At 58.3% G+C, this 129559-nt stretch overlaps 1 protein-coding gene across 9 annotated transcripts; it reads left to right on the forward strand.

The window, feature by feature from the left end:
• The first annotated feature begins 692 nt into the window (after positions 1-692).
• On the forward strand, positions 693-115448 carry CACNA1A (calcium voltage-gated channel subunit alpha1 A). Of its 9 annotated transcripts, none has more exons than XM_056119620.1 (47): positions 693-1257; positions 21143-21249; positions 21933-22072; positions 48023-48114; positions 50425-50577; positions 55372-55565; positions 64638-64741; positions 65589-65704; positions 66657-66711; positions 66989-67086; positions 69527-69736; positions 72504-72616; positions 73064-73176; positions 73268-73399; positions 73570-73642; positions 74485-74602; positions 74722-74789; positions 77212-77318; positions 78140-78970; positions 80065-80513; positions 81324-81456; positions 81914-82043; positions 84512-84571; positions 84786-84892; positions 90017-90116; positions 90323-90483; positions 91357-91494; positions 91928-92129; positions 93648-93812; positions 94843-94953; positions 96848-96937; positions 101949-102065; positions 102301-102366; positions 102491-102606; positions 103345-103495; positions 104818-104945; positions 107170-107266; positions 109205-109310; positions 110060-110167; positions 110253-110353; positions 111123-111232; positions 111329-111467; positions 111552-111665; positions 113267-113302; positions 113761-113950; positions 114036-114253; positions 114668-114788. In XM_056119620.1, the coding sequence occupies exons 1-47, from the start codon at positions 966-968 to the stop codon at positions 114668-114670; spliced, it is 6762 nt and encodes a 2253-aa protein (XP_055975595.1). In that variant the 5' UTR covers positions 693-965; the 3' UTR covers positions 114671-114788. The 9 variants fall into 9 exon arrangements, with proteins under 9 accessions (XP_055975595.1, XP_055975593.1, XP_055975588.1 ...); XM_056119613.1 differs by having other exon boundaries at positions 694-1257; positions 66657-66713; positions 66997-67086; positions 114663-115448; XM_056119617.1 differs by lacking the exon at positions 107170-107266 and adding an exon at positions 105958-106054 and having other exon boundaries at positions 694-1257; positions 66657-66713; positions 66997-67086; positions 96848-96931; positions 114663-115448.
• The last annotated feature ends 14111 nt before the right edge of the window (positions 115449-129559 follow it).

Genomic DNA, 129559 nt, shown 5'->3' on the forward strand with positions numbered 1-129559 from the left:
CCCGCAGACCCCTAGCCCCAGCCCGGGACCTCGCGGCTGCGGGATTCCTGCGGGCCGGCCCCGCGCCCGGCGCTGCCCGGTTCCCGCGCCCGCCTCGGGGCGCCGCACCGCGCGGGCCGGCGGGCCGGGCTCCTTCGGCCTTTTGAAGGGCTCGGCAACTCAAAAGGGGAATTTAAAAAAAAAATTTTTTTTTTCGGTGCTGCCTCGACCTCTCTCCATCACCGCCCACCCCTCCCCCCGGTCTATTTCATTTTTAAATATTAGCATATCTCTCTCTCTCTTTTTTAATTAAAATGGCAAATTAGAGAAATTGTTTCCAAGCGGGCCGGGCGCCCTGAGTGTGCAGAACAGAACCGACCGCCTGAGCCGGCTGGCAGCGCCTCTCGGAGGCTTCCCGGGCGCCCGAGGGGGGGCGCGCTGTGCAAACCGCTTTGCAAACCGTGCGCGTCCTGGAGGGGGGTGTGCGTGAGTTTTTTCTTTTTTTTTTTTAATTGCTTCCCCCCCCCTCTCTCTCCTCCCTTTCCTATTATTTTTCTTTTTTTTTTCCCCTCCCCACCCCGGAGTGGGCGGCCTGGGGATTGCCTGGTTCGCTTCCCGGCGCTGCTGCGCGGCGCGTCCCCTGCGCGCCCCCGCCCGCCCGCGCCCCGCGCCCCGCCCCGCGCCCCGCGCCCCTCCTCCTGCGGGGTCAGCGCCGACGATGTCCCGAGCTGCTCCGGCGGGCTGGGGCCGGCCCGCGGCGCGCTGAGCCCCCCGAGCCCCGGCGCCCCGCAGCCGCCGCCGCCGCCGATGGGCTGCGCCGTGGAGCGTGTCCGCAGTCGCCGCCCGGGCCGCCGTCTCCGAGGCTCCGCCGGCCACAGCAGCTGCACCAGCGGCACCAGCAGCGGCCGCGGCGGCGGCGGCGCCTCCTCCCTGCGCAGCCTTCGCCGCAGCCGCCGCGTAACCCGGGGCCCTTTGCTCTCCGCAGAATGGCCCGCTTCGGAGACGAGATGCCGGCCCGCTACGGGGCAGGAGGCTCCGGGGCAGCCGCCGGGGTGGTCGTGGGCGCCGGCGGCGGGCGCGGAGCCGGGGGCAGCCGGCAGGGCGGGCAGCCCGGGGCGCAAAGGATGTACAAGCAGTCGATGGCGCAGCGCGCGCGCACCATGGCCCTCTACAACCCCATCCCGGTCCGGCAGAACTGCCTCACCGTCAACCGCTCCCTCTTCCTCTTCAGCGAGGACAACGTGGTGAGAAAATACGCGAAAAAAATCACCGAATGGCCATATCCTTTGCCCGCGCCCCCCACTCCCCGAACCCGGCGTCTGCGCCTCCCCCTTCTCTCCACCCCCCACCCCCACCGCTCCCCTTTCCCGGCTGGGAGCGAGACCCGGGGGTTGATGGGAGGTGGGGAGGGGTCTTCCGGGGGGGCTGGGAGAGACGGGTTACCTGGGAGGAGTGTGGGGGGGAAGCTCTCCACCCCCGAGCCGGGTCGGGCTACCGCGCGGGCTTGGGGTGCGGTGCGGTGGGGGGGCCCCTCCGGAAGTGGATTCCGCCCCAGGATCCTTCCACGGTGATGGCTGGGCCTGGGGGGGTCGTGCCAAGGCCCGTGGGTGCTCCTGAGACCGCACCCCGCCAAGGGTCCTAGGTGTCCCGGATGAGTCCTCCGCAGCAGCCGGGGTGCCCCAGCCCCACGGGGGAACGCGCGAGGGCCCGGAACGGGGATGCCCAGCGGCCCGCAGAGGCCAGCTCGCTCCCCAGCTCCCGCCCCGCCGGGTCCCTGGGCCCGAGGCGGCCAGGGCTATCCAGGGCCAGCGGGGAAACTTAGAGAAGGGGCCAGCGCCTGCCAGGAGTCCGCATTCTGGGATGGGCGGCTGGCCCCGAGCTGGGCATGGCTCCGGGAGAAGTTGGGGGCCCTGGGCCGTCGGGGAGGGGCCCGTGCCCGGGCTGGAAGCTGAAGGCCCCTGCGTTCTCTTGGGGGGAATCACAAGCGTTTCGTCGGGCCTCGTCCTGCAGGACCCCCCGGCGCGGGTTGTTGGGGGAGGCAGGCCAGAGTCAGGGAAAATGGGGTGGTGGATGGTTCTGGGGTACCGTCTGCTCCTCTCATCCCCGAGAGGCCCCTGAGCCTCCCCACGGGTGGACACCTTTTTTTCCCTTTTTAATCAAAACTTTGGGGGGAGAATGTGGACCCCAAGTTTCTCGCTGGAGCAAAGCCTCTTGGGTTTCCTGAAATCTGTACCTGCCGGAAATAGCCCTGGTGGGGGAGGGGCGCGCACGGAGCTGGAGGCGGGGACGGGTGGGGACTGGGGACGGGGTTAGTCAGGCTTCGTGGCTGTTACCAAACCGTGACCCAGATTCCAAGGGGGGGGGCGCACCCTGCACCCCAGCAAGACAGGCCGCGGGCCGGGGCCGAATCTGCTGCCTCTCGGTCCCTTGGCAGCAGTGGGCCCCCGGCCGGCTGCACCCTGTTCCCGCCCTGCCTTTCCAACTCCTAGTCTCTCCATGGGGCTGGGCTTTGGGGGTAGGGACTGGCTTGCCTGATTTTGAGGATCTCAGTCATTGTGATTGTGGGTTTTTTTTTAAATTTTCAGGGTGGTGGGGAGTCCTCGGCCTGAGCCGGGGCTTTGGTTTCTGGGTGCGGAAGTGGTTGCGGAGGGTGGTGAGGTTTGGGTGTGTGTGGATGGGCTCCTGGCCAGGTGGCAGTGGTGAGGGTGTTGTCGTGGGGGACCCTCTGGCCACCATGACGGTCCACCCCAAGGCTGGAGCCAGCCCATCCGCCACCTCCCCGGTCCTGTGTCGGTGGCAGGTGCCCAGGGTGGGGTCGCACGCTGTCCTGCCCCTCCCCGCGCGGAGGTGGCTGGGTGTCCGTGGTGCCCAGCGGGTACCCCGGGGGTGGGAGTCTGGGAGGGACTCGCCAGGCGGACAGGTTGCGCGTGGCAAATGGCTCCGTTCCTCCTTCTGGAGCCCGGCTTGGTTGTCTTCCGAGAGGCGAGGAAGGGGGTAGGAGAATGCGTGTCCTCAGCTAACCCCGTCCGGCCTGCACCCCACGGCTCAGAGGCCGGTTGGGGGGCGGGGGACGGCAGAGGACCCCATCTTCCACCTTCCGGGGTTGCCGCCTGCCCCTGCCTGGCGCCCTGGTGCACTCCTGGCCTCTCTCGGAAGCTTCTGGTCGAGTTCCTGCGTGGCTCTCAGTTCTCGCTGCTCCTCTGTGCCGTGCTCTGGCTCCGGGCGGCAAATGCATCTGACCGTGGCCCTGGGGGGAAGCTTCCCTCCGGCCGTCCATCTGGTGGCCGTCGGACGGGACTTCTGGGAGTGGGGTGCAGAGAAAACTGGCGGGGTGGAGGGCGGCGCTGTCCGGGTGCTTGTTCCATGGAATCGTGTCTCAGCGCTTGAAACTTGGCACACGCGTTTGGGACTGTAACCAGGGAAGCCTGGAGTTGGAGCCGCTGAAGGATTCTACAGACTCCCACCTCCCCCTCGCCCGGCCCCCGAGACTCATCACAGCTTTGTCTTCCAGCCTCCGGAGCTGGTGTTCCCGATGTGCAGGTTCCTGCACCCATTTTTCTCGCTCATTCTTTTTTTGAGGGAGGGGGTCACACTTGATGGTGCTCAGGGGCTATTCCAGGCTCAGTGGTTGCTTGGGGGCTCCAGCCCGGAGCAGCCGCACACCAAGCCTGCATCCGGGGCTGTGAGCCCCCTGCCCTGTGTTTGCGTGCGTGTGCTTCTCCGCGTCACTCCCTGAACCAAGACCCGGATCTGTCCCACTCCCCCTCGTCCCCAGTGGCTCCAGCTCCATGGTCACCACAGCCGAGGGGGCTGCCATCCCTCCCTCCCCTGCCCCTTCCTGCACACGCACACGTACCGCTAGGAACTTTCCCCGCCCAGGCGCTGACTGCGAGCCTAGGTTCCAGGTTTCCACAGTGGCCGAAGCTGGTGGGCTCCGAGGGTGGTCCCAGAGCTCAAGTCTGTCAGCGGCATGGGACACATGTGCCATTCTCTGCAGAAAGGGCCCCAGAGCACCCCTGAGCGCAGGATGATCTCAGGATGTGGGTGAGTGGGAGTCTTTTGAAGCACCTCCCCCAAAAAAACAGCTTTGGTTTTCAGTAATAGATTCTTTGCCGAGGACCTTGGGTGACACAGGGGGCGTGAGCTGAGTTGGTCAAGGCTTGGTCCGTCCTTGATGGTAGAAGGTGCTAGAAGGACCCGCCTATGGCTCTGACACCTGGGAGTGCTGGGACTATTCCTGGTTCTGTGCTCAGGAGTGTCCCCTGGTGGTGCTCAGGGGAACTACATGCGGGACCAGAAATGGGGCTGGCCACAGGGCAGGCAGGATGCGAGGTGCATTCCTCAGGCCACAGCTTCTCTTCCAGGAGTTGCATCCTTGGGGACCCTTTCACCTCCTGCTGCATCTGCTCACGATCTGTGGAGCGCGGGCTAGTGACTGTTCTCTTGTCCTTCCCGGCTTATTGGGATGTTTCCCGGTGGCTGGTGCTGGGTTGAGTGGCATGGGTTGTGCTGGGTTGGGGGCGGCTTCATTTCTCTCAGAGGCAAACAAATACTCCCCCGTCATCAGTGGTGGTGGCACTGGGTGGGGCGGTGTCTGTTGGGTGCCCCCCAGGACTGCCAGACCATTGCCCGTGGTCCTTCCCTTTGCATGCCTGTTCTCCCCAGTCCCTCCTCTCTAGCCCCCCTCCTTGCAGCCTCAAAGGCAGAGGGGAGGAAAGGGTTTGGAGGTGTGTGAAGTGGGGGAAAGGAGGGGAGGCGGGGGTGAGTATCCGCTCCAGTCTGAAATGTTGGGGGGTCAGGGAGGAGGTCGGCTGTGCCCCTGACTTTGCCCCTTGGCCGAGAGTCTGGTCCGGGCTGGGCAGGGGGTGTGGGTGGGCGAGCCACATGCCTTACGTGTGAGGCTCTAGGTTCAATACCCGGCACCCCATGGGGTCCCCTGAGCACCGCTGGGTGTGGCCCCCAAACTAAAAATTAATAAATAAAAATTGAGATGATTAAAGTTTAGGTAATGCGGCTTTAATAGCGTTCTAGTTTCTGGTGGGGATGTGAAAACTTAATGCATGCTCCAAAGTGCTGACACACTCTTTCCTTTTATTTATTTGGTTTTTGGTCCACACCTGGCAGTGCTGAGGGCTAAATCCTGGCTCTGCACTCAGGGATCGCTCCTGGTGGGGCTCGAAGGACCTTATGGGGTGCCGGGGATGGAACCCGGGTGGGCCGCATGCCAGACAAGCGTCACTGTCCCCGCTATCCTATCTCTCCAGTGCCCAAAATTTTTATTTTTTGGGGGTGTGTAAAACTTTAGAAGCGAAGCTCTTGGGGGGAAGCTGTGAGCGCCCAGACCTGACTGGTGGGCTCAGACCCCTTCACCTGCTAGTGGCCCCCTAACAAAAAGGCAAGGCTCGGTGACTTTGCTCTCGCGACCTCTCTGACAGCTTCGGGGGGCGGTTGGGGGGATAGACTTGACCCTCTTGTCCCATTTTCCCGATTCCCTTTGGTCTCTGATGAAATTAATTGTCTTCCTCTGCCTCAGTCTCTCCCCCAGGGAACGCGGAGAGAGGTTGGAGAGTGTATAATTAGCCTCCCTGTCCTGAGCGTGGCCGTCTGGCCTGGGCACAGCACCCCGCAGGTCACCCCCAGAGTGCTGAGTCTGGTTGTCCCCGTCCCCGGAGGAGGCTTGAGAATGACCCGCAGTTTCTGGAGTTTGGGTGCCATCGACTGTGCTGGTTTCAGTCTCTTGGGAAACCCAGCAGTTCTGGGAGAACCAGCTTGGCAGGGACCCCGGGGGAACCTTCCAAAAGAAGCAATGGCGCTAGAGTTTGGTGTGTCTGTTCTGCCTCTGTGAGCCGAGGTTTTGGTTTGGGGGCCACACCCGGTAGTGCTCAGGGCTCACTCCTGGCAAGGCTCGGGGGACCCTGTGGGATGCTGGGGATTGAACCCAGGTTGGCCGCCTGCAAGACACGTGCCATTCCTGCTGTACTAGCACTCCGGGCCCCCAGGAGTTGAGAGGTTTTTCTGAGTGTTCCTTGCATTTGGAAGCATCTTTCCTTGCTGCGAATGTCACGGAAACGCCTTTCCTGAGGGCAGGCGCCTGTCTTCCCTTCCAACCTGGACCCCTCTCGTGGCTGTCTCGCAGGAGCTCAGGTTGGGCCCAGTGCCCACCGCTAGCATCTCCCTTCCCGGGGAGTCTCGCCAGAAGTGGGGGGTGCCCTTCCCCGGAGCCGCAGGCAGAAGGCAGCCAGGGTGCGTTCTGACCCTCTAATGCCCTGTCAACACCTCATGAATGTTAGGGCACGGCTCTTGATCTCTGACCGCAGACAAGGATCACACAGGAAAGTTCACATCTATTTGTATTGTTTTATCCATTTTTTTGGATCAGATGCGGCATGTTCAGGGCTTCCTCCCAGCTCTGCACTCGGGGGTCCCTCGCGGAGTGGCCCTGGGAACCGTGCTGGCCTGCTGGCTGCACCATCCCCATAACTTCTCTCCAACTGCAGCACAGACGCTTTTGTTTGGGGGCTGCAGTGGGGGGCCGTGCACTCAGGGATCACTCCTGGTGGGGCCCCAGGGACCGCACACAGATCTGCCATCTGCAGGGCCCTGGGCTGTCTGTCCCCCTGGCCCTGAAGTCACCTTCTTGAACTCGGCATCGCATGGGCCTTGGGGGCATGGCTGGAGATGGCGTTAGGTTATCATGAATGTGTAGCAGGTGTGACTGCTGTGTCATCGGGCAAGAGCCAAGGGTGATTTGGGGGAGGTGCTAAATGCACGGGATGGCCCCCTGTCCCCCCAGCCTGACTGCCCGCCCTGTGAGGGCTGAGGAATTCAGCTTCAGGAGCACTCATGATTTTCTTGGAGAGGAAGTGGGTGGCTTAGGGTTTTCGGGTGACTTCAATTGAATTTACAGCTTCCCTGGCTCGCCGGGTGTCTAAGGCAGCTTTCTCTGAACTTTAGCTCCCACACCATCAGCAACAGGCTTGCCTGCGACAGATCCTCGGGTGTAAATATAGACGCGAGCAGAGGACAAACTCCTCGCCCAGCTGGGGAAGCGCCAAAGTGGCTGCCCGGGCGTCCCTTGGGCTCATCGGCCCCCGGCCCCCGTCCCCCCCCCCCCACCGTGCCCACCCCTCTTCTCGGCTCCCGTCTCTGCCCCTGGTCATGGTCCTTGGGTGGGGCTCACATTCTTGGTGCTCAGGGATTGGTCCTGGTTCTGTGCTCGGCAGTGACCCCTGGTGGTGCTTGCGTTGCGACAGGCGGTGCTGGGGATGGAGCCGGGGTTGGCCGCGGGCCTTGTTGTCTTCAAGGCCCTGAGGATCGCATTTGGCTCTGCCTGAATGAAAAGGTTCGTCTGTGGGCACCTGTGTCTCTTTCCCCGCTTTCCTCGCTGGCCCCGGGTGGCGGTTGTTTGCCTCTGCAGTTGCTGCTTCTCCAGACCCCCACAATGTGGGGGTTGCTGGGAGAGAGAGAGCACAGCAGGCCCTGGCTGGCCTCCAACATCCCAGCTGGCCAGGAGTGGTCCCTGGAACCCCTGTATATTGCTTGGGAGTCCCCCTCCGAACAAAAAGACACCCACCCCAGCAAAAGGTGAAGACAGATAAGAAGAGCAGCTTCTCAGTGGCACTGGTCACGTGGCAAACATCCAGGGGCCACTGTACTAGATGCAGAAGGCAGAGATCTAGAACATTCCATCGTGGGGGGAAGGAGTTCCCGAGCTCTTCCACCCCAGCTCTGCCTGGAAGCTTTAAAAATGCTGATATTTCACTGGAGCCATAGTCCAGCAGGGAGGGCATTTGCCTGGCCCGTGGCTGACTGGGTTTGATCCCTGGCATCCCATGTGGTCCTCTGAGCACCGCCAGGAGCCGGCCCTGCGCATCTCTGACCAACAACTCCCCCCAAAATGAAAATAAAAATGCTGATGCTTAAAGGCTGGAGGGGGGAGGGGTGCAGGGCTGCATATTGAAAGGGTGGGGTGTCAGGGCTGCAAACTGCGGGGTGGCGCAGAGCTGTCCTGGGCCTGAGGATTTTCTTTCCTTTTTTTTTCTCTCAGTTTTTGGGCCACACCCAGGACTTCTTGTGCTCAGAGATCACTTCTAGCAGGGCTTGGGGTGACCTCTGGGGTGTCAGGGATTGACCCTGGGATCCTGCCCACTGTCCTATCTCTCTGGCCTGCTTTGCCTTTCTTTCTTTCTTTCTTTTTTTTTTTTTTTCTTTTTTGGGTCACACCTGGCGATGCACAACGGTTACTACTGGTTCTGCACTCAGGAGTCACTCCTGGCGGTGCTCAGGGGACCATATGGGATACTGGGAATCAAACCCGGGTCGGCTGCGTGCAAGGCAAACGCCCTACCCACTGTGCTGTCTCTCCAGCCCCTCCTTCTCTTTTTAACAAATCGCAGTCACTATCGTGGCCTCTCTCAGGCCCCCTTAGCTGCACTGGTGTCCCTTTTGCGGTGTGGCCGTGTGTGGCCCTCGCTCGGGGCGTTGCATGCGGCCCCAGGGACCCTATGCAGGGAACAGTTCAGGTTCGGCTCAGAGCGTGGTCTGTTTCGGCTCTTGGCCCCGGAACGTGTGGACCCCCGTCCTTGGCCGCCTACCCTCTGCCGCCTGCACCGGCGGAGTCCCCCAGCGCTGCGCCTGGCCTTTGTTCCCCCGCGCCCCCCTGGGCCTTGCCACCAGCCCCGGCTGATCCCGGCAGTGGTGCCCGTGTTTCACTCTCCCGGGGCCACCAGCAGCGAGAGGCTTCATCTCAGCTGGGTTCCTCCTGGTTAAATATTTAATAAACAAGCGCTACAACCATGGCCGCTGCGTGTGCTTGATAGTGAAATTAATGAGGCTCCAGGCGGTGGGGGCCTGGCGGGGCAGCCGATGTTCCCCCATCCCTGTGCCTCTCCCCCCCCCCTGGCCCCCCGCTCTCTCTTCAGCCACCCCTGCCTAGTCCAGAGGTCCCTCTGACTCTGCCTGATAGGGGGAGGCTTACATTACGGGGAGAGAACTAGGAATGGGAAGGGAGGAGGGGAAGGTGGGGAGGGCGAGCTCCGGGCGATGTGCATGGTCTTGGCCCCCAGGTGGACCCTTGGAACTGAGCGCCCCAGACTGCGGGTGCCTGGTGGCCTCCCCCCATGCTGGACCCCCAAGCATGACATGAACCAGCCTTGGGGATCAGGTATCACGGTGTGGGGGGTGGCCCCAGGGGTCCCTGCTTGGGGGACCAGCAGGAATCAAGGGAGGGCGCCTCCTTGGCACCCCACAGGGTTCCCTGAACACCGCCAGGAGTGAGTACAGAGTTGAAGTCCTGAGCACCCCTGGGTGTGGCCCCAAAAGTTAATAAAAGAGGGGGGGAGTAGAGAAAGAGGGAGAGGAGGCTGAAAGGAGCAGGGAATGGAGGGAGGGAGCACTGGCGGGGAGAGATGGTGCAGGATGTGGGGGGGGGCAGAGGGGCGGCCCAGGAAGGAGGACATTGTTCCTTCTCTCCCCTCCCCAGGTTCCTTGACCATTGGAGCTCCCCCTTTCTCTTCCCATCTCCCCATCTCTCATTTTCTCCTTCCTCTGCTCGCTGCCTTCCACTCTCTTGTCATTTCCTGTCTCTTATCTCTCGATCCTGCCTGACTCGCGGCCCTGCTCTCTCCGCGTCCAGTGGCCCTTGGTCTTTCTCTGAGCATGCGCGGAAAGGGAGCGAGGGAGAAGAGGAAGCGAGGGAGGGTCGCTGTCCTCTGACCGAGTGCGGTCCCTGGCGTGGGGGTTTAAAGCCCGGCTGTCGGGGCTGGAGCAATAGCACAGCGGGTAGGGCATTTGCCTTGCATGCCGCCAACCTGGGTTTGATTCGCAGCATCCCCTATGGTCCCCTGAGCACCGCTAGGAGTAATTCCTGAGTGCAGAGCCAGGAGGAACCCCTGTGCATTGGGGGGTGTGACCCAAAAAGCAGAAAAAAAATAAAGCCTGGCTGTGCAGTGCATTTTTTCCCAGGTCTGGACCCAGAATCCCGCCCTGATGCGCTGCCATCTTGTTCTATGCCCTGGAGATCCCAGTTCACCCCCAGGTTCCACAGCACTCACCAATGTGCCTCTCTCTCTTTTTCTTTTCTTTTCACCACCCCTGGATGGTGCTCAGGGACTACTCTCAGCTCAGTGCTCAGGGAGCACATGGTGCCGGGGATGGTTGCTGAAGCTCCTACATGCAAAGCTTGAGCCGTTCTGCCCCCGTGTGAAACAGTGATGGTGGAGAATGGTCTCTCTGGCTTCGCAGCTCCCAGCTCGCTTGTAGGGCCCTCTACGTGGCTTCTGCCCTGGGCCTGTTTTATTTTAGAATGCCCCTGGGCTCCCGGGTCAAATCCATCCATGCATTTGGCTTTATGTATTTGGTTATGACTGAGGATGAAGAAGTCCATTCTGATGAACTGAGAAACACTGAGGTCTGTTCCTTTTAGGGTGCCCAGGGGGCGGGAGGGACACTGTTCATGCCTTTGGCTTCTGGGTCACCTTTTGCGGATTTGACTTCCGGGTCACTGTCCATACACCTGGCTTGCAGGCGTCCCTGCCGCCCGGCAGAGGCCGCATGCGCAGATGCGGGCTCTGCACCTGATGCAGCACCTCTGCGCGGCTGTGCCGAGTGCAGGTGTGGATCCGCTCGCCCTCTCCCACCTGCTGAAGCCCACCCTCATCCTCACTCAGTGAGTGGCAGACTTCTAAGATGTGTAGAATAATTCCTCCTGGTGATGTCAGGACTTTTTTTGGGGGGGGGCTTGGACCACCCCCAATGGTTTCTTTTCCTGGCTCTGTGCTCAGGAGTGACCCCTGGCGGTGCTTAGGGGACCATGCAGTGCCCGGGATTAAACTGGGGTCAGTTGCATGCAAGGCAAGTGCCATTACATCTTTGATCTTCGTGTCCCGTGTGACCAGCGGGGCCATCTCTAGTGGTGGTGCAGACGGGAGAGTGCACTCCCTGCATTACTGGGTTTGCAAGGGCGACTTACGGTCTCCATCCTGTGAGCTGTCTCCCTTAGCCCCAACACCATCGAGTTTTATTTACTTAATATTAACATATATTTGGGGACACACCCAGCAGTGCTCAGGAGTTACTCCTGGCTCTGCACTCACTCCTGAAGGTGCTCGTGTGATTCCTTGGGCTGCCGGCCAAGTCAGTCACATGCAAGGCACATGCCCTCCCTGCCGGTGTCTTGCACCATCACTTGTTAAAGGTTCATTTCTGTTTAAAGGATCTGGAAAACAGTCTTTTGCCGTTACTTCTACTGGCCTGGTTGGTCACAGTACTCCGCCCTGCCACATGTGTCCATCAAGCACCGGCCATATCCACATTTTTGCACTCATGGGCCCTAGAGGTGGTCCAGGCTGTTTTGGGGGTTCGAGTTCGACTTCTTGCCATAAACCTCCCTAAGAAAGACAAACTTTCAGGGAAGCACCAGAAACAACTTCCCCTGATCAAGGGCTAACAACGCAGGGTTTTCATGGCACTGTTGTTCCAGTGGAGGTGTGAGGTTGGCAGGAGGGATGGGAGAGATAGCCTTGCCTGCAGAAGGAGCATGTGCAAAGGCTCTGTGGCGGGAGCTTAGGACTTTGGTCTTCCTAAAGGGACCTCTGAAAGACACCATCCAGCCTCTGAAGCAGCAATAACATGTATTCTGACATTTTTATCTGTGGAAGGTCCCCACCGGCTGCTGCATAGAGAATAAATGGAACTGGGGGCAAGGATGAGTCCGGGAGGGAAAGAATCTGGGCCTTTCTCGAAGAGCCAACATTGCCTTGGGTGGGGAATGGTGATGGGGATGGGGCCATGGAAATGGAAATTCCTGTTCAGATTGAAGAATATTTGGGGCCGGCATGATTTCCTTGCTTCTTCATCCCTCCTCATCTTCATTCTGTTCTAGATGAGGGAGGCAGTTTGCACTTGCTGCTGAGGGTCTGTGTTCTGGAGCTTGGTGTAGCCACAGACAGGCTTTGGGATTGTAGCTGAGACAGTGAGCGGATAACCGGATAACCTCTGGTCTCAGTTCTGGAAACAACTGAGGCCTAACCACTTATTACCAGCAGGTACAGTGTCGCCAGGAATGGTCTTCTGTCCGCGTTGTTTACCTGGTGCCTTGATTATCATCCCAACTTGTGGCCCCGTTGACTTGGGTGCTGGGGGAGAGACCAGGATTTCTCTTTCTTTCTTATTCTGGAATGGGAAGAAGTTCATTAGCACGCCTGGAATGCACAGATAGTGCAGGTTGGTGATTAGAATTCAGTCCTTTGATGCCTCTGCCAGATGATGCCTCTGATCCACTTATGATTATTTGTTTTTTTTTGCCACACCCAGCAATGCTCAATGGTAACTCCTGACTCTGCACTCAGGAATTACTCCTGGCAGTGCTTGGTGGGGGGCCATATGGGATGCCAGAGATCAAACCTGGGTTGGTTATGTGCAAGGCCAGCACTCTACCTGCTGTACTATTGATCCAGCCTCTGACCCACTCCCTTTTACGTACAAACTTTCTCCCAAGAAGTCTTTTAGAAAACCCTTTCCTACAGGAGTTAGTTACAAGACCTCAGTTCCTTGCAAAAATAGAAATTAAAATAGCTCAGTGATAAATTAATAATTAAAGAGGGCTAGGAAAAGAGAATGCATTTTTTTAAAGCCAGATTTTTAAAAATTGTATTAAAAAGCAAAATGAAATGCACTACCTACCTCCTACTGTGCCGAAGTAGCAGCACAGTAATAACAGAAAAATGTAATAGTGGAGACTCATTACAGAATCCACGAGTGCCTTTGGGTTACAAAAGGAAAGAAAACAAAACCAAACCAAGGATTTATGCAAGAAGACTTGTTGACCTGTACATGCAGAGGAAGAGGCAGATTCGTTTGGATCCAAGGATCCTACGGCCTTATTAGGGTCTTCAGGATTGGCCGCTGCCTTTTGAACTTGGTTCCATTCCCCACGTGGAGGTGAGAGTGTCTCACTGCTCAGCAAGTGATATGCTGCTCTGGATTGGCTTTGTTGGCTCTGGCCTGAACCAATCACTGTGAGAGTTCCAGGAGGCGTGGGAAGGGGCGCACTGATAGGCGCACTGATAGGTGGACCTGGGAGTCAGGTGCCACCTCTGAGAGGAGCTTCAGGGATGAGGGAGGGCTGGTGCTAGGGACGTGGTGTGAGGCTCTGCTCACGGCTGTAACAAACTGTGCCCTCTTACGCAGTGCCGTGTTTTTGTCAAGGGTCCCTCTTGCACAACTATGCCAGGGGCCGTCCACCTGCGTTCAGCGGACATAGTTCATTCATGCCTGTGACTTCAGCCCTGTGTAGAGGGAAAGGAAAGCGCTTGCAGGTGTGAAAGGCCAAACCCCAGCGTGCTGTTGATGGAAATTGCATCCCGTGGTGGATTGGCGAGAGGCTCCATAAGAAAGCAAAATCCGGGGCAGGGGGATAGTACAACGGCTGAGGCGCATCCTAGGTGCACCGGACCATGTTCCATCCCTAACACTATGTGGTCCTCTGAGCATCACCTGATGCAGCTCTGGAAGCACCCCCCAGCACAGCCCCAGTGGGCTGAGGAATCTTGGGAGCCCTTGCATTGAACCACGTACCGAGTTGGTCCAGTTGGTCCAGAATCACTGCTGCTTGGGACGCACAGCCCACCAAAAATGGCAAAATGAAAAGTGTTCTCTCCTGCCACTGTTGTTGGTGATGTTGACATGCAACCCGCCCTCACCCCTGTGGCCTTTTGCCCCCCTCAGTTTTTTTGTTTTTGTTTTGGCATTTTGGGGCCACACCTGGCGATACTCAAGAATTACTCCTGGCTCTGCACTCAGGAATCACTCCTGGTAATGCTTGGGGGACCATATGGGATCCTGGGGAACCGAACCCAGGTTGGCCGCATGTCAGGCAAGCATCCTCCCCGCTGTACTAATGCTCCGGACCCTTCTCTCCGTCGTGAGTGCTGTGTCAGGCCGTCATTGTCCTCAGACACTCTAGTCCGCTAGAGTGGGACTCCCTCTGTAGAGAGCCGATGTTGGGAGGGGGACTCCCCCGACCCCTGTAACCCCAAAACCATCTTCAGTGTCACTGAAGCCTAGTGTGAACCCCATGCGGAGGAGATGCCTAGGGGAGGCCCTCGGGAGGTGGCCTGGATCTGGGAGGGTGACGGGAGTTCACCCCCCCCAACGCCTATTTTGGAGCCTGCTTTGACCCCCAGAAGTGGGTGCTGAAGAGTCACCTCCCGTCAGTCCTAGCCCCATCTGGCCCAGCTGCATGAGTGGGTCCTGCTCGCAGCCCCCGTCTAACTTCTTGTTGGAGCTGACTGGGATTGGGTCCCTGTCCCTCCAACCCCCAATAGTAAGTACTCTGGTTTTGCTAGTGACGTCTCTGTGTCATTGTGGTGTGCAGAAACTGTGCTCAGTGCTTGGTGCTCAGCATGAGATCAGCGGGCGATTGATGTCCATGTTTGATGGTCATGTCATTTGATAGACTGTAGTTACTCTGCGCTTGTGTTTATGCTCTGGGTCCCTAAACTACTCGTGCTCACTTCGTCCTATTTTGGTTGTGGAGGTCCAGGAGGCAGGTAGATAATTGAGCTTCCAGCAATAATAAATGAAGGACTCTGCACTCTGACTCGGAGTGGGTCCCTAAGGCTGCGGTTCTGTCACTCAGGCTTCTCTGGGAAATATGCAGTGATGGGCATGACCTCTTCTCCAGCCCCATGATTGGTTTTTATCTTATGATTTTCTTTTTAATCCCCTCCCCATTCCCATGCTGGCTGTGGTAGTTGATGTTGACCCATTGACCCAGGTCCCCGAGACTGTGCTGCACACACTATTTTTCTTTTTTTTTCTCTTGAACGTTTTGGGTCATGCCCGGCGATGCTCAGGGGCTATTCCTGGCTCTGCACTCAGGAATCACTCCTGGAGCTGCTTGGGTGACCCTATGGAGTGCCAGGGATTGAACCCGGGTTGATCGTGCGCAAGGCAAGTGCTCAACCCACTGTACTATCGCTCCAGCCCTCCTCAGACTTGGAAAAAAAATTTTTTTGCCACTCCCAGTGTTGTTAAGGGCTGACTTTTGGTTCTGTGTTCAGGGATCACATCTGTCTGGGATTGGAGGACCATCTTGGGTGCCAGGGATGGAATCCAGGTCACCCACGTGCAAGGCCAGCATCCTCCCTGCTGTCCTCTCTCCATCACTATTGTCTAAGGTCTGTGACCTGGTGATGCTGCAGGCTGTGTCCCGGGGCTGATCTCCCCTTCTCAAGTGCCCTGCGCCCCTTCCTGCCAGGTGTAGTAGCTGACTGAGTTACTTCCTGCTCGCTTCCCTGGGGTGGGAGGAGGGGGCTGTCTCAAATTCTTCTCCTGGGTCTGTAGTCTTGCACAGGCGCACAGACGTGTGGGAAAGAATGGTTTGCCTTTTCCTGCAAGGCCATGAATGGTGTCTGAAGCCCCGTTATTGATCGATTCAGCCACCCTTGGCCTCCTCCTTCTCCTCCTCCTCTTCCTTCCTGTGACCTTCCCCCTCCCCTGCAAGTTCTCATTCCTCATCCTCACTTTGTTCCTGACCAGAGCTGGTGGAGCAGCCCCCGCCCCTTTAACTCGGTCTGCCCCTCCTTCCTCTTCCCGTCCCCTCCCCACGCCACCACCCCACCCGGTAACTTGCCACTCAGCCTCTGGAACCTGCTACTTTTCTCTTCGGGTTGGTTTTTCCTGGCGAAGTCTCCGGGGAACCTGCCGTGGCGCCCATGAATAGCTGCGAAGTTTTTCAAGCTTGAAGCTGCCTCCTTTTTGCTCACTTCAGCAGGATGCGGAGCCCTCGGGGTCCCGCTGGTGACAGCCTTGTTCCTCCTAGTGCTCCTGGCCGCGGTGCTGGCGCCAGTGAGCAGCCAGGGCCAGGGGGTCAGCGAGGAGAGGAACCTCACTGGCCTGGGTCCCCTGGGCCAAGGTTCCTTGAGGTTCTGGCTGTGCTGCTTTTTGTCATATTGATGAGGCTCCTGGGGCCAGTGCCAACCGGCTCTGGGGTTTGCAAGGCACAGAATCTGTTGGTTTATTGTTAGGATTATTATTATTTTTAATTACTGTTAGTGATAGCACAGCGATAGGGCATTTGCCTTGCGTGCAGCCAGCCTGGCCGAGCTGGGTTCGATTCCTCTGCCCCTCTCGGAGAACCTGGCAAGCCCAGAGTATTCAATATGCCAAACACAGTAACAAGAAGTCTCACAATGGAGACGTTACTGGGCCCGCTCGAGCAAATCGATGAACAACGGGAGGACAGTGACAGTGACAGTGAATTACTGTTAAGTGATAAAGCTTCAAGGAGAATTTTCATGGATTGCAAGGCCAGCATCAGGGGGAATAAAAAGCCAGACACCCAACTATTTGCGGGGGGGAGGTGTAGTTTGCACAGGAGATGGAGGGACTGAGGGTTCCTCTTGGACAGGGAAGGGGAGGATTTGAGGGTTTCTGGGAAGCCAAGGCCACGTCAGGAGAGTTGGCACCCGAGGTGGACCAGCCGGAAAGGGCTAGGCATGGATGCACATCTATGCTCGTGCACAGATGTTTTTCCAGATGCCTGTGCCCAGGAGGGTCGCAGACCTGTGTCACGGAACACTTCTGGGATGAAGTGGGGAGTTTTAATTTGTGTTTTGGGGCCACCCCCGGCAGTCCTCAGGGCTTTCTCCTAGCTCTGTACTCAGGGATCACTCCACTCCTGGCAGTGCTCAGGGAACCCTGTGCGGTGTCGGGGATCGAACGTGGGTCTTTGCTGTATGCATGACAAGTGCCGTCCCCACTGTACTACATCTCTGGCCCCTCTTAACTTCCTAAAAGATAGGATTTACACTTTGAAAATGCAAGCAAATTACGATGTGAATATATTCTTTTTTTTAAGGGGAAAGCCCTTTATATTGAAATGAGAGAACCTTGGTTTTTGGGGGGGGACCCACACCTGGTTGTTCCCAGGGGCTGTTTCTGACGTGGTGTCAGGGATTAAACCCCAGGACACACTTCAGACCTATGAATTCTCTCCCTGTTCCCTGTTTTCCCTGAAAGGGGCTCCTTAGAGTTGCTGGGAGTCTGTCTTTCTCAGGGTTCAGTGGTCATTATCAGAGGGGAGAGTCAGTGCATCAGAATGGAAGGAGGAGGGGTTGGGGTGACATTTGCCTTGCAACTGGCTGACCCGGGTTCGAGCTCCAGCAACCCATATGGTCCCCTGAGCCCTGCCAGGAGTCAGCCTTGAGCATTGCCGGCTTGGCTGCCACCTCCCCCAAAAAAGTTTTAAAACGTATGGAATAAGGATCCCAAGACTTAAGAAAGAACTTGGTGGAAATATAAGTGCATGCACTTGTGTGTGTGTGTGTGCGCTTGTGTTTGCACATACATGGTATGCACATGCATACATGTATGTATATATGTGTGCGTGTTTGTGTAGCACTAGGGAGAGAACCTGGGACCTCACACAGGCAAAGACAAACCCTATGCTCTACCACTCAGTTACCTCCTCGAACCCTAGCGGGAACTTTCCTGGTGCTTCTTTTTTTGGGGGGGTCACACCTGACGATACACAGGGGTTACTCCTAGCTCTGCACTCAGGAATCACTCCTGGCGGTGGTTTGGAGGACTATATGGGATGCTGGGCATCAAACCTGTGTCGGCCACATACAAGACAAATGCCCTCCCTGCTGTGCTGTCGCTCCAGTCCCTCCTGGTGCTTCTTGGACAGCCAGGCTGGTGGCCCAATACAAGCATGTGTGTATGCTGCCAGAGCCTGGCAGTGCTGGAGACCTCGGGACTCACGCCTCCCGCTCAGGGACACGTCAGGAACATGCAGACATGACCCCACTACTGTCCTGCCCCCCACCTCTCTCGGCAATCTGGTCACAGAAAAATCAAGTCAGCTGGGGCTGGAGAGATCACTGGTGGGCTCCAGCACTTCTCCAGGTGGTCACCTGAACTGTGACCCATCACATATGGTGCCCTGAGCATCACCCCTGAGTACCGCCCCAGTGATCCTTGAGCAATCTTGTGTGTGACCCCAAAACAAACAAACAGAAAGTTGGAAAACTTTATTCCTGGCTCTGGGCTCAGGGTTCACTTGGAAGATGCTGGGGATTGAACCTGGGTCAGCTGTCTGCAAGGCAAGCGCCCTCCCTGTTACACTATTGCTCTGGCTCGACAGAAACTCGTTTTGCCCAACGAAAGCCCTGCCTTCGTCCAGCCAACCTTGCCCCCACCCCACATCTTTCCATTCCTCTGTCCAGTTCTTGCAAACGTCATTCCAATTTCCCAGGCATAAACACACATCCTGGGCTGACCTCTCTCTCTCTGCACTAAGGAATTACACCTGGGGAGCCATATGAAATGCCGGGGATCGAACCTGGGTCAACTGCGTGCAAGGCAAATCCCTACCCACTGTACTGTCCTTCAGGCTCAGGGCTCATTTCTTTTTTCTTTTTCTCTCTCTTTTTTAAAACTTTTATTAGTGAAACACCATGAGGTACAGTTGTAGACTTACAGATCTTTGTGCTTGGGTTTCAGTTATACAATGATCAAGCACCCATCCCTCTACCAGTGTCAGGGCTCATTTCTGATGGGGTTCATTTCTGTGGGCTGCCAGGGATTGAACCCGGGTCAGCTGCGTGCAAGGCCAGTGCCTTACTGGCTCTTGCTATTGTTCCGGACCCTCATTTTTATCTCCTGGTTGGCTTTTCCTGCTGATAGAATGGAAAACAGGTGTGAGTGACTGGCACTCGCTTTGCTTTTACTGCCCCGGGCTGGCCGTGTCTGGGAGATGAAAATTTTGCCTCACTGGGTATTTCTCAGCCCAGAGAACCCAAGTAGACAGCGCTGGGGGCACAACTCCTCTGTCAGCCACGACTACAGCTGTGTCCAGCTTGGCACAAAAAATCGGAACCTGGGTCCGAGATGCCGAGACTCTTCGGCTTCGCACAGTTCTGTGGTGGTCGCTGCTGGGACCCAAGTGAGTGCTAAGCCTTTGGTCGCGCCCACTGGGTTCAAGTTCCCAACTCCAGTGCTGTCAGCATGGGTGAAACCAAGACCCCTGGCTTCGATGGAAGAAGGCATGTGCTCCGTGAGTACCATTGGCAGGAAAGCATGGGACACGCATGTGCGCGGCAGCCTTGCAGGATCCCCGCCCCTGTATCGTCATGCGTGGGCACAGCAGCTCTCCGCCATGCTCCCCCCGCCCCGCCGCCCCGTGCACCATCACACCTGCTCATGGCAGCTGTCTGCACCCCACCCCATGCAATTGGTTTCATTTCTCACCATCTACATTTGCTGTGAAAAAAGAAAAAGTGGGGCTCACCCAGAACCCACCTTGTGTACCTGCTGCCAGGGATGAGCAGAAATGCACCGGCAGCTCTGAGCTGTGGGGTCTGCCCGAGGGCGTGCGCCCCTCCGCCCCCCGTCTTCTTGATGGCTGTGTTGTGAGCCGTGTTGTGAGTGTGGAAGGGGAGGGCCCTGTTCCTGCAGATGCGCCCCTAAATTCCTAAATTGGGGACCCTGTGACTAAGTGTGGACTGTGCTCACACCCACCCACGTAGGGCACAGGGATCTCGACTTTTTTTTTCCCTTTTGAGTCACACCCGGTGATGCACAGGGGTTACTCCTGGCTGTGCACTCAGGAATCACTCCTGGCGGTGCTCCAGGGACCGTATTGGATGCTGGGAATCGAACCTGGGTTGGCCGCGTGCAAGACAAATGTCCTACCTGCTGTGCTATTGCTCCAGCCCCGGCCCCTGACTCTCGTGTTCATGGGGACATACAGGGAAGCACAGAATTGCTCGCTCTGCCTCTTCCTGCACTTGGGGTTGCGGCCGGCCCGGAAGTGAGTTTCCCTACCTGGCGCCCCGTCTGGGAACCCCAGGGGAATCTTGGGGAGGGAGCCTGTGGCATTAAAGGTTTGGCACCCACTCCGGGTGGCTGGAAGTGAGACGGGGTGAGGGGGCACCCCAGAAGGGAGTGGGACTGTGGGCCATTTTGCACAGTGATTTTCCTCCGTGTCTTGTTCCCCGGGACCTCGGGGCCCTGCCCTCTGCGGGGTGGGGCGGGGCCTTCTAGTTCCGGCGATGCGTGGATTCTGCTCTCTCACTCCTCTCAGGGATGCTCCCCCCGCGTCTCCCTGCCCCCCACTCCCAGTGGCCTCCTGGCTCTGCTGCTGCTGAGTCCGCATCCCGCTGACACGGGTGTTTTCAGGCCCAGCCAAGCCGGGAGCTGGAAGCTGCCCTGCTCGCCGTCGGGGCTTGGCTGGGCGCTGCAGCTGTGAGTGAGAATCCAGGTTGGCGAGATCCAGAGGTTTCTGTGTCACTGGGGGTGGGGGGCACGGAGCGGTTCGCAAGAGACTCTCAGCTGCCCCTCTGGGGCCAGACTGCCTCCATCTCCTGCGGGCACCAGATGCCCCATTCATCTCCTCTTCATCTGGTTGAGCATCACACAGCTTAAAGGACCCCTGGATCAGGGGTGGAGACCCCCACCTGGCACACTTGAACCCCGAGTTCCATCCTGGCTCCCCCTGTGCGGCCACCCCTTCCCTCCAGCGCTGCTGGAGGAGTGTCTCCACGAAGAAGCACAAAGTGCCTGTGATGCCAGTGGCACTTGGTACCTTCACCGCGTTACTGTGGCATGGCCACTCGTACCAGAATGTGGAGCGGGGAGAGGATGGTGGAGGAAGGCGCTGGCCTTGCACACTGCTTCCAGCAGCTGTCCCCGTAGGATCCCTGGGCCCCGCGGAGTGACCTTCACCTCCAGAGTAGGAGGATCCTAGGACTTAGGAAGCACGGGTTACAGCACAGCAGTTGGGGTGCTCCCTTGTGCCCAGCTGACCCGGGCACCATCCCGGGCACCCCAGAGCCCTCCAGGAGTGATCCCCAAGCACAGAGCCCGGAGAAAGCCCTGAGCACTGCCAGGTGTGGCCCTCAAACCAACCAACAGATGCTGCAAGGGTAGACAAACCTTGAGTGCCCCCCGAAGCCCCACCTATGAAAGAAGCGTCGTCGTCAGGTGTAGGTTTGGCTCCTGCTGGGGACTTGCTGAAGTGTCCTCAGGGGGGAGCTGCAGGGATCCTATAGGGGAAGACTTGGGGGACACCGTCCAGTGCGGTCCATGCGGGGAGCCTCCAGACCCCCTTCCGGCCCCTCTCCCAGCCAGAGAGATCTTTTTCCTTGATTCTCCGCCACTCCCTTTGAATACATGATTCTAGCCACCATTATCGCCAACTGCATCGTCCTTGCCCTGGAGCAGCACCTGCCGGACAACGACAAGACCCCCATGTCAGAGAGGCTGGTGAGTGTGCGGGGAGCGGGTGGGTGGCTGGGGAGCAGCTCACAGGGTCCAATCACCCCCTCATGTTCCCACACTTTCTAATTTGTGAGTGGGGGGTTCGGGCTGCTTCTGGCAGTGCTCAGGGCTTACTCCTGGTTCTGAGCTTAGGGGTCACTCCTGGAGGGCTCTGGGGTGCTAGAGTGAACCTGGCTGGGTCAGCCATGTGCAGGGCCAGCGCCTTCCCTGCTATGCTGTCACTCCGGCCCGATTCTTAAATTTTAGGGTTCCCACTATTCTGGAGGAAAGCTTCCCCACACCCCAGCCTAACTGTCCGTGGTGGGCCATGTATGTGTGTGTGTTGGCCCCATCGGCCATGAAAGATCATCCTGAAAACAGCATTATTGTTACTTGGCTTTTCCTTTTTGTTTTGGGGCCACATCCAGCAGAGCTCAGGGGTTACTCCTGGATCTGTGCTCAGGAATTACTTCTGGCGGCAGTTGGGGGACCCTGATGGGATCGAACCCAGGCCAACCATAGGCATGGCAAACACCCCACCTGCTGTCTTACTGCTCCCGTGCCATGTTGCTTGTTTTTTGGGGATTGCTCAGTGGGTGCTGGGGGCCCAGGGGTCTGGGTATAATCTGCAGGGGTCGGGTGAGACTCTGGCCAGGACCAAGCCCTCACCCGGCTTTCTCCTCCCCAAGGATGACACGGAGCCCTACTTCATCGGGATCTTTTGCTTCGAGGCCGGCATTAAAATCATCGCTCTGGGCTTCGCCTTACACAAAGGCTCGTACCTGCGCAACGGCTGGAACGTGATGGATTTCGTGGTGGTGCTCACAGGGTAAGCAGCAGCTGAGCCATTGTCCCGGCAACCGAGGACTCTGGGAACGCAGTGCTCAGGACAGGGGCCCCACTCCCGCCCCACCCCTGCCCCGCCCCACTTTCTTCCCTTCAGACCTCCCTGGTTCCTGCCCCGCCGCCCATGAGTCAAGGGACACTTTCTGCTTCATTAGCGTGTCGGCTGCGTCAGAAACTCTTTATAAGCATCCTCCCATTCAACCGTCCCCGCAAACCAATGAATTAAGGAGTATTAATATCCTCAAGGGCCCCCTGCGCAGTTGGGGGAGTGCGGGGAGGAGGCGGCTCCAGCTTGATGGGGCCAGGAGCCGCACCCAGGCAAATGAGCTTTCAGAACTTGAGTCTTAAATGAAGGCGGCGGGGGGGGGGGGGGCGGGGGGGGGAGGGGGCAGAGGGAGAGTGTTTGCACTTTCCACGGCATGAGCGTGTAAAACACATCCGGGACTGAGTGTCGCTGCTGCTGACCACAGCAGCGTGTGAGAACCCGGTGACATTTCCGGCTGTTTCTCTGTGAATGCTCCCTCGGGGCTCATGTTGCGAGGTGGCCAATGGGCGCTGGTCCCGACCCACCCGTTTGCCCTGCTGCATCGTATTCTGCAGTGGGACACGTCTCGCGGGTACTTATCCATTTGGGCTGTTTCCAACATTGGGCTATTTTGAACCAAGCTGTCCCCTCATTCTTGCAAGCGGATTTCTCTGGGGCAAATGCCCAGGAGTGGAACTGCTGAGTCCTATAGTCTAGGGAACCTCGGTTTCGCTGGCTAGTACCAAATTGTTCTGCAAAGTGCTTGGGCCAATTTAAGTTCCCGGCGGGGCGGACGTTGGCTGACAGGAGTTGGCTTGACCTTGCTGGCAGGAAGGAGCCTTCAAAGCCCCTGTTTGTTTGTTTTTTTTTTTCAGTGTGGCTCTCCGTTCGCCCAGGGACACTCATAGACCCATAGTGTAGATCAGCCTCTGGTCATTGCCTCATGGTTGTTCATTTTCCCCCAAGACCCTTGTTTCTGCATCTCAAAGAAAAGGTGGTCTTGAGAGACAGGACAGTGGGTAGGGCTCTTGCCTTGTATGTGACCAATTCTGTTTTGATGCCTGACATCGCTTAGGGTCTCCGAAGCCATGCCAGGAGTGGCCCCTGAGCTTAGAGTCAGAAATAGGCCCTGAGTATTGTTGGGTACAGCTTCTCCTCCCATCCCCCCAAAAAAGCCAACATGAAACCAAAAAGTGTTCTTTTCCCCTAGTGTCCTGATTTCTATTGTGTCCCTCCCTGGGGTTCTTCATGTGGGACAGACAGGACCTAAATATGAATGCTCATCATGGTGTGTGCACAAAGGTTGTGTGTGTGTGTGTGTGTGTGTGTGTGTGTGTGTGTGTGCGCGCGTTCGCAGTCTGTCCTATTTATTAGATATTTTTTCAAAGGGCCGTGATCCTCAACCTCAGTGAGCCATTATGCTGGGCTCTGTCCTGTTCTGTAATCCCACTGCATTCACTTTCCCTCCTGCTCATTCCTCCCCATGGCTTCAAGCAATCAACTCTCCTTCCTTGCCGCCTCTTGGAGTCCCTCTCCTTCCAATCAAACACATAGCTCAGATTTCATTATTTCCAATTCCAGGAGGCTGTTTTGTCTCCCGTTGGATTAGCTGCTGGGAACAGGGAGAACCCGAAGGGCATTACGAGCCCAGCCTCCTTTAGGGCCCACCATAGGGAACCTGCAGCTACACGTTAACTTCGCCATCAGGGGCGGGGGATTTGACACTGCGACGAAGATGATTTTTCACAAGTACTTTCTGTTGGACTCATTTGTCTTCTCATGTCTAAGCGTTAAGACATCGTTCACGGAGCTGGAGAGATAGTAGACTGACCTAGGTTCTATCCCCAAGCACCTCCAGGAGTGATTCCTGAGTGCAGAGCCAGGAGTTAGCCCTGAGCATTGCCAGGTGTGCCCCCCAAAACCAAAAGAAATAGACAAACAAAAAAACTCCAGATGTGTTCAGACCACTTCTGAAAAGGTCCTTAGCAGGCTGAATCCCTTACAGTGACCGTCATTCATTGTAGCATTCTTCCTGTTTTCAAAGCCCTTTTACTTCAAGCAGAGGGTCCCAGAGGAGGGCAGGGAGAGAGAAGGTTGAAAGAAGGGGGAAGAGATAGAGGGCACCCTGGACAGCGCTCGGACGCAGGCAAGGTGTTTCAGCACCGCGGACAGCGCTTGCTTCACCTGCGGGCTGGATCAGCACCGCGGACAGCGCACAAGGTCCAGCGAGATTGTTTCAGCACCTCCGGGCCAGCGCTCAGCCTCCTCCCTCTGCTTCCTGATGAGGTGGAGTGGGACCACGCCAGGGCCAGATGGCCCAGGTGACGTGCTTCCGTTCCCGGCCAAGCTCCTTGGCCGTTTTCCCCATGGGGCTGGAGGAAGACTTTGCCGCCCAGTTCCCCGCAGGCTGGGGGCGGAAGTGGAGGGGGGGAGCCGGGTGAGGCCTTGTCCTCTTGAATCCCCGTGACGAATGCCAGCCTGCCCGACAGAGGCATCTGGCGCGGGTTCCGGGTGGGTGCAGATAACGTCAGGTTGAGCGGGTCTCAGAGGGAGAGCTCCTATAACTCGCTTTGTGCTGGGCCACTGCGGAAGGACAGTCTTCCTCCCTCCAGCGAGAGCCCGATTCCGATCCACGGGTGAGGGTGCCCTTAGGGGGGGTGGAAGCGAGAAGAAGAGCTGAGATTTGGGGGAAAGTCGTGTGGAATCGTACCTCTTCCTCTTCTCTGCACTCTTCTGCCTCTGTTCAGCTCGTGTGGGACCTGCAGAGTGGGTGGGAGGGTTGCGGTGCTGTGCCACACTCCAGCTGCCCAGCCGTGATCTCTGGAGGGTGCCCGCTGGGCAGCTGCCCGCAGGCTTCTCATTGTCTTAGCGTCTGGTTCGGCTCACCCCCAGGGCCGCCCCTTGGGCAGACCCACACACGCCTCTGCTGTGTTCCTCAGCCGTTCCTTCCCTCCAGGTGTCCGGTCTGAAATTTTGATGCCGCCCCCCCCCCACACACACATACACCCATACCCCAGCCTGCTGCAGATTCTGCAAGGATGCAGCTTCGAGAGAGAAATGGGCACTTCCACCTTCCCCCCTCACCCACCGCCTCCACTCTGGGCCAGGTCGCCCCCATCTCTGCCCCGGGGCTGCATCTGTTCCTGCCCTCTGTGACCCCTCCACACTCCACCTGCCCTATCCTGTCACATGCGCAGGCAGCTGGAGGGATCCTCTCCGGCAAGTTTCTTCAGCTTCTTTGCTCCTGGCCGGGGGTGGCAGAGTCCATCTTACAGCCTGCAGAGATGTGCCGGCTGGGCCTCTGCTCACCACCAGCCCAGTCTGCCCTGGTTCCATGGGCCTCGGCTGCCTGGAGAGTCTCTTCTGTCCTCAGACCCACAGGAACTTTGCACCAACCAGGGTTCTGTGCTCGCCCCCGTGTCTGCTCAGCCTTTTCCCACACCCTCCGGATTTCACACCTGTCCCCTCTGCCCTCCAACCCAACCTACAACTGGCCCATCTCCCTCCCACCCCCCACACACACCTTCATTTCCTCCAGATTTGCCCCCTGCAAGCACTCAACTGTTTGGACAAGCATATTTTTGTGTGTGTGTGGCCTCACCCGGGGGTGCTCAGGGCTGGCTCCTGGCTCTGTGCTCAGGGATCACGCCTGATGTGGCTCAGGGGACCCTGTGGGGTGTCGGGAGCTGATTCCAGGGTGCTGCTTGCAAAGCCGGCACCCTCCCGCTGGACTGTCACTCCCCCTGCAGGATACCGTCCTTATTTGCTTGCCTGTCTCCTCCTGAGGTCACGGGCGCTCGGGGAGGGATTTTGTTTCTTCGGCACGTGGTTGTGTGTGTTCGTGTCACGGGGCCCAGGAAGGGCTCCATGAATGATTCTGAAGGGTCAGAGGATCGATGGGCCCTGCTGTGGGTCAGTGTCAAGGGAAGGCCTCGCCGACCACTCCCCTGCATCTCTGTGGCTGCTGCCCGGGCGCATACGCGTGTCAGTTGCTCGAGTGGCTCCAGTGCCGTTTGTGAGCTGCACGTGCCGCGTTTCCTCATGGCACACGGCGGCCAGAACGTCACCCACTGCTGCGGGTCTGACCGGGGCACTAAGTCGCGTCCGATTCTATGTTGGTGTCTCTGGGCTGTGCACGGAGAAGTGCTCACAGGCGGGCGCGGGGGGCGGGGTGCAAGGGGAGCTGGCAGGTGCGGCGTCACGTGGCAAGGACGTCACTCACCTGTCGGGGGAAGGACAAATCAGTGACTCTCATGAGTCACTGCAGCCCCGAAAAACTTTGAATTTTAGGAGTCAGGGGTTTCGGGGAGGAAGGGAGAGACAGGTAGGGCAGGCGGGCTAGTGGGGGGTGCTTTGATTTCTTTTCTTTCTTTCTTTTTTTTTTTTTGCTTTTTGGGTCACACTCGGTGATGCTCAGGGGTTACTCCTGCTTTGCACTCAGGAATTACTCCTGGAAGTGCTGGGGGCCCATATGGGATGCTGGGGATTGAATCTGGGTCGGCCTCATGCAAGGCAAACGCCCTCCCCGCTGTGCCATTGCTCCGATCCTGGCTTTGATTTTGTTGCTGCAAAACAAACAAACAAACAAAAAACCAAGAAGGAATTCCCCCCATCAGCGACGAGGTGGGGGACTTCCCCCATGAGGGGTGAGGTGGGGGGGTGCCTGCTTCCGCTACGTCTCTCTGTCGTTTAGATTCTGGTTTGAGAGACCAGAGAGACAGTAGGGCACAGAGGGTGCTCCCTTTATACTCGACCTACCCGGGTTAGATCCCCACCACCCCATATAGTCCCCCAAGCCCAGCAGGAATGATCCCTGAGTGTAGAGCCAGGAGTCAGCCCTGAGCACTGTCGAGTGTGGCCCCAAAACAAAAGATTCGGTTCTGTCGTGCTGACACCCCTGGGCCGCTTCTCCTGACAGGTGTGTGCGTGGTGGGGGCGGCATGCAGGGGGTTCTTCTCAGCCATGCACTGGAAGGGCAGTGGAATAGATTTGATCTGCCCAGATAGTGGATACAGATACTTTGCCCGGGGGTGACTGATCTGGCCCATGTGGGTTCCAGCAGGAGGTGTCCACTGAAAGCCGGTGATCACTGATACTTCAAGTTGCAACATGTGGGGGGGTGGGTCACGCCTGGCTGTGGTTCGGGACTGTTCCTGGCTCCATGCTCAGAAATAACCCCTTGTTGCCAGAGCCACTGGACAGCAGGGAGGGCTGCGTCGGGTTCCATCCCCGGCACCCCACAGCGTCCCCCAAGCACTGCCAGGAGTGATCCCTCAGTGCAGAACCAGGAGTCAGCCCTGAGCACTGTTGGGTATGGCCCTCCCAAAAAAGAAGTGACCCTTGGTGTTGTCTGGGGATCCTAAGCAGTGCCGGGTTGGAACCAGGCTCAGCCGCATGCAAGGCCGTCACTGTTCCTAACGTGTTCTCTCTCCTGCCTGAGTTACAAAGTTCTTTTTGTTTCGTTCTTTCTTTTTTTTTCCTTTTTGGGTCACACCTGGTGATGCACAGGGATTACTCCTGGCTCTGTACTCAGGAATTACTCCTGGTGGTGCTCCGGGGCCCCTATGGGATGCCAGGACCGGGCCTGGGCTGGCCATGTGCAAACCCGGTGCCCTCCCTGCTGTACCATTGCTCCAAGCCCCACAAGTTGCAAAATTCTTTGCAATCGAAACACTACGGGGCAAGGGCTTGGAGCTCCAGGCTGTGGACCATGAGCAACTGTTGAAGCCACTGCTTGGAGCCAAGGCCAGCTGGGAGGATTGTGGGGTTGCCCAGTGGCCATGTCCTCTCTCGGGCATTGGAAAGCCCCCCCACTGCCATTCCCAGGGGCTTGGGACATCACACTGTGAGTTGGACTCCTCAGGGTGGTGCTCCCCTTGGAGGGCTTTTTTATTGGCCACACCTGGCGATGCTCAGGACTTTCAGGATTCACTGAGTGGGGGGGTGCGGGGGACCACACAGGGTGCCAGGAACTGGGACCTACCCTGGGCTGGCTGGGTGGAAGACCCTCCCCGTTGTCCTGTCATTCCGGCTCCGCTGCTGCGGAGGGTTTGGGAGCAAAAAGGCTCCCAAAGGATAGACTCAGTGCCGTGGCTCCGCTTCCTCTTCTGGTCTAGGAGATGGGGTGAAGGCTGCAGACACCTCCAGAGTGGGGTTCTGCGGGATGGGGTGCGCCATGCGCTGCCTGGAGCTGGCAGCGAGCGGGCGCTGGGTATTAGCTCTTATAATGCTAATAACTGTAATTATGGTGATGATCGTTATTATTCCCACGACTCCCGGCCCCGTTCCATAGACCAGTGAGTTAAGAGCAGAAATGAGCGCTCGTGCGCTGGGCACCAGCCTCTTCTGCCCGTTGGGGCAGGGGGAGACAGGACCCCGCTTGGCATTGAGGCACCGCGGGGTGGCAGCATTCCATGCAAGCGGAGGGTCTCAGTGTGAGGGGACAGAACCTTCCCCTTCACTGTTGTTTGTCATGGGGGCACGTGACCTCCACGCCTTTGCTTCCGCATCAGGGAATTTGAAATCGGAGCAAGTGCATGGACATGAGGTGGTCCTGGTTTCCTTCCCGGCCACTGGCCGCAGTGGCTGAGCCTAACTGTATTATTCCCAGTCGGTCCCAAGCTGGGGAGGTTGCACAGGGTCGCCAAGGCCCCAGTTCCAACCCCAGCACCGCACATGTTCCGCCAACAACCACCAGGGGTCACTCCTGAGCACAGCCTGGTGCGGCCAGAAAAATCCAAAATAAATCCATGAATTAAAATCCATTTGGGGAGGGGGACAGGTTTTGGGCTACACCCGGAGGTGGTCAGGGTTGATTCCTGGTTTTGTGCTCAGGGATCTTTCCTGGTGAGCTTGGGGGACCCTGTGTGGTAGCAGGGATCAAACCCAGGGAGCCGGCAAGGCAAGTGCTGGCGCACTGTTCTATGGCTCCAGCCCCCAGAAACGCCGAATTTGAAGCCCTGCCCGCCTTCCTCAGAGAACGCCTCACCCTCGCTAGTCCCCAACCCTGTGGCTCCAAGGGCCACGCTGTGGTGCGGGTGTGACTCGGGCCTGTCTCCTCAGCCTGGCATGTGCCTGCCAGGAGCTGTGGATGCTTGTTTGCCGGTGTTTGCACTGAGGTGAGGGTGTATGTGTGCCTGTGTATTTGGAGAGTGTATATGTACTGTGGAGGTGTATGTGTGTGGGTGTGGGTATGTATGTGTATGTGCGTGTATATCCTGTCGGAGCATGGAGAGGCCTGTATATGCGTACACATGCATGAGTGTACATGGTCCTGTGTTTAAACATATGTATGAATGTGGGTATATGTAGTTGGGGGCGTGTATGTGTACATGTATATGTATACGTGCATGAATGAGTGGGTGTGGGTGTAGAGGTGTGTATGAATGATGTGTGTGTGTATGTATGTATGCATGGGCATGTGTGTGATCATGTGTGCATGTATTGGGGGACATGCATGCATGTTGTGTGAGCATGTGTGTGTGGGGATTATGTGGGCATATCTGTATGTGCTTTTGTAATATGGACGTGTGTACATGTATGCGTATGAGTACGTTGTACAGAGTGTGGGTGTATGTGTAAGCAGTGTGGCTGGATGCATGTGGATATATTTATGTGTGTACTATGGGGAGTGTATGTGTGTGTGTGTGGATATGTGTGGGATCTATGTATTGTGGGTGTGCAGTGTATAAGTGTACATGCATGCATATGAATGTGTATAGATGGAAGTGTGTGTGTATGTGTGAGTATATGTGTGAACATTACCATATAGGCAGGTTGTGTATGTTGTGTGTATATGTAAATATTGTGTGTGGTGTTTGTGTTGTGTGTACGTTGTGTGTGTTTGTGTAATGTTGTGTGTATATGTATATGTCGTATGTGTATAGCTGTGTGTACATGTTGTATGAAAGCTGTATGTATGTATATTGTGTGTGTGTTGTGTGCGTGTGAGGTTGCCCCCCACTTAGGATTTTTCCCACCCAGGAAACGACCCACCTCCTTGTGGCTCATTCTTGTCAGTTTTTCATTTGCGTCCAGACCGTATCGGCTGGGAGTGGGGGCTCTTGTCCAACTCAAGCTTTCCACAGGGACGTTTGGGAGCCAGGAGCGAGGGTTGGGGGCTAGCAGGGGAGGGGGAGGCAGCAGATGTCTATGATCTCTGAGCTTTGGGGTGGGGCCAGGCTGCCTGGGAAGGGGTGGGAGTGGGTGGAAATGGGGACCTCGAGCAAGGACTGGGCCCAGAAAGAAACCAGGGCAGGAGCGATGGGGATGCAGACTGGGGCTGAAGCTAATTTTAGTGGCTGAAGAGGCTGGGGGGGAGGGAGAGGGGAGAGAGAGAGAGAGAAGACGGAGGGAAGGAGAGAGAGGAGAGAGAGGGAGGGAGAGAGGGAGAGAGAGTAGGGGAGAGAGTGTGTGTGTAGGTGTGTGTGTAGGGTGCTGATGAAAGATTTATTTTTATTTATTTGAGGAGGGTTTCGGTGGTGGCGCTCAGGGCTGACTCCTGGTTTTGCGCTCAGGGGTCACTCCCGAAGGGTCTCTGGGGACCACGTAGGGCCAGGGATTGAACCCGGGCAGGCTGTGTGCCAGGAAAGGACCTTCGCCCCTGCTGTGTCTCAGCCCACTGCTGAAAGGTTTGTCAGTCAGGCAGAAAGCAGAGGCCCAGGGGCTGGAGCGATAGCACAGCAGGTAGGGCGTTTGCCTTGCATGCGGCCAACCTGGGTTCGATTCCCAGCATCCCATATGGTCCCCTGAGCACCACTGGGAGTAATTCCTGAGTGCATGAGCCAGGTGTGACCCAAAAAGCAAAAAAATTTAAATAAATAAATAAAAAAGAAAGCAGAGGCCCAGCCTCCTGGGGAGGGTCTGACCAGCTCCTTGGGGGGTCCTGAGGGCAGGGCAGGGCTGAGGGGTGACGCAGAAAAAAACCCTTTAAAATTTTTTTTGGTTTTTTTTTGGGGGCCACACCTGGCAATGCTCAGGGCTTACTCCTGGCTTTGAGCACACCCATGGGTTCAGGGGACCATGTGGGGGGTCAGGGATTGAGCCCTGTGCAAGACTGTCCGTGTGCAAGGCGAGCGCCTTCGCTTCCCTAGACCCCAAGTTCTCAGTTCTCTGGACATTCCTCCTTCCCTGCTAAGTGCCAGAGCGCGATTTCTCGAGTTCCCTGGGGATGGGAGGGTGGGACCGATTTCTTCTTAAAGGTCCGACTTAGTGGTAATTCTCTGGGGCCCCATTCTAATTTGGGGAACTCCCCTTTTAGATTCCCTCTCTTGAGGATGAACCTTGAGCCTTGCCCGCTGCGCTGGGCACAAAGGCCACCCGGATGCGGCCTCGCTGCTCCTGACAAAGGCTCGGCACGTCGCATGGGCCCTTTCCTTCAGCGCGGGCTGGGAATCCGGGTGGGTCCCAGTGGACCTGTCCAGCTCAGATCCGCTCCCATGCAGCCTTCAGCTGAGTGTGTCCCAGGCACACCTGGCGCAGGGAAAGTAGGGAGAAGACTGGTGACACTGAAGGGTGACCCTGGGTCCAGGGCTGGGTGGCTGTAGGGGCTCATGTTCTCTGATGACGGCTCAGCTCTGCCAATGGGGCCCTGAATGTGTCCCAGGCAGCTTTGCTCCAGGGGGAATGTCTGAAAGAAAATTAGGTCTAGGGGCTGGAGCAATAGCACAGCGGGTAGGGCGTTTGCCTTGCACGCGGCCAACCAAGGTTCGATTCCCAGCATCCCATATGGTCCCCTGAGCAATGACGGGAGTAACCCCTGAGCATTGCCGGGTGTGACCCCAAAAAGCACAAAAAAAAGAAAAGAAAATTAGGTCTGGTCCATGCAGTGTCCTGTGCTAGCTCCACACACATTTACACTAGCACACGCTGTCCCCATTCTCATATGCAGACACACCCATAGGAACACAGAGACACACACATACATATACAGTCACTCACACACATACGTACACAGACACGCACGCACATGGACACTCAGTCACCATTCATACACACACACTCCTGCACATACAGACTCACACATGCACACTTACAGACACATTCATATGCATTCACACACACACACACACACACACAGTCCCTCATCATTCAATACACTCAACTTGCACATTCACATTCATAGGCACACAAGCACATAGAAACACACTCATGCATACACACACATCCTCACACACATATACACTCAAACACACACTCATACACACTCATACTCCTGCACACACTCAAATACACACTCATGCACACACATATAGACACACACGCATACACATAGACACACCTATACGCAAATTCACACACCCACTGACACACACATGCACACAGTAACACATACTCACTCAGCCCCTGCACCTGGACCATGGCTCTGCGTGCCTCGGCTTGTCCAGGAGTGTGGTGGGGGGTGACACCTGAGCTCATCCCTCCAGCTCCCAGCTCTGCTGTTCCCAGGTGGGGCCACCTGGTGGGTTTTCTGGACCCCAGAAGCCTGTGCTTGGCAGGGGCAGGACTTCTGGGGAGCTGGCCAGTGAGCTGCTACTGTTGCTGGAGCCGCAGTGGGTGCAGGGGCCAGAGAGAAGCCCAGTAGAAATGCGGTGACTGGGGCAGGAGCAGTAGTATAGCAGGTAGGACGTGGCATTTGCCTCACACGCGGCCGACCCAGGTTCGATCCCCAGCATCCCATATGGTCCCCAAGCACCGCCAGGAGTAATTCCTGAGTGCAGAGCCAGGAGTAACTCCTGAGCATCACTGGGTGTGACCCAAAAAGCCAAAAAAAATGCAGTGACCAAGCAGGAGGCTGGTCTGGACTGATTCCCCAGCACTCCGCGGGGCTCTTGAACACACAATAGTGAGACTGTGGCCGCAAAACCACCACCAAAAAAAAAATCTGGATGGTCTGGTGAGAGTTCTGAGGTTGCCGATGTCCCTCGAGCCCCGCCCATCCTCCAATGCCGCGGCTGGTCCTGGGGTCCCAGTCAAGATTGGGAGACGAGCCTCTGTTCATCCCTGGTGCCCACATGATACCGGCGCATCCACATATGATGCAGTTGGGCTTCAGAGGAGATGGGGACTTTCCAGAAAGTTCTGGCTGCAGTGCAGCCCCCCTGAATCTCTGAGGAAGCTGGTTTGAACTCATGAACACGGTCTCATTGTCTGCTCCATGTCAAACCACTATTGCCTTCCCTCTCACCGCGCCTTTCTTTCAGGAAGTTATTCAACAAGCTTGTGCCGTGCAGGGCGCAGGGCTCAGGGCCCGGGAGAGGGTGCAGGCCGAGCCCAGAACTGCTGAGACTCGAGTATCTAGTTGGAGGAGATAGGCTGTGAATCAGCAGAATGGAGAGCGCCTGCCTGTGGCCAGCGCGCTGGAGGGGAAGGAAGGCAGGACGGAGCCTGGGATGAGCCTCAGACTGGGTGGTGGAGGGTCCAAACTGAACCCGCAAAGACTCCTGCTGGCCGGGAGCCGCGCTCCAACGAAGGGCAGCGGAGAAATAGCTCAGTGGACTGAGCGCACATTTGCGTGCAGGAGGCCCCAGGTTCGATGCCTGGCACTGCGTGATTCCCAGAGCACGACCCCCAAGGATCAAGCCAGGAGTAGCCCCTGGCCACCACCGTGTGTGCACCCCGCCTCCAAGGGCAGAGGGAAGGTCTGAAACACCTGGTTCCCGATTTAGAGGCAAACGGAAGGATGGGGGTGCGTGAGCTGAGATGGGGCAGGGTAGCGGACCGGGAGCCCGTACTCCGCCTGCATCCGTAGGGGAGGGGGTTGGGGGGGGGGGCTTTGACCGTTCAGAGCCTGAGGTTCAGAAAGAGAGTGCGGAGATGCAGGGACTTATTCAAGAGTCATCAGACAAAACATCGAGGTTATTTATAGCTCTGGAACCGGAGAAGGGAGTGGAGCTCAGAGCACGCCATGGTCCGTGCCCGGAGCTGGCTCTTTGTGAAGTGTGGAGGTGAGGCAGTTGGGGGCAGGGGGAGAGAGGTGAGGGGACCACCAGGGAGGCTAGCAGGGAGGAAGTGAAGGGAGCAGGGGGCCCAGCTGCAGGGGAAGGGCTTAAGGCATTTGTAGGAGGAAGTGGTCAGGAGTGCTGTCCATGGGGTCCCCGGATGCCAGAGCTGACTCAGTGAGAAGCGAGGAGTGATGGTTGGTTTAATATGAACAGTGGGACTTAGCAGTGTGCAAAGCCGGGGCGGGCCTCGCTTTGGAGAGGTGCAGGATACGCAGGGACCAGAGGCTGTCAGATCACCAGCGATCAGTTTGAAAGAGTTTCCCTGCCAAGAATGGGGACAGAGTTTGGGGGACGTTGGCTGCTGGATTAACCTATTAAGCAGTGTTTTTTTTTGGGGGGGAGGAGTGCCCACTGGGTGATGCTCAGGGCTTACTCCCGCTCTCTGTGCTTAGGAATTACTCCTGGGGGTGCTCAGGGGACCATATTTTATGTCGGGGATCAAACCTGCGTCGGCCGCGTGCAAGGCAGGCACCCTCCCCACTATCCTCTCTCTATGGCCCCCACCTTGATTTTTGGGGGTTCTGTTTTTGGTTTTTGTTTTTACGTTAAGAGAGTTAAGGGCAGGGGCAGGTTTAAGCAGATGGGAAGAAGGAGGGAGAAAGGCGAGGGTTGGCCTGCAGGAGTCTCGGCGGGCGAGCAGGAACAGCCACTTAGATGGGGCGGGGTCCGAGGAGCCACCAAGGCTGCGTGGAGGGGCGAAAAGTTGAATGGGCACCCGTGGAAATTGTGCTGCTTCTGTGTTCTTGCAGTTTCCCAAGGGTAGGTAGTTGCTAAAAAGAATTCTATTCAGGGTGTTTACTCTCATTGGTGCTCGGGAGTACGACTGCCAACGAAGATACAGCTAGGTACCCCCTCTCTCCGTGCCTCAGGCCCACTAGAAGGCTCTGCCCCTGTTTGTCTGAGGTTGTTCTAGAACTGCGCCTGTCCATGTCCAAATCGGAGAAATGTGTGTCCCTCCCCTCCCCCCCGACCTCCTCACTCCCTGGATGCGTTTCGTCTTCCGACCTTGTACTCATCTCAGATCGCTCGACATCGCCACGCTCCCCACCCCCCACCCCCAACTCCCATCCGTAGCCCCCAAAGGCCACTCTCCTCCGTCATTCTGCCAAGAATCACGATGGTATCAATGGGTCCGTCTCCATGGCAACAGTCATGAATGAGCCCAGCAAGGTAACCCTGGAGATGGCGTGAATGAGAAGTGGTCCGTTGCCACGGCGACGTGCTGAATGGAAGGGCCCCCACTCTCACGGAGACGTCACCGGGACAGAATAGTCAGCTTGAAGTCGGCCGTGCCTATTTTCAATGCGGAGGTACAAAAATACATCCCGGTGAAGCTCACGCTCCTGTGCTCCTCCTCTCTGCCTCCAGCCCCTTCTTCATCCTTCCTCCTCCAAGTCAGCCCCTTCCTCCTGCAGCGAGAGGGTACAAGGGGGTGCTGTTCCTCTGCTCTCTGGCTCTCGACACCCCCAGGTCAGGTTGATGCTCTTGGGTCAGATTCCACCTTCCCTTGGGCATCCACCATGTCATCAGAAACCATAAGTGGACCGGGAAAATGACTGTGTTCTTGAGGGCAACAGCAGTGGACGGACTGGACCGATTCAGCTCACACCTCAATGGGTGTTAGTTCCCGGGTAGACCAGTTGTGTGTCAGGGACTGCCATTTCCCCGCCTCCCCCCCTCCCCCGCATTCTATGGCAGCGTCTGATGACACAAGTGTCACTGGACAATCATAGTGGCTCGGTCTTACAGGGAGCACTGTGTCCCTGAGTCACCCAGAGAGACGATTTCATTGTTTCTGAGGGAAGACTCTGACCGGACCCCTCGCAAAGCCAGGAGAGATCACGATGCTGTCACCGGGACAGCCCAAAACCCATCAGAAAGAAGCTGGTGGAGGGCAGAGAGGAGGGCCTTTGCGGGAGTGATCCCTGAGCACAGAGCCAGTAGGCAGCCCTGAGCAGAGGTCTGTGGAGAGACCTCCGGGCTGGCGGCTGGAGGGCGCCAGAAATGCCGCTTCCTGCAGCCTGAAGGTGGCTCCTGGCCGGAAACCTTTGCTTGGAAAGCTGCCAGCCCCAAGCCTCAGCCCACGGGCCCCCTCACACCCCACACACCCCGAGGCTCCCCCAGTGAGCAGGAACTGGGGGACGGTGTAGAGATTTTAGAAGCGCCCAGGGCCCGCCTGAGACCTTGATCCCTGGGGCCGTCTACACCGCAGAGCCAATCCTGACCACCCGTGGCCTCCCGCAGGGGGTGGGGCACAGAATCGGCTTTATTTCTCCCCAGTGAATGCTGGTCTCGTTCTGCGGGGTCTTTGCCCTCGAGTCAGCAAACCAGAGGCCACTGTCAACTGTGTTCAAGGAACGCAATGGGTGGGAGGGAGGAACGCCACCGGCATCTCCTCCGACTCCTCGTGTGGACAGGGAGTGGTGTCCAGGAGGGCGGGTGCTGGAAGCCTGGAGGTTTGGTGTCTGAAAAAAAGTTCCCCCTGGTTTGCTCTGGTGGAGCAGCTAAGCTCTTGGGGTCTCTGGGGTGTGTGATACATCCATCAGTGCTCAGGGCTGACTCTAGGCTCTGTGCTCAGGAATCCCTCCTGGCAGTGCTCGGGGGATTGTATCGGGTGCTGGGGACCAAGCCTGGCAGATATCTTCTCCTCTGTCCTGTCGCCTGGGTCCCCTGGAGGGTCTTTGTATTTTTTTTTTGCTTTTTGGGTCACACCCGGTGATGCACAGGGGTTCCTCATGGCTCTGCACTCAGGAGTTACTCCTGGCGGTGCTCAGGGAACCATATGGGGTGCTGGGAATCGAACTCGGGTTGGCCACGTGCAAGGCAAACGCCCTACCCGCTGTGCTATCTCTCCAGTCCTTCTATGTCTCTTTTACCTCGTCTGCCAAATGGAGCCGGGCATGGGCAGCCGGGGTGCTGGGGCGATGGCCAGTCCTGTGGAGTGCCAGGGCGGTGAAGAAGACGTGGGCACCCTGGTTCCCCCTCCGCGGTATGACTCGGGCCAGGTGTCTGCACCTCTCTGGGCCCCATGTGTTTTCTCAGCTGCAGTGGGGATCAGAGTGTTCCCACTTCCTAGAGTGGAAACGATCCAAGGCGACACTTGGCCCCTTTAGGCGCGCGATGTGGATATTAGGGAACCGGGTCACACCACCTGCGTGGCCCAAGGACCTGGGTTTCTCGGAGTGGGATTTGGCATCACCGCGCTGGCCCCCAGCCTGGGGTGGCCACGCTGAGTGGCCGTCCCCGGGGATTCATTAGCTCATTTCTGGAAAGCGCTTTGCAGCCGCACAGAATCTGCAGGCTGGAGGGACGCAGGAAGAACAGGAGGAAGAGGCTCCCCAGGGCCCCTCACACTGCTGGTCTCCTGCAGGCTGCAGACTGGTTTCCGCTGGAGGGGCCAAGGAGGGAGAGGAGCTGCAAGAGGGGGCCTGCACACCCCACCTCTCTTCTTCCCAAGCCCAGCCCGAGTCTCGGAGCCACCCATCGCTTCTTGGGCCCAGCACACTTTTCCCAAGAGCTGGGTGACCCCCAAGCTGGACCCATCTTCCTGCAGAAATGGGTGGATGGGGGAGGGACAGAGAAATAGGGCAGCGGGGAGGATGCTGGCCTTGCAAGCCAGCTGACCTGGATTTGATCCCCGGCATCCCATAGGGTCCCCAGAACACCACCGAGAGTGATACCCTGAGCACAGAGCCAGGAGTAAGCTCTGAGCATCACCAGGTGTGGCCCAAAAACAAAAAAAGAAACGAAAGAAATGTGCGTCTGGAATGCCATCTGTGCCGAGCGAGGAGGCATTCTTAGCACTGCTCAGCGCTATAAAATGATGAGCGTGAACCTCCCTTGGGCTGATGCTCTCTCCCGCATCCCCCATCCTAAGATTTAAAACTTGGTGGGTTTTTTTTCCTTTTTTTTCCTTTTTGCTTTTTGGGTCACACCCAGCGAAGCACAGGGTTACTCCTGGCTCTGCACTCAGGAGTTACTCCTGGCGGTGCTCAGAGAACCATATGGGATGCTGGGAATCGAACCCGGGTCGGCCACGTGCAAGGCAAATGCCCTACCCGCTGTGCTATCTCTCCAGCCCCAGAACTTGGTGGGTTTTAAAGATCTTTATGAAGAGGGCAGCCTGGTGGTCCAGGGAGATGTCCAGAGGGCTCAGCATGGACTCTGTGTGCTTGGCCCTGGGCTGCATCCCTAGCACTGCCCGCTTCCTCCGACCACTGCTAGGTCTGACCACCAAAATCAATAGTTTGAAGGAGTAAGAAAGAAACATCTGGGACTGGAGCCATAGCATAGCGGGGAGGGCGCTGGCCTTGCAGGGAGCTGACCCAGGTTTGATCCCTGGCACCCCAGAGGGCCCCCCCGAACCCCGCCAGGAGTGAGCCTTGAGCATAGAATAGGGAGTGGCCCACAGTAACAGGTGTGGCCCAGAATCAGAAAAAAAAAAAGCAAAAAGAAAGGGAAGGAAAAAAGAAACAAACTAAAATCTAAAACAAAATGTTAATAGTTTGGTAAACCAAATAGTCTGGTAAACCCATGTCACAATAAAAAAGCAGTTTCGAAAATCAGTAGTACTTAGGGCCGGAGCGATAGCACAGGTAGGGCATTTGCCTTGCATGGTGGGGGCAGACCAGGGTTTGATTCCCAGCTTTCCATAAGGTCCCCCGAGCTCCGCCAGGAGTATTCCTGAGTGCAGAGCCAGGAGTAACCCCTGAGTATCACCAGGTGTGACCCTAAAAGCACGATCACGATCATCCTGTTGTTCGTCGATTTCCTCCAGCAGGCACCAGTAACGTCTCCCTCTTCCTAGCCCTGAGACTTTAAAAGAGCCATTTCAATGGTCTTTCAGGATTAGGAGAATGAGACTCATCATTGTTACTGACCCAAAAAAGAAAAAAAAATTCAATAGTAATAATTCACCAAATGTACCCAAAGCAAAGTACACTTGGGGATTCTGAAGTATCGAGCCCACGCCCAGGGGCCAGCCCAAGAAGGCTCTGCCGTTTCCGACCCTTTTCGGCCTGTGGCTCCCAGAACTGCTGGTCCTTAGGAGGCCTTGTCCATCGCCAGGTGGGAGAAGGGGAAGTAGGTATTAGTGGGCGGGACTAAGAAGTTGACCCCATACACTGCTGCCTACATGCCATTGGTCAGATTCTTGTCACATGACCGGAGAGGCACGGTAGTCTGGGAAATGCAGTTTCTGACCAGACAGCCACTGCTGGGCCCACCCTCTGATGGATAGTCTGGAACTTCATTCAGCTCTCCAGGCATTTCAGTCTACTTCCCTTCTACCCTCCCAAGTACCATGTGCCACGCACCATGGGAACTATTTTCTGTGCAGTAATAATCTCCAGGTAGTGCAACTGAAGCACAGAGGGGTTTTAAATAACTTGCCTAAGGTCACACAGCACTGAAGCTGGAACTGCAATTCAGCTTCCTTGGCAGCAGAAACCCAAGCATGGTAATGAATTTGCTGTTGTTAGAAGGAAGAGGTGGGCCAGCTTCTATGAGCAATTGTTGAGATGAGTCCTGACTATCTCACCTCAGCTTGGCTCCCTCCCCCTTAGTCCACTGTCGTCATCACCCCAGTTCTTAAAGTTTCCCAGCTACATCCAGGTCACTCTGGGTGGCCAGGGGGGCGTGTGTGTGTGTGTGTCAGTGATGACTCGTGCATTCAGCACGGTGAGAAGCTCCCTAGCCCCTGGGGGTCAGGGGCAGTGCCCCCCCTTGGCCCCCAACACGATCCTCCAGGGTGTCTCCAGACACCCCCCCATCCCAGGTTAGACCGAGCTGGCCAAGTGCTGCTGGTGTGTGTTGTTGAATATGATCCTCTAGTGCAAATCCAGGCCAGGCTGACTTGAAAGTTGCTGCCTTGCAAAACGGGGTGAGGGCGGGGCGGAGGGAGAGGTTCAGATGCAGGATTCGGTGCCCGGATGGAGCCCACTGAGTTCAGAATTTCAAGGACAGAGAAAACCACAATCTCGTAATGATTTTCTTTTTGATTTTCTTTCTTTAATCGGGGGCCACATCTGCCTGTGCTCAGGGGTCACTTCTGTACAGTGCTGGGAATTGAACCAGGTGCCTGCTCAGAATGGGAACCGAGGTCCTTGGGGAAGCGCCGCCCCCCCTCCTCCGCACACGCATGTGCGCACCCACATGCATGCGCACGCCTGCCTGAGAATTTGGGGGTGAAAAAAGTCCCCCTGAAAGCTTACGGCACACCCTATTGAAAGGCTAGGCGTGACGTCACTGCTCTGGAACTGGGTGGTGGGGGGTTTGGTGGGGTGCGCAGTCCCGGCTCTGCCCAGGAGTCACTCCTGGTGGTGCCGGGGACCTTAGTGGTGTCACGGAGACGTGAACCAGGTCAGCTGCATGCCAGACAGTTTAGCGCTTTACCCCTCCAACTGTCCCGCCAGCTGGAATGATTTTTAGAAATTAGGAAAGGAGAGAGAGAGAGAAGGAATGAAGGAGAAGCGGCAGAGAGTGGGGTGCTCACTTGAAGGTTTGGCGCCTTGGGCTGGACACTCCGGGAGTTTGCTCTGACAAAGCAAGAAGCAGCAGGGCTCTCTGCTCCCACCCGGACCCCGACCCTGCAGGCGCTCTGCCCCCCCCCCCCCCAGCCATGCAGGCTCTCTGCTCCCCAAGCCCCAACCCTGCATCTCCGTGCTGCTGCGTTAGGCAGTTTTTTCCGCCCCTTCTGGATCTGGACTTGTGCTGACTCATCTTTCTTTGCCTGGAGGGAGGAAGTGGGGCCTCAGGCCCTCCCCCGTGACTCAGCAGTGATTCACGGTTTAATTAATGGAGGTGGGGGACAAAGACCTACCTGGGTCCAGTTTTCAGGCCCGAGTCCAAAGCACTCACACCTGTGGGGAGGGGAGGGGGGCAGCATCCTCAGGGATAGACTCCCCCAGCACCTCCAACAAAGGTGGGGTGCTCTGAATGAGACCAAAGCTCCACCAGGGCTTCCTGGCAGACAGGCAGCTGGTCTGTGCCCCCAAGAGCTGAAGGGCGCAGGGAAGCTCCATCCTGCTGTTCGCCTGAGTCAGGGGGCTGTGGGGTCTTCCCCAGCCCACCCTCCTTGCCCTCTTGTCCCATTCCCGCCCTTCCTGGAACCCGAGCTTTGCCAGGGCCCTTCTGGGGGCGCTGTTTGTCTTTGTAAAGAGCCCCCAGGAAAGGCTCAATCACCCTGACCCTTGGGGGTTCAGGAGGGGGTGGGACTTTCCGTGAACGAAGTCTTTAAAAATAAAAGAAAAATAAAAACTTTTTTGGAGGGGGAGTGGGCCACACCCAGCAGTGCTCAGCTTGCTCCTGGCTCTGCACATAGGGATCACGGGCTCCTAACGGGCTCCTGGGACCGTATGGGGTGCCGGGGATTGAACCTGGCTTGGCCACGTACAAGGCAAATGCGCAGCCCTCTGTACTATCACTCTGGTCCCCGAATACCAAAGTTTTGTTTCTATTTTTTGGGGAAACCACTTCTGGTGATGCTCTGGGATTACTCCTGACTCTGTCCTCAGGGATCACTTCTGGCAGTGCATGGGGGACCCTATGGGATGCCGGGAATTGAACAGCAGTCGGCCAACTGGAGGTGCCCTTCCTGCTATTCTATCGCTCCAGCCCCAATCAAACAACAAACTTTTATCTCTGGCCTCCCTGTGAGGACACTGAGGCTTGGGAGCTCGTCCACTGCAGGCACGCACTGTTGGGGTGTGTGTGTGTGGGGAAACAACATACATCAGTGGGTGGGTTTCCGTCCAGGCTGATCCCTACCCAAGACCGGAAGCGCGCTGTTGCTACACGCATTTTGCTCACTCGGAAAGAAAATTGGAATTCAAGGACAGAGAGGTAGCACTGGGGTTTAGGTGGTTACTGCGCACGTGGAGGACCCCGGTTCCATCCCCAGCACCACCCACCCACGGTGCCCTGAGCAAGCACCAGGGTGCACGGGGTGGGGGGGATGCCTCTATGAGGCTGCCAGATGGATGGACCAAGACGCCGCTGGGAACTCAGCGAGCTGAGAGGAATCTGCTGCTGTAACACACACCCCACCTGGCCCCTGCGCACCCCATCCCCAGCTCATGCAGAGGCTCAGGTGTTCAAGTTTAGCTCCTGCACATCACAGGGCAGAAGTAAAGGCCCTCCCTCCGCACCCCGGCTGAGCTACTTTGCTTTGGAGGCCTTTGAGATTCTTGGGGTTCCCACGGTGCCAGCCCATCCCCAGCTCCCCCTGCAGTTCCCCCCTCGGAATCTCTGATTCTCTGGATTCTCGGATTCTCTGGAATCCCCTTGCTTGCCGCCAGCCCCCCCCCCCCCCCCCCGCCCTGTGGGAGTGTCAGGAGCACACCCCGCCCCCAACATAGAAGAGTGTCCTTTTGTGCAAATCCTTCTCCTCTCCAAGGTAAAGAAGAGGAAGAAGGGCCTCCCCGAAAGGTCAGGGCTGGGGGACTCTGGAGAACTTTACCTTCAGGAAGGAAAACACAGGCGGAGGTGGTGGCGAGCGGACGCGACCTTTAGCAGCCCAGAGCTGGGGCAGAGAGGAAATGAAACCTTGGCTCCGAATAGGAAGGTGTCCTGTAGGTTCAAAATTCAGTTAGGGAGCTCCAGTGTCCAGCCTGTGGCACCCATGTCACTCCCAAGGCCTTGTGGGCACTTTTCCTGTCACTTACGTGGAAAGTGGGTCTGAGGCCAGGGCTCAATGGACCGAGATTTGAGTCCCAGATTCAAGTCCCCTGAGAACTGCCAGGAGTGATCCCTGAGCACGGAGCCAAGAGTAGCCCCTGAGCATAGCCGGTATAACCCAAACCCCTTCCACCACCACCGGACTCAGTACAGGGTTCCAGGGAAATCTATTAAAACCTGGTCTGGATGCCAGAGAAGCATTGGGGGGCACAGGGACATGGGCCCGGCATGCACTGCCCCATGGTCACTTGACCCCCTGAGCATGTACCCTAGGGAACCACTTCACTGCGCCCAAACATTGGATGGTCCTACTCAGGAGACAGAGTATCACTGGGTGTGGCTCCCTGGCCCCCTACACACTGCTTAGGGGGTCAAGTGACCGTGGGGCTTAGGAGACCCTTCACATCCCCCCCCCCAAAAAAAAACACAAAAAGCTCATAGTCCACAGCCATGGTCCTGAGTGAAAGAGAAAACAACAGAACGTGCTGAGCTTCTGCCGTTTGTGTCAACTTAAAGACACATGCATCAAGGCAGGGGACATGACCTACAAGAATGCGTTCCAGCCCGCCTGATTACAGATCCTGTCTGTGGAAGGCCCTGATGAGGCCCGGTGGTATGGGATGATTGAAGGAGTGAGTGAAGGAACAAGGGGTGGAGCAAAACAATGAGTGGATGATTGAAGGAATGAATTAATGAATGAGTGGATGAATGGACGAGGGAATGAACGAAGCAATCAATGGGTGAAAAAATGAATGGATGGATGAGTAAAAGAATGGATAGATGAGAGAATGCATGAAGCAATGAATGGGTTAAAGAGTGAATGACTGAATGAATGGATGAGTGAAAGAATGGATAGATGAGTGACTGAGTGAAAGAATGAATGGATGAGTGTAAGAATGAATGAGTGAATAAACAAAAGAATGAATGAGTGAGGGATGGATGAGCAAATGAATGAGTGAAAGAATGAATGAATGAGTGAATGAATGGACGAATGGATGAATGAATGAGTGAATGAATGGATGAATGAATGAGTGAATGAATGGATGAATGACTGAATGAGAATAAATGAGTGAAAGAATGGCTGCGTGAAGAATGAATGAACGAATGAATAAGTGAAAGAATTAATAGAGGAATGAATGAATGAGCGAAAGAATGAACGAATGAATAAACACCCGAGTGAGAGGGCCATTGCACAGACCAAAGGGAAGCGCCTCCGTGGGCTGTGGGGTGCACGCCCCTCCCAGTGGTCCAGGGGGGTCCAGGAATGGTCTCCTGAGGCGCTGCTGTCCCGGGGAGGTCTGGGGACCGGGGCGGGCATCAGGCCCTGCGATGCTGCCGGCACATCCCCCCCGGACCTGCCTTCTCCTGGCGTCTCTCTTCTCATTCCCAAGCTAAGTGTCCGCTGGGTTAGAAATGGCACCACTGGGTCTGGAGCAATACCACAGCTAGTAGGGCGTTTGCCTTGCACGCGGCCAACCCGGGTTCGATTCCCAGCATCCCATATGGTCCCCTGAGCACCGCCAGGAGTAATTCCTGAGCACAGAGCCAGGAGTAACCCCTGTCCATCGCCGGGTGTGACCCAAAAAGCAAAAAAAAGGCGCCACTGGCTGCCACAACAGGGAAGGGCGCAGCCTGAGCATCACCTTCCAGGCCGGAAGGGCCACACTGGTACTCGGCCCAGGAGATGCCGGAGACTGAACCCGGGGCGGCTGCCTGCAAGGCCAGCCCCCTCCCCCGGGCCGCGCCCCGGCGCCCAGAGCAGGGCTCTTTGGCTAACGTGCTTTGCGGGGGCGGGTGGTACTGGGGGGGGGTGGGCGCTGGGAGGACGCTTGGCACAAAGGGCGAAGGCCGAGTCCGCAGTGCACATGCGCAGTGCAGGCGGCGACTACAGGCTGGAGAGGCCCTGCCCATTGGCAGAGCACGGGGGCACGGGTGGCCGCTGGTGTCACGTCCCGGCGTCTCGTGACATGGACACAGTCGTGACATGGACCGTGAGGATTTTTTCCCCCTTGCGGGTTTTGGGCCCCACCCGGCAATACTCAGGAGTTACTCCCGCCTCTGAACTGAGGGGTCACTCCTGGAGGTGCTCGGGGGACCCTAGGGTTGCCGGGGATTAAAAAAAAAAAACCTAGGTGGCCTCGTGCAAGGCAAGCGCCCTCCCCGCTGTGCTATCGTCAGGGGCCCTGCACTGTGTGTTTTTTCTCTAAGCCAGGTGGGAAAAACCCAGACAAGAGGCTCCAGTTCCCCCCTCCTCTCTTCCTCTCTCTCCCTCCCTCTCCCTCCCTCTCCCTCTCTCCCTGTCTCTCCCCATCTCTCTCCCTCTTCTTTCCCTCCCTCCCTTTTTTCTCCCCCTCCCCCACCGCCCCAAGGGTGGTCATCTTGTTCTCCAGAATGTCCTGATCTTCTGATCCCTGTGCATGCCCTCTCTCCCCCTTTGACCGGCTGCTCCTGGTGGTGTGCTGGGGGCCTGCCCGAGTCTCTGGCCCCTTGGAGCTGGTCCAGGGCTGCCCACTGTCCCGTGGCTCTGTAGACCCAGAATCCATCTTTTCTTAGCTTCTTTCCCCCCCTCCCCCCCATCCAACCAGCCTCGGGACTGGAACGGAGGGTTCCGGTGTCCGAGCTGCACATTCTCACCTGGGGATCCAGACCCGCGTGCCTGTGGTACATTTCTGGGCTCTCTTTGCTCCTCTGTGAAATGGGATTCATCCTGCAGGCGCTGGGTGCAGGGAGGGGGGCGCCCCCGTGCACGGCTCTCACCGGCAGCTAAATATAAACCGGGGCCTCCTTTGCACTCCCACTGCCTCTGTCCTACTTCCAGCCCTCACCAGCGGCCTGCATGGCTCCCGCCACACGCCTGCCTCCATCCCGCCAATCTGCCCTCTCAGCTGTCAGCCTGCTCTCCCCAGTCTGGAACCTGATGCGACGCCCGCTGTCGCCCCCCCCCCACCCTCAGCCCCCGCCACCCGCCCACCCACCCAGTTTCTCCCTGACTGCACGCTCCGAGGGAAGCCCCTCAGTCAGAGGTGGGGTTGGGTGTAGGGGGGCGTCCTTGTCTACGGAAACCTGTTCCCCCACACCCAGTCTTCCTCTGCTTCCTCCCCCTCTTTCCAGGGAGGAGGATGGGAAATAGTAGATTCCCAGTGCAAGGTGCTGTAATGGTACTTGGGCGGGAAGGAGGTGAGGCGATGGACAGGAAGGATAAGGTGATGGACAGGAAGGAGATCAGGTGATGGACAGGAAGGAGGTCAGGTGATGCACAGGAAGGATAAGGTGATGGGCATTGCTGAAGCTTAGCCAAGTTAAGGCAAAGAATAACCTATCCTTGGGCCTGGAGCAATAGCACAGCGGGTAGGGCGTTTGCCTTGCACGCGGCTGACCCGGGTTCGATTCCCAGCATCCCATATGGTCCCCTGAGCACCACCAGGAGTAATTTCTAAGTGCAGAGCCAGGAGGAACCCTGAGCATCACCACGTGTGACCCAAAACACAAAAAAGAAAAAAAAAGAATAACCTATCTTTTTCTCTTTACCAAAGAGAAGAGACAAGATAGTGATTGTGGGGGGCAGAATGATAGTACAGCAGTTGGGAACCTACTCTGCATGTGGCTGACCTGGGTTCGATCCCCGGTATCCCATAGGGTCCCTCGAGCACCGCCAGGAGAAGTTCCTGTGTGCAGAGCCAGGAGTAACTCCTGAGCATCACCCACGTCGCACAAAAACAAACATAAAAATAAGATCTGGTGATTTTATTTCCTTGTGTTCCCCCCAACCTTGATTCAGACTCTGGGGCAAAGAGTTCGACTGGGCTGTAACCCAGAATGTGTTGGTGGGGAAGAGACACGTGTGTGTGTTGGGGGGGAGGCTCATGCCCCCTCTGGGCACCGTGCAAACCTCATGCCTCTGTGGAGGTGGCTTGGGAGTGAAGGAGCGGGGTCCTGTGTGGGTTCCCCTACTCCCAGGCTGCTCATTCCTGAGCTGTCTCCTAGTTTTGGGAGAAAACCCAGGGACAGATAAATGCAGACCCCCATCATTCGGGTGCTCGCGCCAAACCCGGGCCCCCAGGACTGGGCGGAAGGTGCTGCCAAAGCCTCGGCACAGATGCCCTTGTTCGGCCACGCCACCCCGGTGGCCTCCGGGCTGGGCCCTCCCTGGGGGATCCCGAGGCAGCACTCGCCTTGGAAACAGTCATGCAGATGTAGTGTCTTCCCTGGGCTGCTGGGTAGGAGTCCGTGGGACCCCGGCCTCCCCCATCTCCAAATGAAGTCTTTTTTTTTTTTCAATTTATTTTGCTTTTTGGGTCACACCCAGCGATGCTCAGGGGTTACCCCTGGCTCGCTCTGCATGCAGGAATTACTCCTGGTGGTGCTTGGGGGACCCTATGGGATGCTGGGGATTGAACCCAGGTTGGCTGTGTGCAAGGCAAACGCCCTCCCCACTGTACTATAGCTCCAGCCTCCCAATGAAGGTCTTATGTGGGGTATTCCCCAGGGACACGATCAGAATATGCCACTCATGGTCACCAGGATTCTGCCTTCCCTTTGGCAGAGGGACCTTTCCAGCCCCAGACTGGGGGGTTGCTTGCCTCCTTTGGGGGGTTTATTGGTCGAAACCAACAGGGCTGGGCCGCTTAGGCCCACTTAGCCACCTGGGTGCTGGGCAGGCACAGTGGGGACCCCGTTAAAGTTGTTCGTCCCAACACCCCCTTGATTGGGACTTGGCACCTTCGTGGCTCCTGGGTATGAGGGAGGAAATCCAGGCTCAGGGCTGGGAGGGACTTGGGGGAAGGTCTAGCCCCAGGCGAGGCGGCTGGGTTCGAGTCTGCGTGCCTGGCCTGGCCTGCCAAATGCTTTCCCTTCGGGTCAGAGCCTCCATGGCGGATCTGCATCCCCTGCCGCCTTCCCCAGAAACCCCCAACCCCACCCAGGACCCCCAACATCTGCTCTGACTGTGGGACGTGATTGTCACCTCAGGTCACCTCAGCACATGCGATGGGGGAACCTCTGTCCCTCTGGACCCACCCAAATCAGTCTGTTCTGAGTCTTGGTTGCCTTTTTGGGTCCCGAGGTGGTTCCTGCGAACAGGGCACAGGGGACCACACCAGACCCGGGCTAGAGGGATAAAGTCACTGGTCACCGGTCATGGGGCGGAGCCCATCCCCCACAGCCCTGCCCGCCCGCCGGGCCCCAAGCCTACCCCTACCCCTGCCCCCCCACCCCGGTTTCTTTCTTGCAGCATCCTGGCGACGATCGGGGCGGAGTTCGACCTGCGGACGCTGCGGGCAGTGCGGGTGCTGCGGCCGCTCAAGCTGGTGTCCGGCATCCCAAGTACGTGAGTCTCTACACCAGCCAGCAATCAGCGGGCGGGGAGGGGAGCCCTGGGGGTGGGGCGGCCACGGGTCTCCTGGGCCGTGTCGGGGACGGCCCTCTTTGAGAGGCACCCTGCCCCTGCTGGGAACCTGTGTGGGTCTGGGTGAGCCGCCCCCAGCCCACTGCAAACCCCAGGCCTGCCTGGTCACCCCCAGACTCATTGTGAGTGCCCACTATCCGCCAGGGGCCATGCGAGCCACGCGAGGTGCCACCCGCCGTCTTGTTCTGTTTGCCCAGTCCAGGAGTCTCCAGCTGGCCAGGAGCTCCAGTTGGCGGACTCGCTGGCGCAGTAGCTGGGAAGCAGCCGAGCTGAGCGTGCTCTGGAAATGCTGGGTCCTAGGGGAGCAGCTCAGGTGCGAGGCAGGCGCCAGGGGTCCGGGGCCGAGTTTGAGTAACCAGGACCACGTCCGAGCCACCTCCATTCCCAGCTGCTCATCTTAGTCTGGCACTTCTGCCTCCCTCTGTGACAGCCGCCTGCAGGGCGGAGGGTTGGGGAGGGAGGTCAGGTCGAGATGCAGCACAAGAGAAGCTCATGCGAGAGAGCTGAGCCAGCGCATCACTGTCTCAGATGACAATTTGACAGCTGTGGTGACTGAAGGGAGGAGGGGAGGAGGGCGACGAGGGTGATGACAACGGGGATGATGTCCATGGTGGTGGCAACTGAGAGCGATGATGATGGTGATGGTGATGATGGTGATGGTGGTGGTGGTGATGGTGATGGTGGTGATACAGGTGATACAGGTGATGGTGGTGGTGACAGTGACAATGGTGATGGTGGTGATGCTAATGCTGTTGGAGGTGATGGTGATAGTGGTGATGATGGTGATATGTTGATGGTGATGATGGTAAGTGATGGTGATGTGGTGATGGTGGTGATGGTGGTGATGGTGATGGTATTGGTAGTGATGATGATGCTGATGAAGGTGATGATGATGGTGGTAAGGATGATGGTGATACAGGTGATGGTGGTGGTGATGATGGTGATGGTGGTGATGATGATGGTGATACAGTGATACAGTGATGGTGGTGGTGACAGTGATGATGGTGATGGTAGTGATGCTGTTGGAGGTGATGGTGATGGTGGTGATGATGGCGATGTGTTGATGGTGATGATGGTGGTGATGATGATGGTGTTGGTAGTGATGATGCTGATGAAGGTGATAGTGATGATGGTGATGGTGGTAAGGATGATGGTGATACAGGGGATGGTGGTGGTGATGGTGATGATGATACGGTGGTGATGGTGATGATGGTGATGGTGGTGATGGTGATGATGGTGATGGTGGTGGTGGTAGTGACAATGAAGATGCTGATGGTGGATGATTACAGTGATGCTGATCTTGACATGGATGATATGGTGAGGATGCCATTGACGACGATGACATGAAGACGATGATGAAGTGCCCTGGACTGTTCCACTTTACAGCAGGTTTCTCTCGCCAAGCCTGCGGGACATGGTCCCTCTGCATCACCATTTTGCACCTTTCTTGCTTTGTTGTTCAAGTTTGCTGCCAGCTGTGCTGTGAGGGATCCCCAACACCCCCAGAGGGTGCCCCAAACCCTGCCAGGAGGGATCCTTGAGCGCAGAGCCAGGAGTCAGCCCTGAGCACCACCAATGTGACCCAAAATAAATGAGTTAAGGGTTGGGGCTCAAGTGGTGGAACTGGTGCCCAGCATAAGCCAGGCAGTTTGGCCCTCGGCCTGGCATGGTCCCGTGGTCACAGCTAGCCCCTGTGAAATAAACAGGCTTAAAAATCCCAAGTGAGAGGGGGCTGGAGAGATAGCACAGCAGGTAGGGCGTTTGCCTTGCACACGGCCGACCCAGGTTCAATTCCCAGCATCCCATATGGTCCCCTGAGCACCGCCAGGAGTAACTCCTGAGTGCAGAGCCAGGAGTAACCACTGTGCATCGCCAGGTGTGACCCAAAAAGCAAAAAAAAAAAAAAAAAAAAAAAAAACAAACCCAAGTGAGGGCTGGAGCAATAGCACAGCGGGGAGGGCGTTTGCCTTGCACACGGCCTACCTGGGTTCGATCCCCGGCATCCCACAGGGTCCCTGAGCATTGCCAGAAGTGATTCCTGCATGCAGATCCAGGAGTAACACCTGAGCATCGCCGGGTGTGGCCCAAAAAAGGAAAAAAAAAAAACAAAGTGCCAGTAGTCCATGGGGGGCTCGTCCCTGTGCTGGTCAGCCCTGCCCAGCGCTGCCCCATCCCTGGGGTCCTGGGGAGGGGGCACCCACTCACCGCCTCTTTCTGTGTCCCCACAGGCTTGCAGGTCGTGCTGAAGTCCATCATGAAGGCCATGATCCCGCTGCTGCAGATCGGCCTCCTCCTGTTCTTTGCGATCCTTATTTTTGCAATCATAGGCTTAGAGTTTTATATGGGGAAATTTCATACCACCTGCTTCGAGGAGGGCACAGGTGAGTCCACGGGGGCCGCGGCATCGGGCTGCTGGCTGGGGTGTGGAGAGGTTGGGGTTTCCACTTTCCCTTTGGGAGCAACAGTCTCCCCCAGAAGCCCCAAGACCCTCCTCGCGGGGAGCAAACTCTGCAGCGGGGAGATTCGGGCTGCTCCCAGGCCTGGTTCTGGGGTCCCCTGCAGAAGCTTTCCCGGGCACGGGACGCAGTCTCCTTGGAGTGTGGGGGTGTGCATCTGAGAGGCTCCATCAGGCCGGCATCACTGTGGGCAGGGGTCTTCCCCGGGCACCTCCTGGATTCAGAGTCGGGACCCAGAGGGCTGGGGGCTGCTCCAGGTTGGAGTGCAGGCCGCTGTGAGCACACTTCTGTCCCATGTGCCACCCTGAGAACTGCTTGGGAGAATGGCCCTTCCCCCACTCCCACGGAGGCCACGTCAGCTGGACACTTGCCTGTGTGGGATGCAGGAATGGCAGTGTTTGACCAGTGTCTGCCCTCTGCAAGGAGACCCCTGCTGGCTGCTGCAGGGCTGAGGAGAACAGAAGGTGTCTGCAGGGGGGAGGAGGGGGAGGAGGGGGCACCGGATTGATGACGGAAGTGATAGTGATGGTGGTGATGGTGATGGTGGTGATGATGGTGGTGATGATGATGATGATGGTAGTGATGATGGTGATGGTGACAGTGATGGTGGTGATATGTTGTTGGTGTTGATGATGGTAATGGCGATGGTGATGTGATGGTGATAATAATGGTGGTCCTGGTGTTGGTGACTGTGGTGGTGATGATAGTGATCGCGATGGGGTTGGTGCAGGGAGGCCAGCCTGTCTCCGGAAGGAAGTGGTCAGCCCATTCACGCCCCTGGAGAAAGGAGACTCAAGTGTGGCGCCACTTGGTTCCCCCAGACCATAAAGGCACCCCCAACCAGGGAGTCACGGCCTCTCCCCTCCCCCACTGGGCCACTCCCCACATCTTAATATCTGGGCCCAAGAGGGGGAGGGGCACCCAGAAAACAGGCCCAGAGGGCAGGGGCTCAGCTCTGTCTGGGGAGGCTGCGTCTCCACCACCCACAGCACCTTCAGGGGCCTGGAGCTGCTGCACCCTTTCCCTCGCTTAGCTCCAGCTCCCATTTCTCTGCTGGCCGATGAGTCCCGGGCCCAGCACTGTGGAGGGGCGTGGCCTGGCCTGTGGCCCCCACTGTTGGATCCCCCGAGGAGAATGATCCCTCAGCACAGCTGGGCGTGGCCTCCCAAATTAACCTCAGTGGTTTCTGGGTCACAACTGATGATGCTCAGGGGTTACTCCTGTCTCTGTGCTCGGGAATTGCCCCAGGGCGGGGCTTAAGGGACCTGCGGGATGCGGGGATGGAGCCCACACTGACCACAGGCAAGCCCAGTGCCCTCTCCGCTGTCCTCTCACGCGGATTCTGGGATCATGAGAGTTTTCGATTTGGGGAAGAGGGTCCCCCCACCTGCTCCACCCTGTCACCCCACAAACAGCTGCTGCGTCGCCCCAGACCAGAAGGAAGGAGGCCGTGCTTTGCTTTCTCAGAGCCGCCCCCTCCCGCTCCTCCCCCGGCTGCTGAAGTCGTCCCAATCTGGGCTGTCCTAATTATTTCTTCCCGATGAAGAAGGTGTTAATTGAGGCAAAGCTATTTCTGCACTGGCCCTCACCCTGGCAGGCAGAGATCAGATCGCAGGGAAGGGATGCAGGGCTGCGCCCTGGGAAAAGGTGGCGGGGCAGTGCGACCCCTGCTCCTGGGGATTTCTCTCTTTCTCTCTCTCCCTCCCTCTCTCTCCCTCTCTCTCCGTCTCTCCTCCCTCTCTCTCTCCCTCTCTCTTCCTCCTTTTTTCCTCTCTCTCCCTCCCTCTCTCTTTCTCTCCCTCCCTATCTCCTACCCTCTCTTTCTCTCTTCCACTCTCTCCCTCTCTTTCTCTTTCCCTTTTCTCCTCATCATCCTCTCTCTCTCTCTCTCTCTCTCTCTCTCTCTCTCTCTCGTTTCTTTCCAGCCAGGAGGGCAGAACCTGGGCTTCGGGCCGGGTGAAGGTGGGACTGGGGGAGTGGGATAGGGAGGGAGGGAGGTGGGGGGGGACCCCCAGAGGGTTGGAAGCCTCCATTTAGAGCCCAGCGGAAACGCTGGGGATTAAAAATATAAGGCGTGTGAGTAAGAGACAGATACACACAGACACCCAGGCAGCAGGTTAATTTTAAAATGTATTTATAACCGAATTCTGCAAGCTCTCCTGGACCGTTGTGTTTCTAGAGCGCTCAGGATGGGTGGGGGCGAGGGGAGAGGAGGCGTGGGGTTCCAGGGCAGGAACACCCGTGGCGGGGAGGACTCAGAGGGCTGGAGCGCATGTGGGAGCCCTGGACATCAGGTTCCTCTCAGCTCCCAACACCTTCAGGTGTGATCTCTGAGCCCCCCCCCGCCAGGAAAAAAACCCAACAATACTGCAAAGAGACAGCTATTCAGCAGTTGTTTCTGCAATCCGCGCATTGAGGCTGGAGCAATGGTACAGTACTAATGGCGTCTGCCCTGCAAGTGGCTGACCCGGGTTCAATCCCTGGCACCCCATATGGCCCCTGGAGCACCTCCAGGAGTGATTTCTGAGTGCAGAGCCAGGAGTATCCCCTGGGCATTGCCGGGTATGACCCTCTCCCCTGAAAAAATATTCGGGCAATGCCTGAGAGATGCCCCAAGTGGAAAACAAATAAGACAGCACTTTGCTTCCGTTTGTAGTTTGATCAAGGCTTGGGGTTTGCAGCCAGCTCCTAGCAGTGAGTGCAGATGCTGGATCTTATTCCCAAATTGCAATGTTCGGGAACTCTGCTAGCCCGGCCACTGGCTGGGCATTGAGCAGCGGGGTGAAGGTTCCAGAACAGAGTCAACCTCCCATCCCCCGGCAATGTTGCCATCCATGAGGGGCGGCTGCCCAGCCCTTCCCCACCCCCCCGCCCCCCACCCCCACCCCTGCCTCCTGCCCTTGCGCCTTCCTCTGCCCGGTATTGCCGAGGTGGTCCTGAGGTCGATGGAGTTGTGTCTCTGTGCCGACTGTCCCGGGCAGCGAGGTCGCCCAGCTGTCCTGCGTTTACTGCACAGTGTGCCCCTACTGTGGGCCAGTGGGCCTCGCCCTGGCCGCTCTGGGCCAATGGTTCTCACCCTGGCTGCACTGGACCAATGGGGACTCGCCCTGGGCACTACACTGGGCCAATGGGACTCGCCCAGGTCTCACTGGGCCAATGAGGACTCGCCCCATTCACTGCACTGGACAAATGGGGACTTGCCCTGGGCTCAGCACTGGGCCTACGGGGGCTGCGGGAGTGTGTGAATGTGTATGTGAATTCATGCTTGTGGACGGAAGCTTCTCTTCTCCCTCCCCTTGGACCCATCCCGATCCAGACCGTGCTGTGAGCCCCGCATCGACCGGAAGCCACCCATTGGTTTCCTGCAAAAGGGGCAGCTATTGGCACGGGTCTCCTTTCTGGTGGCATTTTCACAATCTGCCTTCTGCTGTTTGGGGAGAAAGCTGGGCTCCTAAGCCTAAGGGTAAGAACTGTGTGTTCTGGTCTCCCTCGCCCCCAGAACAGCTCCCCGAGCCCAGTACATCTCAAGGAATTAAAAGAATAATAACAATCCATCCGGCTACAGAATAAATGCCAGTCGATCATTGCCCGAAGGAGATTGCCCAGAGAGACTGCACCCACCTCACCTCTCTCAAAGCTCAGGGCACCTGGGCTGAAATTGAGAATCCAAAATCTGGTCCCTGGCTACCGAGTTGTTCGGCTGGAAATCAGTTATGAAAAAGATGACATTACAACTTTGCAAAGAGGGAAGACGTTATTTGTGGACGGAAGGATAGAAAGTCTGGGGTTAACTTTAAAAGTGTTTTTTTCCGGCCGAGGAGGGAAAAGGAGGTGCCTGCAGCTGGTGGCGTTGAGGTGGTGACTGGTTCCAAGGAGCTCCGCCGACTGGTCTGTGTTTGTGTGTACCTGGCATTTTTCTTTTCTTTCTTTTCTTTCTTTTCTTTTCTTTTTCTTCTCTTTTCTCTCTCCTTCTCATTCTCCTTCTGCTCCTTCTTATCCTTAGTTTTCTGTGGGTCAGAGACTAAATAATTGTACACGTTGAAGGAGGTACTTGGGCAGTGCAGGTAACAGGCATGATAAATCTTACGGGCTGCAGCTAAAGCTGGATTTCAAGGGCAAATGATAGCAATCCATCTGAACCGTTCCGAGGTGAGTACGCTTAGGAGACAGCAGTGTGAGGAGCTTCCCTTACCCTCATCCCTTGCCCATCCTGGATCAATCCCCAGCACTGCCTAGGGACCCCCTGAGTAGTGCCAGGAGTGACCCCTGAGCACTGCAAGGTGTGCACTATTCCCCCCAAACCCAACTAAAATAAATTAATATCGAAAGCAATCTCCCAGGCCAACACAAATTCAATTTCCAGAATCTCATATGGTCTCCCCAAACCCTCCAGGAGTGACCACTGGGCTCAGTGCGAGGAGTTAAGTCCTGAGCACAGCTGGATGTGGCCCCCAAACAACAAAAACAACAAAAGTGAAAAAAAATCAAATGTTCAGAAAAAGACGAAGCATTGGTCCCTTGGGGTCTTCTGCAGGGAGTGGGGGTGGGGGAGGGATGGCATCTGGGGCTCCCACATACAAAGCTGCACTCCGCCCCCAGGCCTCTCCCCGCCTCCCTCTTTTTCTTTTTCTCCCCCCCCCACCCGATTTCTTTCCACCGTATCCGCTGACCCTCCTGACTCCGCTTCACCCTCTCCTCTGACCTCTTTCCCTCTCACAGACGACATCCAGAGCGAGTCCCCTGCTCCATGCGGGACAGAGGAACCCGCCCGCACTTGCCCCAACGGGACCAAGTGTCAGCCCTACTGGGAAGGGCCCAACAACGGGATCACGCAGTTCGACAACATCCTGTTTGCAGTGCTCACGGTTTTCCAGTGCATCACCATGGAAGGCTGGACGGACCTCCTCTATAATGTAAGCAAGGGGCGGAGCCAGGTGGCTGGGGCGAGGCTACTCGGCTGGGGGCGGGGCAAAGAGGCCGGGGTGGGGCCAGACGTCCCTGGTGAGGCTGGTCCCCTCCCGCGGCCTGGCTCTGTCCCCAGGTAGCTCTCACAGCTCTGCCAGAACTTGGAAGACTGGGGGCTGCGTCAGAACCGTAAGAGGGGCAGACCGGAGGGTGCATGAGGATCTCAGAGCTGCCGGACCAGGCCCGACTTTGCACAAGGATGAGGGAGGGATAACCCCAGTCACCGCCAGGCGATCCGGGTGATGGTGGACTTCATCTGCAGGAGGCCCTTTTGTATCTAGGTTCTCTGTGACTGCCCCCCACCCGCCTGCTGAGAGGGCCTGGGAGAGCAGACTCAAGGGGCTGGGCCGGCTCTCCCCACACCACGAGCCAGTGCGCATGTCCTGCTTCTAAATTCCGTTCTGACCTTCCCAGCGCTTGCGTTTGAGTGGACGCGAAGGAGAAGCACACATGTATAATTTATTTAATAGTTTTTAAATATTTACACAGATGAGGTGGGCCTCTGTCAGGCCTCATGTAGGTTTTGGAAATGTTAGGGATGGGTCCGATGCAGTCCCACACTGACCTCTCCCTGTGCTGGTTCCAGCCCCCAGCCTGCACATAACACACACACACACACACACACACACACACACACACACACTAAAATTGCTGGTTAAGATTCTACCACTTGGACCCAAGAAGTGGAAAGCAATAGCAGGCATCCTTCCACTTGGCAGGGCAGCAGAATTCTCTGCTGGGCAGGGTGGGCCATCCTTAAGAAATCTTCTCCCTTTTGAGGATAAGCAGCGGAAGGATTTTTACAAGAACCCATTTTTTGAATCACTGGCTCATTTTAAGATGGGGTAGAGATAGGGAGGTCAGCTTGAGAGTGGGCAGTGAAAGGAACAGGCCATGGACAGTTGTTCACGTTGCTCACGGCACAAATTGTGGTCTCCCAGGAGCACCATTCAAGAATAACCCTTGTAGATGTCCACCATGAGGAGATGGCAGATTGACAGGTACAAAGGCAAGGGGCAGTTGTTCTAATTTGCATGAAGATATCACCTTACACATTATCTCTTTGAACATGCCACTGATCAGAAAGTTTGCCTCTCTCTCTCTCTCTCTCTCTTCCTCTCTCTCTCTCTCCTCCTCCTCCCTCCTTCCTTTTCCCTCCTCTCTCTACAAAGATTGAAAATGTAAAGGCCCCCTCCTTCCTGCCCCCTGACTTTGCAAGCCCCTTTCTGTGGCTCGGGAGTTGTGGACCCCCAAGCAGCCCCAGTTCCCAGCTCTGGCCTCTGCTGCCGTCAGAGCTGAGCGGGTGGGTGTGGCCATGGAGCTTGGCATTGGGGTGCAGAGGCATCCTATCCCAGTACCTTCAATCCCCGAGTTCCGGGCCCCGCGGCGTGGGCCAGGCTTCTGGGTCCCAGAACCTCATGTCCTTTGGCCTGGCACCGTCAGGATCCATTCTTTGGATTCTTAATTATTCATGGGGCGCCTCCTGGGTGTCGGGAAGTATCCAGGGGAATCTATTGACAAGAAGCAGACTGAGATGCCCACCTGGGTCGGAGAGACAGGCAGGAACAATCAGGGACAGTCAGCAGATGGGGTCACCTGGGGTAGGGGTGACATAACAGAGATAGAAGCTTGGGGTTGTGGGGGGAGCTAGTCTGGGCCAGGCTATCCAGGAGGGCTCCTTTGAGGAGGTGACACTTTCCGGGGTGGGGGTGGGGAGAGAAGGAGGGAGCCAGGCAACTATGAGTGCTGAGCCCTGTTTATTTAATGGAGGCGCATCTAGTGATATTCGGAGAGCCTGACACAGCTGATAGCACAGGCTTGACTGAACCCCTTCCCCGTCCTCCCTCCCGAGACCAATAGAAGGAGCTCCAGCTGCCCCCCCCCAAGGTGCTTCCATCACACTAGGCCCCCTCTGGGGCTCCCCATTTCCGGTCATTTTTGTTTTCACCCCACCCCCTTGGCTTCCTGGTTCTTGTCCTCTTGGGGGTGGGGTCAGCCTGTTTGCCTCCACTGACCTCATTGCCATTGGAGATTCCTCTCAGGACGTGTTCCCTGGTGTCACCTGCGTGTGAGGGACCGAGTGTCATCAGGAAGTCCCGCCTCTGGGGACGGGGGGGGGGGGGGAGGGGGGGAGGGGGTGGGCACAGAAAGTCGTGGGAAGCGGACAGGGGGCAGGGCGGTAACGGGTCCCAGGGAGCGCTGCCTTCTGCCTCGGCAGGCGTGGGGCACCGCTGCCAAGTCACAGACTCACACTGCGCTTGCTGCAGGGCACCGACGCCCACAAGCCCGTCTTTGCTTATTGGCTTGGGGGTCACACCCGGTGATGCTCAGGCGTTGCTCCTGGCACTCAGGGATCTCTCCTGGCGATGCTTGGGAGACCATCTGGGGTGCTGGAGATCGAACCCGGGTCAGCCACGTGCAAGGCAAACGCCCTCCCTTCTCTACTCTCGCTCTGACCCCCAGAATATCATTTTAGCTCCACAAGGCCCCTCCTCCGCCTGCATTGCTTAGGTTTGGGTTTAAACCATGAACTGGGGCAAGAGGGAGGTAGATACAGTTCCGGATCTCTTTCAATCTCATGTTGCAAAAACTTGGGAGGTGGGGTTTGGGACCATACCCAGCAGTGCTCAGGGTTTACTCCGGGCTCTGTACCCAGGTATCACTCTGGTGGCACTCAGGGAACCCTCTGGGGTGCTGGGAATCAGACCTGGGTGGGCCACGTGCCAGTCAAGGCCCCTTCCCGCTGTCCTGTCACTCTGGCGCCACCAGTTGCCGAGCTCTGGAACTAACAGGGAAGGCGAGGGAGGTGGTGTGGTGGGAGAGGTGGCTGCCTGGCAGGTGGCAGACCTGGGTTGGAGTTCTGGCACCACACGGGTCCCCCGGGCACCACCAGGAGTGACGCTGACAGTGCCAGGGAGTAGCAGGGGCTCGTGCCGGGCCGGGGACTGTTTAGAATCTGCCCTTAGCCCCTTCAGCTTCCTCTTTCTCTCTCTGTCCCCAAACATCCCCCTTCTTGGAAAAGGAGGAAACTGAGACCTGACACCAGCGCCCCCCTCCCCCACTGCCCTGCTTTTCTCCCTGCCACCTCCCACAGGGAACAGGCGGGCCTGCTGCTCCCGCCTGGCTTCCCCGGGGTCCGTTTGCCCAAGACTCAGAACAGGCAGCGCTGGGGTGACACGTGTTTCCTTGTCACAGGGTCCCCCCTCACCATCTGGACGCCGACACGAGCCAGGAATCACCTCCAGCCTGCATGGGGGCCGTCCCCGACATGCACCCGCCAGATGGGCCGGAGCAGCGGGTGTGGGGGCTGTGGGGGGCTGGGGGGCAGCTGCTCCTGGGTGTCCTGGGCAGGGCAAGGACACGGGTTCCCTTTAGGCCACCGTGGGCTGAGGGACCCCTGCACACAGCCTCCCTCGATGCAGGCCCCGGAGGACCTGGCCCGGCCCCTCCCCTGCGAGGGCTGACTCCTGGCTCTGTGCTCAGAGATCACTCCTGGTGGTGCTCAGGGAACCATAAGGGGTGCTCCAGGCCAAGAACTGGACCGAGGTCAAGCACCTTGGTCAAGCACTCTACTATCTTCCCAGCCTCCCCACTCCCAACTTCTCTAAATTAAAATCACTGAGTGGAGCTGGAGCGATAGCACAGTGAGTAGGGCGTTTGACTTGCACATGGCCAACCCGGGTTCGATTCCCAGCATCCCATATCCTAAGCACCACCAGAAATAATTCATGAGCGCAGAGCCAGGAGTAACCCCTGTGCATCGCCGGGTGTGACCCAAAAAGAAAAAAAAATTAAAATCACTGAGGGCAAGGACCTGAGTACAGAGTGTAGGGCACTTGCCTTACACGCAGCCAACTGACCGAGTTCAATCCCTGGCATCCCATCTGGTCCTCCAGCACCGCTAGGCGTGATCCTTGAGGGCAGAGCCATGAGTCAGCCCTGAGCACTGCTAGGTGTGGCCCCAAAAGAAAAATAAAATAGTCATACCCCAGGGAAGAGCACTGCAGAGGAGCAGGGCAGCCAGAGAAAAGGTCCTGGGGCTGCACGCAGGCATCTGGTGTTTGCAGGGCGCTGGGGTGGCTGGGTGGCTGGAGGGGTATGCGGGTGGGAGAGGGATTGAATGGGGGTGTTATCCTGGACAGAGAGAGCCTTGGGAAAGGTTTCATTGGAACGAGGAGGAGTTTAGAAGGCTGGACTGGAAAGAAGAGGGGCCCCCACCCAAGGCCACTGGAGGCTTTACACTCCCCAGGCCACCACCCACCCCCATTTCTGTGCCCTGGGCTGGAAAATTGGGTCTTCTGAATTTCACTCTCTCTCTCTCTCTCTCTCTCTCTCTCTCTCTCTCTCTCTCTCTCTCTCTCTCTCTCTCCCTATCTCCCCCCCTCAACACCCCCTCTATTTTTTTCTGAATGAACCATTCTTTCAAAACGAGCAGAAAATGAAGCCTAAAGCAGAAGGCACTTAAGGATTTACTGGGCCCAGCCATTAGTTTGCTGAAAGAGCGTTTCTAGGGCTTTTGAAGCGGCTGGCACCTTGCTGCAGGCTGACAGCACCGATTCAGCACTTTTCCCTCCCCTTTAAGGCCATCGTGGGCAGTGGATAGCAAATACTATGGAGCAAGGGGCTGGAGAGATTGGGAATTAGGGTTTCTGCAAAGCGTAGGGAGTAGGATCAGGGGCAGAGAGGCAGAACACACACACACACACACACACACACACACACACACACACGGTACCCTCAAATCAGCACCACACAAAATCTAATGGAGACAGGTTTTACAGTGAATAAAGCCGCACACACCCCTTACCACTGAGCCGTCTCACTGGCTCCCCCAAAAGACTCCTCTGACTATTAACCCTAATGCAGGAAATTCCAATTTTCCTGTTCAAGGCAGCAAAAGAGAGTGGATTACTATTTGAGTGGGGGAATAGAACTACACTTGAGTTTATTATGGCTGGAGAGAATACAACATACCAAATTTATATCCTCTACCTCAGTTTTCCTACCCAGGGAGGGACCAGAGGGATGACATGTCACTTTTAAGTTTCTTTTCCCCTTTGGCCACACCCAGCAGTGCTTAGGGCTAACTTGAGTCTGCCTTCAGTCCTGGCAGGCTTGGGGGATCATATGGGGTGCCAGGAATTGCCACCTAGTCAGCCACATGCAAGGCAAGCACCCTACCTGGTTACACCATCTCTCCAGTCCCAACCTTGGAGGGCTCTTAAGGGGGCTGATGAGCTCAACAAAACCTGGGGCCTGGGCAGGCTGTTAGCTGGGGAGCATGTCAGTAGGATGGTGGGGTCATGGGCAGGGGTCTAAGCGTTGTCGGGCGCTGCCTGGGGGTAGGCTGGGTTGAGGGGCTGTCTCTCACCTTTCCCCGCCCTGCTTCTCACGCTCCCTCCTCCCTGCCAGGGCTGGCTTCTCTCCCGGGGCTATATTTAGCCCTACGAAACGGGGACAAGAGGCCGCAGCCACCACTGCATCCAAGGAGACTTGCAGGAAACCAGCCCTGCCTGTTTTCCAGCCCTATTCTGCTGACTTCCCTAGAACTTCTAGAACCTTGTAGAACCTTCCAAAGCCAAAGCTGCTTTGCCCCCGACCCCCACCCCAGGGGCTTGTCGGAAGCCATACATTGGCGGAAATCTGGTACATGCCTCATCCCTGGGGACCCCCTGGTGTCTGTGATAGAAGATGGCTTTGTTGGTTTCAATGTTTTAATTGTGGGGAAATATGCAGCACATAAGAAGTGTCACCTTTTTGTTTTGTTTTTGGGCCACACCCAGTGGTGCTCAGGCGTTACTCCTGGTTCTACGCTCAGGGATCACTCCTAGCAGTGCTCTGGGGATCCTATGGGGCGTCGGGAATCAACCCGGGGATGGTCGCCTGCAAGGCAATCACCCCTCCTGCTGGACTATCGCTCCAGCCCCTAAATTACCATCTTTTCAAGGGTCCGGTTTGGGCTCATGAAGCACCATCACCAGATTCTGCAACAACCCGACCCTTCATTCCCAGAACTCTCATTTGGCGAAACTGAAGCTCTCTACCCAGAAAACAAGTCTCTTCTCCAACCCCCTACCATCTAGTTCCTGTCTCTATGGTTTGAATTGTCTAGACCACATCCTATCTCTCGGGCTGTGACTCCTCTAGGCTACTTCCTGTCTCTATGGCACTGACTGCTTGGAACTTCACGTGTTGAAGAACCCCAGGGTCACTTTGTGACTGTGTTATTTCAATTCCGCATCATATCATGAAGGCACAACTATGTTATAGCAGAATGTGCTTGCTATTTAAGCTCTGTTTATGTCTCTGGGTCCAATTCCGGGTACCACCAAATAATAAACGGGATCCTCAGCACTGCCAGGACCTTCAAGTACCATGGCAGGAGCAGCCACCAAAAAATGGAATGTGTCTGGTCTACATCTGGTGGTGCTTTGGGGCTACTCCCATTTCTTCCTAAAAACGGGGAGCACTCCTGGCTACCAATCCCGTACTCACAGTGCAGCCTGACAGTTTCCATATTTAGACTTGGTTGCCCTGGGGGGCTGCCATAGCCACTCCTGTCAGTGCACAGAAGGCCCCGCATTTAGGGGCATAGAACTCGACCTTATTACATGCCAGGCATGGGCTGGGCACTGGTCCTTTGAATTAATCTCTTCAGTCCCCTCCACCTACCAAATTTCTGTGGCTTTTTTTTTCTTTTTGGGTTGTACCCGGCATTGCACAGGGGTTACTCCTGGCTCATACACTCAGGAATTACTCCTTACGGTGCTCGGGGGCCATATGGGATGCTGAGGATTGAATCCAGGTTGGCCGAGTGCAAGGCAAACGCCCTACCCGCTGTGCTATCGCTCCAGCCCTTTTGTGGCTACTTTTTTAAAAAGTGGTTACTCCTGGCTCTGTATTTAGGGAAGCTCCCTACGATGCCTTTAAGTCTTTGTGGTGACAGACATCCAGTGTTAGGCCTTCTGCATGTAGAGCTTGTGCTCAGCCCAGGGGACTATCTCCAACATCCTGCCCCAAGCCACTTTTCCTTATTTTGATTTTGGGGCCACACCTAACTGTGTTCATGGATCACTCCTGGGGGTGAATGGGGAAACTATATTCAATGCTGAGAATTGAACACGGTTGGTTACATGTACTCGAAGAGCCTGGAAAGCTACCGAGAGTATTCAATGTGCCAAACACAGTAACAAGAAGTCTCACAATGGAGATGTTACTGGGCCCGCTCGAGCAAATCGATGAACAACGGGAGGACAGTGACAGTGACAGGTTACATGTAAAGCAAATGCCCTGCCCTGCACTATCTCTTCAGCCCAAACAAAACTATGTTTTATTGAAAATAAACATACAGAAAACACAGTCATAATAAGGAAGGAACTCCATCCATTTTACACACTGTAAACAAGCAAACGTCTCAGCTGTAGAGGACCCCTAGAGGGTGCACGTGAGAGGCTCAAGCCTGGCCACCTATTTGGCATGAAGGGAAGTGAGTGTATGTGTTATTTTTTTTTTTGTCTTGCTTGACATGAAGCTGCTCAGGTTCCTTGTGATGTCAGGCACACCTTGAAGGTTGGAGGAACATGCAGTACTCAGGAAGCCCTGAATACCATTCCCAGTAATATCCAACCAACTAGGATGAACTCTTCAATGTCCAGACAGCAATGAGTTGATGTCATACCCAGCACTGTATGTTGGGAAGAGAGCCATATAGTTGTGGGACTTGAACTTGGGGACTATGCTCCAGCCTTTTGAGCTTTCTTTTCTGACACACTACCCATTATTGCTCTTCTCTCAGCTGTTGAGTATTTGGGTTGTTTCAAGGGCAGGGTTATTGTGGCGGTCTTAACTCTAAACATCTTTGCTCATGCCTTTGGCACAGACAGATTCATGTTTTTGTTTGGGGATGTCCAGGTCTGGACAATTCAGTTGGACCCTCCACTGCATTTTACGAAGTGTTTATACTTTGGGTGTGGGTTGCATTGAGTTCCATCTTACCTCCAAGTTCCTGTATTAACACACTAACACCCACCAACCCCCCCCCAGCCCTTGTGACTATATTTGGAAATGGGGGTCATTGTGGAAGTTATTCATGAAGGCACACTCATTAGGATGGGATCTGTTTCGGTAGAACTGGTGCTGAATAGAAGGGAATCAGATGCAGAGACGAGTGTTCTCACAGAGAAAATTGTCAGGGAGAGGAAGTGCCTATACAAGCTAAGGGGAACCAATATTGTCAGCAAACCCTGAGATACCATAGGAGAGGCATGGAACACTCTTCTGCAGAGACTTCGAAGATGCCAGCCCTGCTGTCCCCTCCTCTTATCTCTGGGGCCTCCAGAACTGTGAGATTATCCTTTTCTGTAGTTCTGAACCAGTGGGTGGTTCTCCAGAAAACTCATACACCATGCCTCAGCAGCCCTTCTGGTTCCTTTTCTCCCTTTTTCTCACCCAAACCTGCAGCAGTCAGTCTTTCTTTGTTATCCTTTCTGCTGGCAATATTGTTGTGCCTCCCCAGGTGAGCTTTTAAAGCCACTTGTGGTGGCCCTGCATTCTCTAGTAGTCACAGAGCTGCTGCTGACACCCCCCCCCCATTGTGCCTTTCACCAAGGACCCTCCGCTTTCTCCGGAGGCTGGTGATGTGAGGATTCCCCTAAGCCAGATGTTATGTGTATGGGTCCTGGTTCCCCACTAACTGGTCAAAATCCTGCATCCACTCATATGTAGCTAGTTCTGTAAATGTGGGTTGGCTGTTATCTTTTTTGAGTCTCAGATTCTGCATTTTTAGGGATGAACATGAGTTAGGGAGCATAGGTCATTTGCTTCAAATGTAACAAACACTGTTGGTGCTGAATTCTGTCATTCTCAGTCTTATCACTTTTCTTTCTGCCACTTGATTTTCTTTTCTTATTTTTTCAGGGGGTGGGGAGGTCAGCCAGTTCAATCAATGTGTGCCCCCATATCCCTCCTCTGAACCCTCCGTGGTGATAACCTGCCTTCTTCCCTCCTTGTCCCCCTCCCAGAGCAACGATGCCTCAGGGAACACTTGGAACTGGTTGTACTTCATCCCTCTCATCATCATTGGCTCCTTTTTTATGCTGAACCTTGTGCTGGGTGTGCTTTCAGGGTAAGTTTGCCTCCTACATTCTCACCTCCCGTCTCCAATCTCTTTCCCAGGAAAAGGAGGCAGAGCCACATTCCTTGTCTCATGCCCTGGACAGGTGGTACCGGGGACAGTGACCCTGTCAGCTGAGCAGCTGAGATCCAAAAAATTTTCCGTTTTCCAAATTTGAAATCATATGCAGTCAAACATGCGTTTCTGTAATGAGCATGCACATGGGCCTCCAAATCGTAAACCTTTTTTTTTCTTCAATCACAAAATCTAATTTTTCTCAACCCACGAAGTCAGGAATGGCAGGATGGCTCTGTGCTGCCATCAGGATCGCCAGCCACTCCTTCTAGATTTCCACCCTGACATCTTTACCAACTGCTTTACAATCTCAGAGACACCTCGAGATCTCAGAGCCGGCACAGTGCACATGTACGAGTGGCCATTCCAGACAGGAAGTGAAAACTGGTAGACAAGAAGAGGTGTGGCCTAAACAGGAAGAAGGCAGGATATAGGAACAGGTGGGACCTACTCAGGGAGGCTGGACACCGGAAGAGGCGGGACCTAGGCAGTGGTCGGTCAGTACTTCTGTTTAGGTCTCCTTGGACTGAATTACAGTGGGGCTGGAACTTTTTCTTTCCTAGAACTGCAAGGATGGAACCGACAGCTGGCGGCTGTGCCTGCAGAGTGTAGGAAATTGGCCAGTGTCCCCCCACATGTAGAAAATATGGTTTTTCCCACCTGCGTAGACGTGACTATTCTTTGTAGCAACCCCTGGCCCACCCATGGGAAACCCCTTGCCCACCCAGGAGAAACACCCCGCCTACAAAGGGGAAACGCCTTTTTTGTGTGTCTGCTTCTGCAGGGAGTTTGCCAAAGAAAGAGAGCGGGTGGAGAACCGAAGGGCTTTTCTGAAACTCAGGCGGCAACAGCAGATTGAACGAGAGCTCAATGGGTACATGGAGTGGATCTCTAAAGCAGGTGAGGTAGCCAGAGGCAGGGAGTCTACACAGTGCATCATGCCCACTGCGTGTGTGGTGACATGGGAGGGGAAGACTGAGGGAGGAGAAGGAGTGTCCGGTGGGGGCATCCTACTGTTTCTCCAGGAGTCTGGACTGTGCTGTATGAGCCTTGGGGCGGGGTTAGGAGGCAGCATCTTCTTGCAGTATAGAATACTTACATTTTCAGGCTCGGGGTGGAAACAGCACGGCGGTTAATGCATTTGTCTTGCACACAACTGTACCCTATTTGATTCCTGGCACTATATATGGACCTCTGAGCACCACCAGGAGTGATCTCTTGAGCCAGGGGCAGTATCTGAGCATGGCTGGATGTGGCCAATCCAATCCCACCCCATCTCTCTGCAGTAAAACCCAAAACTCTTCGTTCCGTTGCCTGCTGGCCAGGCCCCTCGCCTCCCTGGGCCTTTGTGTCTCTCAGTTATAACCCCGAGGGAACTGTAGCAACCACTAGATAGGGCTGTTGGGGTTTTCAATGGGATAAGTCGGGTCATTGGTTCAGCTGCCTTTCCATGCCACTGTAGAGCTGGCAGAAGAGTTGGAGGGGAGTTGGAGGGTGAGTCCTGCCTGCCAGGTGGGGGGAGACCCTTATCACCCACCGTGATAAGGTGGAGGAGGGTCCTCTAGGGAGGGGACATTTAAACAGGACCCCGAGGGTGTGAAATTGGAAGCTGGGGCCTGGAAGGGTGTTCCAGGCTGAGGGAATGGCAAGCGCTGAGCTGCTGAGTGTCCTGACAGCCAGTGTGGTTAGAGCACCTGGGCAGGAAAGAGTGTGATGTGAGGGAGGGAGTACCAGGGGAGCGGGGTGCAGCTGAGTGGCGCCAAGCCGGGTACAGGGAGGGCAGAGACACGGATGGACTGTTCCTCCTTGGGAACCCAGGGGCTCAGCTCTGCCTCCCCCCTACCCCCCACAGAAGAGGTGATCCTCGCCGAGGGTGAGACAGACGGGGACCAGAGACACCCTTTTGATGGTAACTCTGAGCCTGGGGAAAGGGGCAAGGTCCCCAGGGGGCGGTGGATGTGGGGGGCGGCCTTGGCGCTGGTCCGGCTGAGGTCAGGCAAGAACAGGAGGGGCTGGGTTTGTGGATGAGCCATGGTGTGGGGGAGGGGCCAGTGTGGGGAGGGGCCAGTTGTGAGGGAGGGGCCAGTGTGTGGGCGGGGCCAGGGGGCGGGGCCGGCTTGCTGCGTCCTCCTGTCCCCTGTCCTGCGGAAAGGGTGATGGCTTCTTCTTCTGTCATGTTCCTATTGTTGGAGCTCTGCGGAGAGCCGCCATCAAGAAAAGCAGGACCGACCTGCTGAACCCCGAGGAGGCCGAGGATCAGCTGGCCGACATCGCCTCCGTGGGTGAGTCCTGCCTGCCAGGTGGGGGGAGACCCTTATCACCCACAGTCTTGGAGAGACGGAGGCAGAGCGAGATCAGGGCTTGGGCACCAGCCTCTCGCCGCCTGTGTGCTGTGGGATGGGGGACACACTGATCACCCCACCACAATGTTGCATTTCTTAAAGTCACCCATTGAGAGCCGTCCAGAGTTGGTCCCCTAGTGGGCTCCTGTTACAGTGAGCGACAGAGCACGCAGATGGACGTCTGAGGGACAGGGGGGGGGCGACATCCTGGAGGACCGGGGTCTGAGTAGGAGTTGGTTGCAGCAGAGGCCAGCACATGAGACCAGGGGCACCCTGGCTCTCTTCCTGCCCCCCCACTCCATCTTGGCCTTCTCAAAAGTGGATACTTGGTTTCAGAAATGGGTTTCTCCCTTCTTGACAGAGTGAGAAAGCATCCAGGGCAGGACAGAGCAGGAGATTCCTGAGGAGGAAGAAATTTAGGAGAAGGAGGGAGGAGTCCAGGCAGAAAGTAGGGGAGGCCAGAGGGGGTCTGCACATACTCTCTTCTAGGCAGCCGCTGACCCTCTTACACTCTTCACTTAACCACCCCTCTGACCTTTGGGCCAGAAGTCAGCGCGTTTCCAGGGCCAGCCTGCCCGCCCTCAGGTTGGCAAGGGCACCGTTGGGCCACCGGGCTGAGTCTGTCCCCGTCTCCACCCTGGCGAGCGTGGTTGCGATGGTTTGTGTACAGTGCTTCCCCCACCCCTTGGGCGTATTTCCTTGGGGGATAATTATAGGATCAAAGATATTAACAGCTTTTCAACTCATTATTCACAGAGCCACTCTGAGTTTCGAAAGCATGGAGCCCATTTATAAAACTGCCAAGTATGCGGGTGTGCACCCCAGGCCCCCCCACTCTGAGACTCTGAGAAGGCGGGGTCCCCACCCTCCCAGAGGCTGCTTCAGTTTGGGTTTTCCCATCCAGCCACAACACCCTCCTCCTGGGCCAGACTAAACCAGTCCCAGTTGGTCTCTTTCCAGAAAATTCGTGAGTGAGGCTATTTCATGAAGGACCCCCCCCCCCCATATTTTCACAGTGAGCTAATGCTGTTTAGTTATTTGGGTCACAGCCGGCAGTGCCCAGAGCTGATTCCTGGCTCTGCATTCCAGACTCGCTTCTGGTGGTACCCAGGCAGGTGCCAAGTGGGACCTCCTCTGTCCCACTGCTGTCTTATGACACTCTCATCTGCCTCTGTTACCCCCAGGCCTCCCCTATTCCTTGGTAGTCTCAGTTCTGTGGCCCATGGCCACAGGCCAGTCATCTGCCCATGCTGCCCCTCCCCTCATCTTGTCTCTGGATACCACATGGAAGTTGAGGTCACCTGATGTATACCCATGTCACTTGTCACTTTCTTTACTTTATTGATGTCCTTTTTTTTTTTTTGCTTTTTTTTGGGGGTCACACCTGGCGATGCACAGGGATTACTCCTGGCTCTGCACTCAGGAATTGCTCCTGGCGGTGCTCAGGGGAACATATGGGATGCTGGGAATCGAACCCGGATTGGCTGGGTGCAAGGCAACCGCCCTACCCGCTGTGCTGTCGCTCCAGCCCCATGTAATGCCCTTTCATTTTGACCCCAACTCCATAGTTCCATTTTGCCAGGCAAAAGTATTTTTGTCCTTGCCCCATTTATGAAACACAAGGTAGTGGTTAAAAAAAAAAAAAGAGGAGTGAACCTCGACTCTAGTGGAGAGGACCAGGCATCTGCCCTTAATTAGCAGAAGACAGAAAGGCTGTCACGTTCCCGAGCACAGAATGTGGAGAGATGGGGTGCGGCCTGCCGGAACATCCTTTGTAAGGTGGCTGAGGCCACTTGGCCACTCCTTGTTTCAGCATTGCCACTTCCAAGATATTTCTCTGCCGTTGAGTGGGGTAGCTGCCGTCTTTGGGGTTCAGAAACAGTTTAGATAGTGCGATGGGCAGGGTTCTTTCCTTGCATGCAGCCGACCTGGGTTTCCCAGGCACCACATAGGATATCCTGAACCCCACCAGGTGTCATCTCCGAGTGCAGAGCCAGGAGTAATAAGCCCGGAGCACAGCCCCCCCCCCACCACCAAAGAAAAAAGAAAGAAATGGGAGCCTCAAACAGTTCGCCTGCTTTGCCAGACAGATGTGACTGATGAGAGACACCGGTGTAGCCTGTAGGGGGGGTCCTTCCTATCTGCCAGGAACTCTGGGATGTCGGGCAGAGGTGCCAGTGGAGACGGGGTGGCCCCTCTCCAGGTTTGACTTGCTTTCCACGCTGTGGGCACTGTAGTGATGTCATGTAGCATCCTACTCTTCCAGCTTCTTTCCCCAGCAGAGGCCACAGGGCCACATGTGGCGCAGTAGGCAGCCGGGAAAGGGGGAGTCAGCCGTGCAGGGGACCCCCGTGACTTGCTCCCTCCTATTCTCCGCCAGGCTCTCCCTTCGCCCGAGCCAGCATTAAAAGTGCCAAGCTGGAGAACTCTACCTTTTTTCACAAAAAGGAGAGGAGGATGCGTTTCTATATCCGCCGCATGGTCAAAACTCAGGCCTTCTACTGGACCGTGCTCAGCCTGGTCGCCCTCAATACGCTGTGTGTGGCGATTGTCCACTACAACCAGCCTGAGTGGCTGTCAGACTTTCTCTGTGAGTACCGCCCCGCCCCCACCAAGCCCCATTAATCCCTGCCCCGTCCAACCACTCACCGTGTGCCCCGCCCCCGAAGAGCCACGCCCCTGATGGACCCACCCCGTCAAGCCACGCCCCTCGGAGCCATGCCCCCATCTTGACCCACCTCCAAATCAAGACCCTATTCCTGCCACGCCCTCACGGAGCCATAGGACGTGCCCATAGGACCACGCCCACCGGAATATCAATTTCCCTGTCACTCTTCTTGCTGCTGCAAGTTGGGGTTCTTCAGGGCTCCCCCTGGATGGAAACTGCCTTTTCCTGGGACTCCAACTGCTTACTAAGACCGGTATTGAAGGGCAGCCCCCTAGCTAGGAGGCCCTTGGCATTTCCTGGCCAGCCTCTCCCTGCCCTCCAAGATTAAAAATCAATCACCAGGCTGGAGAACAGCCCCCGGGGACTTGGAGCAGAGACTTTGCATGCCAGAGGCCTGGTTCCCATCCCCAGCACCGCTCACTCCCCTGGAGCCCGAGCCAGGGAACCCCCTACCTAGCACCATCAGATGTGGCGCCAAAACAAAACAAAAAATGAAATTGATCATCTGTGACTGAGAGGCATTCACAAGAGACTGGTGCCTGGGGGGGTCCTCTCAGTGGTCCCCCTCGTCTCTCCTCCCTTCTTTAGACCCACCCCACTCCACAACTCTCTTGTCCCCCTGAAACCTTTGCTTGAAGATCCCTCTCTAACAAGACTGTGGGCTTCTATTCCTTCCGGAGGGACCCAGAACAACCCCCTCCTTCTGGGCCTGGATTCCAGAAATCAGCACCAACTTGTACCATCATGCTGGTCTGGTTGCCTGGCTGGGGTGCAGTAAAAGGTGGCAGAGCTCTCAACAAGTAAAGAGTTCTGAGAAGTCAACATGTATGGTGTCTGGGTGCAGAGGCCTGGCTCCCGCTTGTGGGGACCCCCACATGAGGATCCCGGAATATCATGGCTGCCTACCTGGTGACATCTCCCCCACCCCCATTTCCCAAATTCATATTAGACCCTTGTCCCCTAGATCTGAATCAACACATCAGACTGGCCTAGAGGATCCTGGGAGCCCAGGCTGGGTCCTCTCCTGGCCCTCGTTGTCTGCTCTTGTGCCCCTCCTTCAGGGAACCCCCCAGAGGCCATTTCTCCTTCCCAGAACCCTGACCTAGTTCCAGCCGGTAGTAATTGCCTCTGTCCCCCCCCCCCCCCCGAGACTCTTCCCAGCCAGGCCTCTGTGCATCCTACCTCCTCCAAGACTCTATTTTTAATCGCCCAAATTCAGGCCCCCCCAATCGCCAAGCTCTGCCTGTCCTGGTTTGGCGACAGGCAGTCGGCACTTCTGAGCCTCCCCAGCCCTGGCACTGGAGCCTCTGTCTGTAGCACCCTTCAGTACCCCCACTTCCCAGGCAGGACCCTGAGAAGTACAGTGGCCTTGCTAGGCCCACGCTGTGGTACAGAGGCAGGGTCGGAGCCCCATATTCAAGCCCCGTCCCCAGGGATCAGGTTCCAGCCCTCGTCACTGAGCCACCTAGGGGCTTGGTGCCTGCTCAGCCCCTGCCTCACCCCAAGACCCTGGGCAGGCCTTAAGGTATTGGACATCAGCCCCCTCACTCTCCCTGTGCTGTGGGTGCCCTGGCCTCAGCCCTGGTGGGTTGGTTGTTGGTTGGCTGATAGTTGGGTGGTGGGTGGGTGGTTGTTGGTTGGTTGGGTGAATAAGGTGGGTGGATGGTTGTTGGTTGGCTGATAGTTGGGTGGTGGGTGGGTAGGTGAATATAATGGGTGGGTGGGTGGTGGTTGGTTGAGTGGATAGGTGGGTGGGTGACTAGTTGGTTATCTAATTGGTTTGCTGGTTGGTTAATTAGCCAGTTGGTTAGTTGTCTGCCTCGTCAGTTTGGTGTATTAGTTGTAGTTGGAGCTAGTTGGCTCTTTGGTTCATTGATTGGTTAGTTGGTAATTTGACTGGTTGACTGGCTAGTGGCTTGGTTGGTTCCTTGGCCACTTCATTGGTCAGCTTGTTAGTTCTCATTAGCTGGTCGGTTTAAAGATGCACTAAGGGACTGGAGCCATAGCACAGTGGGGAGGGCCTCTGATTTGCATGTGGCTGACCGGGGTTTGATCCCTGACACTCTGTTGAGTTCCCCAGTGCCCACCAGGAGTGACCCCTGAGTGCAGGGCCAGAGTAACCCCTGAGCACCACCAGGTGTGAGCCCAAAATGAAAATTATAAAATATAAACTACGCTGAGCCCCCAAGAAGCCCCTGGCTGACCAGCACAGGACATAGACCCCATCAGTGCCCTGCACCCAGCGTGTCACACAGGGCAGTGGGGCCAAGGCCACAGGCCCACAGGCACCACGGAGAAGAGCCTAGGGCAGTTCTCGGGGAGTGCAAGTGGGAAAGACTTGGGCTTCCCTTCTTTTTTTTTTTTTTTTTTTTTTTTTTTGCTTTTTCCATCATACCCAGCGAAACCCAGGTTGCACTCAGGAATTACTCCTGGCGGTGCTTGGGGGACTCTATGGGCTGCCGGGGATCAGATCAATCCCGGGTCAGCTGCATGCACTGTACTATGACTTCGGCCCCTGTGCTTTCCTTTTAGCAGAGAGGAAACTGAGGCCCTCAGCCAAAGTCACTGAAGGTCATCTGCCCCCTCCCTGCCGGCCAGACAAGCCCCAGGACAGGGCACTGGTAGACAGGAATGCTGGAAGCCCTGGTGCTCCCCACTCATGCCCTGTCTTTGCCCCTTCTCCCTCCAGACTATGCAGAATTCATTTTCTTAGGACTCTTTATGTCCGAAATGTTTATAAAAATGTACGGGCTCGGGACGCGGCCTTACTTCCACTCCTCCTTCAACTGTTTCGACTGCGGGGTGAGTTCTGTGGTCCAGCTCTTCCCCGGGCGGTGCGGTGGTGACCCCAGGTCCTCTCTTGGGGGACAGAGACACCTCCCATCAGAAAGGAGCAGAAAGGAGCTGCCCTGGAAAGTCACTTGACCTTGTTGGCTGTGGGAACTCTTTGCCCGAGGAAGGGGGTTGAGATTGGAGTCTGGCAGGGGTGTCCCTTAATGAAAGGGGGCCACAGGACCAGAGACACAGTGTGTGTGTGTGTGGGGGGGGGGGGGGGGGGAGGCATCTGCCTCAGGGTGGCCAGCATTTGATCCGATCACTGCATAGCACCCGAGGAATGAACTTTGAGCACAGTCAGATATGGCTCCCTCCCAAATTAATCAATTAAAGGGGGTGGAAGAAGGGGTACCCCGACACCTGTCCCACTTTTGGGGAGGGGTGCAGCCAGGACACAGCCCCCTTTCCCCCCAGGTCATCATCGGGAGCATCTTTGAGGTCATCTGGGCCGTCATCAAACCCGGCACGTCCTTCGGCATCAGCGTGTTACGAGCCCTCAGGTTACTGCGTATTTTCAAAGTTACAAAGTGAGTCTCGGGGCACCCTGGCATCCCGAGTTGGGTGGCGTAGGGTGGGCCGCCAGGGCCATGTCCAGCCTCACCCCCGGCCCCCCGGCAGGTACTGGGCATCTCTCAGGAACCTGGTCGTGTCTCTGCTCAACTCCATGAAGTCCATCATCAGCCTCCTGTTCCTACTCTTCCTCTTCATCGTGGTCTTTGCCCTGCTGGGGATGCAGCTCTTCGGCGGTCAGTAAGTGTGCGGCTGCCTGGGGTCCCCCCGCCCGCCTCCACCGTAGAGGTACCCCGCAAGCTGGGTATGCGAGCAGCTGGGCGGGTGCCCTTCCCCGTCTACTCCCAGGAGAGGAGCTGGGGAACCAGGACCCCAGAAACACCTGCGTGCCCCCCGCCTCTCCACCCCAGGTTTAATTTCGACGAAGGGACTCCCCCCACCAACTTTGACACCTTTCCAGCGGCAATAATGACGGTATTCCAGGTGAGAACCCACCCCCTCAGACACCCCCAGGAGGAAGGGGTGGGCGAGACGGGGCCAGCGGCTTCCACTGCAAGAATGGGGAGCAGGCTCTGCAGACTGGCCGGGTGGGGTTCTTCTGCAGTCCGTGGGAGCAACCCCCTACAGGAAGGTCTGCATGCAGGAGGGGGTTCCAGGGGCTGCTCTGTCCTCTGCTCGGGGTCCTCACTGCTGGTGGTCAGAGGGAAGCAGAAGTAGACACGGAGACACCCAAATCCTCCTACTTATTCAGTTCCAAGGCCAGAAGCCCCACCTCACCACACCGTCCCCAGACACCCCCATCTCTGAAGGAGAGGATTTGTGGGTGCGCCGCAGTAAGGGGGATCCCTTAGCACAGGCCTTTTTCATTCCTCGGCCCGGCAGGAAAGGCGGCGAGCCATAAAGGTTCCGCTCTTCCTAGAAGCCAGGCAGGAGCCCTAGAGTCAAGGGATCTGTGGGGGACTAGACAGACGTATAGCGGGTTTGGGGGTTGGGGTGCACGCGTGCCAAGGGTCGCGGCTCAGGGCCTGACTGCGCATGTGCCAAGAAGTGTGGTGGGGGGCCGTCTTGTGGAGGGATGTGGTTTTAGGGGTCTGACCGCACGTGCACTGAGGAGCGTGATGGGAGCGTCTGACTATGCTTGCGTGAAGGGGCATAGCGCCACGTCTGACTGCGCATGCGCAGGGGGGGTTGTCGCTTAATGCCCACGAGCAGAGGGGCGTGGCGGGCGGGTATGTGAACGCATGCGCAGAGGGGCGTGGCTCGGCTTCTTGCAATGAGCACCCGCTGAGGAGCTCGCAGCTCAGAGGCCATGGGCTCCCTTGCAGATCCTCACCGGCGAGGACTGGAATGAAGTCATGTACGACGGCATCAAATCGCAGGGCGGCGTGCAGGGCGGCATGGTTTTCTCCATCTATTTCATCGTGCTCACGCTCTTCGGCAACTGTATCCTTCCCCGCCGGTGGGCTGTGGGCGGAAGCCGCGGGAGGGGGCTGCGAGGAGGGGCAGCAGCTATCCCGGTGCCCACAGTTCGGGCGATGTTTCCCTGACTCCGGCGTCTGCAGACACGCTCCTCAATGTGTTTCTGGCCATCGCGGTGGACAATCTCGCCAATGCCCAGGAGCTCACCAAGGTGGCGTGGGGGGATGAGGACCTGGCAGAGAGACCGCGGGGCTGGCGGGGCTGCCGGGGCCAGAGCTTTTGCAGAGGCCCCGGGCCAGGAAGGCACCTCCTTGGCCCCCGCAGACTGTCACACTTCCAGCAGGGCTCGTCGCAGAGGGGTGGAGTGAGGGCGAGACAGCGGGGTACACGGGAAACAGATGGCAGGGTGCACCCCATGCCCTGTATACAGGGAATGGGCAGCGACAAGGGACTTCCGAGGACAGGGAGACCGTCAGGCGGGCAGTCGGAGTCACGACAGGTCTGGAAAGACAGGACAGATGGAGAACCGGGTCCTGAGACTGCCTGAGAGGTGCCCCCCACCTCCACCCCACCCATCCCCTGGAACTTGGGAACCAGCCAGTATTCCATCACCTCCGCTTGGATGCAGCAGAGAAACAGGGCTGGAGGCTGGAGGCATGGCCAGCCCCTTCCTCATGGGGAAGGGAAACCAAGGCCACAGTATTTTTGGTTTTTTTTTTTTACAGGGTTTTTTTTTGGGGGGGTGGTATTCATGACTAGCGCCCCAGGGGCCAGGGCTGGAACTTAGGGCCCTACCATCAACTGCTTTGCATATGGTGAGTGCTCAGCTGTGGTTTGAGCCTTCATTTCATGAAGCTGGTCAAGGACAGGCTGGGATTCGAACCCAGACCGGGAAAGTTCCCACACTCAGTCCCCTTACTCAGCTTCTCTTCAAGCCCCGCATGGGAGCCCCGGGGTTTAAAATTAAGATGATCACCACCCACTTCCCAAGTGCTGAGCACTTCGTGACCAGCAGGGCCTGGGTGGCCTAGGGCACTGAGTTGCTGGAGGTGGTGGCCCCTGGGCCCCCTAAGCACCGTTTGGAAGACACTTCCCCACCCCCGTTTTTCAAAAATAATTATAACCACCTCCCAAAGGATATAATCACCTTTCTGGGGTGCCCAGCTCCCTCTTGCATGTGGGATAGGGAGGTGCTGTGTCCCCGTAAGATGGATGGGAAAGCTGAGGTCGAGAAAGGGTGTGAGCCTCCTCCCATGGCTAGGAAGGAAGACGGTAGAAGTGTGAGAGAAGACAGGACAGCTCAGTGGAGAATGATGGTGGTACCCATGCAAGAAGTCCCTGTTCTGTGTGTGGTCAGTGCTGCCAGAGGGGCCTGGAGGAGGCCAAGAGGCAAGTCCATGGCAGGCAGCCTCACAGGAGCCTTTCAGAGCCAAGCACACATCCAGAGCAAGACGGCCAGGGATGGTTGCCCAGGTTGCACACTGCACCAAGGAGCCCGTGGGCATCTTTGCTGTTGTTGGGGAGAGGTGCCAGGACAAAAGCATCATAGGAACTGGGCTTGGGGGTAGGGTGCTTGTGTCTCCCCCCAGCAGCCCCATCCCATCAAAAGAAAGTCGAAAGCAGTCAGTTTTCCTACACACATGCCTGTTGCTGAGCCTCTAGCCACTGGACCTGGGAGGGAGGGAGGAGGGTGGGCAGGGTTCCCACCCCCCAGGCCTCCAGCCCAGGGGGGTGCATGAAAATGAGAACAAAACTGGCCAGGTGTGTATGGGTGTGTGTGTGTGTGTGTGTGTGTGTGTGTGTGGTTTTTAACCTCTGCGCTATCTCTTCAGCCCTTTTTAAAAAGAAGCAGAGCCCAGGGACCATAGGACAGCAGGGAGGGCATTTGCCTTGCATGCAGACAACCTGAGTTCTATTCCTGGCATCCTATAATATGCCCTGAGCACCCATCAGGAATAATTTCTGAGTGCAGAGCCAGGAGTAACCCCTGAGCACTGCTGGGTGCGCCCTCCCCCCAAAAAAAAGCAGTACCCACAGAGCTGGAGCATGTGCTCAACCCCCGCATTGCATGGCCCAGGTACCACCGGAAGGGATCCCCAAGGCTGTGTCCAGGAGTAGCCCCTGAGCACCACTGGGGGTAGCCCCAAAACAAGAACAGAAAGAATCCTATAAAAGTTTCTTTCCATCTACTGAGTTGGGGCTGGAGCACTAGTACAGGGGGTAGGAAGTTTGCCTTGCACGCAGTCAACCCGGGTTCGATTCCCAGCATCCCATATAGTCCCCCAAGCACTGCCAGGGGTAATTCCTGAGTGCAGAGCCCCGAGTAATCCCTGTGCATCACTGGGTGTGACCCAAAAAGCAAAAAAAAAAAAAAAAAAAAGGCAGAACTACTGAGTTGCAGAAGGTCTGTGGGCCAGTAGGGGGCCGCAGACCCATGTTTGAAAACCATGGGCCCCCAGAAGGTCCTGTGAGCAGGAAAGCTGTACTCTGCTCCCAGCGGGCTGTGCCGTGCTGCGAGGGCACCCAGTTAGAAGGCCCCTTCCAGGTTTGGGCTTCCTGTGGGTCAGGGGGAGGGGAGCCTCAGCCCAGACCCAAGGTTGATGAATGGCGCACCCGGGGTGCATGCTGTACAGGACGAACAAGAAGAAGAGGAGGCGGCCAACCAGAAACTGGCGTTGCAGAAAGCTAAGGAGGTGGCGGAAGTGAGCCCTCTGTCAGCAGCCAACATGTCCATCGCCGTGTAAGTGCCCCCTGCAGCAGCCTCTGCAGAATAGGCGACCGGGCACCCACTGCAAGTGGAGCAGCACAGTACCCACCAGGGGACTGGGTGGGGAGCGAGCGGAAGACTGGAAGGGGGTATAGAGGTGTTGGGAGGTGCCTAGGCAGGGCATGCAAAGGGCCTGGGGTAGGAACGGGTCCTGGTGTGGTTCAGGAACAGGAACGGGAGTGGAGGGTGCAAGTGAGGTGGGCCAAAAAGACACCGGTGGAGGCAAGCAGGGCTTGGGCAGTGCTCACTGTGTCCCGGGGAGGACATGGGCTTTGGCTCTGAGTCAGCCCAAAGCCACCTGAGTATTGGGGAACACCAGAGGGCAGAACCAGACTCTGAGCTCACGGGCGCCCCCCAGTGACTGTCCAGCAAACGGGAGACTCATACCGGCCGAATGCCTGGGCAGCGGTGGTGGTGTTAGTAATGACCTGGACAATCGTGGGGCCCGGTGAGTGGATCTCTGCGCCGTCACTGGGCAGTTTATTCCACTTTCCCCTAATCTGGTCCTCCCCGCCCCATTTGAGCCGGAAGTCAGTCACAGAGTCATCCCAAGGTTTTGAGCCTCCCACAGACTGGCATCCCACCTGATGGTGGAGACACAGAAGGCCCGCCAGACGCTGGGTTTTGAAGGGGAGGTCTGGGGGCCACGGTGACACCCCCTCCCCGGAGAGATGCAGCCCGGGCCCCCCCGTGCGCCGGGGCCAGCGAGCCAGTGTGCACCTCCCACGCGGGGCGGAGTGGCCGCCGGGCCCTGGTGGCCCGCGTGCGGCTGAGCCCGCGGCCCGGCCTTGCAGGAAGGAGCAGCAGAAGAACCAGAAGCCCGCGAAGTCGGTGTGGGAGCAGCGCACGAGCGAGATGCGAAAGCTGAACCTGCTGGCCAGCCGGGAGGCGCTGTACGGCGAGCCGGACCCCGACGAGCGCTGGAAGGCGGCGTACACGCGCCACCTGCGGCCGGACATGAAGACGCACCTGGACCGGCCGCTGGTGGTGGACCCGCAGGAGAACCGCAACAACAACACCAACAAGAGCGGCGCGGCCGACCCCGCGGCGGACCAGCGGCTGGGCCAGCAGCGCGCCGAGGACTTCCTGCGCAAGCAGGCGCGCTACCACGAGCGCGCGCGGGAGCCCGGCGGCCCAGGGGGCCTGGACGCGCGGCGGCCCTGCTGGACCGACAGCCACGAGGCCGAGCTGAGCCGGGAGGGGCCTTACGGCCGCGAGTCGGACCATCACCTCCGCGAGGGCGGCCTGGAGCCGCCGGGCTTCTGGGACGCCGAGCCCGAGCGGCCCAAGGCCGGGGACCCGCACCGCGCCCGGCACGGCCGCCGGCAGGGCCAGGGCGGCAGCCGCGAGAGCCGCAGCGGCTCCCCCCGCACCGGCGCCGACGGGGAGCCCCGCCGGCACCGGCCCCACCGCCGGCCGGGCGAGGAGGTGCCCGAGGACAAGGCGGAGCGCCGGGCGCGGCACCGCGAGGGCAGCCGACCGGCCCGGGGCGGCGAGGGCGAGGCCGAGGGCCCGGACGGCGGCGGGGGCGAGAGGCGGCGGCGGCACCGCCACGGGCCCCCGGGCCCCGCGTACGACACGGACACGCGGAGGGACGACCGCGAGCGCCGGCACCGCCGGAGGAAGTGAGTGGGCGGGGCGGGGCGCGGTGGGTGTGGCTGGAGGTGGGCGTGGTGGTGGGCCGGATTGGCGGGTGGGTGTGGCCTGGAGGGTGGGCGGGGCTGGACGGATGGAGGTGGCTCGCTGATGGGTGTGGCTGGGAGGATGGGCGTGGTTAGCCCGATGGGCGGTGCTCCTTGAGGAAGCTCTTGGCTTCCCCCTCAACATGTCACTTGGCCGCGCAGGATGCAGTAGCTCATGGGGGGAGCTCCTGTCTGGCGTGTACAAAGCCCTGGGTTCGATTTCCAGCACCATCAGGCTTTGCCTCCAACAATTTTTAAAAAGTAGGGGGCGCTTGGGGCTGGAGCAATAGCACAGCAGGTCGGGTGTTTGCCTTGCACGTGGCTGACCCCGGTTCGATTCCCAGCATCCCATATGGTCCCCTGAGCATTGCCAGGAGTGATTCCTGAGTGCAGAGCCAGGAGTAACCCCTGTATATCGCCAGGTGTGACGCAAAAAACAATAAATAAGTAAATTGGGGGGCGCTTGCCTTGCATGCAGCCAGCCTGATTAAATCACCTCCATCACCAGTGATCCATGAGTGCAGAGCCAGCAAGAAACCCTGAACACCGCTGGGTGTGGCCCAAAAACAAACAAGGAAGAATTATTATAATAACAAAATCAGGTGGTCGTTTGTATCCTTTGGGGGAGGGAGGGGTTGGGTCACACCCAGGAATGCTAGGGTTACTCCTGGCAGCGCTTCGGGGACCATATGGGATGCCGGAGATCAAACCTGGGCCGACTGTATGCAAGGCAAATGCCCTACCTGCTGTGCTATGGGTTCAGCCCTTCTTGTTTATTTTTAAAAACTTCCTGAGGAACTACTTTATACTTTTCTTGTCTGTGGGGAAGAAGTTTTAGAGAGTTTTAGAGAGACCGTTTCCCACAGAGAAGAGTGTGCCCTGGTTCCTGAAACCCCAGAGGATGATATTTAGGTCACTGGAAGGTCGAAGATGGCCACGGTCTCTCCCCATCCATCCAGGCAGGATCCTCTCTCCCAGATGGGTCTCTGTGCGTCTTCACTCATTGCGGGTCTTTGTCCATGGTCTTCCTTCCACAGAGACAACCAGAGCTCCGGGGTGCCCGTCTCGGGCCCCAACCTGTCGACCACTCGGCCTATTCAGCAGGACCTGGGTCGCACCCAGGAGCCACCGCTGGCCGAGGCCATCGACAATATGAAGAACAACAAACTGGCCACGGCCGAGTCTCCCAGCCCCCACGACACCCGGGGCCCCCCGGGCCTGCCCCCGAGCCCCACCAAGATGGGCAACAGCACGGACCCCATGCTGGGTCCACCCGCCCAGGCCCCCAATGCAGCTGGCCGCCGGATCCCCAACAACCCGGGGAACCCGTCCAACCCTGGCCCCCAAAAATCCCCCGAGAACAGCCTTATTGTCACCAACCCCAGCAGTAGCCAGGCCAACTCAGCGCAGACTGCCAGGAAGCCCGACCACACTGCGGTGGACATCCCCCCGGCCTGCCCGCCCCTCAGCCACACGGTCGTGCAAGGTGAGAAGCCGATGGGGACCCCAGGAAGTGGGGGGAGAGCATGGTGCCCAGGACACTGGCTTTGCACGTGGCCGTTCTGTGTTCAGTCCCCTGCGTCCCATAAAGACCCCAGACCCCTTAAGGAAGGATCCATGAACTCAGAGGCAGGGGCTGGCCCAAGCACCAGAAAAGAGAACAAAAAGGCCAAGGCTCAGAGAGGCTCTCTGACAGGATCCATGTTCCCGGGCTGGTGGCCCCTGGGCTGGGTCCTGAGAGGGAGCTACGGGGGGAGGGAAGAAGCAGTCGGTCTCCCCAGCTGCAAGCAAAGATGCCTGGTCTCAGTCTCCCTGCACCCCACAACAAGTTCTTCGGGCTGGGGCACACTCCCCTGAGGGTCTTCACCAGACTCCAGTCCTGGAGGGCAGGTCGGCTGGGCTCTCCTGGTTCAAATCCCAGCCCTGCCACCCTTGAGCCAGTCACACTGTCTGTGCCTCCTCCCCTGGAAGGTGGGGATCTTGTCCTTGGTGGCTTACAGGAGCAGACCCACTGCCTCTGCCTGCTCTAGGTGGCAGGGTGAGGAAGCAGACACCCCGAGGCTGGCGGGAAAGCACAGAAGGAACCCCATCCCCTGTCTGTTGTTTTTGTTTGGGGTCCACACCCAGTGGAGCTCAGGGCTTACTGCTGGCTCTATGCTCATGTCACTCCCACTGGTGCTCAGGGAAAGCATGGAGTGCTGGGGATTGAACTTCCATCAGCTGCATGCAAGGCCAGCCCCTGACCAGCCCCTCTTCAGTCTCTCTGCCCCTGCCATGTTGACCCTTGTCCTCGTAGTGAACAAGAACGCCAACCCAGACCCACTGCCAAAAAAGGAGGAGGAGAAGAAAGAGGACGATGACGCTGGGGAGGATGGCCCCAAGCCCATGCCCCCCTACAGCTCCATGTTCATCCTCTCCACCACCAACCCGTGAGTGCCCAAGCCAGGACTCAAGAGGGGTGCAGAGCCCGGCAGAGCTTGATGCATAAAACGCTTGCACGTGTGAGACCCCCCCAAAAAATAATAGTAGTGCCAAATTTTCAAGTGCTGCAGATAAAAACTCGTGGTGTGCTCATGTGGGGTTGGTGGGGGAGGACTCCTTGCAGCCACCTCCTGGAAAATCACCGTCATAAATATTCACATCTCCCTTCTGTCCAGCAGCCCTTCAGAGAATGGCCGTGTAGGCCAGGGAGAGGCACAGAGGGCCGGAGCGCGTGCCCCGCACTCACGAGCCCCAAGTTCTAGCCCCAGCACCACTTGTCCCTGACAAAGGAACGCTGAGGTGGGGGAGGGGTCGGGAGGTGGAGACTGGGGGACCTTGGATGTGGGTCATGAGAGGGCTCGGGAGGGGAGTGGGTGGTCTGAGTGGACCCCTGCACACCCGCAGCCTCCGCCGCCTGTGCCATTACATCCTGAACCTACGCTACTTCGAGATGTGCATCCTCATGGTCATCGCCATGAGCAGCATTGCCCTGGCAGCCGAGGACCCGGTGCAGCCCAATGCGCCCCGGAACAACGTGAGTCCCCGACTCCGCACCCTAGGCCACAGCCCCGTGGCTGGTCCAAGCCCCACCCTCTTGGTTCAAGCCCCGCCCCTCCATCACAGTCACGCCCTTCTGTTCGACCCCGCCTCTCAGCTCAAGCCACGCCCCGTGGTTCTGGTCCCGCCCCTTGATCCAGGCTCCTCCCACTCTGACCCTGGCCCCAAGACTCCACCCCAGTCACTAGCCCACCCCCTTCGTGCAGCTGGTAACCCGGTGGAAGGAAAATGGGGCAAATTGCCCTTTGGGGACGGCTCTTGAGCTGGCTCTATGTGTTTGGGAGGACAGAGTGTCAGGAGGGCGGGGGTTGGAGAGGGGCTGGCAGTGCCCATGCTCTGCGTGGGGTGTGGCCCACTAGGTCACCCCCACAGAGACACCTCCATTTGCGGCCGAGTAGTGGACACAGAGATTGTTTGCACCAAGAAGCAAACTTGGAATTGTGCGGAGAGCTGGAAAGGTCTCTCATTCCAAAGAGATGGTACAGCCAGAAAGGCGCTGGCCTTGAACATGGCTAACCTGTGTTCCATTCCCGGCACCTCCAAGGGCTCCCAGGCGGTGAGCAGACTATTGAGAGGTCACAGGGGCTTGGTGCAGGATCCCCGCTAGGGTGTCCCTGCTGATCAGACAGGGACAGTGAGGCTGGGGCGCCGTGGTGGCCTTGTAACTCTACAATGTGCCTGTTTCCATCTGCATCCTCCCACACAGCCAAAATGAGTGTGAGGTGAGGGGAAGCCAAGGGGTGGCAGCCTGGGCCTAACCTATGAGCTGGTGGTCAGGGGGCTGACCCCCAGCCAGCACTGGGGGAACTTTCCCGGCCGCCAGCCTAACCATGCCCAGCTAAGTAGGTCAGGGGCCGGGAGCCTGCGACTCATGCATCAGCCACCCTCTGCTCACCTTGCATTTCCCTTCCCAGGCAGGCCTGGAAGGTCCCCAGGGACAGAGGCGGGAGGGAAGAGGGAAGGAGATAATTAGAACACAGCCCTGATGAGGCTCCACGGAGGGGTCCCTGTCCCCCTCGAGGGCTGCAGGGAGGGGATAGGCAGGATGGGTCCTCTCCCCTGCAGCGCCAGGCCCAGAGCCCCAGGGCCAGTGCCCCCCATTCTCCATGGGTCCCCCTGCACTGACCCTCGTGCACCCACTGGGGGTAGGATCTGCACCTGCAGCCCCTGGCAGGAGGCAGTGCAGAGCCGCCGCTCTCAGCCATGGACCCCAACACCTCACCCGCGTTGCCTCCTCCCTCTGGGCCTGGGGGTCGCCATCAAGGCCAAGACTGGAGGCAGGCAGAGCAGCGTGGAGCCCCGAGTGTGCTAGGCCTCGCCCTGCGCGACCCCAGACCTGGAGTGACCTCCTGTGTCCTTCCGGCCCCACTGTCCAGCTCTGGCAGGGGACACTTACTGATTTAGTCAGGAAGGTTGGGTGCAAACGCCAGGGAGTCACGGGGCTCGAGCCACAGCACAGCGGGGAGGGTGCTGCCTGGCACACAGCCGACCTGGATTCAAGCCCCGGCACCCCATAGGGTCCCCTGAGCCCCGCCAGGAGTCAGCCTTGAGCACTACTGGGTATGGCCACAAAACAAAGCAGTCAGGGAGTACCATTATGTTACTATTACTATTATTATTTTGTTACTGTTGTTTGGCTTGGGGCCACACCCAGTGGCCTCAGGGCTGACTCCTGGCGCTGATGGAGGATCCAGTGGGGGTCTGGGGACCCAACATACAAGGCAATTGCCCTGCCCGCTGAACTGACTATCACTTGGTCCCCAAGTGGTAGAATTTTGGGGGTGTTCAGGACCCCGAGGTCCTTCCCTGACTCCTGGGTCACTGTGAGGCCTGAGAATGCACCGCTGAAGGACACTGCCGTGCCAGGGGATCCCCAGGGTCGTCCCATCACCTCTGCGGTGCTCAGGAGATTAGGTGCCAGAGACTGAATCGGGCTCTGCTGCCCGCAAGGCCGGTGACTGGCAGATGGGGCAGGGGCGGGGCCTGAGGGGCGGGACTCTCGCGGGGCGCTCCCTGGCGGCCGTGCTCGGCACGACTCGCGCTGGGGTCACACCAGTGGCGGCCTGGGGCACGATGGGAGTGGGGCCAGCAGGCAGAGGAGCTCCAGCCATCCCGGGGGCCCACCTCGCCGTACCTCCAGGTCCCCGTCTCATCCGGCCAGGGCTCCAGCCCAGCGGGGAGCAAAGCCTGTGTCGGGCCGGGAAGCCGAGCCGCCCCGCAGAGGTTTTCGGATTTTCGTTTGGTTGGGACTCTGCTGCCCCCTGCTGGAAGTGGCCGTCGCCACCTGGAAACCGCCCCCTCCGCGCCAGCCGCGGCAGGCGAGGGTCCCTTGCGCTGTGCCCGCCCCGCTCCACCGGACCGGGCGGCTGGCTGGAGCCCCTGGCCCTTGGCTCCCGGGGGCGGCCGTGCTGGGGCGCCCCCGTGATCGCTCCCCCCCACCTGCAGGTGCTGCGGTATTTTGACTACGTCTTTACAGGCGTCTTTACCTTTGAGATGGTGATCAAGGTGAGGGGGGGGCCAGCCGGGACCCCACAGGGGACCCTGGGGGGTGCGAGGAGGGAACCGCGGGGCTGTTCTGGGGGGCACAGCGGGACGGGCCCGGTTAGTGGTGGCGGAGGAGGGGGTGAGGCAGGCGGGTGTGTCCTCGTCCCCCCCACCCCCCTCCACCCCGACCGGAAGAACTCTGACACCGAGCACCAGCCCTGCTTCTCCCCCACAGATGATCGACCTGGGGCTCGTGCTGCACCAGGGCGCCTACTTCCGCGACCTCTGGAACATTCTGGACTTCATAGTGGTCAGTGGAGCGCTGGTGGCCTTCGCCTTCACGTAAGTCCCTCCTGAGCCTCCCTGCCGGGTTGCCCACTGGACCCGGCGGGGGCGGGGGGGAGGTGATGTATTCTGCGGGGAGGCGGGGCGGGGCCTGCGACTGGCTTATGCATGACCGATGGGGACCCTCCCATCTCCCCTCACCCGACATCTCATCTCCCTCCCACTCCACAAGCCCCCAGAGCTGTCTCTTTGGGGGTTCCCTCAAAAGACAGCGGGGACCCGAGTGTGCGTGAGACTAGGGGACCCCAGGCCAGCCGAGCTCCCCACCCCAGTGCCCTTCATTCGCTCTGGCAGCGTGGGCGCCTTGATCTTTGACAGAGCAGCCCCCTTATCACCGGGAAACGAGGGACCCTTCCCGGGGCCATTCCCAGAGGGCCCGTGGCTGGCAGCCCTACGCGGGGCGCCCGAGCAGTGGCACCATGCAGTAGCTGCGGCTTCTAGAAAGGCATCTGGGGCTGCTGGTCACTGCGGGCAGGTGCCCGAGGCCAGCAGCGCGCAGGGTCAGCATTTCACTCAGGTCCAACCCACTGCTGCGTGGTCTCAGCCGCAGAGTCGGGCGCCTCGAAGTGACCCCAGTCCTGAAACGGGTCTCACGGGAGCCCAGCCTCTGCCCCTCTGAGATATCTGGGCTCTCTCAGGGCCTCTGCATCCTGCCCTGCCTCAGTTTCCTGCAGGACCCCTGAACGCCCCCCCCACACCCCATACCCCATTCCTGGGGGCTTGCCTTTGAGCAGGCCGGAGCAGTGACCGGCCCCTGCATTCCCTCCCTGCACTTTGTCCCCACAAGCCTGACTGGAAGATCACTTGTACCTTCTGGTCAGTGAGGGGGCGCAGCGCTGCCCTGCCCACCCCACTCCGGCCCCCAGTCGCCACTCAGGAAGAGTCGCAGTTCCAGGAGCCACTAGCCCTCCAGCCCCGGATCTTTTTGCCTTTGTGTCTTGCTTGTTTTTTTTCTCCCCCTAAATGTGGCTGGTCCCCCAGCACCCAGTGCCTCCCTCCAGCCCAGCTGATTCCTCCAGCACCAGGCGCCCCCGTGACCTGCAGGTGGCAGACCCTTTCCCCCTGCCAGACGAGCGCGAGGTGACTCAGGCTCTGCTGACCCTGGGCCAGCGCTGGCCCCGCACACCCCAGCGGGGCTGATGCAGTTGCGGGCATTTGCATTTCTCTCTGGAAATGTGAAGGGGATGGGTGGGTGGAGCTGCATCTGGGAGTGGGAGCGGGGAGGCTGGTCAGGGACCCGCACTCAGCAGGGCGGGTCTTTGAAGCTCTGGCAAGGGAAACAGGCGGGCAGCGGCCATCTCGAGGTGCCCGAGGGTGTGGGATTTCCTTCCGGATTTGGGCCGACCCTGGACTTCACGTGGGGCGGGTTGGGTGTGCTGGACCTAGGAGAACTCCCTGGCACCCACCATTGTCGGTCCTGCCCTCCCTCACTGCCTTGAGTCCATCTGCTGCCCTCTCCTCAGGGCGAGAGGTCAGGCTTGGCACCTCAGGCTGAGCACCTTGATCAAGCCACGCCTGCATGCCTAGGGGCTGGCAGGATTGCCAAAGGACACAGGGAGCCCACCCCCCTCCCCCATGGCTAATTTTCCGCCCTAGAAAAGTTTTCAGATCCTCCCCCTGGATGTCACTCTCGGGGTTCCGTGGCCTGAGAACCCGACAAACCCACGGTTGCTCACTGCCTTGCCCGGTGAATCGGGGGTGGCAGGAACTAGGGGCACTGTAGCCTGATGTGAGGGGGATGCCTAGAGCTCAGAAATGCAGGGCAGGGGCACAGTGAGGGGCTCTGGCCTCTCTGGGTGGGGGCCAGGATTCCACCTCTGCGTGGGGATTGGGGTCTGGTGTGTTTCTGTGTGCGTCTGTGTGAGTGTGCAGGTGTGTCTGGTAGAGGGGCGATGGGTCCGTATGTCTGTGTGTGTGTGACTGTGTGTGTTTCTCTGTGTCTGTATGTATCAGTGTGTGTCTGTGTACGAGTGTGCATGTGTGGATATGTCTGGCAGAAGGGCTGACGGGGGGTTATGTCTGTAAGTGTATCTGTGTGTGAGTGTGTGACTGTTTATGTATGTCTGTGTGTGTATGTGGGAATGTGTGTTTCTGTGTCTGTGTTAAATATATCTGCGTGTGTGTGTGTCTGTATGTGTGAGTGTGGGTGCATCTATGTGTGTCTGTGTATGTGTGTCTGTATCTGTGTGTGTGTCTGTATATGTGAATGTGGGTGTATCTGTGTGTATCTGTGTGTCTATATGTGTGAGTGTGTGTGTCTGTGTAACTGTGTGTCTGTGTATGTGTGAGTGTGGGTATGTCTGTGGATCTGTGTGTCTATGCATGTGTGAATGTGTGTGACTGTGTGTCTATTGTGTATCTGTGTGTATGTGTGTTTCTGTTTGTGTCTGTGTTAAATATATCTATCTGTGTATATGTGTGTCTGTATGTGTGTATTCGGTCTGTGTGTGTCTGTGTATCTGTGTGTGTCTGTATATGTGAATGTGGGTGTGTCTGTGTGTGTGTCTGTATGTGTGAGTGTATGTCTGTGTATCTGTGTCTCTGTATGTGTGAGTGTGGATGTGTCTATGAGAGTGTGTGTCTGTGTGTGTGAGTACGTGTGTATGTATATGTGTGGGTGTGTCTGTGTGTAAGAGTGTCTGTGTGTGTCCGTATATGTACGCGTGGGTATGTGTCTGAATGTATGAGTAGGTGTGTCTGTGTGTGTCTGTATGCGTCTGTATGCGTATGTGTCTGTGTGTGTGTCTGTGTGTTTCTGTGTGTATGTGTGTGTTTCTGTGTGTGTCTGTGTGTCTTTGTGTGAGTAGGTGTGTCTGTATGTGTGTCTGCGTGTGTGTCTGTGTGTGCCTATGTGTGTGTCTGTTTCTGTATGTGTCTGTGTGTGCCTACGTGTGTATCTGTGTGTGCGTGTGTGTGTCTGTGTGTGTGTGTGTCTATGTGTGTCTGTGTGTATATCTGTATGTGTGCATGTGTGTCTGTGTGCCTGTGTGTGTGTCTGTGTGCATGTGTGTCTGTGTGTGTCTGTGTGTGCATATCGTGGTTCTCCTACTCACTGTGCTCCATGCCACCATTAACACCCATTTCATCCGCCGTCCCCTGGGTCGCACGCTGTGCCCATGCACGGGGCCACCATCTGCATCCCCCGGCCACGGCCCTGCCCTCACAGCCCACTGGTCATTGGGGCTGCCACCATCACTCAAGGCCAGCGGCACTGAGCCTTGATCAAGCCACTCCTGCATGCTCAGGACCCAACTGCCAGGAAGCCAAAGCAGCAGCCTGGGGCAGCCCACCTGTTTCTGTGGCGGAGTGCGGGGCCTGGGGTTCCCCGGCCTCAGTTCCCTTCCCCTGCCCGTTTCTTTCTCTTCTGTGATGAAGCACAAAGCACCCGGGTTTGACTCTCGCTCAGGCCCGAGTCACCGTGTGACCTTGGGCAAGTCCCTGGCCCTCTCTGAGCCCACTCCCTCGCCTGGGAGGAATGGGCGCAACCGTGCTGGCAGGCTGACCACCCCAGAGCCCAGCACCCCACGGGCCTCCCGAGCCCCGCCAGGAGTGACCCCTGAGCACAAAGCCGGGAGTCACCCTGAGCACTGCCGGGTGTGGCCCCCCAAGTGAAAACTGGATGCTGCCCGAGGGGGCTCTGTGGCCTCTCACGGTCGGGCGTCATGGGGGGGTCCCCGACCCGCGACCATACCCAGGTGCCCCAAAGGGCTGCCCCCAGCCCCGAGAGATTTTGGCTTTCTTGGTGAGGTTGGGCAGTGCTGGGGCGCCTGCACCTGGGGGGGGCCGTGCAGCTGTGCGTGTCCTGTCTGTGTCCTCTGACACGCTGACCACCTCTCTTCCCGCATCTCTGCAGGAGCAGCGCACGGTAAATCTCCCCTCCCCTCCTCCCTCCCTCCCTCCCCTCCCCTCCCCTCCTCTATCCCCCCCCCATCTTCCCTCCCCCCTCTCCCCTCCCCCAACTCCCCTCCCCTCTCTTGTTATCTCCCCTCCCCCTCCCCTCCCATCCTCTGTCCCCCTCCCCTCCCCCATCTGCCCTCCCCTCCCCCAACTCCCCTCCCCTCTCCCTCCTCTATCCTTTCCCTTTCTCTCTCTCTCCCTCTCCCCCCCCCCCCCCCCCGTCCCTCTCTTTGTCTCTGTCTCGTTCTGTCTCGTCCCCACATCCTCTGTGCCCTGGGCAGCTGCGTGTCCCGACCTGTGTCCGTGGCCTGGTGTCTGTGCCGCTGTCCTGTTGCTCACCCTGACGCGGCCCCTCAGGCTGCTCCCAGGGAGCAGGAAGCCCGAGGGAGGGTGCAGCCACTGCGCCCCACCCGGACCAGCACCGGTAGCCCCACTCTTGGCGGAGAACAGCGGGGTGGCGGGAGGGCGGTTCCACACGTGGGGATGTCGGGGGTGGCGTCCGCGGGCCTCGCAGGTGGAAAGGGCAGAAGGTGGCCCCGGCAAGTGCCCACAGTCCAGCCTGCAGGCGCCGTCAGCCCTCGTTGGGACTTGGGGCCCGAACCCTGGGGCCTCCTTGGGCCAGAGGGCTGGGTGGCACCCTTGACCTCAGGCTGGGTGATTGGTTGTGGGGAGAGTTGTGGGGGACTGTAATGGGGAATTTCCAACCCCCTGGGATGACACATCCCCAAGGGTCGCCAGGATCCCAGAGGGTGATGGGGCTGGAGGGGGTGGGGGGGGCCGGCCAGTGCCCTCGACTCTGCAGGGGGGTCGGCATCAGATGGGGAATGGGGGTCCCCAGAGCTCAGATGGGGAATGGGGATCCCCAGAGCTCAGCCCCACCAGCCCCTGATGATGACCCCCCCGACCTCGCCCTAGAAGCTCCCAAGTACAGGGGTGAGGAATCCGAGCGCTAAGACAGCGGGGAGGACTGAGGCCTTGCTGGGCTCGGTCCCTGGCCCGCCATAGGGTCCCTGAGCACAGAGCCAGGAGTCAGCCGAGAGCGCCGCCAGGCATGGCCCACAAAAGGGGAGGAAGTGGCGGGGGCTCTGCCTGCTCCTGGAGGGTAGGGGGCTGTCCCGAGAGGTCCACGGCAGACAGCGGACGCTGCGCAGGGCCACGGGGCATCCGGCCTCCCGCGATCCTGACCGCTGCCCTCCTTTCCCTCCCCCCCGCGTTATTCCACAGGGGCAACAGCAAAGGGAAGGACATCAACACTATCAAGTCCCTCCGTGTCCTCCGGGTGCTACGACCTCTTAAAACCATCAAGCGGTTGCCAAAGCTCAAGGTGAGGCGCCACGTGGGAAGCTGCAGTGGTCGCTGGGGCCCGTTGATCCGGAGACCAACATGTGCGCGTCCATGCAGTGCCACGGCCTGCCAACAGAGGGCGCCCTACCTGCATGTCTGGTGGGGAGGTTGCCTGAGGATGAGGGAGGGCTGGGGTGGGGGGGTCCTTGTCCCAGGACCCCGGCCCCTGACGCCCCGCACCCCCAGGCCGTGTTCGACTGCGTGGTGAACTCGCTCAAGAACGTCTTCAACATCCTCATCGTCTACATGCTCTTCATGTTCATCTTCGCTGTCGTGGCTGTGCAGCTGTTCAAGGGCAAGTTCTTCCACTGCACCGACGAGTCCAAGGAGTTCGAGAAGGACTGTCGGTGCGTCCTGGGGGCCGGGAGGGCGGCTGGGGCCTGTCGGTGCATCCTGACAAGTGGGCAGGGGGCTCCGGGAGGCACAGAGAGAAGCTGGTAGGGAGTCACTCCTGGTGTCACAGTCGCACCAGGAAAGCCAGGTGCTGGGTAGCTGGGTAGTGAGCACAAAGCCGGCCCACGTGAGACCCGAGAACCTCAGGATCCTTAGGAAAAATAATGGAGGAGGACTACAGAGATTGGACCCTGGGAAGGAGAGGTGGGACCCCGGGAAGGAGAGGTGGGACCCCGGGAAGGAGAGGTGGGACCCCGGGAAGGAGAAATGGGACCCTGGGGAGGAGAGGTGGGACCCCGGGGAGGAAAGATGGGACCCCAGGAAGGAGAGATGGGACAGTGCTGGCCTTGCAGGCAGCCGACTCAGGCTTGATCCACACCATCCCATGTGGTCCCCCAAACCCCACCAGGAGTGATCCCTGAGCCCAGAGCCAGGAGTCAGCCCTGAGCTTCATCGGGTTGTGGCCCAAAAACAAGACATAAAAGTGACTCCAAATTCAGACAGTTGTAGAGTGCCCGGCAAGGGTGCACCCACAGAAGAAAACAAGAATTCATGAACACAGGGCCCAAGAGACAGTCGGGGGGCGGGGGGGTGTCGGCCTTGCTTGTGGCTGACCTGAGTCTGATCACCTAAGTGCCGGTGTGGGGGGATCCCTGAGTACTGTAAGGGGGGAACATGCAACACTGAGACCCGTGAAGATCTGAGCCGCAAAGATGACTCTCGGGCCCAGACACTCGGCCCAGAAGCCTGGGGCCGGAGGCAGGGGGCGGGGGTCTGGGACGCCCCCACCCCCTCCGACAAGTCCCCCAGCCCTGTTCCTGCCGCAGCGGCAAGTACCTGCTCTATGAGAAAAATGAGGTGAAGGCGCGGGACCGCGAGTGGAAGAAGTACGAGTTCCACTACGACAACGTGCTCTGGGCGCTGCTCACACTCTTCACCGTGTCCACGGGCGAGGGCTGGCCCCAGTGAGTGAGGCGGGTGCCCAGGGCGGGGACTGGCCCCATGGGGGTCTGGGGGCTGGCTGGGGCCCACGCACGCCCACCCCAGCCGGCTGCACTCCCTGGGTCAGCAGGTCATGGGCCCGGGGCTTTGGGGCAGTTTGACCCTTGGATGTTGTAAGATCCTGTGACCTCAGTGTCCTGGCCAGAGCAGCGCCATGCCCCCTCACTCCCCCCACAGACACCCCAAGCACGGAGAGCTCGGAGCACCCTCTCCTCAGAGTCCCGAGAGCAGCGCGTGCCCCCGACTCCCCCCTCCCGATACCAGCGCCACAGACCAAGCGTTGGCCGAGCCAGAAGCCAACTCGCCCCTCGGGGGCCAGCCCCGGCTCTCGGGCCGCCAGACCCCCCCAGCCTCTCCCCCCACCTCACAGCCCCTGTGTCAACCCCCCACCCCCAGGGTCCTCAAGCACTCGGTGGACGCCACATTCGAGAACCAGGGCCCAAGCCCCGGCTACCGCATGGAGATGTCCATCTTCTACGTCGTCTACTTCGTCGTCTTCCCCTTCTTCTTCGTCAACATCTTCGTGGCCCTCATCATCATCACGTTCCAGGAGCAGGGGGACAAGATGATGGAGGACTACAGCCTGGAGAAGAACGAGGTGCCCCGGGCTCGGGGGCCGGCCTGGCGTGGCTGTGGTGCAGCAGCGCAGACCCGGGCTGGGCCTTGCGGAGTGGATGTCGGGTTTCTCTTTATATTTGGGGCCGTCTGCTGTGGTGCGGGGTTCGAGCCAGGCCCTGCCCTGAGGGGGTTGCCGGGACTGCGGGGACCAGACCGGGTGCTGAGGGCTCGGACAGGGCGGCTGCTGGTACAGCGAGCCTTCACCCTCCTGGACACACACTCACACGTGTGCGCGCACACATAGACGCACAGACTCACACATGCACAGACACACACACACACACAGACGCAGACTCACATGCACAGAAACACACACATGCACAGACACACACACACACAGATGTACAGACTCACATGCACAGACACACACAGACTCACACATGCACAGACACACACACAGACGCAGACTCACATGCACAGAAACACACAGATGCACAGACAGACACACACACAGATGCACAGACTCACATGCACAGACACACACAGACTCACACATGCACAGACACACACACAGACGCAGACTCTTTCATGCACAGACTCACACATGCACAGAAACACACACAGATGCATAGATTCACACGTGCACAGACACAGACTCACACATGCACAGACACACTCACACATGCACACACACACAGACACGCACACACACAGACACACACACAGATGCACAGGCTCACACGTGCACAGACACAGCCTCACACACAGACTCAGACTCACACATGCACACACACATGCACAAACTCAGTCTCGTGCATACACAGCGTGTGCTCACAGACACGCAGGAACAGCAGTTTGCAGGGAAGAAACTGTTTGCAGTTTTCAGGCTCCGCTCCTGCCCCAGCGCCCTGGTGGCTCTGGAGGGCCCTGTGGAGAATGTGCGTGTGCACACGTGTGGGTGTGTCGGGGGCGCTGTGCTAACCCCACCTGCCGCCCCGGCCAGCTGTGCAGCACTTGAATTCTGGCTGGTTTGTTTCAGGTTCTGGGTTTTCTCAGTGCCTGGGATGGCCCCAGGTCCCAGGGATCCAGCTCAGGGCCTGGAGCGAACCAGACACACACACACCGCCCCTGCCTCCCCCCAGTGCCAGGCTCCCTGGCAGCCTCAGCCAGTGCCACGCACAGGGGAGGAATGGGGCGGGGTGTAAAGTCCAGTTCCGCAGCTGAGGCAGGTTGGGGTGGGGTGGGCAGATTCTGCTGTCTAGGGGGTGCAGAATTTCCCCTGCTTGGCAGCCTGGACCCTCCAGGGAGCAGTTCCTGTGGCCTGTGCTGTGCGCCCCCAGGCCAGTGCCTCCACCTCTCTGGGCTCTGTTTTCCTTTTCCAAAATGCAGTTCTTGATGTTCGCCTCCCCCTTCCCTGAGGCCCACAGAGGCCCATGTAGTGCCGGGAGGGGCTGAAGGCCATTGGCTCTGGGCAGTGGGGGATCCTGGCGGGGCCACCAGAGGTGCTGGCCTTGCACACACGTGGGCAGACCCATCTCACCCGGCCCCCACCCCGCAGCGGGCCTGCATCGACTTCGCCATCAGCGCGAAGCCACTTACGCGCCACATGCCGCAGAACAAGCAGAGCTTCCAATACCGGATGTGGCAGTTCGTGGTGTCTCCGCCCTTCGAGTACACCATCATGGCCATGATCGCCCTCAACACCATCGTGCTCATGATGAAGGTGGGCCCTGCGCCGAGCCCTGCCCCCCCAGCACACGGAGCCACCTGGACACCACCCCCCACACACTCCATCCAGGGCCACCTCCCCCAGGAAGCTGGCCCTGGCTGCGCCCAGTGCCCCACCTCAGCCAGCCTCCTGGAAGGGTGACGGCGTGGGCCGGCCCAGGACCGTGGCCCACCCAGTCCCCACCCAGCCCCCACCTGCGAGCTCCCAGCAAGCCTGGTGCAGAGGGAGCAAGAAACGTCCCCCCAGTGTTTGATGAGCAAAATGAGGCAGGAGTTCGGGGTCACAGATCTCCCCAAGAGTGGAAGTCAGCCTCCCCCCGCCCCGTGTCCCACCATCTCCCTGTGGCCCCCAGTGCAGGAGGGGAGCCCCCGTGCTGCAGAATCTCCCATGTCCACCCGAAAATGCGGCGATGTTGGGATTAGCGGCGGCTTCTCCACGTTGGAGGGGCTGGAGCAGGAGGGCAGTGGAGGGGCCAACGCCCCCACCCAGGTTCAATCCCCAGCATCCTGTAGGGTCCCTGAGCAGCCAGGAATGATTCCTGAGCACAGAGCCAGGAGTAATAACCCCTGAGCATCGCAGGGTTTGGCCCCCTGCAAAAAGAGAGAGAGAGAGAGGAATGACCTTTCATGCTGCATCATTCCTGCGGGGGGCAAGGGCTAACCCCTCCCCGCTCAGGGTTTACTCCTGGATCTGCAGTCAGGGGTCACTCCTGGTATGGTTGGGGGGACCATATGGGATGCCAAGGATCAAACCCAGGCCTGCAGGTGCCTTTGCCCCCGTACTGTCTCTGCCCCCTTCTTGTATTTCCCCTGGCGGTGGTGGGGCTCACTCCTGGGGTTACGCCTCGCTGTGCTCAGGGGATCATACAGGGTGCCAGGACCGAAGCCTTGAGCTATGGCCCAAAAACCACGGAAGAGAGATCAGGCTCTGTGGGAAACCGGGGTTGCCTCTAGAGAGGCGAGTGGTCAGGGGGGCGCTGAGGGCTGCGGCCGACCCCCGCGTCCTGTCCCTCCTGTCCCTCCAGTTCTACGGGGCGTCCACAGCCTACGAGAATGCACTCCGGGTGTTCAACATTGTCTTCACGTCGCTCTTCTCCCTGGAATGTCTGCTCAAGGTCATGGCCTTTGGGATCCTGGTGAGTGCGGCCAAGCTGGACACCTGTGGGCTGGGGGCTGGGGGAACCCGCCACGCTCGCTGCAGCCCCCCTCTCGGGGCGCGGTCCCATGCAGTTCCTAGTGCTGTTCCAGAACAGCGTGGTGCCATTCAGTTCCCAGTGCTGTCCCGAAACAGCGTGGTGCCATGCAGTTCCCAGTGCTGTCTAAGAATATCACAGTGTCATGCAGTTCCTAGTGCTGTCCTCACTGAAACCAGGCACACCCTGGACTCTGCCTCCTCACAGCCACCTGTGCCCTGCCGACCAGCAGCCTTGGCCTGCTGCTCCCCGGAGGGGGCGGCCGTGGGGACTGTGTGAATGGCTTCAACACTACCTCCCCTCCCCAGGACCCCAGAATCTGCTTCACTGATAGAAATCCATGGGTGGGCCGGAGCACTAACACAGTGGGTAGCGCAGAGCCAGGGGTTACCCTGAGCATCATCAGGAGTGGGCCAAAGACAGAAAATTTAAAAACCAGAGCACAGCTGGGGTCAGGGAGGAGCTGGAACATAGGTCCGGCATGCTCCATCTCTGAGTTCTATCCTGGCGTGACTGGGAAGTCCGCAGCCCCCTGAGAAAAAGATGAAAGAGCCTTTGCCCACAAGCGGTCCTGAGGGGTCACCTTCGGAGGCCCCAGAGAGGCTGCACCCCTCCTCCCCACATAAGGCACCTTCTCCAGAGAGTGACCCGCAGGATGAGGGGCAACGGGATCCTGGGGTCCCCAAGAGGTCAGAAGTGTCATCCCAGCCTCCCCTCTCCCCAAAACCCAGAGTAACAGCATAGCCGGAAGGACACTGGCCTTGCACATGGCTGACCCAAGTTCAATCCCCAGCACTCATAGGGGCCCCTAAGCCCATCAGGAGTGACCCCTGAGTGCAAAGCCAGGAGTCAGCCCTGGGCACCTCCCGGTATGGCCCCAAAACAAAACTGAAAGAGCCCAACCCGCTGCCTCTAGGAAGGGGGCCTGGGAGCCGGGGACGCCCAGACCCCCACATCGGACATTTCCTCCCCCAGAGCCCTACGCTTGGGGTTGAGTTTGTGGGTCCGTCATCGACACCCCCCCAAACTGCAGCGCAGGGCAGCTTTAGGGGTGCATGCCTCCGTGATTTGTGCCCCAAGTGCATCTGATGCAGGGGAGGGGGCACCTTGCTGTCTGTTGGTGCAGGGGTGGGCCCCAGGTTTGGGCTTTGGGCTGTCAGGGTGCAGCCCACCTTTGGGGTCTCTGTTTGCTTGTCCTTGCGGGGACTCATGGCAGGGGTGGGGGAGTGTCCAATCATGCCCCCCTCTCCATCTGTGTGCGTTCCTACCCCCTGGCGGATGGAGGGACCCCTGGGCTCAGGCCCTTCGCCACGCAGACTGGGGTGTGCACGGAGGGTCAGTCACCGAGAAGGGACATGCAGAGGACAGCAAGGGTCAGCCCTCATCCAGGAAACACGGTTCCCACCAGTGGGTCCTGGCCCCAGGCTTGGGGTGCCCCCTCCCCAATCTCCCCAGCTCCCAGTCCTTGAGGACCCTGGGGAGGGGGGACTTTCCAACACATGATAGGAGGCCTCAGACAGCGTCAGAGCTGGGGCCTGGAGTGGCAGGACAGCAGGGAGGGGCTCACCTTGCCCACAGCCAGCGGGGTTCAGTCCCCAGCATCCTTTAGATGGCCTCCCGAGACCACTCCTCAGCTCAAGGCCAGAGTCAGCCCTGAGCATCCCTGGGTGAGGCCTGAGACTCCCCTGAGAGAGGAATGGGGGCAGCCGGCAGGGCAGAGCTGGGCCCGGGCGTCCAGGAAAGGGGTATGAGTCCCCGCTCTGCTGTTGGCACGCTGCCTCCATGGGAACCAGCGGGTCCCTGCCCAGCGCCCCCTGATGTGGCCCCCCCATTCCAGAACTATTTCCGTGACGCCTGGAACATCTTCGACTTCGTGACGGTCCTTGGCAGCATCACAGACATCCTCGTCACTGAGTTCGGGGTAAGTGTCCCGTGGCCCCTCGCGGGGGGCAGCAGGGATGCTGGGGAGCAGGGGGGCCGGGGGGGGGGGACGCCAGACTCAACCGGAGGGGTGGAACAGGGTGCCCCATTGCAGGCGACGCCCCACTCTCGGGCTCCTCGGGGGGTTTCTCCCTGCTCCCTGGCCGTGAGCTTAGAACGGCAGCGGGCAGGGGGTGCTGGGGAGGGCTGAGACCCAGCGAACCCGGAGGCCATGATCCCAAACCAAGTCTGCTAGCTCCAGCTGGCCTCTTAGAGGGTCCCCAGGCATCTGTCCCACAGCCCACAGCGACTCGGCATCATAACTGCAGAAATGGCCGTGGTCACCAGGCGGCGCTGTGCGGGGGTCGAGGGTCGCGGGGGGGGGGCGGGCAGGGAGCGCTGGGTTCCATCCCCGGCACACCCCCACCAAGGGCCAGAACCGGGCGTGGCCCCTGAACCCAGCCGGATGGGACCCCCAAACAAAAGCTAGTCTCCTCGGAGGGTTTAACTGAAGGGGCCCAGCAGCAGAGGCCACTCAGGGTGGGGACGGAGGGCGGGGGCCGTCCACGCACAGCGCCCAGCACCCGGCAGCGCCAGGGAGGACGGTCGAGGTCACTTAGCCACTCAGGCGTGGGCAGGAGGAGCCTCTTGGGGCAGCGGGCCCAGCCGGATGCTGGACACCGCCACCTGCCAGCCCCACTCTGAAGGACGACCGCCTTGTGGGGGGATTGGGGGTGGGATGCTGTGGGGAGCTAGGGGTGGGATGCTGGGCCCACCAGCAGATCTAGCCCGCCCTGCTAGATGCCCACGGCCACCCCCTTTTCTGCCTCCCAGGTAAGCCCAAGAAGCAGAGGCCAGAGCTCAGCTCGGCGGAGGCGAGGGGGAGCCGGGCCCTTGAGGGTCCTGGGACCGGGCGGGGCCGGGAGGGCGGACGACGGATAATGACTGTTTCTTGTCTTGTCTCTTTCCATGCCTGCTGTTTAAACTGTCTATTGGCGCAACGCCGTCTGAAAAACTCATCCAATCAAAATGCACTATGAAATTCATGTCCCTCTCATGACATGGTCTGTGTGTCCATTCACCAATGGTCGCCCCCAACCCGCCACCTTCCCGGACACCCATGGGGTTTTTTTTGGCACTGGTTACCAATCAACCTAAAAAAACGCTGGCCACACCTCCCCAACCGCCCCACCCGCTCCCCTCACCTTCAACATCTGCACCCAGAATCCGGTTGGTCTTTCTTCTTTCTTGAGTCTGAACGCCGCCACACCCGCACCCTGCACCCCGCGCCCCGCACCGCAGTGCCCGCTGCACGCCGCCACCTCGCACACCCCACCCGGCCGTCTGTCCGTCTGTGTGTCTGTCCACCCACCCCAGCTCCCGCTCCCTCGTCTTCTGGTGGGGGGGCGGGTCTCTGCAGCAAGCCAACCCCGAGGTCACATGCTCTGTGCTCCCGGCCCCAGGGAGGAGCCCGGCCAGTGGCAGCAGCCCGCTCGGCACTGGGGACGCCAGGGATGGGGCCTGGTTCGTCCTGCTGAGGTGTCCTCCTGGTCCCAGGTCTGTCCACGCCGCGTGTGTGTGCCTGCACATAGCACACACCTGTACATGCATGGCATACACGGTGCACACGCATGTGGACAAAGCACAGGTCTACCCAGATGTGCACGTGACACCAACATGCTCACACATTCCCACACAGCACATGCATGCTCATACGCATGCTCACAGACTCACGCTCAAACACGCTCGTGCACGCTCACGCACACTCACACATGCTCAAACACATATGCTCACACAGGCTCATGCTCGTGCACGCTCACATGCTCAAACACACACATGCTCACACACATGCTCATGCACGCTCACGCGCTCACATGCTCACACATGCTCCCACATGCTCCAGCACATGCATGCTCACAGCACACACATGCTCACACAACACACACACTTATAGCACACGCATGCTCACAGCACACACATGCTCACACCCTTACGCTCACATACCGCACATGCTTACAGCACACACATGCTTACACAGCACACACGCTCCAGCACGTGCCCAGACACGTGCATGCACAGGCAATGACAGTCTCCCCTGCCTCCCGGGCCCACCCTCGCTCCCTCCGTCCGTTTCTCACCCTGCCCGGGACAGCCACTCACAGGCACCCTGTTCCCCAGGCGCCTTAGAAGGACCCCTGGTGGCATCTCTGCAGGGGAGCCAGCCTCCCATATGCACCCCCTAACACTAGTGAGCCCCCATGGAGAGCCTGAGGGGATAGGAAGGCAGGCGCGCACCACAGCACACAGTCCAGTGGGGGAGGCCCAGCCCACCCAAAGAGGGTTGAGTCGGATAACAGGGACATCCTCAGCCCCAGAACTGAGCCGAAGGGGGAGCTAGGCAGAGGGGTGAGGGAAGGAGGGAGACCCCCTCCCAAGGGGAGAGGCCCTGTGGCAGGCCTCCTGGGGACTGGGGGTCTGGAGCTTGCCCAAGGCTGTGTCGTGGGGTCCGGAGTTCGGGAGAAGGTGGGATGAGGGCAGAGGAGGCCTGTGGCCAGAGCTTGCAGGGACCTTTGGGGACCCCCTCCCGAGCCAGGGTGAGGGGTGTGGCCCCAGAAGCAAGACCCAGGGTCCCCGCGATGTTTGAGGGTCCTCCTGCTCAGCTGGGGGCGCGGAAAGGCGGGACAGGGCTGTCTGCGGGAGGGTCTCATCTAGTGTCACCTCCACGTGTCTCCTGCCGCATGTCCCCCTCACAGCCCTCCGGCGCCTCCTGCATGCGCTTCCCCGCACCCCGTGCCTGCCACTGCATGGGGGGCAGAGTCTCCATGTTGTGCCCCCACCCCCGTGAAGGGATGGCTTGACCTCTGGGCATGGCTGGGGGGGTCGGGCTCCCCCATCCCCAGGTGGAACTGGGTGGCCGGGCGCCAGGTCAGAGAGAGGCCCAGGCTGTGGGGGGTCAGGGGACACTCAGGACCAGTGTCAGAGTAGCGCTCCCAGCCCTCTCCACCGCCCCGCAACCTGGGGGCCTTAGGGGCCTCTGGCCAGCACCCTCTTCCCTCAGCCCCCACCCTCAGACCTAGCATCAGATAGACCCAGGCACACCCCACCCACGCTGCGGCCCCTTAGAATCACTCAAATGCACCTTCCCAACTCACTTTTTCTTTTTTTTTTTTCTTTTTGGATCACACCTGGCGATGCACAGGGGTGACTCCTGGCTCTGCACTCAGGAATTACTCCTAGCGGTGCTCAGGGGACCATTATGGGATGCTGGGAATCGAACTCCGGGTCAGCGGCATGCAAGGCAAACGCCCCACCCGCTCCAGCCCCTCATTTTCTTCTTTTGGCTTCTCGGGGCTCCCCAGCTGAGCCCCCGTCCCCGCCCCCCCCCCACCTTTTGAGGCGTGGGCATATTTGGGACAATCTGCCTGCCCATCCCCCACCCTGTATCATTTATGGGCGGAGCCACAGGTCACTTTAAATCTTGCACGGTGACCCCAAATCCCAGCCAACAGAACCGGCTAAAAACACCCCCCAGCACCCTGTGAGTCTCCCCACCGCAGGGGGTCTCAGGACCACCCGCCTGTGGCTGAGGGCCACACAGAAGCCGGGAGGCAGGTGGGAGGAGCAGCCCCCACTGAACCCCCAATCGCTGGCCAGAAATCGGGTATGCCAATCCTGGGCACACCCTCCTGGCCTTTATTTTTTTAAGACGAGAGGGGAAAAGATAACGTTTGAAGCTGGACTTAGTTAGATTCAGGCATTCAGCCCGTGCGTGACTTCCGGTCCTTGGGCTTCCCCCACCAGCGCCCTCTGGAGGCCTCGGCGGGAAGGACAGGTGCTGTCCCCCACCAATAGTCCAGGGTCCGCCGGGGCCCTTCCCGCGGACAGGGGGTGGGGGGCAGAGACAGCCACTAGGCCCAGGGGTCCTTGAACCAAGACAGGGGCCACCCAGGGGGCCCTGGGGGCAGGGACGGCCCTAGCACCGGCCCCTCGGTGCTGCCCCCACCCACGGGTGCCGCGTACTTACTGCTTCCCGCAGGCCTGGTCCCGCGCTATGCTACTGCACCCAGTCCCCGGAGCTGAGAAGCCATCCCTGAGCGGGGGGAAAAGGGCCCCAAATGCATCTTCTCCGACTCAGCGGGCAGCGCGGACTCGCCCTGCGGCCGACCAGCCCCAGCTCCCTCCCGTCCTCCCCATGCCCGCTCGCCAAGGGGGTAAGAACAGATGCTCGTGCGCTTCTCCCGTTGGCTCCAGCCGCTGCTGCTCTTGGCCGCGGGGTGAGGTCAGGGCGGGCAGGAGCGGGTGGGCCGCTCGGCCGGGCAGGGCAGGGCAGGGCAGGGCAGGGCCAGGCGCCCGGTGAGTCCCCGTCGACAGATGCATTTCCGGCCCGGGAGCGCGACATGCCCTGGGGAGCCCCGCACCTCCCCGCCCCGCACGCGGCACCCCGGCCTGAGCGTGCTGGCCACCACCCCCGCGCGCCCCCTCCTGGCCCCCTCGTGTCGTTGCATCCTACACGTGTGATGAATTAGGCAACTTGCCTCCTCCGTCTCAGTGCATTTGGTTGTTGGGAGAAGTAAAAACCATCTCGATTTACTTTTTCTTTTTCTTTTTTTTTCCTGATTGGATGATTCGGATATTATTTTCTTTTTCTTCTTCTTTGGTTATTTCGACCTCCCCCTCCCCCTCTCTTGCATCCCTTCATTTCCTCCCTTTTTCTTTCTTTCTCCTCCCTTTGGAGGGTGGGTCTGGCTGGGTGGGTACCTTTTTTTTCTCTCTCCACCTTTTCTCTCCCGTTCCCCCCACCCCGCACCTCGACTTTGTTCCTTTTAATTCTTTTGTTTCGTTTTAAACCCCTCCGCACCATTGCATTAAAAGTGCTTTCTCTCCTCTCCCTCCTTATTTGGGGGTCTGGCTTGCTTTTTCCTGTTGGTTGGCTTCATATAGGGGTCTCTGTAAGTGGTGATGGCTCTGAGCACCCGCGGGTGGGTGGACCGTCACCCCGCTTTCTCCGTCTCCCCCAGAACAACTTCATCAACTTGAGTTTCCTTCGCCTCTTCCGCGCTGCCCGGCTCATCAAACTCCTCCGTCAGGGTTATACCATCCGCATTCTCCTCTGGACCTTTGTACAGTCCTTCAAGGTGAGCCCCCACCTAGGGCCGGCCTGAGCAGATGAGCGCACACACAGTCTGACCCCGCAACCACGCTGGACCGTGGCTGCAGATCCTTCTCCTCCAGGCGGCTCATCTATCTGCCTGGCGCCACTGTTTCATGAAGCTCCAGAATGCCTGGCGCCCGGTCCCAGAGCTCTGGGGTGAGAGAGGGACACTGGGTAAGGGCCCCCGGCACCCTCCCTCATGCCTTCCTTCCCACCAGGCGCTGCCCTATGTCTGCCTGCTGATCGCCATGCTGTTCTTCATTTATGCCATCATCGGGATGCAGGTGAGCACCCGAGCCCTCCTCCGGCTCGAGGCACGCAGGGAAAATCAGTCTAGGGATTTGTGAGGGCGCTGCCGTGGGGGTGGGGGACACGGCCACCGCTGGTCAGCATCCTCCAATTCCCCAGGTGTTTGGCAACATCGGCATCGACGTGGAGGACGAGGACAGCGATGAGGACGAGTTCCAAATCACTGAGCACAATAACTTTCGAACCTTCTTCCAGGCCCTCATGCTTCTCTTCCGGTAAGCGGGTATACGGCCTTTCCCTGTCATATTCCAGTAGAGTTCTCCATCCTCTTCCAGAAGGGGGCGTGTCCCCCCTTCTCTTCCAATAGTAGACAAGTCCTTTCCCTTCTCCTCCAATACAAGGCGTGTCCTCTCCCTTTTCTTCCAATAGGGGATGAGTCCTTTCCCAGCTCTTTCTGTAGGGGCGTGTCCTTTCCCTTTTGTTCCAATAGGGAACGCGTCCTTTTCCTTCTCTTCCTGAAGGGGCGTGTCCTTTCCTTCTCTTCCGGTAGGGGCGTGTCCTATCCTGGCTCTTTTGTAGGGGCGTGTCCTTTCCCTTTTGTTCCAATAGGGGACGCGTCCGGGTTCCTTCTCTTTCTGAGGGGGCGTGTCCGTTCCTTCTCTTCCGGTAGGGGTGTGTCCTCTCCCACTGGTGGGGTGGGGATAATGTCAACTGAGCTGACATCCCTAAGGCATGTAATGGCATTTCCCAATCTTTGTGGAATCCTCCTGACCATGGGGTGAGGTGTGAATTTTGGGTTACAGCCCTTCTGATGGATGAGGAAACTTGAGGCTTTTGAGGCTCAGGCTTGGTGATGGTTCATGCTGGTGCAATTTTTCACTTGTGCTTGTTTTGATTCAAAAGGCACTGGTGCATTGATGCTCCTCCTGCTCCGGGTGGGAGTCGCTCCTGGTCGCGGTGGTCTGAGGGGGGCGGGGGCAAACAGGGTCGCTGATGTCCCTCTTCACCCGCAGGAGTGCCACCGGGGAGGCGTGGCACAACATCATGCTCTCCTGTCTCAGCGGGAAGCCCTGCGACAAGAACTCGGGCATCCTGACCCCAGAGTGCGGCAATGAGTTTGCGTATTTCTACTTTGTGTCCTTCATCTTCCTCTGCTCATTCCTGGTGAGCGTGCGGGGGGCTGCCCCCCACCCCAGGCCTGGCTTCCCTCTCAGGCCAGAGCTTCTCCAGAAGGGGACCCTGTGGCATGCTGGCTCCCTCCAGTACATCCTGGAGTCTCTGGGAGTCCCAATGGCTACAACCCCCAGACCTGAGGGTCCTGGAAGGGGACCGTGGAGGCCACTACAGGGGGCTCATAGCATCCCCGTGACTTGTTCCCAACTTGGGGCTGGAGCGAAAGCACAGCAGCAGGGCGCTTGCCTTGCACATGGCCTGGGTTCGACCCTCAGCACCCCATATGGTTCCTTGAATGCACCAGGACTGAGCCCTGAGCTTGGAGCCAGGAGTGAGCCCTGAGCATTGCCTGGTGTGACCCAAAAATGAAAAAAAGTCTCCATGGACAGGAGAGCCAGTAGAGGGGAGCTCTGTCCTGGGCACAGCGACCCAGGCGCAGCCCCTGGCCCCGAATGCAGTGACCCTGGGACATGACCAGGAGTCAGCCCTGAGCGCCACTGGATGTGGGATGGCCTCAACTCAGTGTGGTCCGGAAGGAAAGGGACCACCTCCCCCCCCCAACAAGGGACTAAGTTTTGCAAAATCCAAGAGGCAAGGTTGATGCAAGCCCTCTGTGTGCTAAGAGCTAGACTCAGTAATGAATGGACGCTATAAGGTAGAGAAAGTCCAACCAGCCAAACACATACTCATCCATCTATCACCCACCCAGTCACCCTCCCATCATTCCACTCATCCACCTATCTGCCCACCCACCCAACCACTTATCCATCCATTCGTCTACCCAGCCACGCTCATCCATCCACCCACCCACCCACCCATCTATCCATTCACCCACCCAACATCTATCCATTCATCCCACAAATCCATCCACCCAACAACCCACCACCCAATCACCCTGCCACACTCTCATTCATCCATACACCCACCCATCCACCCACCAATCCACTCCCCAACCCATCAATCCACCTACCACCCACCCATTCCTCATCTATCCACCTATCTACCCGTCCACCCACCCTGTATCCATCTGTGCGTCCATCCATCCCCCAGTCCTATCACCTCTGTCCATTCTTCCATCTGAGAACTATTTGCCAGTTGCTTGCTTTGTGCTGGCCGGACACACGAGGTGGTTGTGTAAAGTTCTCTGTGGTCTTGTAGAGGGGTAGGGGGCCTTTGGGGGGGGCGGGGCCTGGCCTTCCCCGTACCCTCATTCTCCTTCTCGTGCACCCTGTCTCCTCTCTCTGGGTTTTGGGGTTCCCTCTCCCTCTACCCCAGCGGGTGTGAGGTCGGATCTCACCGTGGGGTCCCCACAGATGCTGAACCTCTTCGTCGCTGTCATCATGGATAATTTCGAGTACCTGACGCGGGACTCCTCCATCCTGGGCCCGCACCACCTGGACGAGTACGTGCGTGTGTGGGCCGAGTACGACCCCGCTGCGTGGTAAGGCAGCCCCCAGATTGGGGCGCGCTGGGCACTGGGGGGGCGGGGTTCGCTGGGATAAACACCCTGGGGGCGGGCCCGGGGGCGGGGCAGCCGGGGAAGGGCGTCCTCTGGGATGGCACCCAGGGGCGGGACCTCGGGGCTGGGCACCCTGGGGGCGGCGTCCTCGGGAGCCCGTGAAGCTGAGGAAAGGGTCCAATCCCCCCGCTCCGTGGGCACCCCTCCCGCCACAGTCCTGACCCTTCAGCTCCTCTGAGCATCGCCGAGCGTGAGAATCGTGTCGGACCAGGGCGGGGACACACGGAGCTGGCCTGGCGCGGTGCTGGGGAACAGCCCGCAGACAGCAGAGCCCAGCTCCGCCCAGCCGGGACGCCAGGACCCCCACCCCAAGCCAAGGAGACCCAGACTCTAGGGCTCCCGGGCGTCCCTGGCGAGGTCACCCCATCTAGGAGACTCGGGGGTCCCCACGCCGGCCAACCAGGACGCAGCTGCACACTGCAGGCTGCTCTGCATCCATCCTCCGTGCCCCACCCCCGCCCGGGTGCAGGGTAGGGGGAAGCCCCAACACCCCACCCGGCTGCTGTCCCTGCAGGGGTCCCCTAACTGTCCCCTTCTGATGGAGGTCAGTAGTGCCCAGGCCCTCCGCCTCCCGGCCCTGCCCTGACAAAAAGTGTCCCCCTGGGGACTGGAGTGACAGCACAGCGGGGAGGGCGCTTGCCTTGCACGCGGCTGACCCGGGTTCGATCCCCGGCATCCCACAGGGTCCCCTCAGCACCGCCAGGGGTAATTCCTGAGTGCAGAGCCAGGAGTAACCCCTGAGCATCGCTGGGTGTGACCCAAAAGGTGGGGAAAAAAAGGGAAGAAAAAAAGAAAGTGTCCCGGAAGTGCTCCCTGCCCCCTTCCAGGTCCCCCAGGAGCTCAGGAAGCAGCTCGGGGACCCCTCCCCACAGAGCCCTGCAGGCCGAGGGGCCCCGCCGCCTGCACTCACTAACGGCCTGTCTTCTCCTTGCAGCGGCCGCATCCATTATAAGGACATGTACAGTTTATTACGAGTCATTTCTCCCCCCCTCGGCTTAGGCAAGAAGTGCCCACATAGGGTGGCGTGCAAGGTCCGATTCCGCCCGCGCTGCCCCCCCCTGGAATGAGCGCGGCTTGGGGCCCCCATATATATATTTCATATATATATATATACACACACACATTTATCTCTTAAAACGGACCACACCGAGCCGGCCGCGCATTAGAGCCGAAGAGTCTCTGCCCACAGAATGCCCGGCGCGCCCAGACGCATGGACCATCTGCTGCGCCCCAGCCATGCCCGCTTGCTCCCAGCTGCCCACCCGGGAGTCTCTGCAGCCCCCCAAATCAGACCCATGAGGGGGCGGGATCGGGACTTCACAACGTCCCCCACAACCATCCCCGCTAACTCTCCCTCCTCCCTGTGCCCCCGGCCCTCCTCCCACACCGCCCCGACCTCCTCCAGCTCAGAGACCAGCCTCAGGCACACAGTGAGCACCCCCATTTTTCTAAATGCCACGGGACCCCGAGTGTGGCTTACGGGCCTGTCAGAGGGAGAGAACCCCAGCGCCCCCCAGCGCCCCCTCCCTGGAGCCTGGATGAAATCTGACCTCTGTTTCTTTTCTCTCTCTCCCCCTGCTCATAAGCAGAGAAGTGACCCCTTTTTTGTTCCTCGATGACCTTGGCTTCCGTTTTTCCCCCCACCGCCAGCCCCTCCTGCCCTCCGCCCACCCTGTTTCTTTGTCCCTCGCTGTCCTTTGCGTTGCTGTCTTGTGGTTTTTCTCCTTTGACTTTTTCATTCTTGATTTGGTCGGTTGGTTTGGGTGGCTTTTGTTTGGGGGTCTCCGGGGTCTCGGTCTCTGTCATCGGGGGAGTTGTTTCTGTTCGGAGGATTGTGTGTGTGACGGTGTTTTTGTTTTGCTTTTGGGCGATTGTTCGTGGGGTTTCTGTTTCCATTGTCTTGTGTTTGGGGGTTGTGAGGATTTGGAGGGCGGCTGTTGTTTTGTTTGGGGGGCCATTTTCATTTATCTTGTTTGGGGGGTTTGGGTTTGTTTCGTTTTCTTTTGGGGGGCTGTGGTCGGGGTGTGTGTGTGTTTCTCCCTCCGCTGCCGTATCTTCCCCACCCTCGCCGTCGGTTCTCTGTCCCACCCGCACCCCGTTGTTTTTTTTTTTTTTTTTTTTTGTGCTTGTGTCTCGGCGCTGCCAGGGGCCGCATGCCTTACCCGGACATGTACCAGATGCTGCGGCACATGTCCCCGCCTCTGGGCCTGGGGAAGAAGTGCCCCGCCCGGATGGCGTACAAGGTAGCTACCCCGCCCGGCCCGGCCGGCGCCCGGCCACCTTTCCAGCCTTACTTTTCTCTTCTTCTTCTTCTTCTCCTCCTCCTTCTACTTCTTCTTCATTTATTTTTCCCCCTTCTTTTTTTTTTGTTCTTGTTTTTTTCCCTTTTTCTTCTTTCGTTTTTGACCCTAAGCCACCGGCCTCTCCCCACTGTGCCCCGAATCCCCCCAAACCGCCTGTCGCTCTGGTGAGTGTGTCTTGGTGCTTTGAGACTCCATTATGGCAGACACGCAGGGGGGAGGGGGGAGCCCCTGGGCGCCCCGGACCCAGATTGGACACAGCCATGCTTTGAGGGGATGGCCCCCAGCCCCCCACAGCCCGCACCCCGGCCATGGCCATCGCGTGCGCTGTGGGGTGACGCTGCCCCCCCCAGCCCAGAGACGCAGAGACCTTGGGATGTCTTTTGTATCTTGCGTCCCCCAAATCCAGGCAACTCTGAAGCTGATCTCAGACCTCAAGCCCCCCTCCCGGGGCACCCCAGTCTGGCCCCACACCCCGCTCACCCCGGAGTCGCTCCCTCAGCCCCTGCCCCCTGCCACTCAACCCCACCCTCCCCCAAGATTCGCCCCCCAACATCCTCTCATTGTTCCAGACGGGGCAGGTGGGCCGCCGCCGGACCCCTGGACCGTGGCACCCAGCGCAGGCCGTGCACGCTGCCTTGGCAGGGGCCCTGGGCAGACCAGCACCCATGCGGCCGGGGCGGGCGGGGGGTGCATGTAGCTGATGGAGCCCAGCGGCCGGCGGCCACCCCGGAATCTCCCTTGGCACCCCAAGACTCTGTCCACCCCCAGCCACGAGACCCTCAGGGAAACTTTGTCTCCCCCATCCCCAAAACGGTCCTGTGACCTCATTTCCCACCGCTACCCCTTGGTCCACTCTGGGTGGAGGAGAGCCCCCCAGCCCTGTCCAAAGTCTCTCCCCACCCCCTCGGGGAGGACGCATCCTGCTGCCGCCCAACGCCCCTCCCTCCCTGCCTCTCCTCCCTCTGCCCCTCCCGGGCTCCCTTTTCCGAACCCTCCAGCAGAGGGGGAGGTGTGGGAGACAGGGACATGTGGCCCGGGTGATGGGGCTCAGAGCCCCTCTGCGGGGAATGAGTGGCCATGCCATGCTCGCGTGGGGTCACACGCTTCTCGGCCATGCTGGCATCCAAAAAACTGCACTTCGAAAGCTCCTTGAGCAGTGCACAACCCGCTGGTCTGTGCCAGGCGAGCATCGGGCCCACAGCCCCCCCATTCCGGCCTCTCTCCCTTTCTCCCGTGTCCCACCCTGAGTGCCCTGTGGAGGTGACCTCAGCCCCGTGCCCCCTGCCCTCCACTCTCACCCGTGGGGGACACAGAGCCCCTTTTCCTGGGGCGCAGAGAGAACTTTTTCTCCTGGGCCACGGGCAGACCCCGGCCTGCGAGGAGAGCGCCCCCAATCCGGACCCACCCCCAGACCCACTTCCCGCGGAGCTATGACTGAGTCTCGAGATTCCGTCGCATGCGTCACCTGTCTGCCGTTCTGTGTCACCGCTCGCATGCTGCCAGGGGGCGCTTCTCCCCGAGTGCGGGCCCGGCCAGGGCTGGGGTGGGAGCTGGCGCTCCCCGCCCCGCCCCACCCCGCCGGCTGCTGCATGCTCTGCTCCTGACCCGCCTGCATCCTTCTCTCCCGGGGTCGGGGTCGGAAGGGGCCCGCGGGGAAGAGCTCGGGGGCCGCGGGCCGCCCGGGGGAGCCCCAGTGCCACGCCCCCCGCGGGGGCCAGCGGGCCTGGGGTCCCCAGGGTAGAGGCCGGGCCGGGTTGGAGGAGCTGAGCTGCCCCCGAGGTCTTCCTCAGGCCCCTTCCGCGGGCGGGGCGGGTGAGGCCTGAGGGGGGGGGGGCCCGCGGGGGCCCGGGCTTGACCCCGCACCCCGGTGTCCTGCAGAGGCTGCTCCGCATGGACCTGCCCGTGGCGGACGACAACACGGTGCACTTCAACTCGACGCTCATGGCGCTCATCCGCACGGCGCTGGACATCAAGATCGCCAAGGGTGAGGGCGGGGGGCCGGCCGCCCCCCACCTGGTCTCTGTGGCCGCGGCTCCCGCCTCGCTGGTGCCCTCTGCTTGCTGTGCGGGGAGGGTCGCCTGGGCCTCCCACGCCTCCACCTGGGGGCTGAGCTGGGGGGGTCCTCGCCGGCGCCCTCTGCTGGCTGTGCAGGGGAGCGTCCCCTGAGCCTCCCACACCCCCACCTGGGGGCTGAGCTGGGGGGTCCTCGCCGGCGCCCTCTGCTGGCTGTGCGGGGAGCGTCCCCTGGGCCTCCCACACCCCCACCTGGGGGCTGAGTTGGGGGGTCCTCGCCGGCGCCCTCTGCTGGCTGTGCAGGGGAGTGTCCCCTGAGCCTCCCACACCCCCACCTGGGGGCTGAGCTGGCGGGGTCCTCGCTGGCGCCCTCTGCTGGCTGTGCAGGGGAGCGTCCCCTGGGCCTCACGCCCTGACCTTGGGGGCTGAGCTGTGGGTCCTGGGGCAAGGTCTTTGCTTTAACTATGTGGCCAGTGTCCCTTCCATACCTGTTAGGGACATGTTTGAACTGTGCCCCCGTCCCAGGGTTGGGGGCGCTCAGATAAGGTGAGGCAGAGGCCCTCGGAGGCACCTCCCGTGTCTGGCAAGCAGATGGGCAAAGGCGTCAATATGAGCCCGGTGTCCCCACTGGGTACCCCCACCCCTGCGGTGACACGGCTGTTTTTCCATGAGCCCCCCCACGGCCCATGGTGCCCCCCCTCATGACCCCTCTGTGCCCAGGAGGTGCCGACAAGCAGCAGATGGATGCCGAGCTGAGGAAGGAGATGATGGCCATCTGGCCCAACCTGTCCCAGAAGACACTGGACCTCCTGGTGACCCCCCACAAGTGTAAGCATCGGGCCGGGCGAGGGGGGTGGCCCGGCTGGTGCAAGCCAGCGGTGCTCAGTCTCAGTGACCTTCTGCCGCCCCCCAGCCACGGACCTGACGGTGGGGAAGATCTACGCGGCAATGATGATCATGGAGTACTACCGGCAGAGCAAGGCCAAGAAGCTCCAGGCCATGCGCGAGGAGCAGGTGGGGACCCCGTCCGGGTGATGGAGAGGGGGAGACAGAGCCGGGCGTGGGGGTGAGGGGGCTGCTACCGGACAGGGCCAACAACCCGTGCAAAGGCCCTGAGGCAGAGCAGTGAGCCGAATCCGTGGACAGCGAAGAGGTCAGTGTGCAGAGCCAGAAGGGCAGTGGGAGTCAAGAGTAGGCGGGGCAGGGGTTGTCTAGCGTCTTCCGCTGTGGGTGGGGCTTGAACTTTTACCTGGGCAGGAGGTGGAGACGCTGCAGCCCGGAAATGGCTTTACGATGTCTCTTGCGGCGCCCTCTGCTGGCCAGGGGTGGTAGGACGTCCAGGCAGCTGCGGTGGCCTGGAAGGGAGCGTCCATCTGACTGTGTGCTGCCGGGCAGGGCCACCAAGTCCCCGAATGACTTCGAGGAGCTGGAGCAGTCAGACAGTGGGGAAGGTGCCGGCCTTGCACGTGGCTGCCCGGGCTCAATCCCGGGCATCCCATGGGGCCCTGGGAGCACTGCCAGGAGTGAGCCCTGAGCACCGTCTGACTTGGCGTGCTGGGCATATGGCCCAGAGTCAGGCCTCCCTGGGTTCAGCCCCCACAGCTCTGTGTCCCCCAACACTGATGGGTGTGGCCCTTCCTCATGGCTCCTGTGGAATTCAATGGTTTCTTGGGGGGCACCAAAGCATCCCCCCTGTACCCCCTACTGTGCCATCAGTCATAGCCTTGGCCAGCCCTGGGCCTGGGCATTCCCCTGGCCCAGCCCACATTTCTCTTCCCCCCAGAACCGGACGCCCCTCATGTTCCAGCGAATGGAGCCCCCGTCCCCGACTCAGGAAGGGGGCCCCGGGCAGAACGCGCTGCCATCCACTCAGCTGGAGCCTGGAGGTGGCCTGTGAGTGTCCCCGCTGGGCAGAAGTCGGGCGGGGGTCCTGGGCCAGCCCCACCAGCATGCCCCCAGTGCCCGGCTCTGTCCCACACCCCTGCCCAGGATGGCTCACGAGGGTGGCCTCAAGGATAGCCCGTCATGGGTGACCCAGCGCGCCCAGGAGATGTTCCAGAAGACAGGAGCCTGGAGCCCGGAGCGAGGGCCCCCCGCCAACATGCCCAACAGCCAGCCTGAATCACAGGTGCTGCCCCGCGCCCCCCCCAGTACCCTGGCCCGGGAGTCCCGCGTGCCCCCTCCACGGCTCACCCCTGCCCCGTGCCCACAGTCTGTGGAGATGCGGGAGATGTGCAGAGACGGCTACTCGGACAGCGAGCACCACCTCCCCATGGATGGCCAGGCCCGTGCCACCTCCATGCCCCGCCTCCCCGCCGAGAACCAGGTGAGCGCCACCACCCTCCACCCGGGCACCCCAGCACCAGCACCCCATGGGCCATGGCCGAGATCCTGGGGGCCTCGTCCCCAGCCTGCACTTGGAAGCCAGTTCTGGCTGCGACGAGGGGGTGGGGGGAGGTTCCCCAGGGTGCTGGGAGGCGGGGAGGGGCGGGGCACAGGAGGCGGGGCACAGGCGGGGGGGGGGGGGAGGGGGAGCAGGTGCTTGAAAACTGGGAGACTGTGGTGATGAACACACACATGCACACACGCAGTCACCACATGTGCTGTTGTTCCCGTACAGACGGCGTGCATATGTGATCCAGTACACATGTGTATATGGTGCACTCACGTTCATATGCGGGCACCATCACACCTGCACATGGCTCACTCGCACACACAGCTCACATGCATGCACACGTACATGTGGGTGTGCTTGCGATAGTTCACACACATGCCCCAGCAACATACGCACACGTGTGTACTCACATGCATGCATGTATGCTCACATTCATGCTCTGGCACGTGCACACACGTGTGCCCACATATAGGCACTGTGACACATCTAGTCACAAACACGGACCACTTGTGTGTGCTCACACAGCCTACACACGTGCACCGTCATGTACTCACAGGCTACACACAGCTCAAATACACGTACCGTCACATTTTCGCACAGAGGTGATTACATATCCCCTGAAATGTGCCCGTGTTACACAGCTTAAACACAGGCACTGTCCTGCACACGTGTGTGCACTCACATGCACGGTCGCGTGTGTGCACATGGGTCCGCACATGCGTGCATGGCCATGTGTATCATGAGTGTGTGCGTGCATGTGTGGGGCGTGAGCACACGTGAGCATCGGCCCTGCGCGCATTTGTCCGTGTGTGTGCTCCGTGCGCCTGTGCTGTGTCGCCGCTTGAACGCGAGCGGGCGCGAGCATGGCGCCACAGCTGCACACGCGTGGGCTGCCGCGCTGCAGAGTCCTCGCAGGGATGGCAGGTTCGCCGGGCGCGGGAGGGGGGGGGGGGGCAGCTTTGCCAGCTATAGCGCCCTCTGGTGGTGGCGTGGGGGTATGCGCCCTCCCCCTCCTGAGGTGCAGAAGCATGGGGGGGGCTGCCCGCATCGCTGCCCTGTGCTGTGCTGTGCGCAGGGGCCTGGCCTCCTCCGGCACCGCGAGATCCTGGGGGCCTCGTCCCCAGCCTGCATGTGCCAGCCCTGCCCCCTACCACTAGGACCCACCCGCCCCCAGCCCACCAGCTCTGAGCTGGCGCTGGTGGGGGCCGCCCCCAGCTCTGCCTGTCAGCTGCAGCCAGGATTGGCGCATGGCATGAGGCAGCTCTGAGGCCAGAGGCGTTGGTCCCTCTCCCTCCTGTCGTCTCAAGCCTCTGCCATCTGACTGTCTATCTTGGTCTCCTCTGTGCGCGGAAGGGAGGATGCCGCCTCCTGGGGTCTCCCCAGGCCCCCGGAACTGTCACCCATCTTTCTCCGCTCTCCACTTCCTCCTTTCCGACTGTCTCTGGCCCTCTCTCTCCCCACCCCTCTGGCTCGTGTATTTATTTCCTTCTTTCTGATTTTTCTGTGCGCACCACCCCCTGGGGCTGCGACAGAGGCGACGGGGCCGGCCGCGTGGGAATAACCTGAGTGTATGTACCTCCCGGCCGGCGCCGGCCCTGCTGCCGTGTCCTCTGTGCCCAGGGCACCCCCGCCCCTTCTCGACATCACCCCGGACCACGGACCCCCACCTCTCTCTCTCTCTCTCTGGGGTTCGGACCCCCAACATCGGCAGGTCCTCAGGGTCCCGGAAAGTCCCTGCCTTGGTCCAGGCCCAGCCTGAGGCCCGGTGCCCCCACCCCCCCTGTCCTGTCCATTCGTTCGCATAAGCCCCGGTGTGCAGGAAGTAGGAGCCCCCTCCAGGAGCCAGACTTGGGGGGCGGAAAGGGGCCAGGATGCCCGCGGGATAATGCAGCCGCTCTGGGCTGGCCCCAAGCTCGGAGCTGAGCTGGGGCTCCTCGCGCGCGCCCCCCACCCGGTGGGGGCAGGCGGGTCTGCGCCGGGGTCCTGGGGGTCAGCGGTTCTGACCGGCTTGCGGCTGTGCCCCCAGACCATCTCGGACAGCAGCCCCATGAAGCGCTCGGCGTCAGTGCTGGGCCCCAAGGCGCGGCGCCTGGACGACTACTCCCTGGAGCGGGTCCCGCCAGAGGACACGCAGCGCCACCACCCCCGGCCCCGCGGGGAGCGCGGCCACCGCACCTCCCAGCGCTCCCTCGGCCGCTACACCGACGTGGACACAGGTGGGCCCGGTGGACACAGGTGGGCCCCCCTGCCGCCCGCCCCGCCGCGCCCCGCCTCACGCCCACGCCCGTCTCCCCTGCCCAGGCCTGGGGACTGACCTGAGTGTGACCACCCAGTCCGGGGACCTGCCCCCCAAGGAGCGGGAGCAGGAGCGGGGCCGGCCCAAGGACCGGAAGCACCGGCACCACCACCACCACCACCACCCGCCCCCCGAGCGGCCCGAGCACAGCCGGCCCCGGGCCCGCGACCAGCGCTGGTCCCGCTCGCCCAGCGAGGGCCGGGAGCACATGACACACCGGCAGGTGGGTGCCACGGGGGAGGAGCGCAGGGAGGAGGGAGAAGAGGAGGAGAGGGAGGGAGGACAGAGAGGGGGCGGGAGGGGGAGGGGAGGAGGGCGCCCCTGCTCCCCCCTCCCCTGCCCCGCTCCTCGCACCCGCCTTCCCCCGCCCCGCCCCGCCCCGCCCCGCCCCTCCCGAGTGGATCTCAGACCGGCCGGGCTGGGCTGCGGCCGGCCCGGAGACTGACCGCGACTCCGTCTCTCGTTTCTCTCCCACTTTGTTGTGTTGGTTTTGCCCCCCCTCGTCTGCCCCGCCCGCCCCGGCGGCCCCTCCCCGCGCCCCCGTGTCTCCCGCCCGTCCCTTCCCGTCCCGTCCCGGTTATTTCTTCGTCGTATCTTTTTTTTTGATTCCCTTTGTTTTAATTTTCGTGTAGGGCAGTAGTTCCGTAAGCGGAAGCCCAGCCCCTTCAACGTCTGGCACCAGCACTCCGCGGCGGGGGCGCCGCCAGCTCCCCCAGACCCCCTGCACCCCGCGGCCGCACGTGTCCTATTCCCCCGTGATCCGTAAGGCGGGCGGCGCGGGTGCGGCGCAGCAGCGGGCACTGCCCGGCGGCCCGCGGAGGTACCCGGGGCCCGGGGCCGAGCCCGGGCCCGGGGAGCGACCCCCGGTGGGGCCTCCCGGAGGAGGCGGCGGCCGCTCCCCCGCCTCGGAGCGCCGGGGCCCGGGCCCGGCCCGCAGCGAGTCCCCGCGCGCCTGCCGGCACAGCGGGGCGCGCTGGCCAGGGAGCGGGGCGCACGCACCCGACGGGGCGCCCCGGCGCGACCAGGGCGGCTACTACCGCGGCTCCGACTACGACGAGGCCGACGGGCCGGGCGGCGGGGAGGAGCCGGGGCTCGGGCCGCCCCCCAGCGCCCGGCACGCGTGCCCCGGGGCCCCCGCGCACTCGCCCAGGACTCCCCGGGCCGCGGGGCGGCCGTGCGCGCCCCAGTCCCGGCACGGCCGGAGACTCCCCAACGGCTACTACCCGGCCCAAGGACTGGCCCGGCCGCGCGGGCCCCCCGCCCGCAAAGGGCTGCGCGAAGCCTACAGCGAGACGGACGACGATTGGTGCTAAGCCCGGGCAGGGGGACCCCCGCGCCCGCCCGGCCTCCCCCACGCACCCCACGCACACGCCCCCCGCGGGGAGAAGCCGCGCCCGCCCCGCGCGCGGAGGGGCCCCCTCGCATCCCCGACGGGACCGTCCTATGACCTTCCGCCCCCCACCTCCCCGGACTCTGGAGGACCAGGGAAGGGGATTGGGGGCGCGCACCCGGGGGGACCCCAAGCCGACTGGGTTGAAGGGGCACACACGCACGCCTGAGCAGTAAGGGCGGGGTGGGGACATGGGGTGCAGTCCCGCCTCCCACCCCCAACCCGGCCCTGACCCGCACCCCCACACCGCCACGACGGAGGGTGGGGAGGGGCACCTCGGTGGACCCCGGGGTGGGGGCGGGGGGCAGGGCAGACAAACCACCCAGCCTACACGGGTTCGAATTAACTCAGCCATTTTTGGAGAACTTGGGAGGGAGGGGGGAGGGATGAAAACAAAACAAAAACAAAAAAAAAAAAAAGAAAGAAAAGAAAACAAAAAAAGCATTTTTAAAAAGAAAAAAATGGGGAGAAAAAACACTGTCGCTTCTATTGATGAGTTTTATCATCTGAATTGAGTCTGTCCTTGTCCCGGTAACTTGCTGGTGGCCCGCGGGAGAAGCTGCCGCGCAAGCGCAGAGACCCTCTGAGACCCCCCCAGACCCCAATCTCGTTCTCAGACACACACGGAGTGCTTGCTGGTTATACCAAACTCTACTATTTACTGCCTGCAGAAATCAATCTACCAACAAATAAACCATTTGAAAAAGGACAAAAAATTTAACGATTGAGAAAAGAAGCATTTTTTTCCTGACATTTGGTCCTGCTTGAAATAACAAAAGAAAAAAAAAAGAAGAAGAAAAAAAAAAAACACCAACACTGATTCCCTTGGCTTCTTTTTTCCTTTTTCCTACCTTGTTTGATAACTGTGGGCTTGGGACTGTGAATTCTTGCATGGCATTCAAAAAGAATAAAATATTAAAAAAAAAAAAGTTGAATCCCAGGGCTTTGGGGCCAGAGTCCTCGTCATCCTTTCCTCAGGGATTTCGGCTGGCTGCGGGAAGGTCCCGGGATGTGGCCCTGATGACAGGGGATCCTCTCACCTGCACAGGCTGCAGCCGGCAGGCCTGGAGCACGGTGCTTGCTGCGAGCGCCAGCGTTGGGTTCGATCCCCAAGCACCCCCCCCAAGGTGCCAGGGGCCCCATCAGAAAGTGACCCCCAGGTGCACAGCCAGGACCAGCCACGGCCACTGGGCAGCACCCCCGACCTCAGGGATGTCCATCTAAGCAAGCTTGACCTCGGGTCTTGGCCTCTTGGGGACGTGCAGTCACGCCCAGGACCTGGGCCTCACCCACTGCCCGGTCCACAGGCTGACCGCCTAGCGAGTGGCTTTTCACCTCCGCCTTGGAGCCGGACTGAGCCACACCCAGGGACTCGGGGGCCACTCTGCCTGAGCAGGAGCTGGACGCAGCCTAAGTGCTGGCCACCCGCTGTGTCTCCCTGGCCCTTCATAAAGGTCTCGAATCACGGTTGCCCCGCGGCCCATGACCCCGGTCCTTCATGGCTGGCGGCTCGCTCTCCCCACAGGTCTCTCTCCCAGACATACAGGGTGCCAGGGACTGAACCCGACTCAGCGACTGACACCTTTGCTCCAACCTCAGCACAGGAAACGGGGGCTCTTGGGGCTGGAGCAATAGCACAGCAGATAGGGCATTTGCCTTGCATGCGGCCGACCCGGGTTCAATTCCCAGCAACCCATATGGTCCCCCTAGCACCAGGAGTAATTCCTGAGTGCATGAGCCAGGAGGAACCCCTGTGCAACGCTGGATATGACCCCCCCAAAAAAAGAAAATGGGGGTTCCATGTCAATCAGAGTAGGGGGTGCCCTCATAACGGTGGGGTGATAGGGATAATGGGGTAGGGGCTAACCATACAGGAAATCTAAAAAAGGGGGGGTTTCGAACTGAGGCAGAGAGAGCAACTTCAGTGCTCGGCATGATGAGACAAGAGAACAGCAAAAGAGAGAGAGAGAGAGAGAGAGAGAGAGGAAAAAGAAAATTAAAAAAATTAATAGCCTTGGGGCTGGAGAGATAGCACATCGGGTAGGGTGTTTGCCTTGCACACGGCCGACCCGGGTTCGATTCCCAGCATCCCATATAGTCCCCCATATAGCACCGCCAGGAGTAACTCCTGAATGCACAGCCAGGAGTAACCCCTGTGCATCGCCAGGTGTGACCCAAAAAGCAAAAAAATAAAAAATGAATCGCCTTGCTCAGGCACTCCTCAGGGTTCTCAGAAACAAATGGGGGAGTCACCCCGAACCCCAGATCAAATAAAGAGGCTCAGCGGAGGTCAGTACCAGGGCAGGAGTGGACCATCTGTCTCATAACTGGCACTTCTGCAGCTCACGGCTTCACTCCACCCTTTGGGAGTTACCAGGTGAAACTCTTCAGTGCTCCTCCCTCAAGCCAGATGCAGGCTTCGGACATCCCATACGTGGGGGCAACAGGACTCTGGCTAAGAGAAATGGTCACACTCAGAAATGTGGGGTGATGGGGTTTGGGGATGTTTAAGAAACAGGAAACGTTTAAGAAAAGAGTGGGAGGAAGACAGTTACAAGAAAGGCACTTGCCTGTGGCCAGCCAGGTTCATTCCCACACATCCTTTAGAAGTTTGTTTGTTTGTTTGTTTGTTGGTGTCACGTTCAGCAATGCTCAGAGGTTACTCTTGACTCTGCACTCAGGAATCACTCCTGGCGGTGCTCAGGGAACCATATGGAATGCTGGGATTGAACCCAGGTCAGTCGCATGCAAAGCGGGTGGTCTACCCGCTGTGCTATAGCTCCAGTCCCTCTCTAGGGTGTTCTGAGCACCCCTTAGAGTGGCATTGAGATGTTATGGCCTCTGACACCCCAAACATGAGTGACTTGCTGGGACAGTACTGGAGGGGGGGCTGCGGCGGTGGACAAGGATCAGGCTCCCCTCGGCACAGAGATGAGAGGGTCCTGGGGAGCTATGGCAGGTTCTGGGGGAAGTCAGTACCAGCAGTGGACATTTCTGAGAGAAACGTCCCTGGGGAGTGACAGAAAATCCCCACAGCACCCTCTCATGGCGTTAGAGGGGAAATGCCCTGGCCCAAGTTTCACACACTTAAGATTTCCAGCTCCTGAATTTGCTTCAGTGGAAGGTGATGGAAGCAAGATTCAGTCCAGTAACCCCCCGAGTTTGCTATGAAGGAATCCTCGGTGAAAGGCTTTTGTTTGTGTTTCGGGGACCACACCCGGAAATATTCAGGGGTTACTCCTGACCCTGCACTCAAGAATCACTCCTGACGGTGCTTGGGGAACAGAATGACTGCAGGGATAGAACCTGGCTGTCCCATCCAAGACAAGCGCCCTCCAGGCTCAGTATTCGATCTATTGCCGTAGGCTGCGTGCTTGATCCTTAATGACCCCATATCTAACATTGACGCAAAGAAAAGGGCTGGAAATCTTAAGCGTGGAAAAGTCGGGCCGCGTCAGTTCCACCAAAATGCCACGAGGTGGCGCTTTGGGTGTTTCCGTTTCTCCCCAGGCCCGGTTCGCTAAGAAATCTCCACCCTTGAGTTTGCTTCTTGTTTGGAGGTTCTAGCAGGGGAGCGCAGCTACTCGTATACCCTCGACCTAAGACCAGTCCATCTCTATCGGGGAAGGCCGTCCTCTTCGACCCAGCGCGCAGCTTCGGGAGGGACGCACATGGAGCGGTGAGGGAAGAAGGGGACACCCGCCTAGCCAGCCAGATCAGCCGAATCAACCCTGGCGATCAGTGGGGTGACAGATGTCGCAGCCAGATGGCCCTCACATGGCTGGAGTGATAGCAAAGCGGTAGGGCATTTGCCTTGCAGGCAGCCAACATGGACAACCCGAGTTCGATTCCTCCGACCCTTTCAGAGAGCCCAGCAAGCTACCGAAAGTATCTCGCCCGCACGGCAGAGCCTGGCAAGCTACCCGTGATGTATTCGATATGCCAAACACAGTAACAACAGTCTCCAATGGAGATGTTACTGGGCCCGCTCGAGCAAATCGATGAACAACGGGAGGACCGTGACCGTGACCGTGAGTTTGCTTCAATGTTAGGTATGGGCTAATTAAGGATCAAGCACGCAGGAGCTTCAATCCCTGCAGCGGTCGTATAGCGATTAGGGCTCTTGCCTTGCATTCAGGGGATCCTGGTCATTCGTAGGCTCCCCATATGATCCCCAGACATGCCAGGAGTGATTAATGAGTACAGAGCCACGAGTCATCCCTGAGCATCATCAATTGTGGCCCTCAAACCATAAACAAACAAGAAAACAAATATCCTCAGTTTTTTTTTGTTTGGTGTTTTGCTTTTTAGGTCACACCCGGCGATGCTCAGGGATTACTCCTGGCTCTGCACTCAGGAATTACTTCTGGCGGTACTTGGGGGACCATATGGGATACTGGGACTCGAACCTGGATTGGCCGCGTGCAAGGCAAACACCCTACCCACTGTGTTACCACTCCAGTCCCCTAGCCTCAGTTTTAATGTCAACAGAAACCTGCACATGCAAGCTTGGTGTATACTGAGCTGAATCTTGCTTTCACACTCTCTTTCAAAGGGCTCAGGGTAGGGAGCACCCTCAGGAATGCGGGGCGTAGGGCTGTGGCGGCCACACGAACAGGAAACACTTATAAAGAGGTTCTGCCAGACACATAGCACAGCAGTTCCCAATTGCCTTGCTCAGAGACAAGAGCACATAGAAATTCTCATTACATTTTTTTTTTTTGGCCTTTTGGGTCACATCCGGCGATGCACAGGGGTTACTCCTGGCTCATGCACTCAGGAATTACTCCTGGCAGTGCTCAGGGGACCATATGGGATGCTGGGAATCGAACCCGGGTTGGCCGTGTGCAAGGCAAACACCCTACCCGCTGTGCTATCACTCCATCCCCATCTCATTACATTTTTCAAAATATTTGTCTTGCTGGTGGCAGACGAGGTACAGTACCAGACACTGCTAACGGTTCCCAGAGTCCCTCGGGCCCACCCGAACCCACAAGAAAATGTAAAAATTCTTGGCAGAGGGGTGTATTTCATATCCACGGAAAGAGTTTGCCCAGCCTTAGGCTCATTATTACTGAGTTAATGAACATTCTTCTTACCTCACCCCACCCTGGTTCCTCTGACAGCAGGTAACTTCACCCCAAATTTTGGAGATGCCAGAGTTGAATCTGGCCTCGCCACCCTGATCAACAGGGAACAGAGGACTTTGGGACTTCTCATATGTATAGGAACCCCAAAACTCTCAGGGAGGGGGGAGTTGGCAGCCTCAGATGTGTGGAGTGATGGGGTATGGAGATGACCGAAACAGCAAACGTTTAAGATCAGGGTCGGGAGGAAGACAGATTAATATAGGGGAGGCACTTGCCTGTGACCAGCCAGGTTCAATCCCACCATCCTTTAGGGTGTCCTGAGTACCCTTAGATCTGTTGTGGCCTTGAGATCTGTTGTGGCCTCCAACACCCCAAACATGAGTGGCTTGCTGGAACAGCACTGCAGGGGGGCTGTGGTGAGCGAGGATCGGGCTGCCCTCAGCACAGAGTTTGGAGCGTCCTGGGTGCTATGGCAGGTTCTAGAAGGAGCTCAGAACCAGCGGTGGACATTTCTTAGAGAAACGTCTTTGGGAAGCGACATAAACACCCCACAGCTCCCTCTCGTGGCGTTTCAGAGGAATGCCGTGGCCCAAGTTTCACACTCCAGATTTCCAGCCCTTGGGTTTGCTTCCCCTTCTCTCCTTTCATACAACACACAAAGCAGGGAGCGCTTTGTACTGTGGGGACCCGCGCACTCCAGGCTTAAACCCAGCAGTGTAGAAAATGCTTTTCCCTCAGTCGTTCTCTCCCTTTAAGCCCCTATTCGCAAACGGTTCCTGGCCTGGTCATCCCCACACCCCATCACCCCACATTTCTGAGGGTGCAGCTTTCGTGGTTTTTGTGGAGGAAGGTGGTGGACAAAGATTCAGCTCAGTTGACCCCAAGCTTGGCGTGAAGAAATCGTCCGTGAAAGGTTTTCGTTTGTTTTTGTTTTGAGACCACACCGGTGATATTTGGGGGTTACTAATGACCCTGAAAGCTCAGGAATCACTCCTGACAGGGCTCGGGGTAACGTATGGGGTGCAGGATTAGAACCCGGGCCTCCCCACGCAAGGCAAGCGCCCTCCCGGCTCTGTATTCGATCCATAGCCCTAGGCTGCGTGCTTGATCTTTAATGACCCCACCTAACATTGAAGCGAAGAAAAGGGCTGGAAAAAAAAATTATTATTTTTTTTTTTGCTTTTTGGGTCACACCTGGCGATGCACAGGGGTTACTCCTAGCTCTGCACTCAGGAGTTACTCCTGGCGGTACTCAGGGGACCATATGGGATGCTGGAAATCGAACCCAGGTCGGCTGCGTGCAAGGCAAACGCCCCATCCGCTGTGCTATCTCTAGGGCTGGAAATCTTAAGGGAGGAAAAGTCGGGTCGCAAAAGTTCCGCCAAAGCGCCACGAGATGGCGCTGTGGGCGTTTCCGACCCATGTCTGTTTCTCTAAGAAATTTCCACCCTTGGGTTTGCTTCATTGTTAAGTATGGGTTAATTAAGGATCAAGCACGCAGCTTCAGCCGCTGCAGAGGCAGTAGAGTGGTTAAAGCTCTGGCCTTGCATTCAGGGGACCCTGGTTCGTTCGTACTCACCCCATACGGGGTCCAGCTATGCCAGGAGTGATTCTTGAGTGCAGAGCCAGGAGTCACCCCCTGAGCATCACTTATTGTGGCCCCCAAACCATAGACAAACAAGAAAATAAACAGCCTCAGTTTTTTTTTTTTGGCTTTTCGGGTCACACCTGGCGATGCACAGGGGTTATTCCTGGCTCTGCACTCAGGAGTTACTCCTGGCAATGCTCAAGGGACCATATGGTATGCTGGGAATCGAACCCAGGTTGGCCGCGTGCAAGGCAAACGCCCTACCCACTGTGCTATCGCTCACGCCCCAAAAATTCTTATTAAATTTTTGAAAATTAAAATTTGCCTTGCTGGTGGCAGACAAGGTTCAGTTCCAGAACCTGCTAATGATTCCCAGAGCCCCGTCACCCACCATGAACCCACAAAGAAAACGTAAAAAATCCTTGGCAGACGAATGGTTCAGCCCTTTTGGAAAATAGTATGGACGATTCTCAAAATTTGAGCTCCCATTTGACCCAGCAATACCACTCCTGGGAATGTATCCCAGAGAGGCAAAAAAGGCAAAAAAGTGACATCTGCACTTGTTTGTTCATTGCAGCACTCTTTACAATAGCCAGAATCTGGAAAAAAACTGAGTGCCCGAGAACAGATGACTGGTTAAAGAAACTTTGGTACATCTACACAATGGAGTACTATGTAGCTATTAGAAAAGATGAGGTCATGAAATTTACATACAGGTGGTAGCACTGTCCTCCCATTGTTCATTGATTTGCTCCAGCAGGCCCAGTAATGTCTCCATTTTGAGACTTGTTGTTACTGTGTTTGGCATATTGAATACATCATGGGTAGCTTGCCAGGCTTTGCTGTGCAGGCAAGATACTCTTGGTAGCTTGCTGGGCTCTCCAAGAGGGGCGGAGGAATCGAACCCGGCTCAGCCAGGCTGGCTGCACGCAAGGCAAACACCCTACCGCTGTGCTATTGCTCCAGCCCATGTACAAGTGGTACTAGATGAAAAGTATCATGCTAAGTGAAATGAGTCTGAAAGAGAGGGACAGACACAGAAAGATTGCATTCATCTGGGGAACATAAAGTAACAAAATAGGAGACTAACACCCAAGAATAGTGGAGATAAGTACCAGGAGGTTCACTCCATGGCTTGGAGGCCAGCTGCACATGCTAGGGGAAAAGGCAGCTCAGATAGAGAAGGGAGCACCAAATAAAGGGTGTTGGGAGGATCCTCCCAGGATGGAAGATGCATGCTGATAGTAAACCATAGACCAAACATGATTGCCACCCAATGCCTCTTTTGCAAACCACAGCACCCAAAAGGAGAGAGAGAACAAAAGGGAATGCCCTGCCACAGAAGCGGGGTGGGATGGGGGTGTGGGGGGTGGGAGGGATACTGGGATCATTGGTGGTGGAGAATGGGCACTGGTGGAGGGATGGGTACTCGATCATTGTATAACTGAAACCCAAGCACAAAAGTTTGTAAGTCTACAACTGTATTTCATGGTATTTCACTAATAAAAATTTTTTAAAAAGAAGATAATGTTTGGCTAGCAATGACAGAATGACTTTTACCTCTCCACTCCTGAGTCCTGGTAAAAAAATCCTCGGCAGAAGGGGTGTATTTCCTATGTCCAGGGAAGGAGATTGCCGGCCTTAGGTTTGTTATTACTGTGTTAATGACCATTCTTCTCACCCCATCCCACCGGGGTTCCTCTGACATCAGGTACCTTCACCCCAAATTTTAGAGATGCCACAGTTGATTCTGGCCTCTGCCACCCTGATCCATGGGAACAGAGGACTTGGGATTTCTCATATCTATAGGAACCGCAAAACTCTCAGGGACGGGGGAAGATGGCAGCTGAGATGTGCGGGGTGATGGGACATGGAGATGACCAAGGCAGGAATCATCTAAGTACTGGGTGGAGAGGAAGACAGACTAATATAGGGAAGACACTTGCCTGTGGCCAGCCAGTTTCAATCCCGCCATTCTTTAGGGTGTTCTGAGCACACTTAGAGTCGCCTTGTTGTGGCTTGAGAACCCCAAACATGATTAACTTGCTGGGACAGTTCTGCATGGGGCGGGGGTGGCGGTGGGCGAGGATGGGGCAGCCCTCGGCAAAGAGACTGGAGGGTCCTGGGGATCTATGGCAGGTTCTGGAGGGAGGTCAGTACAAAGGGTGGACATTCCTTAGAGAAACGTCCTTAGGAAGTGACATAAACCCCCCAGCGCCCTCTTGTGGCGTTTCAGAGGAATGCCGTGGCCCAAGTTTCACACTCAAGATTTCCAGCCCTTGGTTGACTTCAGTGTTAACCATGGTGGCCTAGGGGTTAATCACGCAGCCTCGGGCCATGCAGGCACTACAGAGGAGGGAGGGAAAATTCTTTGCACTGGGGGGACCCGCACTGGAGGCTTACTAAACCTAATAGCGTGGCAAGTGCTTTTCCCTCAGTAGTTCTCTCCCTCTAAGCCGCCGTTCGCAAACAGTTCCTGTCCTGGTCATCCACACACCCCATCATCCCGCATTTCAGAGGGTGCAGTCTTCGTGGCTTTATGTGAAGGAAGGTGGTGGACGCAAGATTCAGCTCAGTAGCCCCCAAGTTTGGCGTGAAGAAATTTTTTATTTAAGTTTTTTTTTTTTCTGGAATCACACTCGGAGATATTTGGGGGTTACCCCTGAATCTGCACTCAGAAATCATTCCTGACGGTGCTCAGGGGGAACGTATGGAGTGCAGGGATGGAACCCGGGCCGTCCCATACAAGGTTTGCACCCTTCCGGATCAGTATTCGATACATGGCCCTAGGCTGCGTGCTTGATCCTTAATGACCCCACACCTAAGGCTGAAGCAAAGAAAAGGGCTGGAAATCTTAAGCATGGGAAAGTCGGGCCGCTGCAGTTCCACCAAAACGCCACGAGATGGCGCTGTGAATGTTTCCGTCCCTCCCCAAACGAGATTCTCTAAGAAATTTCCACCCTTGGGCTTGCTTCAATGTTAGGTATGGGCTAATTAAGGATCAAGCACGCAGCTTTAGCTGCTGCAGCGGTAGTATAGCGGTTGGGGCTCTTGCCTTGCGTTCGTTGGACCTAAGTTCGTTAATAGGCTCCCCATACAGTCTCCCAGTCATGCCAGGAGTGCAGAGCCAGGAGTCACCCCTGGGCATCGCCAACTGTGGTCCCCAAACCAGAGGAGATTCAGCTATGTATCCCCCAGAAGTTTGGATGGCGGGAATCGAACCCTGCTCACCCGCGTGATAGAGAAGCACCCACATGGCTCTACACCAATGCACTTGCTAAAGTTGCATGCTTGAATCTTTATTTTTCCTTTTTTAAAGGTGCGGGGTGGGGGCACACCTGGTGATAATACTCAGGGGTTCCTCCTGGCTCTGCACTCAGGAGTTACTCCTGGCGGCGCTTGGGGAACCATATGGGATGTCGGATATTGAACCCTGGGTCAGCTGTGTGCAAGGGAAACGCCCTCCCTGCTGTGCTATTGCTCTGGCCGGCACACGTTTGATTCTTAAGGAGTCCATGTTTAACATTGAAGGAAACCCAAAAGTGAAAGTATCATAAAGAAACGGGCCTGGGAAGGGACGAAAACTCCCACAGTGCCACCTCGTGGCATCAGTTTACCACTTTGGGACTTCTCATATGTATAGGAACCCCAAAACTCTCAGGGACGGGGGAATTTGGCAGCCTCAGAAGTGCGGAGTGATGGGGTATGGAGATGACCAAGACAGGAAACATTTAAGAAGGGGCTTCGGGAGAAAGACGGGCTATTGTAGGGAAGGCACTTGCCCGTGGACAGCCATGTTCAATCCCACCATCCTTTAGGGTGTTCTGAGCTCCCTTAGAGTGGCCTTGAAATCTATTGTGGCTTTCGACACCCCAAAACATGAGTAACTTACTGGGACAATACTGCAGGGGGGCAGCGGCAGTGAGTGAGGATCCGGCTCCCCTCGGCACAGAGATAAGAGGGTTCTGGGGAGCTATGGCAGGTTCTGGAGGGAGCTCAGGATCAGGACAGGACATTTCTCAGAGAAACGACCCTGGGAAATGACAGAAACGCCCCACAGCGCCCTCTTGTGGCGTTTCAGAGGAAATGCCCTGGCCCAAATTTCACACACTTCAGATTTCCAGCCCTTGTGTTTGCTTCAATGGAAGGCTATGGAAACAAGATCAGCGCAGTAGCCCCCAAGCTTGGTGTGAAGAAATCCTCCGTGAAAGGCTTTTGTTTGTGTTTCGGGATCACACCCGGATATATTCGGGGGTTACTCCTGACCCTGCACTCAGAAATCATTCCTGAAGGTGCTCCGGGGTAATGTATGGGGTGCAGGAATAGAACCCGGGACGCTCCATACAAGGATACCGCCCTCCTGGCTCAGTATTTGATCCGGGGCCTTAGGTTGCGTGCTTGATCCTTAATGACCCCATACTTAACATTGATAGCACAGCGGTAGGGTGTTTGCCTTGCACGCAGCCAACATTGCCGACCCAAGTTCGATTCCTCCGCCCGTCTCGGAGAGCCCGGCAAGCTACCGAGAGTATCTCACCCGCACGGTAGAGCCTGGAAAGCTACCCGCGATGTATTGATATTCCAAACACAGTAACAACAAAGTCTCACACTGGAGTCTCACACTGGAGCTCGAGAAAATCGATGAACAACAGGAGGACAGTGACTTAACATTGAAGCAAAGAAAAGGGCCGGAAATCTTAAGCGTGGGAAAGTCGGACCACTGTAGTTCCACCGAAACGCCACGAGATGGCGCTATGGGCGTTCCTGTCCCTCCTCAGGCCCGTTTCTCTAAGAAATTTCCACCCTTGGGTTTGCTTCAAAGTTATGTATGGGGTAATTACGGTTCAAGCACGCAGCGTCGGTCGCTGCAGCGGTAGTGGAGCGGTTAGGGCTTTTGGCTCGCATTCAGAGGGACTCTGGTTCATTCGTAGGGTCCCCATACGGTCCCCAGCCATGCCAGGAGTGATTTGATTGCAGAGCCAGGAGTCTCCTATGAGCATCACCAATTGTGACCCCCAAACCATAAACAAACAAGAAAACAAACAGCCTTGGAGCCGAGTGGATAGTACCGTGGGTGGGTCATTTGCCTTGCCCATAACTGATCCAGGTTCATCCCGTATGGTCCTCCAAGCAGATCCAGGAGTAATTGCTGAGTGCAGAGCTAGGAGTAACCTCTGAACATCACTGGATTTGACTCAAAAGCAAAAAAAGAAAAAAAAAAGTAAAAAAAAAAAAAGCCCCAGTTTCAATGTCGGCAGAATATTTCACATGCAAGCTTGGCGTATACTGAGCTGAATCTTGCGTCTACACCCTCTTTCAAAGGACTCGGGGTAGGGAGCACCCTCAGGAATGCGGGGTGTTGGCCTGTGGGGGCCACAAGAACAGGAAACACTAATGAAGTGGTTCTGCCAGACACATAGCACAGAGGTTCCAACTTGCCTTGCTCAGAGAGAAGAGGACATAGAACTTCTCATTAACTTTTCAAAAAATGAAATTATGTGTTGCTGGTGGCAGACAAGGTTCAGTCCCAGACACTACTAATGGTCCCAGAGTCTGCAGGCCCACCCCGAACCCACAAAAAAGTGTAAAAAAATCCTTGGCAGAAGTGGTGTATTTTGTATGTCCAGGGAAGGTGATTGTCCAGTCTTAGGCTCATCATTACTGTGTTAATTCTTCTCACCCCACCCTACCCCCGGTTCCTCTGACAACTGGTACCTTCACCCCAAAGTTTGGAGATGCTTAGTTGAATCTGGCCTCTGCCACCCTACTAAACAGGGAACAGAGGACTTTGGGAAACCCCAAAACTCTCAGGAGTGGGGAAGATGGCAGCCTCAGAAATGTGGGGTGCTGGGGTGTGGGGATGAGGGGCTGGAGACCTTTATGAACAGGGCTCGATCTGGAGGGATTGTATTGTGGGGAAGGCGAATCCTCTCCTGTGGTCAACCTGGTTCCATCTCCAGCACCTTATAGGGCCACCCACACCCCAAAATAAAGAAGCCAGATCCACTAGCTTGGTCAATCAGTTATGTGGTAGCAAGAGTCTGGCTCCCCTCAACAGAAATTATTTTTTTTTTCTGTAGAAATTCTGAGGGTCGGGATAGTATAGCAAGTAGGGCATGCCTTACACATGGCCTAGCTGGGTTTGATTCCCAGCATTCCATATTGTCCCCCAAACACCACCAGGATTATTTCCTGAGTGCAAAGCTAGAAAAAAAATTAAAAAAATTCGGAGGGTCCAGGGGAGCTGTTTCAGCATCTTCAGGGAGGTCAGGGCCAGGGTGGACATTTCTAAGAGAATCGTCCCTCAAGGGGGTGATGGGGGAGCCCCACAGCATCGTCTTGTGGCATTTCGACGGAACTGAAGTGGCCCCAACTTTCCCACGTTCAAGATTTCCAGCCCTGGGGCTGGAGCAATAGCATAGTGGGCAGGGCGGTTGCCTTGCTCTCAGCCAACCCGGGTTCAATTCCCAGCATCCCATATGGTCCCCCAAGCACCGCCAGGAGTTAATTCCTGAGTACAGAGCCAGGAGTAAATCCTGTGCAACGCCGAGTATGACCCAAAAAGCTTTAAAAAAAAAAAAAAGATTTCCAGCCCTTTTGTGTTCAGCGTGAGGATTAGGATACAGCACCCAGCCTGGGTCTGTGGGGCAGGAGTTGAGCAGGGTGGGCACCAGGCCTGCATGGAGGCGGCCGACGTGCCAGGGTCTTAAGCCAGCCGTCGAGTCATGTGCTACGCCCACAGTAGTATCTCTCCCTCTAAGTCTCCATTACCAAAGGACTCCTGGCTTGGTCACCCACACACACCATCACCCCACATTTCTGAGGATGCAGCCTTCTGGTTTTATGTGGAGGAAGGTGGTGGAAGCAAGATTCAGTTTAGTATCCCTCAAGAGGACGCTGTTAGGCGTTTTCATCAGTTCATAGGGATGGTTCTCTAAGGAATTTGCACCCTGTGCTGACCTCACTCCAAACCTGTCATAGCTCCCCAGGGCCCCAGGGTCTCTCTGCAGAGGACAGTCTGGTCCTTGCCCACCCACGCAGTCTACCAGACTAACTTGTCCAACAAGGGTCTCTCAATCTCTTGATTTTGGGGTGTGGGCCTACAGCAGTGCCTCTTTTGAGGCGGTCAGGGCCTACAAGGTTTGGGAGGTCAAAACCAGGTTGGCCACAGGCGAGGCAGGTGCCCTCCCTGATGCCACCTGCCCAATCCCTAATTAACCCCTGAAGCAAACCAAGGACCTGGACGCGGCCTTCCTGGCAAATGCGGGACACGCCACTTCCTCTATGTGGCCACAAGATGCCGCTGTGAGGCCTTTCTGTCCCTCCCCAGGCCCAGTCTCCAAGGAATGTCCACCCTGGTCCTGAGCCTCCTTCAGAACCTGCCAGAGCTCCCCAGACCCTTCGAATTTCTGCAGAGGGGAGCCCGATCCTCGCCCACCGCCGCAGCCCCCCTCCCTGTGT

This window comes from Sorex fumeus, unplaced genomic scaffold (assembly GCF_029834395.1).
Source record: "Sorex fumeus unplaced genomic scaffold, SorFum_2.1 ptg000041l, whole genome shotgun sequence".
In the NCBI taxonomy this organism is placed as follows: Eukaryota; Metazoa; Chordata; class Mammalia; order Eulipotyphla; family Soricidae; genus Sorex; species Sorex fumeus.

Bases quoted from the DNA above. Each gene is read 5' to 3' on its own strand.
- CACNA1A (XM_056119611.1), top strand. From the start codon at position 966: ATGGCCCGCTTCGGAGACGAGATGCCGGCCCGCTACGGGGCAGGAGGC. The intron at 64,742-65,588 runs GTAAGTTTGCCT...CTGCTTCTGCAG, and splicing joins GTGCTGGGTGTGCTTTCAGG to GGAGTTTGCCAAAGAAAGAG. The intron at 113,951-114,035 runs GTGGGCCCGGTG...TCCCCTGCCCAG, and splicing joins CTACACCGACGTGGACACAG to GCCTGGGGACTGACCTGAGT.